This window comes from Vanessa atalanta, chromosome Z (assembly GCF_905147765.1).
Source record: "Vanessa atalanta chromosome Z, ilVanAtal1.2, whole genome shotgun sequence".
NCBI classification, from domain to species: Eukaryota; Metazoa; Arthropoda; class Insecta; order Lepidoptera; family Nymphalidae; genus Vanessa; species Vanessa atalanta.
Window position 1 is genome coordinate 2,377,709 of NC_061902.1, and position 121,896 is coordinate 2,499,604.

Here is a 121,896-nt window from a genome sequence, read left to right on the forward strand (position 1 = left end):
ATTAAAATACCAATCATAACATTCTACCATTATTAAAAAATGAATGAATGAAATGAAATGAATTTATATTTATTTAACTAAATATTACAATGTTACTATTGAATATTACATTCTGAACCAGTGGAAACTTTACATTCAATATAATCCTTTCTACGATGACGACAACGATTCCTTAGTGATTTTTTCTTCTAAAAGATGTATTATAATTTTTTTTAATTTGTTCTTTTTTCAAAAAAGCTTGAGTTATTTCAGTAGCTTAAGACGACAAAATCACGTTTTATAGTAATCATCCAACAAAACTATTTTTCAATAATTTTCAATCATACCACTATTTCTTGTGACAGATCAATATTTTTTAAAAAAAGAAGTTTGTATATGTTTTTGTGCCAGTCTTAAATAATATGCCAAATAAAATAGTATTAATTAAAGTTTAACAAATTATTCAACAACTAATTATAAAAATAATTTTATAAGTACATAATAATGTAAAATAAATAGTTTCGATTATAAACATTATATTTGATAATGTGATATACTTAATTATGACATCATATGACGTAATACCGTATTACGGAGGGCTAGGGCTACTCGCTAACACTTGCTTGTTTTTAATTTTAAATCGATGTTATTAACATCGATTTTCGAATAACTTTTGACTGATATTGATTAGAAATAATTCGAAGATTCCTTTATAAACGTTTTCGAATATAAAATGTTTCTCTTCTATCATGTCAAGCTCGAACTCTTTATATATTTTTATCATTCCAGTTGGAAGATGTAAGCGTATTCTTGAAACGCAAGACTGGATTCCAACTTCGCCCTGTCGCTGGTTATTTATCCCCGAGAGATTTTCTATCCGGATTAGCTTTCAGGGTGTTCCATTGCACTCAGTATATTCGTCATTCGTCCGACCCCTTCTACACACCTGAACCGTAAGTATTGTATGTAAAATAAAATTGACTTATGTAATAGAATTGTTTTTAATTTCATTTATTTTTAGGGTAACTAACATATCAGTTCTTATTTATTTATTACTTTTAAAGTCAAAGTGATACGTGGATCTATAATATCATAAATGTCATACAGTAAGATGTATTCGCACCTAGTATTGGTGAATATGTTAAAATATTCTAAATAATTTGACATTTAATAGTCATTGGATATACTTGATATGGGACTGAAAAGTCGACAAAGTGTTTAAATAATTATATATTTGAGAGCGAGAAGTCCAGTGGCTTAAATATGTGATGTAACCATAACAGGTTCAAGTTGAGGCACCAGAATTCATCTGCTCAGTATTATTACTATATAATTGTGTTTATAAGTCATTTTGTAGTCTGGTGACTAGGCTCTAAAATATATCTGTTCTAGCAGAGAGAGGAATTTGTAATTTTACAAATTATATTTACCATAATATTATACTATAAAAATATGACTTGGTTTTAATTAAAGTTTGCAAGAATTCTAGAAATATTATTCTACGAAATTTGAAATGAAAAATTACTGAATTAATATGAAATTAATTGAGACGATCAGCAAGTAACTTCATAGTTATCTACTTATACTTCATGACATTGATAAATTCTGTACGTCGAAGAGATTCTGAATAATATTATAATTTATATTTATAGTGATTGCTGTCATGAGCTCTTGGGACACATGCCGCTGCTCGCTAATCCCAGTTTTGCACAATTCTCGCAAGAACTGGGTCTGGCATCGCTTGGAGCTACCGATGAAGATATTGATAAATTGGCAACGGTAAGATCGAGATTCGAAATTTAAAATTTTTGGCACTAAAAATTATTGGACAAAATTTTGGGGTCATAGTCGCCAAAATTTTTGTTGCAGTAACAAAATAAAATATCAGAATTTAGTTTTATTCTGTAATTTGAGATTTTTGGAAGTAAGTTCTTTTTCGCGGCTTACATTAAAGTGAACTCGCAAAAATGTCACATAAGGAAACAGCGTTAAGCCTACTCCAGGCGACCTATTCGTCTCTTTCTATCTAGCTCTTTCATTTAAATACAGTCATATTAAAACTTACATTTGGTGCTTTTTAGTACCAATTTTATTTCTTGTAAAATTTTTTTAACGAAATCGATATCGTACCACTGAATCGGTATACCATGACACATCTCGCTTTTTATTTTTAATTATCCTCTTATAATATAATTATATGTATGCATGCAATATTCTCATGCAGAAAAGTTTATACATTACATACTACATTAACAGCCTGTAAATTTCCCACTGCTGGGCTAAGGTCTCCTCTCCCTTTGAGGAGAAGGTTTGGATCATATTCTACTGCGGCTCCAATGCGGCTTGGTGGAATAAACATGTGATAGAATTTCAGAATTCAGTGGTGCTTACCTGGGATTGAACCCGAAATCATCGGTTAAGATGCACGCGTTTTAACCACGAAATTTAAATCTAGATCAAGAAAGATAACGAACTTAGATCATAAGAAATAACTGCGGTACATTTCGTTTACGACTAAACGTTGAGTTTATGGCCTTTGGTTTAAATTTAATTGAAATTTCATCGCTAATTAAGAACTGAAACCTCTTTAATATCTCCTTGAAAGTTATCGCCTTAAAGTTATGTTTTATTATCAACCGATTAAAGTATCAGATGTATCAGGTCTGATGAAGGAAATTATGTATTAATATCTTTGTTATAAAGTAATCTTTTCATGTACACGATGATTCAAATATAAAAGTAAACATTATCTTGATTTCACCATAATAATAAGATTAATATATTAATAATTAAATATAAAAAATAATCCAAGAAAGATCTACGTAATTACTTTGGTCTTTTGATATTTTGTAAGAAAAAGCACAATTATTTCAAACCTGCAGTTAAGAATCCTAATAAATTACTCTGAAAGTACTCTCAGCTTACAAGTGGTCTTGCTTTTAAAACGCTAAACGATGTTTACGCAACGCAAAGTAGACCAATGTATATTTTTACATCTATTCTAGTTATCATAATTGAAAATACAAAACAATAAAATAATTCTAACTATTTATAACTGTTTCACATGTTATCGCTCGCACTTTGTAAATGTCTAAAAATGATTTTTTTATTTAAATAGTATGAAAACGAGTTTTCCTTGACTACGATTGCCATTAATCTTCTGAGCCTATTTCCTAAGTCACGTCAAAGTGACAATTGTTCATAGTGATAAATTATAGTAGCCCGAATCGGGCGCTATTCGAATATTTAAATAAATATACTTTAACGCTAAACGGATTTCGAATTTCATAATAAATACCTATATGGAATTAATGGGATTAAAATAAAAACAAATTATTCCAATTCATAATTAATTTTAATTTTATCTACTTCAACTCGAATAGCTAAAGTAGGTTTTCAGTTGAAATATCAAAATTAATAATGAAGTAATAATGAATACTGACAATGACATACGTAAAATATATTTTTTTATTCAAAATTATGAAAATAATACTAAAATGTTGCTTGGACACGTTAACAAAGAACAGTGTTAAAACTATATTAAAACAAATGTCTATCTAAATTGAGATATTATTATTGTTAATATCGTTACATTTTAGCTTTATTTCTTCACGGTTGAATTCGGTCTATGCCGTCAAACTGATGGAAGCTTTCGAGTGTATGGAGCTGGTCTGCTCTCCTCCGTGGCTGAGCTGCAGCATGCCCTTACCACGCCCGATAAAATAAAAAGATTCGACCCCGATGTCACCGTTAATGAAGAGTGCATCATCACATCATATCAGAACGCTTATTATTACACGGATTCATTCGAAGAAGCGAAGGAGAAAATGAGGTCAGTCACAAATATGAACATCGTCATACTTTTACAAAAATTAATGTCACAAGATAAGATTTGAAATCTGTGTTTTGAGCATTTACTTACTCAATTGATGACAAAATATTTATTTCAATCAAAAGTAACAGTAAAATGTATCTCGATGCTGATATAGTATTTTAGAAGACCGGGAATGTGAAACTAAAATTATTGTGCTCCAATTAAATTTTATTTTTAGAAATGGATGATCTATTTTATTTAAATCGAACAATAGTGTTGTTATATCCGCGATACAAAAATAGCGCGGGACAAAATAATTAGTTATATTTATCAGTTTGAGCGAATTTTTAAATTCGATTTTCAAATTGAAAATACAGATAATGAAAAATATTTGAGGTGGAAACTGAAATTAGTATTAATAATTTTAAACATTCTTACGTTTTTCTAGTTCATATATTTGTAAGATTCGTCTTGAGAGAAGGTAATTGTAACTCGTCTTTGAAGACGACGGTTCATTATTTTATAACAATCGGATACAAGTCAACTATTGGCTGGTATGTTACCAATCTTCTCATATTTTAAGCTGCTTGAAAGGTTTCCGACTTATTGCAGATATATGACTACCTATGTGAAACTCAATTAAACAAAGATTGTGAGGAACATAATTATACATATGTATATATATTCTTTTATATCATATTGAAAGGCGGACGAGCAAATGGGCCATCTGATGGTAAGTGGTCACCACCGTCCATAGACAATGGCGCTGTGAGAAATATACTTTACATCGCCAATGGGCCACCAACCTTGGATACTAAGATGTTATGTCCCTTGTGCCTGTTGTTACACTGGCTCACTCACCCATCAAACCGGAAAACGACAATATTGAGTACTGCTATATATAGCTATATGGTGGTAGAGTATCTGATGAGTGGCTGGTACCTACCCAGACGGGTTTACACAAATTCTATTTCTAATTCTAGATTAGAAATTATGACGTTTATGACATTATTAAGTCGTTTTATCTATGCTGAAGAGTATTTCCATTTATAGGTTGAACTTGCTTATTTGGGATGTTAAATAACCATTTTATTAAGAAACTTTAAATACTATAAAACATCACGCTACGATTCGAGTAAGGGGTGAAGCAGTTACCACGGGTGGAACCGTTTGAGCCTAAAATTGGCATATATGTCAATGTACATTATACTACACAAACTATTTCAGAAAATAGCCTTATAATCTAAATTCACTAATAGTAAGGCAACTTGTCTGTCTGATGTACCGTTATGGACGGAGATTAAACTAATGACCTCGGTTCCCAATGTCAGTTTTTTTGATCACAACAGCGTTGACTAAAATAAAAATATTACACAATCTTTCCAGGGCCTACGCGGACAGTATTCAACGACCTTTCGGAGTTCGTTACAACCCATATACTCAAAGCGTCGAAATATTGAGTAATGCTCAGAAAATAACCGCTCTTGTTCGTGAACTGAGAGGAGACATATGTATCGTGTCTTCCGCTATTAAGAAGATTTCCGCTCAAGACTCCACTCTTGACGTTGAAACAATCGCAAATATGCTACATACAGGACTCCAGGTATTTATAATTTATACAAAATTCACATAATTTTTTGGTGTGTTTGATTCTCATGCATATCATGGCATTAAACATTTCAAGTGGAATAAGTTTATTTTACTCATTACAACTATAAAGTTTAAGACGAGGTGCATCAAGCATCACTTTGAGATTATTATTTTTTTAGATTGTAAAATATTTATTGACATAAAAATTGATAACATTAATTACTTAAATAAATATACAAATATGAATTAAAAATAGTTACAAAAATGTCAAAAAAAATATTTAAGGATTCGATTATAACTTTTGTAATTGACATAAATATTCATCATCCATTGCATATTATTAGAAGTACGTTTCGATCAAAGGACGTAAGTTCGGAATACACTTGAACGTCTCCGTTTAATTAAGCTCCTTAAAGTTCAATAGAGCGTTAATTATCCAGCTTACTGGAGAGCACTGCCAATTACAAGTTATAAAGCCGAAGGGAGCTGCATCACTTTAAGTCATCTTTAACTCGTGGTACCTTACTGGTAATCGATAATATACTTACTACGTCTATATCATGTAAATATTACTTAGTCAGTCAGCTTAAATTCAAACTATTTTAAATTATGTTGTAATAATTTAATTGGCGTAGTTTTGGGGAATCCTCATTTGTTGTTTCTAACAGGAAGACTCAGCAGCATACGCTGTTAGAAAAGACAACATAATGACATAAATGCCGCTCGTTTAATATATTTTGGTTATTTTCCTAGTATTAAGTCTTATTAAATATTATTCTGGGGTAATGATACAGATATTTAATCTGTTTTTATTTTACAAAAGAGATTATATTTATAAACTTGGAATTAGCAACTGACTTCTTTAATATGTATTTTTTTTTATTATGCTTCCAGTTGCGTTACAAGATATTTGCAATAATGTGTAATCAATGGTTATTGATCACTATGATAGAATCAGTGATGATCATTGTATGATCACGAGAAGTAAGGATAAGCTTATAACGTCAAGTTTCTGACTCAACAAAGTCAATAAATCTTGGGGCAAATTTGCCGATTGATAAATTAAAATTGTTTGTTAAAAAGATATTAAAAAATAAGGCATATTATTTAACATAGATAGATGATAAAAGAGCGTGGAGCTAATACCTACTTGTTGAATTTCACCGGGACACCTGTGTTATAAATAATTTTATTATATTAACCAACGTGACTTTGTATTTCAATTGTTGGAAAAAAGTAACTACTGAGTTTCTTGCCGGATCTTCTCGGTGGAACCTATATTCCAGTGGTATCTTTAATTTTAATATAGGTCTGCAAATGACGATTTTGTAGACCGGCAAGCCTTTTTGAATTATTAAAGATCTAAAAATACAAAGAAGTAAAGAGAGGCGAAGGTTATGACAACATGAAGGAAGTAACATGGCTTTTTCGTCACGACAAGTGAGTCTGTTTTACCCTCAACACACGCCAATCGCACTATTATTGTACAATGAAACTGAGTGATGTGTATCAAGGATCAGACGTAGTAAAAGGGGCATCCATCTTGGGTTGTCACGGTGGTAAAAAATTTGAACTATCAGTATAGTAGCATTCTTGATGAATTTCATAATATTTTGTTGCTATATAACTAAAACGTAGTTAATCAGTGTCCGTCAATATATTTATTTTAAATGTTTTTGTAAATGGTCGATTATAATATAAAATTTAATGCATAGTTGATTATTCTCCGTTGAGATTGGCTATCGTGATGGACTATTATCGTGATGGTCATTAATCATCACAATTATCTTAGCCTTATTCAGTAATGTACATAGTACCTACATAGTACCTATAATACATAGTATCCTACACCATTGTACGGAAAACCTAAGGATAATAGTATTAAAGATCTATTTTACAAAAGTAAAGAGTCTCTTTCCTTAGTATAGTATTTTTAAATATTGACTACCATAATAAATTTACTGAACTGTTCCTTGGGTATTCTTCCTTTCAATATATCTATACATACATAGATTATAATATTGTACTTACTTCATATGTATGGTCTTAATATATGAAACTTTGTAGCATTTTAATGACGCCAGATTTTACACAAAACTTCACGATACGTGAAGTCTATTAAATACAATGTTGTAGGAATTTCTGGCAATCATTGCTAAAATGTAGGAAATATTTCAGAGCACTACGAAGTGACGTCGTCGTGTTGTACTAATTATTTGTAAACTGTTTTTTGCCGCATTAAAAGATATATATTAACTTTTTTATACAATAATAAATAACGCCATTGAATTTGTCATATAAAACTAAACGAGACGAATCTCGCAATCTTTCGTCTGGACTCATAACAAGGGATAAGTTTTAAGACAATCGGTTATCAATATTTTTTTTCCATTAAACTATCTTGTATTTGAAGACAATATTGCTTATGTGTGTTAACCTATAATTATTATCTTTATATTTATTACAATAATATTCAATGTTATCCTGGGTTAATTAAATACCTTATCCAACACAAATCTAAAGACAGAGTTACTGACAGTAAAAAATATTCGGCTTTTATATCTAAAACAAAATTTATTACCATTTAGAAGAAAGCAATAAAAAGGTTTATAAGCTCATTCACTTTCATTGACGTGAATAACCGCCTTATGAGTAAATTACTTGGATGGGATTTACTTCAAGCGATCTTGACTGTTGAACTCAAAATCAACTTTCATGCCGTCTGAGTTTCGTAAATGTTGGCAAGATTCCAAAACCAAAATCCTCTGTTCTATTTACCTACTATTTCAAAACTATATTTCGAGATATTCTTGACCCACGTATTAAGGATAGCATTGAAACCTATTTCAGTTATAAGGTTAAATTATTATTGTATTACCCTCCCATTATCATGAATCAGACGCATTGATGTCGTCATCGAAAGTTGAATTGTTTACGACGCGGGTGCTATAAACACATAGTTCAGTTAGTTTTATGTATATGTGTGGTCTTAACCGAAGATTGGCGGTAGGGCTTAGTATAAGCCCGTCTGAATACGTATCGTCCACTCATCGTATAAATCTAGCAATACTTCATTATTGTTTTTCGGTTTGAAGGGTAAGTGTCCAAGTAACTATAGGCACATATATAGCTCCTAAGGTCGCGCATTGGTGATGGCTTACAGCACCAATGTATTGGGGTGGTGGTTATTATCATTATTGTTAATCATGGTCTATTTGCTTATCCACCTACCTCTTGCATAAAAAAACAAAACCGAGGCAAGCGCCTCTTAATTTCTATGTACTTGATATATAATGAAATTATGATTTACAAGTAAACTCATTCGGTATTAAAGTAAAAACATCGCAACAGTAATTGAATAAAGATCCACAGATTAAACGTTTATTTAAATTAAAAATATAAAACTATATACATTTAATACCGTATCTTTTTTTAAAAAGTCTCTAGGCTTTAAATAGCATATGTAATTTGACCTTAAACATGCGATGCAAAATAAACTATACTGTATCTAATTTTTCTATGCTGTTGTATTGCATTTACGGGTCGTATGACGGGACCGTCAAGGCGCCCGCCTGATACCACTCGCTTATACAATTCAATAGGTACGGCAATTAAAATATTACGGTTAATTGAAAGAAACCTTCTGAAAACATAGGTCACTACTATTCGCCACGAGTTACTCTTCTATGTAAATATTATATTTACTTGTATTTTACAGGTTAACGAGAGAAGCCCACAAAGCACTTCGGGTGGTAGTTCACCGAATTCAGAACGTGGCTTGTCCCCTCGGCCTGATGTAACGAAATAAGCACTGTTTTCTGAATAATATTTAATAAATATATAATCTCTCTTGTAGTATGTGTGGTAATGTATAAATATAACCTAACATTCCATGCGGTTTTGCTTAGCAATTGCATTACTAGGAAAATAAATGTATAATCTGTAACCTTTGAAATCAATTACTGTAAAATTTTATTAAATAATATAAATATATTGAATAGCAAATTATAAAGTAATTCCAATAATAATATGACATGCTTATTGTATTTCGATGTTACTAATGTTTCAAATTTATATAATATATTATCGAATCTATTTATAATAATAATAATATAATATATTTTATCACGTTAAAGAAATTCACATATCTATTACATGTAGTAGATACTTCATTGCTGATGAGCTAAATATATTATCTAAATGTTAAACGTAACCTGCCTAATGTAATGGCAAATAATATTTAAAATGTTTTGAGGTAATAAAAATTAATAGAATGTTATAATTGTTTCATTTATAAAATATATATTGAAAATACACAATAAGATTCGACATGAAATTACATTACACGTGAAGTTACGCACATTTAACGGGATTTTATAACCCTTTCCCCCCTTACGGTACTTAAAAGTACCGAAACATTTTTCGTTTAACAAATTAAGTATGAAAAAATTATGTTAGGTAACAGGTAGGTTGTAGGTACAACTTTACTGACGATCCTTTAGAGTATCGCTGCCGTAAGCCAAACAAAAGGCGTTATTTGAATTACGGTATAATAAACGATATTAATAGTTGTTGATATTGTAGAAATGTTATGGTCAATACATGAGAAATAAGCCTGTCTGATAAGTGGCACTGATTAGATATTATTCCTGAAAACTACAAGGTCAAATTTCATATTGTTCTTGTCCGGTTTGAAAAGTGAGTGAGCTATTATAACTCCATAAGAACAACTACGGCACAAGAGACATAACATCTAAATTCTCTAAATAAGCTGGCGACGCATTGGAAATGATGTATGATGTATTTCTGATACAGAGTATTGTTCAGATTGGAGGTCGAATAACAAGTGAGTCGATCGTGATTAACTTGGTGAGCACTATGAAAGCCGTCTGAGAAGGTATCACCCACTCATCATAATATCTTCTAACGCCAAAAAGCAATATTAAGTATTGTTACGTTCTGGTTTGAAGGGCTTGTTAGCCAGTTCAGATGCAATGGCCATAAAATATTACTTTCCATGGTTGATGGTGCATTGGCGATGTGAGAAATGGTTCATTTTTCTACATCCTCTCGATCTACCTATACTAACGCGTTGGAACCGGCTCCCGAGGCCACTACAATGGCCTCCTCATTCGCCAACAGTGGGCTGGACGACAGAAACCGCTGAGACATCAAAATGGATATTCCGGTGATCCACGACCGTCTCCACCTTCCAGACACGAGCACGGTGGCCCAGGGCGTACCTTGTAATATCATACCGGTGCTGTGCGGAAAACTTCGACGAAAACTGGAACAAACTTGTGTCTGAAATTGTATCTATGTTAAACAACATTTCGGAATGGGACCGGCTAAACCTAGTCCAATTAAACCCCAAAAAGACACAAGTTAACCACAAAATAATCACCATTTGTGATCACTCCGCGATTTGAATTTCAACATTCCCATTGCTGCCACAACTTGTATTGGAATTATTGGTGTAGATATTTCGAACCTCGTTCAGTTCTGCGGTCAATTGGAAGGAAAAGCTAAATTGGCATAAAAGAGTTTGATGTGCCGAGCAAGACAAGACGGCTATTCACGTCGGCCCATCGCCGAAAATCGTCACCTCTGGGCCGGTGCTTCTCAGTACTAGTTTCTTCCATTTTGCCATATTCGTCATACTGCTCGAATTTTATCAACTGCTTGATCCTTTGGCTTTGCGTGAAGATGTTGAATCACTCTGCATCTTGTAACACATTTTTAACAAGGAATGTTCCGAGAAATTGTATGGATTCATTTTGGCTGCTGAATTTCACATTCAAATATCGCAACTAATGAAGCAACATAAACTTAAATGAAGCAACAAAATAGTGTTTTACCATAATTCTCGTATCACAACGTACAACCGAGTTATTGCCAAAAAAACGAAATTAAACTCTTTTTTCAAGATGGTGACAAACGCACAAAGGTAATCGAGGCTGACAATTTCAAATTAAGCTTCACCTACAACACATCCAAAAATCAGCCTTCCCCGTTCCTTTGCATTTCTTGGCCTGTTTTTGCTTATTATGACCGGACTTTGAGTATATATTTAAGAAGAGAACAATCATTGTATTTTAATTTGTAAATTTCGTAGAAAATACAAACTAGTAATATATATGTATACATATAATAAAATCGGAACTGATCAAAATCTGTACATTGAAGATATTTGAGAAAAATTGTACGGGGGGTATTTATTAACGCAATAGATCACAAAAATGTGATTTTTAGATTTTTTGTCTGTGTGTCTGTTCCTTCGTTACCGCTAATCTCGGAAATGGCTTTACCGATTTTGATGCGGTTTTTACTTATATACTGCAGTTAATTCTGGATAACAGGCTTTGTTTTATTAAAATCGGTTCACAAATAAAAAAAAGGATATGTCAATTTAAAAAAAAAAATATATATTTATTGCAAAAATGTCGTCAACTTGATACTATAGTCAACCAAAGTATCAACCAAACTTTGGTTGACTATAGTTATAATTGAAAGTTTAATTAAAAAAATATAATTAATGTGAACACAAAGTTAAAAAAACTTCTAATTTCAAAAAACCAATGTATGTTAAGCTTTCAGATATGTAGTCTATCATATGAAATAGGGTTTAACTTATACTGGTCAATTTCGATCACGGCCTAGCCAAGATAAACCGCGCCCGCGCCGCTCCCCCGCCTGTTGACACTGTAGTAAAAAGCGGCGCTGTCTGCAGTATTGAATCACAGAAAGCGTGTTTATTAAATATTACAATAATATTTAAAACGCTTGCGGGTATTTTGTATCCGTAATATATTTAATAAGATAAGTTAATACGACCTTTTCGTAAAAAAATAATTATAGGTACATATTACTTTGCATGGATACTATATTATAGAATAGGTTTAACTTTAGTGTCTTAATTTGATCGTTAATATGGTTGTTGTGTGGTATGTCCAAAAAGAATAGTTTAAAAAAAAAAACACGGTCTTAGAACGCACTAAAAATTACAAAAGCAAACCCTTTAATTTAATACCCATATCATGGCGATATAATTGAAATAGCCAATCCGCCATCTTAGATGTCCGCCATGTTGGATTTAAGTCACGTGACTATTTTTTCGTATTCCTGACAGTAAACCTTTTCATTTGATACCCATATCATGGTGGTGGATTTCACACAGCCAGTCCGCCATCTTGGGAAGGCCACCATATTAGATTTTTTTTTATGACATAAGCGGAAAACGAGCAGGAGGCTCACCTGATGGAAAGTGACTACCACCGCCCATGGACATCTGCAACACCGGGAGGCTTGCAGGTGCGTTGCCGGCCTTTCAGGAAAGAGTACGCTCTTTTCTTGAAGGTTCCCAAGTCGTATCGGTTCGGAAAAACCGCCGGCGAAAGCTGGTTCCAAAGAGTGGTTGTGCGAGGTAGAAAATGTCTTAAAAATCGCGCTGTTGTGGATTTTCGGACATTTGACAGATTTTGATTTTGGACAGATTTGTAATGACGTTTCTTAGCTATTCATGTATTGTCATCAGAACTCAGAGCGTGTGCAAAATTTCATTCTAATCGAAGACGGGGAAGTGTGTTAAAATAAGATTCCAAGATTTTCTTACATACATAGAAGTGAAGCTAATATAATATATATATATAAACGTATTATAATTATTATCGTATTTGTTAGTCACATGTATCATTTAAGTTCAAATATTTTTATTTTCCAAGCATCGTCGTCGCATCGTGGGACCTAGGACATATGGAAGGTAGTCAGATACCCTCATCAACTGCTAAAGAGCTCATGATCTTCAAACGGCTGATATACCCCCACTTTTTGCGTCGAGGGACTAAAAATATTACTAGATACCCCCGTATCTATTAACACAATAGATTACATTAATATGATTTTTAGAAGTTTTGTCTGTTTACCTATACCGTTTGTTACCGTTAATCACGGAATCGGCTTAACCGATTTGGATGCGATTTCCTGATTTATAATAATACATTATAATACATTGTTATATTAAAATCGAGATGTTATGGAACCAGGGCTGATGATGTTAAAATTTTTTAAAGAATTCCATTGGTGTTACAACATCCCTTTGCGTTTCAAAATAAATATATTATACGTATAAATGGCTGCGGTGCAGATGATTTTATGTTTAAGACCCAGTTCCTTCTCATTCCAAAAAAAAATCGTATACTTTTAAGGGAGTCCAGTGCACGCGGCTTGCTTTATATGACTCTGTCGCGTGTTCGCAACTGCAAATAATCTATGATTTATTCCTCGACGGCACTACATGTTATATCGTGTAACTTACATTATATAATTAGACAAATACTTACTGCGAACTACAATGCCACCACTGACTCAAAGATACAGAAATATGTCAACCATAAAATACTCCCACTTTTGATGCTTAAAATCACGCGAACGGATTCGCGGGCACCAGCTAGTCCAAAAATATAATTAGTTTGATAGTCTTGTCAGTAATTTACGAATGATATTTTTTGTCTGCTTTACTTACTTTACTTGCTCTTTAATATAACTGCTACGAAATTGCATTTTCTCGTACAGAAGTGTCGGAAAACCACCGCTAGATGTCACTATCCTAAATTGAATCGCGCTGACGAGTTGCCGAGTTCAGAATATATAGGTTCGGAGCAATTTTTCAACGTTGAATATGAGACAAGTCACTGCCATAGGTATAAGTATTAGTTGTAGTCATGTATATATTGTAAATATGATCCTAGGTTAAGTTAGGCTAGAAAGATCAAAAACATTTTTTCAAAATTTTTGAGAGGGTTGAACACTTTGGTTGTTCAACCTTAATAAACATAGCAATGGATCTTCATATAAAATAATTCATTCAGGAAATCTGCCCCTCAAATACTTCTGTCGGGAGTAATAGAACTTGACGTTTGGTAAAAATATTACTTTCACATTTTTTAACACTCCTTATTAAAACTTGCATGAAACAGTAATTATACCACGATAAATGCTTCCATCATCATACCATAATTTATTAAATTAACACAATTTTACTACATTTTTAACATCTTTAACACCAGGTATGTGAAAATTCTTGTAATTTGCAAAAGTTTGTAATTTTCAAAACTCGAATATCGTTTAGACGAAGAATATCGGAAATTATTTGATTAAACATTGTTTATTTATTTATATAACAGAAGATTTCAAAATGACATAGTTTACCACTTCGGTATGACATCATAATATGTTACAAACTGAAACACGTTCTTAATTCTAAAAAAAAAAATACTATTTATATAGATTTATTGATAAGAATGATTGTTTTAATAATTATGCATAATATTCATTAAAAGAAATAAACAAGTGATTTCTATATATTAAACAAGTTTTTACAAACAAAATGTTCGAGTAGATAAACCTAATATCGAATTTTATAAAATGTTGTTATTTTCGACAAACATTCTAATAGTAAATACTTATCTGAATATTTATAATCTTCGTTTATAATATTATTTCTGATGATAATAATGTACGTGCAATAGAATAGCTCTCTCAATAAGGTTGTGTCCTGTTCGTTTAGCCACTAGATGTCACTACACGTAAATTAAATCGCGCTAACGAGTTTACGAGGGCTGGAAACATAAGGCTGGGGAAAATATTCAAATGTGAATATGGAAACTAACACTGCCATAGGTTTAAGTCTAGTTTTAAGTATTAGATATAGTGATGTATATATTGTAAAAAAGTCTGTAAATATGGAACTAGGTTAAGGTCTTCGATAATCGAGAATAATCTTCAAATTTTTGGAGGGTTGCGCATCTCGTATGCAAAACCCCAAGAAACTAATAATAACATTATTATAAAAGGTAACGAATGGTACTTTATAGATTGAAAAAAAATTAAATTAGTTAATTGATTGAAAATAAACAAAATATAGATATTTAGTGACTTCATGTATGTATTAAATATATTATTATGATGATATTTAGTCATCAATTCATCAAACAAAAATGCCAATAACCATATAAAATTAAAATTAAACCGCTTATGCAAGAAATGAGTAAATTTTTATTTTTCTATAGTGCGCCACCAATATAGGGAACTAATGTATTAAGTCCCAAGGGACTTAATTTATCAGTCATTCTTTTTAATCCAGCTTGACCAACCAACGGGAGACTTACCTGATGGATTCCTTCGAACAGGTCGTAGCCGGGTTTGGACAGTATTCCGCCTTAGTCTATAATCAGGCCATCTCTATCATGGGTCATTTTTAAGGATGTAGTCCAGAATCTTATTTCTGATATATATTTGTGCGTACAAACCTGTAAATATTTGTGCGTATTATTAAATAAAAATAACAAATGACAAAAAAAAAAAATAGTTTAATAAAATAAGTTTGGTGTCACATATTATATTCATCAAGCTAAATAAATAATAAATAAGCTTAAAAAGCCATATAATACATACAGTAATTTAATGCCTATATTAAAAATGTCGTCGATCTCACAGTGCCTTAAGACGAAATTCTTCAACCAGTGCGTCCTACCCGTCATGACACACGGAGCCGAAACGTGGACACTCACGACAAAGCTGGTCCACCGGGTTAAAATCGGTCAGCGTGCTATGGAAAGGGCTATACTCGGAGTATCTCTGAGGGATGGCATCAGAAATGAGGAGATCAGACCACCACTGGATAATTTTTAAAATAAAAAGACGTCTTTCAATATATGACGGTGTGAACAATACTCTCTCTGAAATAGTAAATTGGTTTAGTGTTAATAATTTAATGTTAAATAGTAAAAAGACTAAATGTATTAAATTCACTACTCCCAATGTAAGATGTGTCAAAACGAGTATACGCTTAAACGGGGAAGCATTAGATGTTTTAGAATCAACAGAGTTCCTTGGTATGACAATAGACTCTAAGCTCCAATGGGGCCCCCATATAAATAAATTGGCGAATAGACTCAGCTCTGTAGCCTATGCGGTAAAAAAAAATAGACTTTTGACTGATGTGGATACGGCTCGCCTTGTGTACTTCAGATATTTCCACAATATAATGCCGACTGGCATCCTACTCTGGGGTAATGCAGCTGACATTAATACTATTTTTGTACTGCAGAAGAGGGCTATTCTTTCCATTTATAACCTGGGCCCGAAAGATTCGTTAAGAGGTAAATTTAAACAAATTAAAATAATGACTGTCGCTTCTCAATTTGTTTTTGATAACGTTAAGTATGTACATAAAAACATAAATGATTTTCCCAGAAATTGTGACGTACATTTTATTAACACTAGGAACAAGAATAAACTTGTTACTCCAAGTACCCGATTACACAGGGTTAGTAACTCTTTTTTGGGACAATGTATACGTTTTTTACAACAGGATCCCAGAAAACGTACAAAATTATTCAATTATAAAATTCAAAAGAATCGTTAAAGAGCGTTTGTGTGCTGAAGGATATTACAACACTAATGACTTTTTAGTTGACTGCACACCTTGGGAATGAAATGATCGCCTCCAGGCTGTTTCAAATAACTAAAATATAATTATTATTGTATATGCATAATGGTAAAAAAAAAAATTCGCTGAGTTTCTTTCGCAAGTTCTTTTTAGGTCCGAGGTGCTAAATTCCGAACCGGTGGTAGATTTTCGACTATCAATAAGCAAGTGTAAACACATAAGTGTGTATATTGAATAAAGATTTTTGACTTTGACTTTGAGATGTAGCGCACCGGCCCGTCCAGATACACCTCGTTATCATCGTAGGAGATACGTAGCATCCCACGACGGGTAAATGGCCAATTACGTATCCCTGCGTGAACAAGCTGTGATGTAGTGCAGGTGCCCAGTATAGCAGGTGGTGAAGGGATCACACTTATGGCGGACCAACGACCGACGGCGACGTTTTACTAAAAAAAGCTATCTAGATCAGCAATTGCTGGGATTGCACTACGCCCGAGAATTGGATACACATTATCTCCAGTGGGCCAGGGCCCGGATCTAGGCTTGGACTGGAAAAGAAGCATTGTTTTTCTATATATCCTATTTCCCTATGCTGGCCAGTAGCCCTCGACGCTGAGACGACGGGCCAAAAGACTTCATCGACTTGGGCCAAACAGTCCATGTCGCTCCAGTTGTCAGTAACAGTTCTTGAGGTACTGGTAGCATTATAAAGGTCTGCTATCTACTGCCTCGGCTCTTGTGGACCCCAACCAACGTATATGCACCCCTCTGCATGCGACGGCGAACATTGGACCCAGACCACGCCTAAAAATATGGGCATCCGAACATTCCCCTCCTCTGTGGCAGCCAAAGTAACTTCTGTCAGCATTGCGGTCTAAGATCCTTAGGGCCTGTCAGGGCCCTTTTAAAGTCAACCGCTTAATTTTATGAGTCATACCATGACTTTGTTTACCTAAGACTCGATTTCAGACACATTTTGTTTGTTCCGATTCTCGTCGTCATGATACCAAGAAATATTAGCGTGGCTGGTATATAAGATGTCCATAGTGCTGTCGCTGCATAGCAGTGAATATTCCTGATTTGCAATGCAAAAATGGAATAGGTGGTAGCACCGTTGCTTCCGGGGGTTTAAATATCTAAATTAAGATTTAAATATATCCTGCCTACCTATGTATTAAAGAATAAAACAGGTAGTAAGTAAGTACTTTCTTTTTCCTTTTCTGGCATTATCTACGTTATTAACGTTTTACATTTTGCGGAATAAAAATCGTTTAAATTTTTGTATGTGACATAATTTATTTAAATAAACATACTTATATATTTATGAAGTACACGGCACAATAATTATAAGATAAAACTAAGGAGTTCTTATTTTAATTTACGTTAAATAAATTTATTTTCTGCTATTTTCAAAAACTCTGTACGGATGGGGCTGGCTTTATGCCAACGACAATGTTTGATAAATGCTGCCCTGCTAGGATTCCAGGGTTATTTAATAAAAGCGTAGACGACATCAAGGCTTATCGCCAAAAACTGTCACACCAGGCCACCACCTGCTTTGTTTCAAAATGCACGTGCAGAATTCAACGAATCCACGCGAAGTCAAACTGGCTTTCTAGCTGAAAATTCAGATGCTTACAAGAATCCACAGAAAAGGCTATGGGACTACGACCATGGTATTTTTAGGTAGTTAAGCACTTGGTTTAGTATCTGTTTGATCACCCAAGTGTCGTCCGATCTAATCATCAATAGCATAGGAATAGGGCTCACGTTACTTAATAGGATCGTCAGGAAGAACGTATCCGTCACTCTTCTCACTAGACCGGGCTTGACCTTGACGTAGCCTTTTAAAAGGCTCTTATAAATGCTCTTTTTATTGGTAAAGGTTATGATTTTAAATTATTTTGTTGTTGTTAATCTCTGTTTTACACGAATGGTGAGACCCGTCCATATTGGTGATGGGAGACTTTTCGTTAGTTGTATGGTATAATATTAGGTCCTTACATATGAAATTGGCGTTTTGTACGAGAGGTATTCCTCCCGTACAAGTATTAAGTCATATTTGACTTAATTTGATTAAAATTAATATTAAGTCATATTTGACTTAATATTTTTTGTGAAATGTGTTTAATTATTCAAGGTTGTTGTTATCAACGCACTTTTGCCATCTCATAGGTAGTTCATTGATCCCTTTACTAACAAAAACCATGGGGACAAAAATCAATAAACTCTTTGAAGGCGGTTTGGACTGCCACATCGGGGTTGAATATTTTTCCATGTCAGAAGTTATCCAAATTCCGGTAAAATGGACATCTACTGGAGCAAGGTCTGGGAAGTACGGTGGTTGTCGCAGACATTCCAAGCTACAAGCTCATCTAACTTAGTGGTTTTTTGTTGTGTAGTGTGTGGTCTTGAGCGATTGACCAATCTCGGCTGTTTAGCAGCTAGTTCTTCCTTCATTGTTTGCAGTTGCTGAAAAATATATCTGCCGCAATCGTTTGGCCAGATTTTAGAAAGCTGTAGTGAACACCGGCGCTATTCCACCATAAACTCACAATTAACTTTTTCTGAGTCAATTTTCGCTTAGGGCAGGATCATCGTACAGTATCACAAGTAATGATTTGAATTAAAATCCCTCCATTATTGTGTCGGTTGAGCAAAGTAACAAAGCAGTTGACGCGTGTTTGCAAATTCGACTCACTCAATTCATGAAGTAACCATCGTTCAAGGTTTTTTACTTTCCCGGTTTGCTTCAAGTGGGTTGATACAGTTTTATCACTTACCGCAAAGCCTGAAGCTATATCTGAAATGCTTTGTGATGGATCTGTTTAAAATGCTTCCACAATAGCCTTTAATTCTTTAATTCTCCACTTTTTTCAACAAAGTCCATCCACAGTCTCTGTTCTGAAGGTCGAAATTTCCAGAACGAAATCGTTAAACCAAAAACGTACAGTGCTTTCTTTTGCGACACCTACGCCGTATACATCATTAATCCTTCGAGCTATTTGTGCAGCAACGGTTTGTTAAAAAAAAAAAAACAAGTGAATGACTGTTCTCAAAAATCAAATGTACCAACAAAATGAATTTATAAATTTGAATTTGGAATTCTTAACTAAAGACCTTCTAATAGTTATCTATTCTGTAAAATTTAAACTTCTCATCCCTTAAGACGACAACATTTTAGGAAAAATAAAGTATGATTACGAGGAATGCTTGCACAATTTTTAAATGTTTTGGCAAAAAAATATAATATTTTTAAATTATTTTTTCACTTTTTCTACTAACTCAAACCTTTGAAAAATAAAACCCAAAGGTTTTTTCGCTACTACTCAAGTCTTTTACGATATTTTCCTGACTTGAGACGAGGCCAATTTGGATATAGCGTCTCACAATAGGCCGTCGTCATTGCCAAGGAACTAGCGCCAGTCCATCTGGTCTTGTAACGTTTATAACATATTTCAGAGGGTTCATTGCACAGAAACTTCGAAACTTCGATTCCAGCAGAAACTTCGAGGAAGCAAAACCCTGTTATATTATTGTATTAATATTATTTTTTATAAATAGGAAAATATATATACGCACACATATGCAGGTCGCATATGTGTGCGTGTATAGCCGTCTGTTGGCAAATGCTGGAAGAAGTAAATTCCATACACTGTCATTGCACCGCCGAAATAACAATTAATTGTTTATTATATAATTATCTATGGATGTTATGTAGAATCTTATGTTCAAAATCATCATCAAATTAAAAACAAACAAAGTGTAGTAGTTTTAGTTAAATAAATAATCCTTATGAGGTAACCACCAATACGTTGCGTATAAATATTTACTGTTACTAATACTACCAAATTTTTTTGAAAATTATCTACTTGTATCAATCTTATCTAAATTGAATCTTTTGACTTCAATCCGTAGAGAATTTTACGAACACTAAAATCTTAGTTAGCATCTTCTTTTATAGCAAATAAACCACAAATGTAAACTAGTCAGCCATAAAACAAACTACAGGATTTAATCTATAAACAATTTCTGGTAAAAATAGATATGATTTAATGATCTTATCTCAACGATAGGTGACTCATCTCTGTTTCTAGCTGAAACTGTTCGTCGATGTTTATAATTTTTATATTATGAAAAAATAAATGGTCTTTCGTTAAGTATTTGTCTTGACAGCGGTTCTTATATAAATTTGACATTAAGCTACCATTTAGAGCTATTTTACTAGTCGTATTAGTTAACATACATTTTTTTTAATTGTATAGCTAAGGTCACATGATATTTCCATAATCAGCGTTAAGATAATTTAATTTATTTTTCTGTTGTTGTTATCTTGTTGGGTTTATTATAAAGTATGCAGCTGTTAAAAGCACTAAAGCGGACAGAAATCGAGTTCTAGGTGTAAAAATGGCATTTCTTTACTTAATAACATGGGGTTTTTATCACCCTTGGACCTACCACTACACTGAATCACCCAACCTTCAAAGCGGAACACAACAAAACTAAGTATTGCTGGTTTACTGAATGAGTAGGTGGTAACTATACAGACGAACTGGCAAAACCTTTCTTCTAAAAATTCTATTAGTATCCACATAAGATCAATCTAATGAAGTTTAGTATCTTATAGACGAGCTGTCCATCTCAGTCGACAACACAAGGTAACTATTGAATTAAAATTAATGTTTGATCTACCATTAGTCAGAGCCACTTGTGAAATATCAAACTTCAAATACGTTTAATGTATCCCAGTATTCTAAACCATGAAACGACTGACCCGCCATTAAAAGACAGGAAATTGGCACGTAAACTAACAAGAGTAAAGGTTGGAAATTATTTCCTCGTTTTGTTTGAATGAGTGACATGGTTACGTCATTATTCAAGATGGTAACAGTTTTAATGGTACGAATACGTACCGCTTGACCAAAACTAATTTCGTCCAGACATGACGTCGACACGTGACACTTTTCGACACGTTTATTGAACACGAGAACATTAATTTATTTCCTTCTGTCCAACTCTAGCGGATGGAAGAGTGGTTTGAAGGCATGAATCTAATATTTGCAAGTTTAGTCCGAGCAGGTACCAATTTGTTTTCATGTGCGTAATTGTGTTTATAATTTATCTCATGCTGGGTAAAGGGAAACATCGTAAATGGACCGGAATCTTTCGGAACAAATTCTGTCACTTGCATTGCTGCTTGCTCCTCAAGAGGTTAGAAGCTCTTCGTCTTACTATAGGATATTTACTAGTTGATACTTGTTAGCTAAGAACTCATAAAATATTGTTTATTTATTTCATCGCGTAATCATATCATCAACTAAAAGATTAATGTCAAAATAGCTGTCATTCCAGTAGATTTTTTATCAACCGCTTTAATAATAAGAATTAAATCCCGTTTTGTTATTTAAAAATTTCATTGATATTAGACATCTGTGTCCAAAATTGTTTTGGATTGGCGCCAAAATATCAAAGCGATTAATTTTTCAAATGTGAGCTGATGCAAGTAAATGAGGTCACGAAATGACTTATACCATGACAGAAAAAATGCTTTTAATAAAACTAAACTTCATTTTTTTAATATAACATTTAGTAATATAAATGATACTTATTAATTTGCTTTGTATGCTATTGCGTGCATATAATATATTCATATGATTAATCTCTTAGTTTCTTTCTAGTTCTTCTCCATAAAATTTATATTCCGGAAAGGTGCTAGGTTTATATTTACGATAATGTTGTAACGTAACGTAACGTAACGTAATAATTTAAAAGATCTATTTGAATAAAGTATATGTATTTTGATATTGTTACAGAGAATAAATCAAGTTGGCGCATATCCCTATTAGAGTAATGCCCACGCCACGAACGCTTGAATAAGGAAAGATTGATAACATTACCTGAGGTAACACAGCGCAGGCAGTCAGTGTAGATTAGCTGGAGTAGTGGATATTTAAGGAAATACACGTTTATTTATATGAGGACAGTAATAAAATACGAACTGATATATTATTACTTTATTGGAAAGTTTAAAAATAGGTAGTAAAGCTGATAGTTCATTATTAGGTATAATTTTGTTCCTTTTATTGGAATTATATTTTTCGTAATCGTTGATTTAGTATGAGATGTTTCTAATCATTGGACTATCTAACAAACTATAGTTTATCCAACAATAATTTATCTCATGAAAAGAAAAATTAACGAAAATAGTTCACAATAATCGAAGTTGTCATTATATCTTACTCTCTTACGTGTTGATTTTTATCAAAATAAATAACGACTCTCTTGGTTTATATAAAGATCATTAAAATTGTAATGCTTTCGAACGAAGTTACAAACAAAAAACAGACCAAATTTTAACTTATTTGTTTATAATATGGATTACGAACATGTAACATTGGTTTGTTATTTAAGCAACACCATCAACAAATTAGTTTCTATATATTTTCATTTCGCAACACACAAGTTAAATCAAACAAACTTCTTTAAAGTATTTAACGCTAAAACAATAATAGATCAAAATTACTTCCATAGACATACTCATATCATACTACTAATGTTAAATCCTTAGCAGCATGTGATCGATTTAAATATTGACCAATATAATTATATATATCTTTTCCATTGCGTAATAATTTAGGTAGTAACGATTTTATTTAGCTTACTTTTATACAAATAATAATTAAATGCAAAAAAAAAATAGTTAAACTAAGTCCATAAAAATAATCCTAATTTGTATAATGAATGTAAAATGTATTAATAAAAAGTACTTAACGTAGAACGATCTACCACAGTCCACTCTGTTGTTCTTGTTGTTGACTAGCTTTTGTCGTTTTTATATTGTCTTTTCCTCTTCCTTCTAGCTTTTAGTTATGCTTTCAAGCAGATCCACGGGCAAAATTATGTTTATGTCCCTTCCAGTTACAAAAAAAAATCTGTAATTATTCCTTTTTTTAACCCTCTCAGGTATAATATCAGTAAAAGCTACATCATTAGTTTAAGATTGACCACGATATATTAACAGTTAGCGAACTCTTTTCTAAAAAACTATTCTTAGTATCTTTGTTAATAAATAAATGAAACGTATACGTAACGGAAGTTATTTTTTTTGCATCACAAAATCGACACTAATATTTGACCTTGAATTTTACTCACTATGCCCTCAGCTATAATTTCAATACAATACAAGATTAAACAATCAAACAAAAATGCATGAAGTGATTAATGATAGCAATGCTTTGCGGAATATTTCTTACACCTTTTGTTATGATGGGATATTATTCAAGAGTCATAACAATGCTGGCAAAGATGGGTCGAATGTTCGCCAAATTAAAAACTACGTTGTTCGAAAATTAAAATAAATTGAACCAATACAAATGGTGATCTATCATCGAGTATTACGCTAAAATCGGGTCCTTGGCAATGCTTCCCCAATTTAATTATAACTACCTACGTATCTGTCAAACCCATACAAATGTTGGCAACCGAGCGACGAAATCACATAGAGCAGTAAGAACAATAGAAATTACATCGCAAATGCTAAATTTCCCATACTGTTTTTTCTGATTTAAAATGACGTTGTTGATTTAGCAACAAAGTGCATCATGATTATAATTATTTGGATCTCCTTATTAAAACAGTATCGAGGGTTCAGAAAGGTATAGAATCCGCCTTCCTTTCGTATAGACAAAAGTGCAGTTTTTAGTACATTGAAACTATACGTGTATCTTAAGAAAAAGTCTTATAAGCCCTTGATAGTAATATACGAAAAACAATAATTTGCAAAGTAGTATTATATTTTGAATAAACAACATAAATTTCTGCCATTTCCATGAAACTGATCTTCTACACACCGACTCTTCGAACTTTTAAAATTAGATTATCGCAGTGAAATTTCATGTATGTCTCTTGTGTTTGGTCATTGTTTTGTTGACATAACACAGTGATTGATGACGTCAATGATTCAAAAATATAAAATACGCGTCATTAATGTTTGGGTATGTAGGGATGGTCATGTAATATGAACTACTGTCCACTTTTGATATTGATAATACCTTCCACGTAAGTGTTTCCAGAGACAGTAGAAGAACGTCGTTACTCAATTGAACTCTTATATCTTGGATGTTATGTAAACGAAAGTCTGTGTGAAATCTCATCTAATGAAATTTAGACTTGGGTACTTTTTTATAAATTAATATCACCATATTTTTTTTTAAATTATAAAATTTTTCTCCGTCTATTATCAATATCATTTTAAAAGAAAAAAAAAAATATCTAAATAAATTCCGAAAATCGTATCAATACGCAATAAATAATTAAATCTTATTAATCATGAAAATAATTTGATAAATTTGCTTGGACGAGAAGCCGGAGTTCCAAATCAAGATTGATATAAAACAATTATAGTTATAAATTAATTTATTGAAAGATTAAATATGCGAGTTAGGTTTTTATGTTTCTTCTCTAGGCAGCAACAAGATGTTACTTTTGTATCGTCAATGTTAAAACTTAGACATTGTTGTCTTTTGTTTACATTTTTTGTTCATAATTTTTTATCGACACAATCGATCAAGGTGTATAATACTTTTTCATAATTAAAGACGGTATTTTTTATTTATTGGCGCATATGGTCGTCTCCTTCGAATTACATCTTTAGTCCTTTGTGCCCGAAACGCCGGGCGTTGGCGTTATACAAATAAATTCTTCAAAGACAATACTCGGATCTCATTGTCTCCACTCGTGAGTGAGGGCGTTTTCTGTCTAAAGGATCGGAATTACAATTTAGCGTAGAAATCTTGCTATATAATCTAAATATTCTGTACCGTTTTTAATATTTGATGATTTTCTATAAATCTAAATTATCAAATATGATAACCAGTCGCTATCAAACGACTTATTTATTTGATTGAATTAAAAATTAGATCTTTACCTATTTCTTCTTTAAGTGCCATCTTCTTTGGAATGTTGCTGATCATTAAGGCACCTTGTATCTTCGATGCCACGGCTCTGGATAATGACCAGTTGATTATTTCCATAGCATTGGCGTGGCTTTTTAGGCAAGATGCTCAACTTCGAGCCACTCTCCTTCCTCCTTGGATTTTACTTTATATGATGAATAGTAGCTCGTAGGAAACTACGAGCTACTATTCAGAAACTGAAAAGTTTCTTATTATGTGGCCTAGACATTCAAGCTTAACTTTCTTTACAATATATAAAACTGCTGCTTTTTCTTTATACGACCCAGCATTGTTATATTTCGGTCGGTTTCTTACCTATGGAATTAACAATTTTTAATACTGGCTTGTATGAAGATCAATATTTAACGTTTTAATTAACAAATAAAAATAACGATCGAATGAACGATTATAAAACAAAATGTGTATTGGACCGAGTACGCATTTGAACGCTCGATGCATTTTTGGTTTGATCGCTCTCGGTTTTAAAATTTCGTGCTCAACAAGAAAAAATATACACTCAATTGCACCAGATTGGAATGATAAAAATTCTAGAAAAGTGCCAATCGAAGCTTACGTTTACCTGTTGAATAGGCGCACGAATGGAATTCTGAATTAAATTATCATTTGTTATGAAGTATGTATCTCGTATCACAATAGAAACGTTATAGTGTGCCTAACACAAGTTTTAGTTATTAACAATTTAACAGCTTAATACATTTTGACAGATGGTCAAAATGTATTTGGTCAAATTTAAATATCGACTTACCATCAAGCTCTTATCCAATTCCATCTTAGCAGCTAAGTTGTGCCAACATGGTCAATTATCTTATAAATTTCAACTAGGATGGAGAAGACACGAAGGATATAGATCGGTACCGTCGAGGTTAATACTTCTATAACATTGTAAAGACAAATATAATTAAATTAAATAAAATAAATTTAAAATTATAAAATATAATCGAGTAAGACAGTCGAGCCATATTAAGTAAGGATTCTAACGATACCTCATGCAGCACAAATCTGTTCAGGACTTTAAAAGACGGTAGAATAAAGAAACATACAAACATACATGAACCCTGAAACATTACACTCACTTGTCGGGATGTAGTGTAAAAATTACACGATTCTTCACTTCAATTAATACATATAAACTGCTGGTTTTATTTCAATGTCTACTTGACGTTTGTTTGGCTGAATAAATGATTCGTATTAATTTATAAATTCTACTGTAATCTCCGTCTACTACATAAACAGTCAAGTACCGGTGCCAACTGATTTAAGATATTCTTCGTATTTATATGGTTAATGACCAAATGTTTATCTATAGATAGATATAATTATATAATATACAAATGTGTAAATTACACAATTATATTATGAAACGATGTCAATTACTTCGTTAAAAACATCACACAAATATTATTGCATTAGCAGCCCGTAAATGTCCCACTGCTGGGATAAAGGCCTCCTCTCCCTTTGAGGAGAAGGTTTAGAGCATATTCCACCACGCTGCTCCAATGCGGGTTGGCGGAATACACATGTGGCAGAATTTCGTTGAAATTAGACACATGCAGGTTTCCTCACGATGTTTTCCTTCACCGCCGAGCACGAGATGAATTATAAACACAAATTAAGCACATGAAATTTCAGTGGTGCCTGCCTGGGTTTGAACCCGAAATCATCGGTTAAGATGCACGCGTTCTAGCCACTGGGCAATCTCGGCTCAAATATTATTGGCAATTCCATATTGCCAATGTTATTGAATATGTAGAAACACATTCGCTAAAGGCGGTCGCATTTATTAATGTAATGTAAACGAAAAATGTAATATTCAGACTAACACGAGTGCCTTTGGCGCTATACCCTAGTAAACTTATAGCCTAATATTTACATTACACACAGTACTGTATGTGTGGAGGCCTACTTTTAATGACATATTCCAAGGTGCTTCTGTTAATATAAGAATTGAGTGCCTACATGAAAAAAAAAAAATTTATAAACATTTTATTTGCACATCTAATATAATTATAATGTTCTTTGACTGTAAGCAACATGAGTTATATGTATTTAATTGCAATTAATTTGACATTCGTTAAACAATCGGAGGAAATTTAAACCCACGCAATTACAGATTTTTACTACAACTTTGAATCGTAACCATAATCATTGGGAGCGATCACGAATTGTTATTTAATCAATAATTATATTATGATATCAATTTAATCCATTACATAAGAATCTCACGCCACTAACATAAAATAAATTTAATGAAAGTCAAATATTTTCGGTACTAAAATCTATTCTTGACCAACAATGTTCTGGAAAAATTGTGAAGCTTATATTTTTATATTAAAATAAACAAACTAACAGTTAATGAATAATAAACAATGCGAATACACCATACGTATTATTCAATAATTTATTAAGGAAGTCAGTTGACGTCATATCAACATGATTGTGTGTAATAACCTTAATTACTATTCGCATAGGATCGAAAATCGATCATAAACTATCAACGTTGAGGTCACAACTGACAACAACTGTTCTCGATATCGATAAGACGTAATGAAACAGACTCTTTTGTCAAGCCACCCTTTAATTAATGTAAGAGTTTGTTCGTCTGGATGTCTGTTGCTTAGAAATAGTAGGTACCATCCACTCATCATATATTCAACCGCCAAAAAGTAATACTCGATATTGATGTGTTCCGGTTTGAGGAGGGAGTGTATGTTAACTGCGGGCAAAAGGGAAATAACCTCTCAGCTCTCAAAGATTGGTACCACGTTAGCTATGTGAGGAATAGTTTTTTTTTACGTTGCCATAGTCAAAGGACAGCAATGACAACTTTAAAAAAATGCAATGCATGGCATGCATTAATAAGTTAGGGTACGAAATAGGAAATTTTAAATAAAAATAAAAATTCCATGCTTAAGCTGAGTTTGTCAATACATCTTCAGGAGTGTCTTTGTGGAAAATATAATAACGCTTTCAAAATAGGCTCTACGGATCCATTTGTCGAGCGTAAGCCGTGTACAAAACATGGTATAGAAGTCGAGGGTGGAGCGATCAAGTACGAGAAAACAAAAGAGTAGTTATATACTTTAAGTAAAAAAACGGTATGTTTCTTAATTTTAGAACACTAATAAAAAAAAGTTCCTTGTCACAGATGTCAAGAGAGAAGAGGCCAAATTAACTTGAATTTAAAAAACACGGGTCGTACACAAATTATCACTTACTAGCACATAGTATCAGAGCAGACGGTATAGATAAATTGAGAACCTTCCATCCATGAAACTGTAATTTACTGTACCGTGATATTAATACCATACTAGATCAAGGTTTAAAAATTATGCTTTATTTACTTTTTTAACGTTTTTACATGGTTTTTTAATTAAATAGGTGGGGGGACGGGCCACTAGGCCACTAGGCCACTAGGCCACTAGGCATTAGCGTCGTAAGAAATTTTAATTATTCTTAATTATATATTATACTTAATTTTTTAAAATTTATTTATTATGAATATAATTCTTTTATATTTTCCGGATAGGCATATGACTCCACTCGACCTGAAGGTAAGTGGTAGTGGAGTCCAAACGTGAATATGGCCATACAGTCAGGAAGAACGAACTACGCTATCCGCCCACGCCGGCCCGCAAGATGCCTCTTCACGCCTCGTCTGAAGGAATCCAGGTTATTAGAGGAGAGAAACACGTGTACTGTAAGAGAATTCCATTTTGTAGCGGTGTGACAAAGATAGGAGTTGCCAAATTTCTTCGTGCGCGATGGAATTTATACAGGTAGTGACATCAAAAGACAGCACGCGAAGAATTGTGAAGGAAAAGGAAAGTAGGAATTAGAGAGAATAATTCCTTAGAACACTCACCGTATTTCAATCTATAAGCGCTCAGTGCCACTATCTCTCGACAGTAGTTGTAAATATTTGAGGTTGATTGTGACCTAACAATTACATCATCAATAATTTCGATCGCATATTGCTGAAACAAGTCCAAGGCTTCCATTAAGTACTAAGCAGAGTCATACCAAAGGGGCGAGTAATATTCAATGCAAGATCGCACCTGTGTTTTGGACAAGAGGAGCAGTTGTCATGGCGTATAAATGCCGCACCCTGTTCAGGACCCCGAGTTTCCGTGAGGCGGTTTTGATAACAATCTCGATACAATCCCTATGCAACGAGTCCTATCGAGTTCAACAACAATATCTCCCCGCCTCTCCTCAATTTCAGCTCGCCCATATAATGCGTGTCCGTCGTTCACCCCATGCACTACTGCAGCTTCATCCAAGAGGTGTGTTACGTTCGCTCGAAAACCGTACATTAATTAAACTGTGATCTTCTAGGTAAGGGATCCGTAGGTCACTAGGTAAGAGTAACTAAGTAACTCGCAGACGTCCGACGTCTCCCTTAAAATATTATGGTCATATAGAATTTGATGTTATTACCCCAAGAGGGTACCATCATCCTTGTTCAGAACGTACACCATCTGAGTCCCTGCTCAGCTTAGGCTGTCCCCCGAGCGTTCGAGGCAAGCAGAGCAGGCGTCACAAGGCAATCACACAACAACAAAATATGACCACAACACATTGTACATAACTTACACCCAAGAAGAAGATACGTATCAATTAGCTGAGGGATATACGACAAGATCAGGGACATCTGCAGAAAGAAACGGTACTCGCATTGCGGCGAGTGCCATGAGATTGTGGCTGTATCACACGAACATGTAAAATGTAGACGATAACAAATACCTCAGCGCTCTGTTCATGGAAACGCTATCAAAATGGCATAGACGGAAATCATTGAAGCACTTTTAATTCCATATATTTATATATTTATACGATGTTCTATATTGAAAAAAAGAGATTTTGGTTTAATATAGACGAAAATTACGATTGCCCTAGGCATTATTCTTATCTTAAATTTGAATGTAAATTTATGTTTTTTAAATCGATTTTCAATTGTGTTTGACAATGACGTAAACGTCTTATGTATAAATACGATTTACATAAATCTTCAATCTAATCTTAATTATTATGAATCCATTAATTTATATTAGTAGTTAGATGTTATAGTTTTGGAAGATCATTCGAACAGTGATAAATTTATATTTATAAACTGATTGAATTGAAAAATATAATCGATTTTGCGTTATAAATTTATAGGCGCTTATGTCAGCCATCAACGTTTTCACGTCGTACGTTGTACTAAAACATTCATCAGGCTAATTACAGAGTTCGTGACATGAAGCAATACTCGTACCTACTGTTTTAATGATTATAAATTATTTTGTACGTGTATTTTTTTAAATGGAAATTTATTTGTGAACCGTACGTGTCTGGTGGGATTTTTTAATAATGTTTTGTTTTATAATTCTCAACTATTCATTACGAATTGGTTGCATTAAGTGTGATAAAGAATTTGTACAATGTTTTATTGTGTTATTTGTAGTGTCCGACCGAACTTTCGACTTCGAATTCAGCCACCTTCAATGCTTGGACACAGACGTTAAAATTTGTATTAGAAAAAATAGCGTCAATTTTTGTTCATTAATGTGATTATTTTATTTTGTTTTTCCGATTGTATTATGATCATAAAATATAAAAAATAGTTTACACGTTACAATTTGTAAACGTAGTTTACTTTATCATTGTTATATGTACATATATGTAATTGCATGTTAAGAAGTTTATTTTTAATTAATTAATTTATTTATTTTTGTAAAATATAAATATGTGTGTATTATAATATATGTCTTTTTATAATAAGTAAAATAAATTTCTCAGCAGTGGGTTATCTACAGGCGTTTTCTTTCTTTCGTTTTATATACTAATATTAATATTTTTTTATAAGCATAAATTATTGACGAGTTAAATTAAGCTTTTTGTTGTGTCCAAGTAAGTATATTGACAACATTGTCTTACTTTTACATAATATAGTTTTACTTATTTAGGTGTCAAATTCATTATAACACGTCTTAACAGTCTATCTAGAATACTAAAGGTTTGCAAGTATCGATTCATAGAGTAAGTAGAAATTGCAAAGATAGAACTGTTCTTAAGTTAGAACCACTCTTTCAACTTAAAATCATAAACTAGAAACATTGTGCAAGTATAAAGGAAACTTGTTTGACTTGAAATTCTTTCAATTTTTATAAGTCAACTCAAAGCTCATTGGAGCAATTGCATTAAAAACAAATAGTATGTTTTTAATAAAATATTATGGTGTTATAGCGATTTATTTTTCTCAATATGTTTTGGATTTTGATATCACACATAATACAGTTATTCGAATCAAATTGATTGATCGTAGAATTGAAAATTTTCAATTTTCAACTTTTTACGAAATAACAATAAGTATCTATTTAAAATGACACATTTTTCATACTTGTATTAATTATTGTATTGATTAATTATTTACATAAAAAATAAGCTGTAGAGCTAGTATTCTTTATACTAGCTCTACAGCTTATTTTTTATGTAAATAATTAATCAATAGAGCAGATCACTCGCCATCTGTATTTTGATGGTACAATGCCAAAATCCTACACAATACCAATAATTTATGAACAAATAACGGGCATTTAAAGTTCCAAACAAGACAGCGAATTGTTTAGATATTTTTAGGAATGGTTAATATTTCTTACAGCGCCTTTGTCTATGGGCGGTGGTGACCACTTACCATCAGGTGGCCCATATGCTCGTCCACCAACCAATGCCATAAAAATAAAAAAATAAAATGATATACGACTCACTTTAAATATACGTTTAGTTCGAAAATAATGAAGTCGTTTGTTATAAAAATGTTTTACATAATTATAAACATTAAAGCCTTAACCATATAAAAAATAAAAATAGTTACTGTACAAATATGCCGCGTGGAATGGTGGCAAGAATGCTAGCAGCATTTCCCCTTTGTATCGCCATTCCGATTCTCTAGGCAAAAAATTAACCAGCCCTCTTGACAGTGGAGACAATAAGGCGAGGTGCTATGATTTTATTGAAGGTTTTTGCACTTCTACTCCATCATCCAAGTGTATCAACTGCAGACAGAACCAAGACATGATTTGGAATAGCGACAAATATTAATTAAATAAATTTATAATGTTATAATCAAGTTATTATATCGTAATGATGTTTCTTCTTCTTAATTCTTAATTTTTCTAATATTTCCGTTATAATATAATTTGATATATTTTTATTAATTCTTTCATTTATTCATTCATTCATTATTTCTCGCAAAATGTGACGTTTAGTTTTATTAAACAATTATTGTGAACTATCATAAAGTATGACTCAATATGAGGAAACCATTGATAGAACTCTGTTTTATTTTCGTAGTTAACTCCGCAGCTTATAAATAGACGTAGACTTTAACACTGTACTGCTAGTACTCAATTAATTTATAATTCAAAAGAACTTAATACGATACTAGATCATCGCATAAACGATGTAAGCGATGATTAATATTTCACCATTGTCTCTGGGCGGTGGTGACCGCTTACCATCAGGTGGCCCATGTGCTCGGGAGTAGAATATATAATGAAAATGTGATATCTACCTAAGCGGAGTTTCACGGGGCCATATCGCCAAGTAAACCTTATAACACTAGTTGCAAGTTTTTGGCCCATCTAATGGTATCTTAAATCTTATTAGCTAATGGCTGAATTCGCGGCATCACTCGCGTGTAATTCAGTTTGTGACGAAAATTCTACAAGAACATCCATACAACAACTCATTAACAAATGTGCCCTCTTAAATGGTTAAAAATGTTGCAATTATCCTTCCTTAGTGTTAGAGTTTGCTTCGTACCAAAAATATATTATAATTCATCAAAGTGAAAACGTAACAGATAGAGTGTTACTTCCACATTTTTAATTTATATTAGTATAAAGTGATTACATTGTCGATATACTCTTGAATTGAGATTGTTAGCGTACGTGATAATATTTCGTAATCATTGCCTTTATGTAGAATACATCAGTATGTAAGCTTACACTCTGAACTAAGCCCAGCGGTAATACCTCCACAATAGATGAAGTTTCATTATTAATGTTCCAGCGTTGAATCTGTTTAGCTACTTGCATTATGTGGGATCTGAGACCAGTGAGAGAACCTGAATCTTAATCGAAAATTGAAGGTTCAATCCAGAGATAACCTCTCTGCCTTTTTACGTGCTTAAATGGTATTTATAATTATTTATCACGTGTTACTTCTTCCCTAATGAAGACCAGGCTTTAGCTTATTACTGCTGTTATATTTAGCTGTTACTTTTATTTAACAGTGATAAAGAACGCCAAGAGAAAGCCAGCATGTGACAAAAACCTGCCCGTGTGTATCCCATAATCCACATTAGAGAACTAATGAAATAAGGTTAAAATCGTCTCTTTACCTTTTGGTCATTTATAAGGTTTAAATTTTTTATTTAATATATCTAATGACTATTATATCATACAGTGCCACAGTAGGATTACTCCTTTGTAGTGGAATAAAACCTAATGTGAAATAGCTATGGGTAGGTGATGAGCCAAAAACAATGAGCCAAAATCAGTAGCAATAACAATATGAAATAGATTTGAATTCCGCCAAACTTCAGTGTCATTACTTTCAATCGGAATCAACAAATATAAAATAAAGATAGCGAATACTTAGTCATTAAAATGTTCTCTGTTCTGATAATTTTGCCCAAAGCCGATGCGTATTTTATTCGCTTTACGTCGCTTTGATATTTCAGTCACCAATATGGAACCGACTGATGGACTTTCATTATTAAATTTCACACTCAAAGCTTGGAATATTTTATCGTCAACATTATATTATTGGTCACTTTTTGTGTGAATTAGATTTTCAGTGAACTACAGACGATTATTATTCAGATCAATGGACGTCAACGTTTTAGGTATCATGGATCAATGAACTTCGCAATTTCTTTGCAGACTACAAATATAAATTTAAATAGCTTAATGCCGTTGGGATTACCGCTGCCATCGTTCATACAATGTTATCACATATGCACAGACTTGTTTAAAGGGCTGCTCCGAGTAATGCGATAAGGGATCATAACATCCAAATGACAGAACCATTGTGGTTTTCGAGTGACTAACTAGAACTGGGAGTTGTGTTACATATTTGATCATAGATATATTATATTGAATAATGTATTGGAATTACAAATTAACTGAACGATTTCTAACTCGTAAAATGGCATAGAAGAAAATAAAGAACTAGTAAAAGGTAAAAATGTCTAATAATGATATAGTTGATACAAATTAATAGTAGCTATCGATTCACCATACAAACTAGTTGCTTACTTAATTTATGTACTAATAATTTAATAAATAATTGTATTGAGTAGTTGGTTTAATGAAATTGATTACATTTTTTTGAAGTTTAAGTTATAGTCTGAAATTCTGCACGTCTTAGATAAAAAAAACTAACTTATCCAACTCATATTGGAATAGCCGACTGGTATATACTATAAACATTTTCGCCAGAGGAAAGGAAATATTTGATTAACAAGGTAACGTAGAGAAACTTTTATTTTTTTTAAAAGCTTTCTTATTAAAGAACAATAACATCGTTTGTTTTACTTCTTTGGTTGGTTTAACGAGATAGCATAGTTGGGTAACAAAACGAAAACTTTAATTAAAATATTTATCTGAATATTTTTATTACTTAAAAAGTAATATTTTCTTTATCTATTTAGAACTTTTATCAAGAATATTTACTATTAAGTAGATAGAGAAGTAGGTAAAATCGTTAAGTAATATGTAAGCTTTCTTTTATAGTCAATGTATTTCGATACTTATCTCTTTCGCGTGTATCTAAGTTTGTTGTTCACATTATAAAACTAAAGGCAATTGCACTGTTCGGAACATTTACTTAAGCGACAAATACGAATACAAATCAAAATTATCGACGTATTAAAAAGTGCGTTCTTTTTTTAAATTTGTCAATAATTAATAATTAAAGTGGCACTTGACATGTTAACAAATGGGGAATCGGGAACCGAAAATTTATATTTTGTTTTGTATTCGCTTTTGCGCTTCACTATAACGATGCGAGCGCTCCATCTGTCTTTTGTTGCTTGTTGAATGCGAAATATTCTACCGATGTTACGTATCATGTATAATTAAGTTATTAGATATGTCATTATTGATACGGACACTTTATTTTAAATTTGTCTGTTTTTCCGACGAAGGTTCTTAGCCCGTTCAATCTAAAAGTTTACTATTTATTTAGCCATCAGTACTTTCTAGATCAAAATCAAAACTAAAGTAGACATTCCCTAGATTAATTATCTTTCAATATTTTTTTTTATAGTATACAACATTGGTCTTATTTGGGCTCTTTGGCAAATCACAGATATATGACTATCATTATGTTATTAATCTATATACATATAATAAAATTGTTCTGAGTGTCTGTTTGTAATATTAAAAAAAAAAACGCTTTTTACTAAATACATATGTATGTAACACACTGTACATATACCAAAAAAACAATTTCTATTTTTGACTGTCTGTTTGTTCCGGCTAATCCCTGGAACGGTTGGATCAATTTTGACGGGACTTTCACCGGCAGATAGCTGATGTGATAAGGGGTAACTTAGGCTACAACAATACTATTTTTGTTAAATTCAAAAACGCATGAAGTCGCGGGCGCAGCTAGTACAACATGTGATCGAAATGTTAAATGTTAGTGAAACAGAGATAGAAGATGAATGGCGTAAAAAAGAAAAAAAAATTGTCTATTTAATGGTAATTTATAAATTCACGCTGTATAATTGCCAGTTTATATAACAGACTTACGATTAAACCGTTCATGTGAATCAATGTCAGTCGATCTACTGCTAAACTGAATGCCATTTAAATCACATAATCTGATTGTCGATGAAATTGGTTCGCATTTGAGGCACATTTCGCTCTCGAATTATCTATCACTTAAATTATTTTACTATACGAATATAGTACAGCGTGTCTGTATTGCAAATGTATTAAATTGAATTCATAGTAATCTTAGAGAGGTAAACAGCTTTAAAATGTCTCTGAGTGTGTGTTTTTTTTATTTTATAGGGGGTAAGTGTAAAGTGATTACCACCGTCCATGGACATCTGCAACAACGAGGGTCTTGCAGATGCGTTGCCAGCCTTTAAGGAATGCGTACGCTCCTTTCTTGAAGGTTCCCAAGTCGTATCGTCTACTATCTCTTACTTATGAATGATGGTAAAATAAATAATAAAAAATATGAATAGTTTTAATAAACTTGCAATAAATTAAAAATAAACACTAAAGGAATTAACATTGAACTAACATTGAACTCGTTCAATATGAGAACCAAGAGCAACGATCGTAATGCAACTCATACCCGGCGGTTTGCCCGCTAGGTATGCTAGCTACGTTTGCGGCGCCCGACGGCTTTTAAATCGTATCCACAATAGTCAGTAACAATGTCTCGTAACTTCAGACGAGAGTGTTAGCCTCTTATATAATATAACGCCGTATATATTTTAAAACCGATGTTCAATATTATCTTCTGAATGACTACATCGTAAGCTTAACTGAAGATAATGGGTTTGAAATATTACGTACTGGTAAATCATGTTCTTAATTTGTATTTAGAATTATTTATCTCGTGGTCAGCGTTAAAGGAAAACATTGTAAGGAAACCGTGTATCGAATGCAAACCATTACAGCAGCAAAGTTGAATAAGTTTGAAAACTTCTCGTCAAAAAGAGAGTCTTAGCCCAGCTATGGGAAATTTACTGTCTTTCTATGTAAAGCATATGGAATTATTAACATATTTTACGCAACGAAATTTACCTTAGCGTCTCTACATAAAATTTATGTTTTGAATTATATTTGGAAAACATGTATTGTATATATTTTTAAATAAAAACAAAAAGACCAAACTATGGTTTAGAATATTCCATTGTTCCATTTCCAAGAATCTAATACAATATGTGTAATGTATTACGCCATCGCCTGGTCAGCATTCCCATGAGACTTGAAAATAACATTTGCGCGGTATGAAACATTGGACAGATTTAAGAAAACAAGGGCACAGTGGTAACTTTAATAACAATTTAGGTTCATAGGTACATTACATTTTAATTTCGTCGTATAATATTAAATCGACCATTTTTTGTCTCGGCTAATAACAAAAACTTTCGACTAACCTTAAGACGGACAAGAGCCACTAGTGGCACATACAGTGAGAAGGTTCTTCGCCTTATAATAATACCTTAACCACCATTAGCTCGTGTAAATATCCTTTAACATGAGTTTTCTAGTTACACGCTTTCTCATAGCTTTACTTGTACGATTTTGTTTACTTACTGAATTTACTCAAGAAAGTTAGTAAACAAAATCTAGGAAGTCAACTTTAACCTACTTATAATTCTCGAAACGATTTGAAACGGAAAATTATAGTAAGAGGATTTGGATGCGAGTTGATATTGAAAATGGAGTTAGGAACTGGGTGTATTTAAACTTTCAATGTTTAGTAACCCCTCTTTGAGCTTGGTTTGTTCAAATAAATTCCAGATACTAACTTAAGAAAGACGTGCCTTTTACTATTTTTATCTATGATTTACTTTTATCAATATAAGGTAAATTAAGTCTAGCTTGATCTGTCCAAAAAGATATCAAGATAAATAAAATGGAGATAGTCCAAGAGACAGTCACACAACAATATAATTATTTATAATTAACGTAACAGCGGACCAAGGACTAGTGTCACGCCTTAATAGTAATCATTGATAGACAACTTTTAAAGTATTGAAATAATAAACTTTTCCAATAATAATGGATAGTGCTGATCACTATCCATCCTTATATCATTACTAACCGTTCTTATCTTTAAATAGAGAGGCCATCAGTGGCAAGTCCCAGCCTTGCTCTGCGAAATGACGTCACACCGAAAGTGGGAACGCTATCAAGCCTGGGTTAACGCATCGGTGCATCCCTATTTCGTTATTCATAATCCGTGGGACGGCAAATCCGAGGCGCAGGACCAAAGGCTTTACGAGAATTTTTCGATGAAAACCCAATACATCTTTATCGGCATGACCTGTGGCTTGAACCCAGGATCCAGAGCTCAGAATCTGTGCTTTATATCTAGTGACTAAACCAGAGAGGCAGGCTGGTATAGTAACACCGCGTTGCGTGAGGTTTATATATATATTTTTTAAATAATTAGGTCGCATGCCAGGTATTACCTAGTACCTATACAATACAATATACAAAATAATATAATATTTATCATCAATAAAGACTTCTTGTAAATTTCTATTTCGGGCAGTTCTCGTAATTAAGAAGCCTTGACGCATTGCAGATCATTTTCCAATAACAATATTTCTTCAAACACTCCTGCAATTGCTACTGTAGAAATAACTGTATTGAATAATACGAAATAAAAAGGTAAGGAAAAATAAATTTCTTTATAAAATAAAATGAAGAAAAGAAGGAACTGGTATAGTACGATATATACGTATTAAGTCTACGAGTGTTCGTGTTTTATATTAAACAGATATAGGCCTTCTTAAGACTTCTCTCAGATACATGTGAAATCATCATATTTTTTATGATGTAGTTAGGCGGATGGGCCACCATGGGGATAATGCTGAGTGGTCACAATCGCCCATAGACAATGGCGCTGTAAGAAATAATAACCATACCTTACATCGCCAATGCGCCACCATCCTTGGGAACTAAGATGTCATGTCCCTTCTGCCTGTAGTTACATTTGCTCACTCATATTTCAAATTGGAACACAATAATACTGAGTACTTCTGGTAGAAGAATAGAATCGATCGTTGGTGATATCAAGCCACCACCTTGAATTGTAAGTTATATAAAAACTATACCTTTTAGTGTCACCTACGAATTGCATTGATGGTGTTAATAGTGATAGCCTCCTAAAATGTGATATTGGAAACATCAGTAGGAATAAAGTATATATCTGGTGCGTACTCATCTTACTTACGGTCAAACTAAAATACTCAATAGTGTCCATTAGATATTTAATCAATCTGGCATTAATACAGTCTTCGACCTTGAATCAAGATTTATCCAGATCAAATTTACGGAAGAGACGGTAATCACGGTCAATCAATTTATTTCAGTAAGCACGTAGCTCTAAACCACGTAGTTCGATTGAAAAGAGTTGATAGAATTTTACAAATAAAATCATTACCTCAAATAATATATTGTATAATTTTTTTTTTTTTTTTTGATAATATTATATTAAAACTGTCAACTAAACTAATACAGTTTTAACTATTTAAATGAAAAAATGTTGACGTTTCTAGGTTTTCTCCTCAATATTATAAAATGTTTAAACTTCCTCAATAAAGAAGTTTCGAAACGAACTGATAGTTTCTTAGATTAACGCGTTCAAACTCTACACTTTAATATTCTTATAAATCACTATTAACCTGGCCAGATTTCGCACGAGTAGAAAATTGATATTTAATAAAAAATCGCACAAACCTTTGCGTTCATATTCATTATTATCTATAAAAGATAATAATTGCTTAATTGATCAAGCACAAAATCGATAATACCAAAAATTACTCGATGAGTTAAATACACTCGTACATTAAAACGATTTGTTGTTGTATGATAAAATGTTTGAGATATTCCATATTTTATTGAATTATTGTCTGTTGTCAAAGATCAAAATCAAAATATACTTTATTCAAGTAGGCTTTTACAAGCACTTTTGAATCGTCATTTAACAAACTATATTAAGTAAAGCTACCACCGGTTCGGAATGCAGATTCTACCGAGAAGACACGACAAGAAAGTCAGTAGTAACTCTTTTCCAACATCTAAAAATAAAGTCATGTTAGTTAAATACAATTATATATGTATGTTATATATCCTGCCTGAAAGTCAACGAGAATTAACTTCACGCTTTCGTAACTGAACGCTTTCGATATCATAGTCAAATCATCTGAAATAGGAAACAAAATTTTTGTCACTAGTTCTATTAACTACTCCTCAAACGTAATACCAAGAATAATAATTGTTAATAATAAGAATATAAAAAAAAATATATTTTATAAATTGGATCAGTTCAGATCAGTAAGATTGCAGTTCGTATCGAAGCCGTGGAATAATGAAAATCGACTTACTGTAAAATGCTATTTTCATTATTTCTACTAACAATAGTTACGTAGTTTACGTAGTTCGGTGTATCTTTGTATTGATTTCTGCTCTTATTGTTTTTGAACATCTAATTTAAAGATAATAATAAGTCTAACGAATATAAGCATTGATTGGGAAGTCACTGTCCCTAAGATCTCCTTGCTTAGGTGTACAGAGCCTCTTTGATATATTTATCATATTGTAAACATTAAAATATTATTACTCAATATCGTATGTCACTTTCATACGTTTTAAGTTCGAATTCGAAATGAGTTTCGAATTTGATTTTACACGATCGCTCTAAGCGGTTCTGTGATATTAAATTACATTAAAAGGAAAGTTAGGAACTTAAACGTTTCTAAAGTATTTCTAACAAAATATGCTTTTATATCGTCGTCTTTATGTTACGGTATGAGTTTGGTTTTAGTTCCATTAACTTAATCTTTACTACACGTTGACCTTGATTTTTGTTAATATTTATTTTATTTGGATATTTTTTTCTTGTTTTTTTTTTACGACTAATTTATTGATTCGTAAATGTGACAGTTGTTTGGATGTGTTACAGAACTTTCACAAGCTTCACAAGCTTGTTTAAGTTAGTAACGTTTATTAAGTTAGTTTCTATGAGAACTTTCTACAACTTAAGTAGATACTCTATTCTGTCGTTAAAATTATGTAAATTATTCATTTTGAAAAATCGCTTATTTATCGCCTGATATAAGACTCTATCTACTAAAATTTAAAAAAAAATAGTATTTCTAATTAATTATAGTTATTAGAATTAGTGACTATTTTGTATATCTCTGTAGGACGATTAGGATCATTAGCTTATAATAAATCTAGGGTATAATCCTTCTTGATTTATTATATTATTATGAAATGTATTTCGTACAAATAAATAAAATAGTACTTTACCTCTAGCTATTACCGAATATAATTAAATAAATATACTCTATGTTTGAACTCATATCTGATGTAGAATACAAGAAAACATATACTGACACTAAATACTATTCCTCATATTGTATTTAATATGACAGTTTTTTAAAAAATATATTGACTGTGATATTTATATTATTATTATATTTAGAGCTGAGATGGCCCAGCTGTTAGAACGCGTGCATCTGAACCGATGATTTCGGGTTCAAAACCAGGCAGGCACCACTGAATTTTCGTGTGCTTAATTTGTGTTTATAATTCATCTCGTGCTCGGCGGGAGACGAGGTTTTAGCCCACCAGTGGGAAATTTACAGGCTGCTAAATTAATGTAAAAAAAATATAATGATATTTTTATTTGTAACGGAATTCTTTTAAGCGCCTTACAGTAGAATCGAACCGTCGGAAATCATCACGTAAGGAAACACGTTATGCCAGTCCAGTCGACATTTCGGTCTCTTTCTCTTTATCTTCATCTCTTTCTATTGTGTAAGATTTTAGATAATATTATTTTGATTTTTTTCGAAACGACTTTTTTTTTCACGACCCTTTTTTTTTGTGTAATATATTGACAACTACAACACAAAATGTCGCAATGATAAAATATTTGTAGAGATGCCCATTCCCGTAATTCAATGCCGTCACATCCAGGTAAGGTTATGTTACGAACAAAGACAAAATTCTGGCTAGCATCCAGTACGAAAATAGGTCAAAATATTATAAGATTTTTAAGCTTGATTTTAATATTACATATTGATATAATTAGCAACAGATGTTGTAACAATTCAATGTCATAAAAATATTTTACGAGAGGAATTGAACTAACAATTATTATAAATGAGGCGCAAATTCACACGTATTATTTTAAAATTGAATAAAAAGTATTCCATAGCATATTTGAACGCTGTTCGATTTTCTATAAAATCCATCTCGTTCGAGGGGTATGCATTGCAGTACTTCTTTAATTTTTTGTATTGCAACGGGCTTCTTATTCTTGAGGGTGCTTAGAGAAACTTTCTCGCTTGTGTGAACGACAACTAAACAACTCTAAATAAGTTTAAACGCATTCGATTAACGGCTAACATTACCTTAACTTCATTATGATATTACCTTCTTTACGTTTCGACTTATATAATAAGACGTTAACAGATATCATGATATATCAGAGTATTTTATTCGATCGTACTGTAAATATTTATTATATGATTTTTTTCAAATATTCTGTAACATCTCTCCAATTATTTGTATCGAAAAATGAAAACGGATATTCTTTATTTGATATCGAATTTCATTTTGAAAATGATGCTAGCAAACATTTGGTAAATTATCGATTTTTCAGGATTACCAATTGAATAGTAATACAATTAATTTATATACTTCGATCTACGTAATGTAAAAAATCGCGTCAATTTGGATGTATTTAATAAACAAATGAACTATAGCGAAAACTGACTTTGTTTTATATTTGGTGAAGATAATGTAAAAATATACGAAGCCACGAAGCTATCGTATTAAAAGGTAAAACATTAATTATAATTTCTTTATTTTTCCAATTAATTTTATTAAATTTTTATTTTATATTATGAGAACTGCTGCAAATCATTTCTCATTAATTAATTGAAGTCCAATTTAAATTTTATTGCTACCGATTGATGTTTCGAATATGCTCTCGCTGTAATTTAATACAATAAATATAATTCAACGGAAATTCGAAATAACTCCTCGCCGGCTGTCGAAATTGTGAAATATTGCGTTCAGAAAGTGTGTTTTGTTTACAATTATGATGAATCATTTCATTTCCGTTCATCAAAATGCTTTTATATTCTTATTTACAGCTGTATTCAAACATATTTGTTTGCGATTTTTTTTTAAATTTTCATGTATCGAATTACCAGTAACATTGATGCAAATTAAATACTCGAGTTTTTTGCATTTATTAATTTAGTGTAAACGACGAGTACAATCGACTGCTTATAATTGTTATGTGCCTGACACAAAGCAACGATATTGTGTTACTCTGGTGTCGACTGAGAGACCGCACAGCTTCAAGATAGACCTACGATCTCACGTGGAAATAGCATCGGCAAATACCAAAGCAGTTAAGTCACCAATATTTTGCAGGGAATCGGAGTAAATGATCGTAACCTCCTTCCAAAAACCGTCAGGAAAAGGAGAAACATGAAAATGCCGCTCACCAGAAACGCATAAAGAGTGATCTCGTTGTTTCAGATGCGAAATCATCCTCTATTTCCTTAGTACGAACATAAAGAAGACTGCATAAGTTGGGAAACTGATCTATCTAGTCTGATCTAGTTTAAGAACATACAGAGCAATTTTGTATTACTCGGGTAGGTTTCACAAAATTTACCGCTCAACAATCTATACCATATAATACACATAATTCAGTTATTGTGCCGTGAGTGAGTGAGTCAGTATAATTAGAGGCATAATTGTAACATCTTAGTTGTCATTGGTACTTTTGCTGGTTTGTCTAACAAACGAACGAAAAAATTGACCTCTTAATGAAAATAAAACCAATCTTATAATACAATTAAAAGTAAAATAAAACACAATTGTCTATCTAGAATGATCGAGAAGTATATTCACTCGTTTGACGTTGGGAAGTCCCACAAGAGTAAACCACAGATCGAAATATATAAATACTGTTACAGAGTATTACGTCCAAATTGACCCGCGATGATTGGATTTGAAGGTATTTTTTTTTATTTATTGTATATAAATTGGAAGATATAACGCTTTAGTCCTAATACTGACAAATGCAAAACTAAAGCATTCACGTAAGCGTTGAATTCATTACACGGCAATTATTATAACCAACCGCTAAGAGCTCAGCACATCTCTCTGTAAATAACTTTCGAAAATGCACAAGGGGCGTTGTCAAGGAACTCGGCACTTGGTTTTCTTACAGCGGATTTGCTTTCAAATATATAAAAGTTGGACAGTGTAAAGAAAAACTGCTGACGATAACGCCTTAACGCTTTCTAATATAAAATATGATGATTAATAAATTGTCAATAATATATTTCCGTTCTATACGTAAATATCGCGAACAAAGTCACGGGTACATCCCTAATTTCATCGAATGAGAAATAAGTCATTACATAAAACCGCTTGCGTTACTAAAAAGGGGATACATTTTTAGCATTTGAGACTAGCAATCGTAGTTTAATTCAAAATGTAATCCTTTACGTGTGAGTAAATTTGTAACCGTCAAACGGCACTCATTATATATCCTATGTAAAACTGAAACTACTTAAAATGATTTAAAAAAGCGCAGAACAGCGTGACCTACTTCGATGCGTTTATGATGAGATGACCTCGTTCGTGTTTTGACTTTAATTTGTACGCAATTAACGCTCAAAACAGTTGAAATTAAACTTATCACGTCATCATATATTATATATAATTAAGCATTATTTTTTTATCGTGAGATAGAGATCACTTCGTAAACACAAACTTTACTAATATTAAAAAAAAAGTTACGTAACATTTTAAGCGAAAAAAACGATCCTTTCGTTCTTCGTTCGTTCATATCTTCTCAAATCATATTGAAGTTTGGCCATTTTTCATCGAGAGCTTCCGCTTTTGTAACAAAAATTTAAAGTGGCTTTCAATGTAAAATCGTTCTATATATTCTAACCTCTATCGACGATAATACACAAAAAGGCGAACTGGTATTAGTTGAACTTCAGTGTGTGTGCTAGTATTAGCTTAGCATAAGCAGATGAATAATAAAACAAAGACTTAATAAAATATACGAAATGGAAAAACAAATGAAGCGAGGTTCGCAATTTAAATCAGGTGTTATAAATAATGTATGTCTGTCTCTCAGTATGTTAGATTGACGTGAAATTTAGTCTAAAGTGATTATATAAGGCTTTTAGCTCAGAATTAACAATAAATGACTTATATATTATGTAATTGTTACGAAGGTTGCGTATCTACATTGTAAATACTTAGATCACGATCCGAATGTGAGTATGACTCTTTTGAAATACAACGACGACAAGTTAGTTAATGAAATTAAAATGAGTGACAATCTATTTAAGAAACTAGATGAAAAGTAGGCTTCGCTTGGGTAAGATAAAAAAAATATTAACATACTAACTATACGGTAGTTGCACGGAATTATTAATTGAAACACATTTTATGAACGCACGTAAACGTCAAACATGACCGCCCGTTGAACTGTCATGTCATTGAATATCATGGATTTAATAACGAAATATCTCGATTATATGAATTTTACGGATCTATCGTAAACCTGTACGATGTATTAATATAGACAGATTGTACTGGAAAGACACTATTGAATATATATATATATATATATATATATACTCATTTGTATTGAATATACTTAAAATACCAGATGCTATAATATTGGCATCATTAGTTCAAACAAATTTAACTGTATGAAAGCAATGATTTAAGTACGAATTTATCCATTACATATTTATAAGAATTGTTGTGAGATAACATTTTCTAGACTATATTCTGGTTTTAAGCGCGAGTATACCTTTTTATGATTGAGCCCGAGGTTTCAACAGTAGATCACCAGACGAGGTCACGAACTTTCTAAGAGCGCGCCCTCTGATGGCGAGTGAACACGTTTTAAATACAAGGTCATATTTTAAAACGTGAAAGGATATACCAATCTATACTAATGTACAAGGAAACGTTTTATTGTAATGTCTAGCTGAAAAAATAGTAAACCAATATACATAAAAATTATACCGAACATAAATACACAAGGCGATGCAAAGCGTTTTCGTATATCCTAATATTATTATTATATAAATAATTGCGCTTCGCACTTCACTGTTTTTAAATTTAGAGTAGAATTAACGTAACAGACGATAATTTTATGTTCTTGAAAGAAAAATTTAGAACAAATGCATTTGTTTTTCTTCATTTTATCGAATGTTGTAGTTAAATTGATGTAATTTAAATTTGCAAGCATTATTTAAAATCAAAAAAGGATTATGCTACGGTATATCATCACAATATCAATCCAGAATACGGTCATCGCTTGTACGAAGTTTCTAATCAATATAAAGTACTTACATAGTAAGTCAAACTAATAAATGCTCACAAATAGGTCAGTTGGACGCAAATATGCCACACGTTTGTGAGTTGTCATAAATAATAAACGTTGTTTACAAAGACAATATTGTTGCGATATAAAAGGTAAGAGGACCATTGTTATAAAATAATTGCTTTTAACGAATAAACGAAATATTTTTTAAAAGCAGGGTTTTTTAAATGCACACACATTCAGACATCTATACTAAAATTATAAAGAGGTCATTTGACCTCTTTATAGTTTATTTGTTTGTATTTAATTTAACTCACTGTTAGAATATATTACACATACGTCATAATTCCTAAGTGTTATAGAGTATAAATTTAATTTATATCATATAAAAAGCCTAATTTACTTGGTGGTAGGCTCGTGAGCTGTCTGATTAGGTGTCATCCACTCATCACATATTCTACCGTTAAGTAGCGTTATATTCCGGCTTGAAGGATGAGTGAGCCCGTTTAATTACTGGCATAAGGGATGTAACATGTTAGTTGTTAAAGTGATGGTGCATTGGCAATGTAAGGAATGGTTCATACAGTTTTTTATTTTATTTTAGGGGTGGCAAACAAGCAGGAGGCTCACCTGATGGAAAGTGATGGAAAGTACCGATGTCTAAGTAGTTTTGACATACGTTTTAATAATATTTTCAAACACATTATGTTTATTCATACATAATTTTCAAATAATATTTTAATTGAATATGATGTATGATAACAAATATAATAAAAATTGAGCCCTAAAATATGTTATATGAATTAATTCTCATTTCATTTTCGAATTAATGTGATGAGATTTGTATTTTATATCATATGAAATACAAATCTCATTCCTATTGAATGATATTATCCATTTAACAAAAAGTACTTATGATACTTATGATTTAATATAAAAAATAAAATATAACATTATTAAAACGTAGCAGAATATACAATTAGAACGTTATAATTAAGATGTCTAAAAAACTTAATTAGGTGTATAATGATAGAACATAAAATAAATAAAACAGTCATAAAATAAGCTAAATGTTCATTGAAGATAATTAACATAAAAAGGCATTAGGTACGTTCTTTATAAATAGGATATAATTTTTTCTTTTTTTTTTTTTAAGTGACTTCGTTCTCTAAGTAAGTGAGCCTTTTGAAGTATGATATTAATAAAAGAATCTAAGACGCCAAACGTTAAAAAGAAAAAAGGTTTCGAAGTCGTTTAAATGTAAGATCTCTACATTTTCTCCGATGCACTTTTTTTTGGTTTCCTCCTCGGAAAATAAACGATAAATTACGAATAGGTACGTTTCCATTTTTAAAAGAGAAAGATCTTAGTTATTTCGTATTGGAAAAGTTACATCATTTGATTAAAAGAAACTCGACTTTCAAAGTGATTCGAAAAGTTTTAACCTCAGGGATATTAATTACACGCTCGACAAAAGGCCATCGTATTTAGAGAAATTGGCATTTTCGGAGTTTATGATAAGAAATTTCTTTTCACTCATAACAACTGAATGTCTTGTGGCTGTTTTCGCTCGAGTGTTCGTGTAGGTGTCGCGTACTCTGACCTATATCATAGACATGAGGTTTGATGAGATTACAATAAAATTGTGTGGGTTGCGTATTAATGTGTGCGTATAATTTTCACGTGCCTGCTTTTACAACAGAATAAGCAAAAACTAAAATATCAATGGAAAAAATCGGAATTCCAAGCATGTACAATCTTTAAATACCTTATTTATAATCCTTATATAATAAAATCCAGAGCGAGTTCGTTCATTACGCTTTCAGATCCATACTACTCAACCCAGCAAATTTTGCATACACGTTTTTAGGGGTACAGACACGCCTAATAGCTGCTTGGCGGTGTTAGTTATCAAAACGAGGATGAAATTTGGTTTTGTATTTTTATATGAATTATTGATTATCATCCGTTATAAGCATGTAAATATAAATGATACGAAAAATAATAAAGTAAGATTAAATTATTTTCTTAATATTGTGATAAAAAAAAATCCCTTATATCTTGGAAGTTATTTGATGAAATAATTTAATTAAGTTATGTAATATTTTAAATTGATATCTTCAGGGCATTCTCTGAACATTATCGCATACTTTTCATATTCCAATATATTGTAAGTGGCTTAGGCCCGCGGAGTCGCCTGTGCTTGCCTGAATATTTATATCAAGTGGCTATTTAACAATTTTCCAGTTAGGCTAACTGGAAAACTATCGAATGGAATTTTACTTTTACATGCATTTATTTATATAATAAATTATTTGAAAATAATATATTTTAAAGCTTAATTTTTTTTTACATAGAAACATAGAGAACGTTTATGCAAAATTTCATAGTAATCGGCTTAGTATTTAAACCACGAATGCCTATCAAATAAAGAAACTAACTTTAGCATTTAAACTTAACTTAATAAATTAAATCATTTTCTCTTAGCTTAGATAGATATAGCCGACATAATTATTATTATCTAGTTAATAATATGATACAGTAGTATTTAGCCTTCACATATATAGTACATACAACGATTATCTATTATATTCGATACTAAAATTACACTCGAGTCTTGAACCACTTAATAGAAACTAATACGATGTATATTAAGTGTTTCGATATAATCTCTCTCAGGAAATTTAGAAAGAGATCTCATCGTGTAATCGTGTAAGCGAAAAAAGGATAGAAAATGGCTTATTTTCATATTGCTTTTTTTTACTGGTCTATTTTATAAAATTTACTATTTACCAGTACAACTTGTAACTTTGTATATCTATTCACGAATGCGCGCCCCTCCCCGCTAAATTATCAGCTTGTATTTATATAATTGATGTATGTGTTTACAAGTTATCTTAGTGTGCGTGACACGTCTAAAGTATAGACAGAAAAAGATTAGAAGACTAAAAAAAAATACAAATTTGATTATATTTGATGATGTACATACATAAAAAATGAGCGTACATAGCAAGCCAATAATAATAATTAAACTTTTTTTTTCTATAAGCAAACATTTGAAAAGCTTTATAATTGTCAATTATTTCGATTGAGTTTATTTTTCATATAAATATTTTACGTAAGTATACAATTTTAATTGACTTTTAATAATAGAAAGGGGTGTTATTGGTCTTCGTGGAATTTTAATATTCTATTCTTGTTTAAATCGTCTCTATTATGGATTGCCAAATTAAGGTCTAGAACCATTTTTATAATTAAATTTTCATTTGAAATTTGCGACAGGTATCCCATTATTATTTAATTTAGAAACTGTTATGTTGCTGTATTGTAGATATGTTCTAGATTATTCACAGCACTTTGTCGCTTTACTTGAATAATGATTACTTAGTTTTCGCTAACTAGAAATTAAGTTCCAAGTATAATCTAGTTTTTGATATAATTCACAAACATAAGCCTGAAAATCATCAAATACGATAACTCTAATAAAGTATCTACATATATATATTTCAATGGAATATCACGTTAGAAATATTTTCGTTCATATTTCGTTTTAATAGCCTGAAGGAAAGTGTGTACATTTTCCTCGTTTTTGTCGAGCCTATTTTTCTATAACATTTTCAGTAACTTTTGCTCTTTATATTATTTATGTAATATTTTTGGATATAATAGGTATGTATTTAAAAGAATAGTGCGCAAATTTTAAATAATGAACATAATATACAATCGTTCGAGGATCGATCAATAAAAGTGATAAAAATTAAACATAAATAAAAATTAAGTGTGTTTATAATGCAAAAATAATGTAGTTTTACTTAATATAATGTAAGTATATACGTTACAAACATAAAAAAAAATCTAAATTTTTTGTCCGTCTGTTCAGTTCTATTCTCAATAACGGCTACACCGATTTTGACGAAACTAGCACTGTTAGTTAGTTAATGACGTGGAAAATAGGCTACGTCTTTATAAAAACGATTTCATTGAACTTCGGGCAAAAACATTGAAACATTAAAATTGTTAACAAAACCCGAACCAACTTCCACGCGGAAGAAGTCGTCGAAACAGCTAGTATAAAAATTAATTATATAATATACATATTTTAGCGAACATCATAGATTGCTTTATTATATTTTTGAAATATTTCGTAGGAAAAATTATAAAAATATTACTAAAACCAGCACATGAAGTAAGGAAGGATCTCCATTTCAAAAATAAAAAAAAATTGATCACTCCGTCCCAATGTTTGTGTCGATCTCGCTATTTAAGCTTAAAATAATAAACGATTCTGGTAACCTTTACTAAAAATACAACAATGTTTAGTAAAAGTTAAACAACAATTTGTATTGTTGTATTAATGCACGAGACGGGAGTGAGCCAGTATTATATAATTAGAAACACACGTAATGTTTTCGCTCTCACGGTTGGAAGTACATCGACAATGTCAGTCTAGTGATGTCAATGTCTTGGCAGTGACAATCATTTCCTATCCAATCCGAGAGACAAAATTACATGTCTGTATTCGTGTATCCGATACAAATAACATATAAATAACTGTCGCTAACGTAGATTGTAAGGTTGTGTGCTATTTCCGTAATAGTTGCTTTATTTAATTATGTTGAGGACCGTTCACAGTAGTAGTATATTCGTATTGATGAAACTAGTGACGTCACTAAATTTCGTTGTGTCGAATTTATTATTCGTTTATGTATTGTATTGATATTTTAGATGGAAGGATAATTTACGAACATTTTATTTTATTATTTAGTGTTGGCAATATTTGCATAAAAATATATTATTAAGATAATCAACAAATCAATATACAATTGCCGCTGGACCAGAACTGTTTCCAAAGAGAGTAAGAGAATTGTGGGAATACTTTTTTTTTACAAAATAGATTGGTTGACGAGCAAATATGCTACCTGATGCTAAGTGGTTAAAACAGCCTATAAACGTTGGAGCTATAAGAAATATCAACCATTTCTTACATTGGCAATGGGCCGCAAACCTTGAGAACCAATATGTTATGTCCGTGATACCTGTACTGGCCAACTCCTACTTGAAACCGTAACACAATTACTAAATATTTCTGTTTGATAGTTATTTGTTACAAGTGGGTGCCATTTACCAGATGTACTTACACAAAGCCCTCCCATCAAGTTGTGCTTGCCTCCACATTAGTAGACGATGTGATAGTATGTCGAATGCTTTACGCATGGTCGCCGTGAACATAATCTTTCAGAAATATATCATCCAAAATTACATACAGTAAAGTATCGGTATCGTTACAAGAATTGAAATCGTGTAATATCTGCCTAATAATATCGAATAATATTAAATAACTAATTAAAATTAGATTTAGTTTAAAATGCTAAATAAACAATGAATTAAATGATTTAAGATGTTATTAGTCAAACTGCACTGCATCAATTATACGAAATAATTTATTCGAATGTATTCAGAATTTACGGTATATTATTATATGTAAATAATATGCGTTATTTGTTTATTTCTAGCTGGAAATACAAATATAATATATCAAAAGTTTACAGTAATCGAAATTAATATTAAAAAATATATATATTTTCTCAATATATATTATTAGCCTATATAAATCCTAGTTTTAAGCCAGTTATGGCCAGTTGTTTTCGGCTAAGGTCCAAGTTTACAAGGGATTGCACTATTTTACTTTAGTGAATCGAATCCAGAATCGTTTTTTCAAAGTTGAGGTATTTTTTACCCAGAGTAACTATTTTTAATTTTTATGACTTTACAGTTAAGTTTGACAAATTGTTACGACAAAAGCCATGCCAATGCAACTCAATCAAACCCTCAAGCTTATAGATTGGCATATCCACGTTAGGCCTAGTTATTTGAACGCAGATCCTCAAGGTCCTGGATTTAAACTCGAATTAGACATTAAAAGTTTTCGGGTTTTTCCGTCGATGCATTTTCTATAGAAGTCCGAAGTTGCGAACTGCTTATGTTGTTGTTTACACTATCCTTCCTCAGAAAGCACGTAAAACCGGGTATCCTGCGCCGATAAGATAATGTCGGATCTTATTTCATTATACGTCTGACGGAATAGAGAATATCCAATGTGTATATGTATTATATCTCTATAATATACACCGGGCAATTGGACGTCCAACGTAGCCGAAATCGGTCAGGTGGACATCTCCATCAATATTATATTATCATTCAGATATTGTTCATCTTCAATCTTTATATATATATATATATATATATATATATAAAGTTTTACCAAAGACCCGCCCTTCGTTTTCGGCTTTAAATAAGTACACTGTAACATTTTATGTTATTTACAAATTAACCTAATTACAGTCAAATCGCTTTTTAGTATTATTTAGAACATAAATATTTTAATAAATTTATTATTACGTTTGATTAAAAATATAATTACATGTAGTAGTACTAGTACTAGTAGACCTTGACACGCGTCTATAAATTAATATAAGTAACTGACTTGAAAATATTTTTAGTAAATACTAAAAGCATAAAAGAAAAATGATTTAAGAAGAATATATATAAAAATTTTTACAATCGAAACGTAAATGTTTTAATAAATTGTTATGTTAATTTGAATGGTCTTTTATGATTTTTTAAAATAAAAAAAATTAAATTACTTTTTCCAGGAAATAGAGACAATTAACGTATGAGCGACAAGACAATGAAACATCACTGTTACAACATAGTGCCTGAAATTAAATCGTCTTGTAAAGATAGATAAATAAAAGCGAATCGAACACAATTACACATTTATATAGCTTTTAAAAATGCAAGGGTTTCATCTTTGCGTTCTACTTAGTTTTTAGAGCGAGAAGCGTCAAATAGTTCCAATCTTTGTACTAAAAGTACAATCAAACCTAATAACATTCAAGAGACGGGTTGAACGTTTTAAAATTCGAGCGCGGTCAAACGAAAGCTACTGCAGGATGAGTACAGAGATCGAGAAGTGAAGTTGTTTTCTGCCTCGACTGTACGCCAGCTTCACGCGGGAAAGCCCACCGACCGGCCGCAGTCGCGTATCGCTCGCCGCGTCACCACCTCGCGTCGTTTTCACGAATCGATAGTATCGCAACGCGCCGTCAATGCACACTTTATTGCAACACGTAAACATTTTACGATTGTTTAAAACTTTTATTGCTCTCATCATACACTATTTGTAATACACGAAAGCAGCTTAAGCGAATTGAATTTGTTAATAAATTATTTATTTGATTTTTTTTTTTTTTCAAATGTACATGTTAAAGAGTAAATGTCGCCGCATGTCGTGAATAGATTGCGTGAAATATTCCCGCCGTGCGATAAACGTGCGAAGGTCACGGCTTGCGTAGCCGTTGGCAGCGGCGCGGGCGCGTCCCGACCGTCCCGTCAGTAGCGACGCGGGTCCGTCGGGACATGTCCGCGACATGGATTACCAATGCGTGGTCGTGTACACGGTCATCAACATCGCACCGCCTCGGCTAACTCAAACCGATATACCGAACGGCTGTGTTGATTGGATCAAAAATAAAATTAAACGGCAAGTATATTTTTTTTTATTTGTGTGCTGGCGAATACAAAAAATGTAACTGTTTAGTAATATATTTTTAATGTTGATTATATAACAATTTTAATTATTTGATAATCGTCAAACGATTTACAATATATTAAATTAAATATTACTGAATATTTCAGAATAAAACCAAATGAATTTTAGAATGTTTGTTTAAAATAAAATCTCTCAATTGTTTTTTTTTTTCAAAAATCGAAAGAATTTAAGTATTAATTTATAGACAATATACGTAGTATATTGGTTCTGTCATAGATACACCCTTAACAGTGTTAGTTGTAGAACTATGTGCTCAAACAATCTATCACCATTAATCATCATCATCACATTAAGCGAAAGAATCCACAACTTTTATTTCATTAGAATGAAAATTAAATAGATACATACCCTTCATACTTTGCTAGCTACTACTGCCGCTAAGATAGTGTTCATTGATTTTGTCAATCGAAATTTAATATTGTTAAAGAAATTTAAAAAAAGTGTTCTTTTTTTAAAAAACTAAATTTCGAATTTAGAATCATTTTAATATTATTTAATGGACAGCTCATTTGTGTGGCTTCGTTTGTGTTCAATGAACTATTATAATAATTCGTAAATAATAAAATAAATTTTAAGAAAATAATAAATATAAATGTGACAGCTTCGTCAAAACTGTTCCATCTTTAAATAGCAGTGACAAAAAAGGTCCAATATTGTGGTATATAATTTAATGTGTCATTATAGCTGTGTGTCTGTTTAAGTAAAACTTAAATCAATTTTGCTAAGCGCGACGTCTGTTTAACATAGAATTTGCATATACGGTACATATTTGATATTAATTAAATTTCGTCTAAAATAGTATAGAGTTCGTAAGTCCTTTAATCATTTGCACAGTGAAGTAATATCCGAGACTGCTTCGCAATTATTATCACCTTTATCAATTTATTGAACAATAATAAAGTTAAAATTTGCATCAAGCGAGTTTATGTGTAAAAGCGTATTGCGTCGACAGTGAAAAATGTGTAGGTTAACGTAATTTACCTGATAGAATATATTTTTATCATCAATTAGAGTTTGATAACAGAAAATTCAGGTTTGTTATAATAGTGCCTTAGGAAAATTAATGTCGAGTTTTTCTTGTTTTTAATACGTATTGAACCACAAAATAAAGTCGAGATAAAGCCGTACAAAGTCCGACCTTTGCGCCGACGGCGTAATATAAAATGTTTTGATTCTCTGTAACAACTTACAACCTAATCACATCAAAGCGAACGTTGCGAAAATTATATTCTTTACGTAAATTAAAATTTTAATAATTAATTTATTGTTGGAACGCGAGGCACCTCGCATATACTTTTAACTCGCCCGTTATTAAATTAATGTTTTAAAATAGAATGTTCAAAAGTTTTAACTTAACAGTATTAAGATAATCGTATTGCTTCATAGTGTTATATTTTATCTATTATTATGATAATAAAATGAGAACGTCGTTTTAAAATAGAATTTAATGTAATTTCTTGTTCTTCTTGAATGGCTTGGTTATTAGTATACAAGAAGGATCTTTCATTCAAAGATCCGTAAATAATGTATGACCGTACAGAAAAACAACGTCACTTACGGTTTTCACTTGCGATTTATGGTTGTTCTATATTGCAAGTGGATCACAATTATTCATTAATCAGTCCTTTTTTATGATATAGGCCGGCGAACTGACAGATTTACTAGCTGGTGCTAAGTGATCATCACTGAACATTGGCGCTGGAAGAAATAATAACTATTTCACCATTCCTCATATCACCAATGCGTCACTAACCTTGGAAACTAAGATATAATGTCCCTTGTGCCTCGCTCAGTCGCCCTTCAAACTAGAACAGAACAATACTAAATGTTGCTGTCTTACGGTAGGATTTACAATAAGTGGGTGGTAACTGAAATGGGCTTATACAAAACCCTATCACGAAGAAAATGCACCTGATATCAATAAGAGAAATGGTAAGGGGTACCTATCCAAACGGTAGGTACTACATTACACTCGTTCGTTATACAATGATTAATTAACCGATAAAGTCTTTCTTTCGTATAACTCTTGTACTCTTGTGTAACTCCACGGTCATGTTTATTTCTATTATTTGAATTTACGTTGTATTAATATTATATTTTTATTACCAAGCAGCATCAGAATCTAATCTATGTAATGCTAGTCGTCCACTTGTTTTACATAAAGCCATTATTGACTCAAAATGGAATTCAGTAACGCCATAATACACTACTTTAATATATACTCCATACATCAATTTGATTGATATAAACGCAAAACAGGCGGTCTAATGTATTGCTTAACCGTGTATCTTACTGAAATCTTTGCTGAACCATGTTAGATATCCTGGTTTAGGTTTTATGTTTATCGGCTTAGTAGCTTTTTTTCTGTTAGGCAACACATACAAATTATATTCATCTGCTAATGTATATAACTCACAAAATTACATTAGCAGCCCGTAAATGTCCCACTGCTGGGATAAAGGCCTCCTCTCCCTTTGAAGAGAAGGTTTGGAGCATATTCCACCACGCTGCTCCAATGCGGGTTGGCGGAATACACATGTGGCAGAATTTACATCTCTCTCACTCACAAAATTATCAAATTTATATTATATTTATCTTTAGAATCATTTTAAGTTTTTAAAAAATTTGTCCGAATTGAGTCTTGACTTCGATTTCTTCGAGAACATTTCTTGTAAAACACATCGAAATATAGAATAACAAGGCTTACAATTAGGATCATTAGTATTAAGATAACGATCTCGCGTTGTATTTTCAACGAGACAAATAACAAAGTCATCCACAGATTCGCTTTGAAAAAAGTAAATTATATATCTTACTGGATCATTAGAGTTATTGATATTGGTACAGAAGACTTTTCGGGTTACAACTTTTAAAATTTGCTAAAAAATTACCACCGAATTTTTTCTTACAGCTGGGCAAACGTATGTTCAAAATAAGAAATGAATATTTCACAAAGGTGGTCAAATGCGGCGAAATTTTACATCTCACTTGACAGCTAATTCCTTTCGGTTACCTCTAAAATATTTTACTTGATTGGTTATAATTTTTTCTACTTGGTTTTGTGCAAATCTATTTGCATCAAATATTTAGTGATATTGTGTTATGTTTCGAAGGGCGAGTGAGACATTGTTATTAAAAACAAACACACACATACACATCTGGTTCTTCCTGCTTGGCCTAGGTCAAGCGGGGTACGGGCCTCGAGGTATACCTCCTTGCCCGGGCTTGTCCTCAACGGTAGCACGCAGCTACTGTGTCAGTGTGTTTTGACCCGGTGGGTCAGGGTCTTATAGGCTCAGTGGTGTCCAATCCGGTTAAGGTCGTCTAAGTATTAAAAACACAAGGGACATAGTATCCTTAGTTATCAATATTTCCCTTGCATTGACTAGGAAAGGAATGATTTAATGGTTTTTCCACCTATATTTATAGATGCTTTGTTACCGGAAGCAGAGTTATCTATTGTTGCCAGAGTATTGTCATTATAAAGATTATTTTTACATTCTTGGTTGAGTTTATTCTCCAAACAATGTCTATTTCCACTGAATAATTTTGAATGTAAGAAAAAAAATTTAATATAGTATTAAATAGCGGGTTTCATTCAGTTCGTTTTAATTAATTTTATATTCAATCAAATTGAGAGTATTTGTTTTTAATAATACCTATTCGTCGTATTATACGAAATTATCAAGAAATTAATATGACGACGACAAAGATGTCACGAATTCTATTCGGTTTCTTTGAATATTGTTTACAATCTTAAAGGTTGTTTTACTATTCATGAAACAAGTTTCAAAGTTGAATACAATTAATATTCATTTTATCGTAACGGTACTCTACTGTCTGCGTAGGTACCACCTACTACCACCAAAAAAATAGCAGTACTTAGTATAATTTTTGGTTGTGTTCTGGATTGAAGGGTGAGTGAGCCAATCTTAGACCCAAGGTTGGTGATGATGGTTACCATTTCTTACAACGTCAATTGTTTTGGGTGACCACTTTCTTGGAAAAATTGCCCGTCCACCTAAATAGGTGGACGGGCAATTTTTACATATATAAAAGAAATACATTTTTTATCGTGCAAATGCACGATAAAAAATGTATTTTTTTTATACGTTACAGAATAATATACAATCTGATTATTTCCCTGTGTTACGCGTATATAATATTCATATTTACCCCTGTTGTGTTTCCATCTTAACTAATAAATAATGCAACTCATAAAGAATCGAAGTAAATATTCTCTATCACTGTTAAAATATTAAACGAATTCAGAGTTCTGTTCAATTATAGGAAAGATTATTTCATTAATTCAAGAGGCTTACAGGCAGTTGTGATTTTCGATTTTGTATTGACAAGAACGAAAAAACCTTCTCAAAGCAAAACGTAAACGAACGTGACTTGGAATTGAGTCTTGGAATTTGTGACCAATATATAGTAATTTAGCGTTTAGAAGTAGAAGTAACTTTGTTGCATAAAATTAGCAGAAGCGTTAAGCACAGTTCCGTCTCGTAGTCGTTTCCGTGCTCTCTGTCCTCTTGATGTTTGTCTTCACTTTCAATAAGCATCTTGGTTGATAATGGATTTTATAGTAAGATTTCCTTTAGTTCGTCAATTGCAAAAGTGATATTATTTGTTTTTAATCATTTGCATTTTCGCAAGTCATTTTTATACAGAATATGTTTTTAAATCGTAATTGTAAAAATTATCGTCGATATTTAAAATAACTAAATTTTAATATAAAACATACTCACTTACTTCAAACAGTGTTTATGTAATATTATCATAACAAAGACGCTCAATCATCGTGGAATAAGTATTAAAGATTGTTTATTATTTCAGAGCGGTAGCAGTGTATCTTCAATCATTGAAGCTAACGCCCAACAACGGAATTATACATGGAAACTTGGCCTGTCTATATTACAAACAAGGCTTAATAGATCTCGCTATCGATACGTACAGGGAAGCTATAGAACTGCAACCAAATTTTCCAGATGCCTATTGCAATCTCGCTAATGCGCTCAAAGAGAAAGGTCACGTTCACGAAGCAGAAGAATGTTACAATAAAGCCTTGTATCTTTGTCCTACACACGTCGATACACTCAATAATCTTGGTAATGTTAAACGGGAACAGGGAAAAATTAAAGAAGCAACAAAATTGTACCTGAGAGCGTTGGAAGTATTTCCTAATTTTGCAGCGACTCATAGCAATTTGGCATCTCTCTTACAGCAACAAGGTATTTCATATATATCACTTTTATATTGTTATTCTGAAAATCGCATTCTAGAGAAAGTTTTGTTCACGACTGGGCATCGTGTTAAACATAAAGCGCTCTGTTAACAATCAAATCAAAATTTGTCAAACACGTGATATACGATATGGTATGTAGCTTTGTTCTGACACGTTCGTCATACAAACTAGATGTTTGACAAGTTTGAGAGAGTTGTGGATTGATGGTTTACTGGTCAAGCACGTTTAATTGTGTTCTATTGAATTTGTAAAACAATCTTCATTTTAATATGTAAAACACTATATATTTCTCACTTTCTGACGGTCGCTGATTCAAGTCGGAGAACTAATTTCAGTTCAATATGCTTATTGGTTGATGGCATCCAATGACGCAATACGCAACCAATGGTCATTCAATATTAATTCGGATTACGTTATTGTTTGAAAACCATGTAGTGTTTGACAAACATCTTTACTTAGTAAATTTATTCTATAAAAATCGTAGAGTTCATCAATAATCTGGATTGTAATCATGTGAAATGCGTATTAAATAATTTAATAATTAATGTATAATATTTGAATTATATTGGAATGAGCGATTTAAATTGAGTTACACTAACATTAATTTTATTTAGAAATTACCATACCATTTGTTTAGATAACGTTCTATGTTTAATGAATGATTAATATAAATTAAGCTAAATACAATTTTGGTAATTGTATTAGCCTTTGTTAACGTGAATTTTGCGTAAAACATTTCCCGAAACCTGATACATATTAAGCGATCGATAGAAGATAAATACATTAGTTTTAATTAAATAATCAAATTAATGTTTTAAATTGATGTAGTGCTACGAACGAATTAAAAATAATGCTGTTTTTTAATTTATATTATAATTTTCTGCAGGTAAATTTCGGGAAGCATTGTTTCATTATAGACAGGCGATAAATATACAACCGAGATTCGCTGATGCCTATAGTAACATGGGCAATACTTTACGGGAAATACAAGACAGCAAAGGAGCATTAATGTGTTTTAAAAAAGCCATAGAAATAAATCCGCAATTTGCAGATGGCCATTGTAATTTGGCCAGTATTTACAAAGACATGGGTAATATTACCGAAGCGATTGCATCGTACAAAGTTGCATTGAAAATAAAACCAAATTTCCCTGATGCTTATTGTAACTTAGCGCACTGTTTACAAATAATTTGTAGTTGGGATAACTATGAAGAACGAATGCGAATAATCGTTGCGATAGTCGAAGATCAATTGTATAATAGTGATAAATTAACCTCAATACACCCACATCATTCCATCTTATATCCATTATCTAACAGAGCAAGGAAAGAAATAGCTGCACGACATGCCAATTTGTATTCAGAAAAAGTGAATATGCTCACTCCGATCACATTCAAACACAGTAAAACATACGAAGGACGATTACGAATCGGTTACGTTAGTAGTGATTTCGGTAATCATCCAACATCCCACTTAATGCAATCGATACCAGGATTGCATAATCGTTCAAATGTAGAAATATTTTGTTATGCTCTGAATCGTGATGATGGTACCACATTCCGTAGTAAAATAGTTGAAGAGTCAGAACATTTTATTGATTTATCTTTTGTAACTTGTAATGTCGAAGCTGCTAGAAGAATAAATAGTGATAATATAAATATTTTAATAAATATGAATGGTTATACGAAAGGTGCTAGAAATGATATATTTGCTTTAAAACCCGCACCCATTCAAGTAATGTGGCTTGGTTACCCGGGAACTAGTGGTGCAGAATATATAGATTATTTCATCACAGATGAGGTATCAAGTCCAATATCAACGAGTGTTGATTTCAGTGAAAAGTTTGCCTTCATGCCTCATACGTACTTTGTTGGAGACCATCAGCAAATTTTTTCCCATTTAAAGATTCGATATAATGTTAAAATAGAAGGCGAAGAGTGCGAAGGTGATAACATAGCAGTTTTGAATGCAGCAGAAGAAATTAATGTAAATCAATACATAAACGTTAAATGTTACGAAGAAACATTATCGTTTGAAAATTTGGAACCAATAAATATAATTGTAAGAGAAGTAGACATTCCTAGGTGGGTACTTGAATCGACAATAAGTTCTAAACAGGAACAGGTAATTAATAATTTATTAAAGTCTATTCTTCACTTATTTATATGTGTATGTTTCTGTTATTGTATTAATTAAACTTAATTTACAGATGTATATTAATAAAATACCAATAGACAATGGTGTTTCCATTAACTTTATGGACAAGAAAATAGCATCAGGCGAAAAAAGATATGACAATATTGTATTTACTTCGAGAAGGCAATACGGACTTCCGGACGATGCTGTAGTTTTCTGTAATTTTAATCAATTATATAAAACTGACCCTAACATTGTTAAAACTTGGGTTAACATATTAAAAAAAGTACCAAATAGTGTACTTTGGCTATTAAGTTTTCCGGTTGCAGGGGAACCAAATATGATAAAATACGTTCAAGGATTAGGTACATATTATTAATCTTAGACATTACTATATTATAGCCTAAGATATCGTCTGTTAATGTATTGTTAATGCTTATTGCAGGTATATCGCCTGAACGTATTGTTTTTTCTAAAATAGCTTGCAAAGAGGAACATGTACGCCGAGGACAATTGGCTGATATATGCTTAGATACATCACTTTGCAACGGTCATACGACAACAATGGATGTTTTGTGGGCTGGTACACCTGTAATTACGCTACCTGGAGATACATTAGCTTCAAGGTATTATTAGCCTCATTATTCTATGAATATGCTAGACGTACTGTTGTTGTCAATTATTACAAATCTTGTAAGTATAAAAAAATTTTTTGTAGAGTGGCAGCATCGCAGCTCAAAGCATTGGAATGTACGGAACTTATTGCGAAAAGTATGAAGCACTACGAACAAATAGCTGTGAAATTAGGGACGAATAATGAATAGTAAGGCATATTTCCATCAATTATTAGACTAAGACAATAAATACAGTACTAAGAAAAAAAATATCTCTTGAATATCAAAATTAATTATAATTGAACTGATTTATCGAATACAATTTTAATATTGTAACATTAGTTACATTACGACCGTGAGTCCAAAATATGATATTACTTTATAAATTAAAATTTATAATTAATATAAAGATTAGCCATTTCAATATTCAAAGCAATTGAGATCGCTTTCTGAATTCATCGATGCATTTGACACTCCAATTAATTGAATTGTAACAACTGTGCAATTAAGTCACTTGTACATTTTATCCAATGTTATTTGTTCAAACAGAAGCGTTGTTTTATTGTTTTCAATTTCCGCATGACATGTTTACATTTAATGAGACGTATGCCAAATGCGTAACTTCAAACAGTACACTTAAATAACATCTGTCATTACACGTAATTTTATTACAAGGCAAGGCAGGGTACCGTTAATTAATTTATACTGGTTATCGACCGCGACTTCGTTCGCGTTTCAAAGGTGTTACATATAAAAGTAGCCTTTGTGCTTCCTTGGGGTTCAAGCTTGCTTCATATCAATTTTCAAAAAAATCGGTTCAGTAGTTTGGCCGTCAAAGCGATACAGACAGAGTTTCTTTCGCATTTATAATATTTGTGTAGATGTTTGTGTTTTTATTTAATGTTTGTAATATTAAAAATATGGGAGATACTTCACTTGTTTTTATATTTTTTTTTTATTACTGTCATAAGTGTCGCTGTTTTTTTATTAAAGTTTCTAAAGAAGCCGTCCCAAAAAACTATTTATAGTCTCATTTGGCTTCAATTCAAAATTTTTGGCAAATTGTACTGAACCTCACCCAGCTTTATTAAATCGAAACAAAACTTCGTGTAACTATTAAAGTATTCATTTAACTTAAAGGTTAAATACTACGCGGCTGATAACAAATCAATATATGATTTTATTTTGTAACAATTTTAAAGGTTATGTACAAGAATAGAGATTATTGGTAACTAATAATTCAAGTACTTGTAAACAGTTATTTGATTGGTCGATAAGCTGCTTTATGACCCATTGTATTCTTTGAATGAGAATGAGTATGAGTACTGGGATATGAGCTGATATTGTGTGGGAAATGTTATAAAATCGGAATTTGCTATTTAATGGAACTGAAAACATTTGGAAACTTAATATCGCCTCAAAGCGTATACACATCTATTGTCGTTTATACTGAAATATTGCCTGTTCATTTTGAAATTTCGGAATTTGCATTTGAACATAATGGTGAGTTCGTATATCCACATAGCTACTGCACGTAATATAACCTTCTCTATAAATGCCAATAAAGGTATCGAGTCTGAGATTCAAGTTAGTAAGATATTATGATCTAAATGTGGCTCGTCCGTTTTTGTTTTAATGGAATAATAGTTCAATATTCGATACTAAGTTTACATACTTTTTGCGTGTCCTTAGTAAAAAATTATGAACCTCAATCGTGTACAAAAATAAAATCAACCAAATAATGTCACCGTTCATTAACATTAAAGTCTTAAGAATTTTAGAGCCTATAAGATTTCCAAAAAGATTTATGTATCGAGAAATTCTTGTCATATACAAACAAATAAAGAGATATCATACGTTCAAGAACTTTATTGTGTTTAGATTGTGTCTTCACAAACAAAAGGATGGGAATGTCCCCCAACCTCCGATTCATACTCGGACAGAGATTTATTATGTACCAAATAAACTTTGTTTCTTCTGAATTAATTTGTCCTTGTGCTCCTAACGTATGCTTCATAATGACGTTATTATTGGAAGTTTCAACCAGATAAAAGCAATTGTTTGTGATATAACATTGCTGTTACAATTGTCATTGGCTCATTAAACGAATTAACCCATTAGATGTCTATTGGCAACTCGAGGCTTAATCTATTTGAATGATTATATAAAAAAAAACGTTTTCGTTCTTAGCCAGTTGCGTCAAAATAAACATATTAGTCACATGAGTTTAATTTAAAAAAAGAAACAAATTATACAATCCATGTTATTTATTTAATACTGCAAAAACAAAATATTAAATTTAGAAAATCCAAAACTTAACTTAACTAATGTATAAATATCTAAATTCATTTTAAAGATATTACTTAGCATGAGTCTAAAAGTCTTTAGAATTGTGTTCATTACACGCATTTCTTTTATTTGTCACGTTTGGTTTTCGGTTTTCTATGTTAGAATAAGTATGAAAAAAAATGGCCCGTGGAATAACCAGAACTGCTTTCAAAAGGTGTATATTATTTGGTGCGATTTAGGAGTCGTTTTTTTTTTTGGATCAGAGTGGTAATTTATGCGTTTACGTAAATTTTACTCTCGAGTAGATGAAGCGATCCGCCCTTGAAAGAATGTCTTACAAAGTTCACTCTTTTTCAGTCATTAGACAATACAAACCGCTATGTCCCTGTATTTTAAATCTGTAATATCTTCGAAAAATATTAATTTATTAAATGCACAACGTAATTAAGGTACTTAAGATAAGCATTAATGCTACATTGCTTTAAATCGCTTAGAAAATAAGCCATTATATCTCGTAAAAAGTAAAAGATAAAAATTGGCTATTGTGGGTTATCCCTTAGAGATCGCCATATACTATTTCGGGCTTTTTTGAAGACCTTTTTAAGGTATACAATACTGTAGTATATTATTTTGAACTATCTCGTTGAGTTCAGCCAGCGTTTGCAATGTAAACGCAAAAAATATTTGTTTACGACATCACTTTAGAAACCTCTAAAATTATCAGTGTTTCTCTACTTTGTTGTGCATGTATTATACACATAAACCTTCCTCTTGAATCAATCTATCTAGTAAAAAAAACCGCATCAAAATCCTTTGCGTAATTTTAAAGATCTAAGCATACAGACAGCGGTGAGCGACTTTGTTTTATACTATGTAATGATTACCTTTCATACTCAGAGTCAGAATCACGACTCAGATTTTTATTCAACAGACTTTTTGTCCTTGCCTTAAATGTCGTCGTTTCATCAAATTCCTTATCACCATTCAGCATCGCTAATATTTCGTAAACTCCACTAATTTTATATCATAACAGCGACGGCTTGTTGTCGAGTTGTATTATCCATAACTTAATAATAAAACGTAAGCTTAGTAAATATTTTAAAAATGAAGTAGATCGCCCGGGGACCAATAGACGAAACTAACTAAAACTCGATAGTTTATTTTCATCAGGAGTTTGCCGCGTTTTATTTCATTAGTGCGTTCTGCACCAGCACAGTTTATATAAAATTTAAATAATATTTTTCAAACTCTTCTTTAATATTCTCCTTTAAAATAAATATATATTTTTTTATGTTAATATTAATAATTATTTTTTTCTATCATAAACTACTTTTATATCTGCACTGTATAAAATATTTAAAATTTCATATCAGTCAGATATTATTATATTATTTATCGATTAGTTTATATATTATTTATATATTTATTGATTATATATGTATGTTTGCCTGTGTATATGTATCTATTTATTTTTGTATGTATATTTGTATGCACAAATATACTCGTATGTATGTATATTGAATATTCCATTTAAAAAATGTACACCTATGCCGTTAATAGACCATTTCCTCTGCCCCAAGGTTGCCTGGAAGAGATCGCTCTTCAGCGATAAGGCCGCCTTTTGTGCCATGCTTTATTTTGTTAAATTTATTTCCTGTGTGTTTTACTTATCTTGGTGTACAATAAAGAATATATTATTATTATTATTATTGTTATTTTACTTTTTCTCTCTTATGAGGTAACTAAATCCTACACACACGGGCCGTAGCCAAGCGCTAGTAGGAGCTAGGTAATGGCAGCTGAGATGGATGAGGTCGTAAGGAACTTGCGGGTGAGGCGGCAAGTGTTGAGGATTACTGCCTTTTGGAGTAAATGATTAGTGTGATGAGATATGTGTAATATATCGAGACTGCGTTGTAGGCTTTTAGGTACGATCCCAGTTGATGAGATGACTATGGGAACAATATGAATGGTGTCTGCACGCCACTGACGTTTCAGTTCTATTGCTAAGTCTTGATATTTACTAAGCTTTTCCGAAATTGTCGACTGTATGTTGTGAGTGTTAGGGATAGCTATGTCAATAAGATAAACAGTTTTATTAATTTTGTCATGTAGTGTGATATCGGGTCTATTGAAATGTATTGTTTTATCTGTGATTATGGTTCTATCCCAGTATATCCTGTATCTGTTATTTTCTAGTATGGTGTCGGGTTTGTATTTATAGTATGGGATCTTCTTATCTATAAAATTATACTTGTGTGCTAGATGTTGGTGTATAATAGCGCTCACTTGGTCGTGTCGATGTTTATAATCAGTTTGTGCAAGGGCTCGGCAAGCAGAAGTTATATGTTGAATGGTTTCAGGATTAGAATGACAGTGTCGGCATGCATCTGATTGAAGATTAGAGGTGCGTATTATGTGCTTCTGGTAGTTCCGGGTATCAATGACTTGATCCTGGATCGCTAACATAAAAGCTTCCGTTTCTGGGAACAGTTCACCACGCCTCAGCCAAGCGTTTGACGCTGCTTTGTCAACATGTGATTGCTGTAAATCGTGGTGGTGTCTTCCATGAAGGGATTTCTGTCTCCATAAAGCAGTTTTTTCGTTCATGTCAGTAATCCGTTCGTTTTTTTGCGGATGTCGGTCTTTAAGGTTTAGTGGGGTGAAGCGTTTGTCTGCGAGCGTTACTGTTTCATGAAGTGGATAGTATTCTGAGCGTTGATGGAAGTAGTGTCTCAGGGATGTAATTTGCTTGTTATGCAGATTGACTATATCTATTAAGCCTCGTCCGCCTTCACCTCTGGGTAGAGTCATTCTTTGGACACAAGATCTAGGATGGTGTTTTCGGTGGGCAGTTAGAGTAGTATTAATGATACGTTGAAGGTTGTGGAGCTCACATTGGGACCAATTAATTATGCCGAAAGAATATGTAAGTACTGGGATTGCGTAACTATTGATTGCTTTAAATAAATTGTGGGAGTTGAGTTGAGATCGGAAAAGGATATTTAGGCGGTGTTTGAATTTAGTTTTAAGGCTATTTTTTGTTTCTTTTTGGTTAATCTTCCGAGCTTGTTGAAAGCCTAAGTATTTATAAGTAGTTTCTTCTTCTAAAGGTTCAATAATATTTCCTGATTCTAACATGTAGCTTTTTGGGACGATTTTTCCATTTTTGACCGAAAATGTTTTACACTTTTCTATTCCAAATTCCATGTGTATGTCCTTTGAGAAAGTTTGGGTGATATCTGCAAGGTGATGTAGTGATTGTAATGTGTTACTGTATAACTTAATATCATCCATGTACATGAGGTGTGTGAGAGTGGTGTCTTTGTGTGGAGTGGTAATAATGTAGCCGAGATTGGATTTTTGGAGCATATTTGAGAGAGGATTTAGCGCTAGGCAAAACCACAGTGGGCTAAGGGCGTCGCCTTGAAAGATTCCTCGTCGTATTAAGATGTCAGGTGTTTCAGTATTAGCATGTCCCGTGATTTTAAGAGTTGTTTTCCAGTTTTGCATAGAGTTTTCAAGGAAATAAATAAGTTGTGGGTGAACTTTATAGTGATGTAATACATAAAGAAGCCAGCTATGTGGTATGGAGTCAAAAGCTTTCCTGTAGTCTATATACATGGTATTAATATTTTTTTTCTTAGAAATAGCATTATTATTATTATTATTATATTACGAAGGTATCTTTTAGAAAGTTTGCTTCAAACTAAATATAATATTATATATAAGTATAAAAATCAAAAACGATTTTACACTGCAGGAATTATAGTAAGATCATTTATTTAAAATTGTGATTTTCACGTGTATTATCTCGTCAGCGCGATCTAAAAACATTCAGCGCCACCTCTTACAATTTCTAGGAACTGCGTTGCTTGGTATAATAAACGCGACATTATTTTAAATTCAAAATTAACTCTGCCTGTCCGTCTCTTGTTCTACCACGGCCAAACCACGGAACCAAAATTAATGACAATCGGTGTGAAGCAAGCTGGAACACCTAGGACGGACATAAGCTATTTTGTATGCTTAACATCTGAAGAGGAACCTCTAAAAAGCCGCCAAAGCCGCGGCCGTGAACTAGTAGAATATATAAGGTCCTACTTATTTTAAAAATAATGTCCCCCTATACTTTCTTAAGCATAAACTATGAACAATATTGTCATTTTCATACGACATGTTGAGACTTTTAAAAGTAATCATGTGTGTTTAATCTTCCAGCCGTAAATATATTCGAGCTAAAGTCTCGAAAGCACGTTTAAGTAGCACATTATTTGACTGCAATCATTACACCAACGCGCTGGAGAATCTTTATGCTAAAATGTGGGATCGTCACCAAGCTGGAATGCCTCCGGATCATATAAAAGCATATTAAACATTTTGATGAAAAATTTATCGTTTTTAAGGTAAGCGATGCTATAAAGAAAAGGTTATAAGAATATACATTGATGTCAGAGAGAGTGTTTACCCTATTCTAGCTATACCGGCGTCTAATCTACATAGATAATTTTAATACTTTATTACTAATACATACATATACATTTTTTGTGATATAGGTTGGCGGAAGAACAAATGTGCCTCCTGATAAGTGGTCACCACCGCCCATAGAGAATGGCGCTGTAAGAAATATTGACCATTCCTTACCAATGCGCCACCAACCTTGGGAACTAAAATGTTGTCTCTTGTGCCTGTAGTTACAGTGGCTTACTCACCCTTCAAACAAGAACATGAGTACTGTTGTTTGTTGGCTTAATATCTGATGAGCCGCTGAGCCCTACCAACAATATTATATATTATTAGCAGTAGCAACAGCCTGGTAGAATTGTACAGGTATTAAAATAGAAAAGGTAAACTTCCTTTACATCTTCGAAAGTTCTGTCTTCTCTTGAGTAGATATGAGCTTACTGGTTAAATTTGGGTTGTGAGACAAATGCAGGGCAGAATATCAGTCGATACATGCACAGTTACATAAATATAAAATCAACTTTTGCGATTAAAATATAAGAAAAAATTGCTCTGCATTTTACAAAACTTTACAATTTTTTTTTTGTTTGAATTCGTTAATGGACGAGCAAATGGACTTGATGGTAAGTGGTCACCAGTGTCCATAGACATTAGAGCAGTTACTAACAGCACCAAACATAGGAATGAATATGTTACATGTGTTCCTTGTTTATAGTTACACAAATACTTATTTTTAGGTAGAGTTTGTATTCGTCACAGTAATAGCCTGTAAATTTTCTGCTGGGCTAAGGCAGAGGATCCCTTTAAGGAGACAACTTGGAACATATTCCATCATCCACATCCTAATGAGGGTTGGTGGATACACTTGTGGCAGAATTTCGTTGAAATTAGACACATGCAGGTTTCCTTACGATGTTTTATTTCACCGCCGAGCATGAGATGAATTGTAAACACAAAATTAAGCACATAAAAATTAAGTGGTGCGTGCCCGAATCATCTTGAACCCGTAATCATCGGTTAAGATGCACGCGTTCTAATCACTGGGCCATCTCGACTCTGTATTCCTCATTGATACGCTAATGTATATTTTTTAAGCAATAAACATAATCTTAATTTTGTTTTCATAGATATTTTTCTTCTTTCAGATAAACAAACGTCCGTTTTGTATACAAAAGGATTTTAGAAAAAATTCTCCGTCCGGCAGAATGAAGAGTTGCAAATGTTTATTCGATTTAAAAAAAAAACAGTTGTAATGTTTGTGTTTGAAAATGTTGTATGTTGTAATGTAACATGTATTAAAAAAAAATTGAAATATTTTCGATTCGACTTAATAATTTTAAATATCAAAGAAAATCTTTTAGGTAAATATAAACATTTATAGTATGTAAGCCGGGGATTGTTAACCCGAAAAATAATAAATGAATATTTATGAAATAGATTTTTTATTCTCCAAAATAATTTGTATTGCAAAGAATCGTTATGCATGAAATTTCATTAACCTTTACCAAATATCTATTAATCTCCCATTAGTCCAAGTGATCGGCAGACTTACGGTATAGTAGCAAGCTCCATATTACTGCCAGGTACACCGCTTCACCCGTTGGTGAAATGGAGGTTCACTATTCCTTTCGAGGTTTCCTTTGAGCGAGCCATGGAGTCGAAAAGCATAAAAATTGACTTTTAAAACGTGATCGCAGCAAGTGTGGCCTTTTGATATCTTAAAATATATAAAAAAAATATATAGAAACTTCAATGGCAGACACTTACTTCGGTTCCTTCTATATTTTTTTATATTTATATATATTATAAAGAAGAATTTTGTGATACCTTAAATAAGAAATACCTCTGTTAAATTTCCTCTGTGCGTTCTAACATAGCCATCACTAGACGTGACGTGATCTTATTCATATTTTTAACTTGAGTTATAAATTAAAAAACAAGCGAAATAGTTTTAGGAGTGCCTTTTGTGATGTCAAATAAAATTATTAAACGGTTATTTAATTGTATGTACAAGAACGATAGGAATTGATGTTGTTACTTCAATATTTAAAATTTCTGAATCGTTGTTCATCCTCACCTGCAAAATTATAACTGGTGTTAGAATGATGTCATTACGCTTTTGTTATAAGATAAAGTCAAAAGTTTTCAATAGAAAAAGTAATTAAATACCTGATATAATTAAGTAAAAGGTAAGTTTGGTGTGATCTCTGTTGACATATTTACTTAGAAAATAATACTTTTTATATCAAAATTTATTCTTCTAATTATTCGTAGACTTTGTTGGTATTTCACAAACTTTAATCATGTTTATGAAAAATGGGTTCATTAAAATTACTATAACCATATCGTTATTAAGATTTTTCGCAAATTAAACTTTCACATCACTTTTTTTCTTGTTATATTTATTTGATTAAATATTTATTATAATGTTAAGGAACGGATTTTTTTGTTGGTAAAAAACAATTAAAATGAAGAGAAAAATGACATAATCCTTACTAACCATTCCATTTGAAAATATGTTTTTCATGTAAAACTTCGATTTTTTCAGGTTCGATAGTACTTTTTATTATGTAACTCATCGATAATGAGGAGCTTTAATGTAATCTCTTAAGCTATAGAATATATAAATATATACATACAGGCCACACTATTACATTACATTACATAGTTATGATTTGTGTGATGAGCCTTTAACAAAAGAATATATTTTATATAAATAATATACTATCAATAATTTCGCATCTTCATTAAAATATTTATTAATGTATAATAGTCATATGTCATATATTTATATATAAATGTATTAATTGGAAGTATTAGTGATTATGTTTTAAACTAAACTCTCTCAGATTGGGTTGTCTGGGAGACATGGCTAATAATTCGTAAGTCCGCCCGTTGCACAACACATCAAATATTTAGATTTTTTTTTGTATGATTTCTCTTTTTAGTCAACAGACTTCTGTAAATTATGTTTATGGTGTACCACTGAAAAATCTCAACCCAGTCATAAAAGGGTATACAATGAAAGACGAATTACATTTTTTACACATTTAAAATTCCTTTATTACTCAAACGGCAAGTTGCTAATTACACAGAAAAAAAACATACAAGAAATATTATGTATATAAATAAAATTGCATAAAATTGCTATTACACAAACATCAGAAAATATTGGATAAAAAACATTGAATAGCTTAAATATGCATAGACAAAGTAAAGAAGTACGTCATAAATATCGTAAAGCGTACAAAATTTTGAAGTGTTCACAGTTAAAGCGCTTACTTAGGCTTTTTATTGCTGAAATAATTCAAAGCACTATAAACGCGGTGTTTCTATAAGGTGGTTAATTTGAGGAATGCTAATTTTCACATCAATATCGCCCTTTAAATCACTTTCGACTTGAACGGATGTTTTCAATTTAGAAATATGGTCTAAATCTTCACATCAAACCGAATTTGCATGTTTCAGCAATATTTTCGACACGGCCATTTTTTATCCAACTCAGTAACGCGTATCTTTAGCGAGCTTCCTCACATATTTCGGTCTCATGTTGATCCTGACCCACGACCGCTAACAAACATATTCCCGTAATGTTTTCTATATTCTATGACTAGTAAAAATTTAATATTGAGTATAATTGTAATATATGAGTAAATTCTATTAACCTACATATATCAAATGCAGTAATATGTGCTATAATCCGTTTATATAGAAATTATTATATAATTTTCTAAATAAAATAATATCGACAACGTTTATTTTAGGAGAACCTTAAATTTGTGCATTTTTAACCGACTTCTAAAATTAGGTCGGTTCACACTGTCAGTATTTATATAATATATAGATAAAATATTTTTGAATAGCACTTTTTTTATTTTCGTAATAGTTTTATGATCCTTTCGCATGGCGTTTAAATTTGTTCCAAAGTATCAATCAGTTTCATTGCTGATAAAATGTTGAGTTTAACTTGAAGCATACATATAGGCAATTTTTTCGGTTTTATTTTAAAAATAAATATTATTTATACAACAAGAATAATAAATATAGTAAACAAATTGTTTTATGATAGTTATGGAGTAGAGTACAATGAGAGAAAAATCTGATGGAAAAAGAGATGTGTTTGGATCTAAAAATGAATAAGATATAAATTAATATTTAAATAGTACTTAATGATAAAAAGGTTTTAAGTTAGACGTGACTTTAATATGAAATAGATAAATTAGTCTTAGGTTACATAGGGACAAAGATTACTGATACATTATATACATTTATAAAGATATATTCAAGTATATATCGTTAATGAGATAAAAAGATTTTGATGATTAGTTAATGGGTAAATTAATAGAGAAGCTAACTAGTGTATGATTAATTAATAAATAATTTGGTGAGTGTACGAATGTCGATTGTGAATATTTATAAATGAATATGAAATGTAGGTATTTATAATTATAATGATTGAATTAAAAACTTCAGCGATTTTTTTTTTACAATCATTATAAATGTATAATCATTTGTTTTATCACTTGCGAATGAATATCTTAGATGACGTTATTTTTTTTTTTGTGTTTTTTTTTTTTGGTTTTTTTCTGTAAATTGGCAATGAATATTAATTATTATTATATTTAACTTAACCAATTTAATTTAAACTAAACTATCCAAATAATAGTACTAGTATTTTACAAAATCAGTGCTTTTATTAGTTTTTTTATTTTTTTTAATTTTTCGCTCTCTAAGAATAGAACTATTTTCTATCTTTTTGGTCTAAGTTTCGAATATCTGCTCTTAGTCTTAGCATTTTTTCACCGAAATCGTTGCCACTGGTCTATACTAATATACAATCGTAGACCGTTCCGAGTTCCGAGATGTCTTCCCTTTAAATTATATTTTATTTGGATTATTTAGTTTCTAACGACACATTAAGAGAAAAGAATCTAATATTTTTTTGTGTGATTTTTTCTTTTGTTTTTTTTTTCTTTTTTTTTTAATATTTTATTTTTCTTATATTATTTCTATTAGATATAGTCGCGTATGCGTTACAATATCTATCTACTTTGTTATTTGTGCGTTACTCGGCATATTTATTTCTTATTTCATATTATACCTATAAGTAATTACTATTTATAATTATATTTCTGTTACTATATAACTTATGAACTCGAAGCACGTAAAGATGATATTTTTTTACCTTTACTATTTCGTACACAGTTAATTATTCGTGATATAATATGAACAAATTGTTATTAATACAAAATCATTGATATTTAATTTTCGAATTCGTGTTCGTTTTCTAGGTGCGACTTAATTGATGAAAATCTTAATTCCGTACAAAACGTTTCAAACACACGATTCTACAAGTCCGATTAAAATATGACGTCCAGTCCAAGATTGTAAACTTAATCGGTTTATTATAGTGCCCCTTACATTATTCTCATCCGTACGGTATTTGACGCGCGCACCCTATTGCACGACTAGCGATCTTATAAATCAAGTGCAATCAACCTGCGAGGCTCTCCTATCCGGATACAAGTATCTAATTAGGAATCAAAAGAGTGCAGCTACACTTATTAAACAGATTGTATGATATTATATTTACCTAATAGGTACATCAAGATATTCGTTAAAAATCCTTTAGGTAATAACTTTTGCGCTATGGACTTATATACGTACGTCATCTTAAAATTATGACACTAAACGATTAATTACATCGTTTTACAATTAAATGATCCTATCGACTTGAAAATTAGATACTTATACGCTGGTACAGGTAGTTTTTGGTTGATTTTTATGTATTTTTTTATGCCTATCCTAAATTGTAGCTGTAATCGTACTATCTGATAATAAATATTTGTGCTTTTAATGTAAAGTTTTAAAGTGAGGTATTCGCAAGAAATAAATGATTTTAACGACTAACGACTCTATCGTTTGATTAATGTTTAGAGTGTTATCAGTCAAACAAAAATTCCTCATCTTCCTTCGAATGTCAAAGGAAGCTAGTAACGTCAGTATTAACCTAAACACCCATAAACATTTTTTACTAATAGAGCCGATAGTATCTATACTAAATGCCTTTTATAGTTAAATGCTTAGTTTAAATTATCCTTATTTAAATTTTGTTTATCTAACTATACGAGTATACACATTCAGAATATTAAATATTAAATACTTGAGTGACATTGGGAGTTATCACCAATATGCCAAGTAATTACAAAGGTTACTTAATTACACTCGATCATAATCGATGAATTTTGAATTTCGAATATTCTTATTTAAAACAGGTGTCCAATGAATTTCGTTATAATTTCAATTTATATACACAGTTTGTCTTACACGTACCCTATTCAGAATAAATTCACATCGATTCTAATTCAACTTCTTACAATGTCTAATAAATATTAATTATTAATATATATAAAGACCATTTTGTTACCATGTATCAATAATATAATGAATTTATTACAATGAAAAGTTTTTTTATTTGCTGAAGTGTGTTCGATCGTTATGGTCTATATATTAAAAGTCGTATCTACCAATCACTTAAATACTAATCACTAAACGTATATTTTAGAATTTCGTTTCAGATAATATTATTAAGACTACCACTTAGTACACTAACGATACAATACATTCATATAAGCGACTTTGATCTAATGTCCGGTTTCTGAAATTAACGATACGTTACCACAAAAACGTTATATACCAGTCGTTATTGAGTAACGACCCGTTGATCAGTTTCTTTAAATCCCGATTATGGATTCAGAATTTCGCTTTATACGAAATTTCAACATTCGTAATCGAAACTTATACTTTCTTGAATATAGTAACCGGACATAAATTCATACACATTATTTACCGAGTGCAAAAGTCGTTATACGAATTCAGTTATTCTACGAGTATTAACATGGTATGTGATGGTATTTCTTCAAACTTATTAATTGGACATCAATTTTGAGGAAAAAACTGATAAACATTATCAAAAAATATAATATATATATGTGCTATTTAATTAGTCCGTTTCTATAAATGCAGAATATATTAAGCTAATTCACATGACATTGCCATAAACGCAACGTTTTCACGCATGTCAAGTTTAGATATAGTTTTAATTGCACTACATTTTCTAATATAGATATATTTAAAATTGTCTTCTGCACTTATAGAAAAAAACTGATATTTCAGTCATTTAAAAAATTAACTTCTATAAAATCGTTATAACATCTATTTATTTTGATAAACAACGAATCGTTAAACAAATGTATAAATAGCTAAGTATTTATTAAATTTTAAAAATGACCGTGAACCTCCCTGCGGGTTCCGTAAGGTTACAGACATACTTAACGTTAATAAACATTTTAATACATTACATAATAAATAATATCGCTTCTCTAATAAACTTATTTAATATCGTGTCATCGTTTATGAATAAAATTGTTCAATGCATTCTTATTTGTATCTACATTCCTACTCCTTAAGGAACCCATTAATTCAATATATTATTGAATGTTGTGTTGACACTGTCGTAGCTGATGACAGGAGTTCTGCATCTCAGATAATCGAGGGACAAGAGCGGTTGTTAAAATAGGGAGTGTTACACATAATTCTAATATTTTGAATTATTCAAAATAAAAGAAACTAGTTGCTAACATCCGAAAACGTCAATTGACAATATTATGTGATCGTGAATCACATATTGTTGACAAAAATGTATGTGTAGTGACAGCTAGTTTTATTGCGTTTTTAAGCCGCAATAGAACAAAACGCTGCGGTCGCCGTTATCGTGTGATAACAACTTTATGTATTATGCTCCCCATATTAACAACTAAGGATCTAATGCTCAAATTGCGGAATAACTACTAGAGCATTTGTAAGTAGGGCCAACAAAATAAGCTTAATTGTCTAATTTGAGAAGCCTTGCATGATCTACGTAACTGTGCAGTACTATTCTATTCAAACAATTAACTTCTTAACCAGTACATAGTCTGATGATATCATCTACTGCACAATTGCATTATTTATAGGTAAATATTTATGAATAACTTTATATCTAATATTAATATTAAAATCACTAAATATTTTTAATATATTTGCAAAATAATATTTCGACTAGAACAAGCAAGGAAAAATGAAACTAATAGAATTAGAAATTAAAAATAATTTTACAATGAGTGGATGTATGCCGGGATGATTTAAATTACTATTTTTTTTTTGGGTTTTTTTTTTCGTTTTTTATTTTATTTAAAGAAGACACTACGTCGTCCATTCATTAAATATCAGATATTTGGAGAGGAATGTGTTTTCTATAGTTGTTCTAATATATATGTACATTGATTATATAGAGTGTTTTTATTATTATGTGTAATAAAAACAGATCGTACATGCTAGAGGCTTTGCAATCGTTCTTCGCTCATGCAAGCTAAAGTATGAAATGAAGATCATATTTATACATAATTTATGAATCTCGTATTGAGTTCGTCATCGTAGTCGTAGATCGTTATATGTATATACATTATCATTAACTAATTAAATGCATACGACAGTATAGACGCAATCATTATTACATCTATAATTTTTTTTCACTTGGGTAAGGCTTGCAAAAATCCTATTCTTAAGCAGATAAAGTTATATTTATTATATGTGATATGCATCTATAGTGCATTTTCATATTCTTAATTTAAAAAAAAATAAATGATTGAAGAATCGATTTCAAATGACTATAGCCGCCTAGAACAGGATGAGAGCAAACCCAGATAGTTGAAATAATATAATATAAAAACATCATGCATATTTCCAATGAGAAGCAGTATCGATCGCTTAATCAAAACATTAAATTTATAACATACAAATAACATAGTCGTAATGAAGCTACGATAAGAAATTATTAAATATAAATGTTTCTGAAATGATTTGCGACAAAAAATATAAAAATAATAATACCTAGTGACATAATAACAATAGTATAGAATTTGCAAAACATATAAACAAGTCGCTAATTATTTAACAAAAGTACATACATTTCTACTAATTAATAATAATAATAATAATTTAAGCGAAAAAGTTGAGCATCAGACTTATAATTAATTTGATTTAAGCTCCACTCGTTTAACCGCTTTTATAATATATTTGAAACGTGTTATGTTAACGTTTTTTAAGAACTATTTTATCTGTGATAGTCTTAAATTCAATATCTTGGATGATTTTTGTATTAGGATACATTTTAAGCTTGGATACAAAGATGTTATGTCTCTTGTGCATGTATACTCACCCTTCAAACCGGAACACAATAATACTAAGTATTGAAGCCTTCTAAGTGATATTCATAGAGCAAAATTTTTAATTTTGAAATTATATCCAAAGGAGTGACGCTTCAGTACATTGTCAGCTAATTCTGTTCAAAGTTTAGTTCAAAATATTTTTGTGTTTTCAAATATCTCCAAGTTTGCTAGCGTACTCATATTAATTAAAATGTTTGTTATTATTAGCGAAAATAAATCGTTATTTATATTTTTGATAATTTAAAATAATAAATAAAATAAAATTATCATTATTAAAGGATAATTTTATTTCTGGTCATTAATTTTACCAAGTTATTGTATTTAAGACAAAAACGATCAGAATAATAGCATCTTATAACGTTTAACTTTAAATTTATTTGCATATAACCATTATGTTAAAACATTGTAATAGTTTCAAATATACTATACGATTTTTAATCTGCGGCCAAACAAGTGGGCTTTAATAAGCCCCCTCTATTTATCCTCTTCCAGAAGAACCAGATCGTCAGCCACGACGTCGGATACATGAAGGTATATAATCCAGTACATAAGATTAAAGCAGACGAAGCAGACGGGAAATACTATGCGGGAGTATTTGTCGATATCGGATGGCGTCATGCCCAACAGCTTGCTTATGTCCTGAAATTAAGCACGTGACCATTAACTCGTATAATAAAATAGGGTGGCTGCCATAAATAAGTACATTCGCGTTTATAAATCATTTGATAACATCAGTTAGTTTTAACACGAAACCAATTATGGAAGTAACCTTCATCATAGTAAAAAGTAAGTCCTATTACAATTTAGTACTTAAGTAATTCGAGACCCTTTCGCGTGAATATATTATATGTAATAATAAGGACATAAATAATTTATTTTATCGGAAGCAACACGCAAAAGTTAATTCGCAGACCATTACACAAACGCAAGCATAAATGATCGCCCAGCAAATTATTTATAAGAGTAAGAAAACCTTGTTAAGGATTAGCGAATTTTACCTTTCCCGGATGGATAAGATGAGATGGGGGTCCAGGATTATCTTCCTCTGCACCTCTGCCGCCATTAATGGTATTTTCCAGAGTTCCCCCCTTTGAGTGAGCTTTTGGGTCATGTACCTTGAATCGGACTTCCTGTAAAGTTGAAATGTTAATTCAAATAAAACTTTATCGCTTAGGCTTCAGAAGGGTGCATTTATTAATAAATAAAATGAGTAATAGGTATATTTATTTTACAACGCTTATCTATTTATTAGCTTGTACAATTGTCAAGGTCAAAATATTATTGTTACAGTCAAGTTACCGACCATTATATTAATTTAAAGTGAAAAAGTTCAATTTTAATTGGCCAAGGTAAAAATAAACAAATTTGTGGTAAAACAAGGATTAATAATGATTTAGTGAAAAATACTTCACAAATAACCTTAAGATAAACTGACTCTTCAAACCAGAACATAACAATGCTAAGTGCATTGCTGTGCACCAGCAAGAGTAGAAATAGAATTGATATAAATGAGAATTATTCCTTTTTCGACTTACTGATGGTCTTGGTGGAGGACACCTTCCCAAAGTTCCCATCTTCGATAGGGTATGAGAATCTCCAACTGAAGGACAATCCACGGGCATTTTTTTGTTCTCCGAAGCAATTTTCTGAATGGCTACAAATCTTTGTTTCCTCATCTGAATCCTCTTTGCCATGTATCCAACCGTTGCGTATTCTGTAAAAATGTAGAACTCCGTTCATATTAAAGAGTTCCATTACATATAATTTTTCTTCGCCTTAAATTATTATCATATACATTATTCGCTTTGCTGCTATGAAATAACGCACATTTTCATATTGGCACATTGCTATATTGACATAAAAATTGAATGTATACAAACATTCGCTTAGCAAAAGTATTCAGTGAAATAATTACCCAGTAAACTGGCGAAGACCATCACGAAGCAAGTGCCAAGGTAAACGTCGATCGATTTTACGTAAGAGATTTTAGGTAAAGCAGCGTTTGTTGAGGACATGAGAGTAGTCATCGTCAAGACAGTTGTCACGCCCAAAGCAACTCGAGCAGGAGTCGCATTCCGGTTCAACCAGAAAGATACCCAGGATATAATGACAATCAAACCAGATGGTATATATATTTGAATCAGATAGTATCCCATAGAACGAACAAATTGTATTTCACAAGCCAGTCTCGAGTAATTTCCTGTAAAATTATTCATATTTTTTAATTTTCTGGCAAAAAATGCTTAATAAACAATATTTTGTAAAATTATCAGTGAATCGTTTTTACTAGTACTTCTAAACAACTCAATACGTGTAGGACAACAAATTTTAAATTTACTTGTGAAAGGATTTTTATTTAGTGTTAATTAATTAATTATTAATAGGGAATCACTTATAATAAATTGACATTACTAAAACAAACAACTCAGTGTTGTTAGTGCAAAAATACAAAAGCAGGACGTGAAAAGAATCGTGGCTGTTTATGTTCAGTGTTTCACGTTTTGTAAATTTGTATTAAGTTTTTCAGTCGCCTACTTTTTGACTTCCCCGTTTATAGTACCTGTTGTGAGTGAGATCTCCATGGCTCGCTGACGATGGCCGAGCACCTTGAACTGTGGTAGCGACACCTCGCTCGATACACCAACAGAATTGGGCCCCTCGTTCCATTTGTATCGGATGTCCCGCATGGTGTAGCCGACTGTGCGCAGCGGATACATAAATGAAAAAAACCCCAGGCCCATCGCAATGGGTTTTGTAACTCGAGTCGTTATTCGGTCGGGGTAAGAGCGGGGAGTCGCGAGCTCGGCGTCGCGCGTCTTGTCGTGCGGTTGTCATGTCGTATTTAGCGTGTGTGCTAGTGTCGCGGGTCGAACGTCTGCACACGGGCTGAGGGAGACGGGGTCGGATGCAGAGCATGGATGGACAATGCTTGGACAGCAGGCATTGCAAATTATTTACCTGTAGTGAGAGTTACAACGGTTGCGCTCTGGCGGTGTCCCAGCACTCGGAATTGGGGTAGTTGCACCTCATTGCTCATGCCGACACTCAATAGCCCGTCCTTCCAGTGATACCGAATGTCTCTCATTGTGTATCCGACTCCGGAGACATGCCAAACACACAAAACGCTATCACTTACGCTGAGAAGCATCGCGTACCCTCACGCGGCTGGTGTCGGTGGGACTCGCGGGATCATAGGGCGAGACTTATTGAGCTGAACCGAGTTGGGTTTATAATATAGCTTCCAAACTCGAATCGGCTCGGTATGGATGATAGAAAAATATAAATCTACTAGTTCTATCTAAAGGTGTCATAACACAAAAGAAAAATTCTAATATTAAAAATAGGTGTTAAATTTAATAAACATATAATATCGAGAAAATAAAGCAGTCAGATGTGAGAGGCATGCAAGGAAGATCGGTCAGTGTAGTGTGATAAAAAGCGTGCGTAAAGCGATGTTTTGCGGTGCGTGTCGCGTATTGCGTGGAAGGAATTTCTGGCGGGTGCGGATGGTGAGGAGTGCGGGGGTGCGCGGGTGCGCGGGTATAGTGGGGTCGGTCGCGTGCGTTCCGCGTCTGCGGCACGGCTCTCGGTGGTTGAGCAGACCCCGCGGTTGCCGTACCCCGCCTCCTTCGGCCCGCTCAGCTATCGCAGCGTCGATGTCTTGATATCAGTTCTTTCGCTTAATGCACGTGAGGACAAAGGCTTACTATTTTACGAGTCTGCCTTCTGCGGGTGCTGTATGCGAGAAGGAGACATTCCAATTTATGAGAACACGAGGGTAATCACAGCACGTGTCGACGATTAGGTTGTACGCTTGTGCTCACAGGGTATCCCTGAGTAGCATCTGTGATACAAGAAAGTGGTCACAACACAATATCTGTAAGCCTAGTGATAATTTGCATTGTGGTAAGAATCAAATCAATGATTGCTTTAGGTGAACACACACGCATCTCTTAAATAGAATTAATTATTATTTTTCTATCATCATAAATTCTCTTTAGCCTCGCATTTCGAACGAGTATTCAAATATTATTTAAACTTTTTGATTTAATTTACACGCGACGGAGACTCCACAGCCTTACATTAGTTAATATTAGACATTTGCACGATACATATTATATTAAGCGTGTTATTAATCACTTTTATTGAACAGCATATATAAAAATACGATAACAAACATTAAAAAATCACAGTATATATTAAATTGAATAAATATTGTGTTATTTATATAGTTAACATGGTTTTTGTTGCATATTATACACAATATCATAGTAATTCAAACTATTGTCCAAATACTTACAACTCTCGATTTCAATATGGCAAAGCTGCCGATCCATTGGGAAATATTGAAGATTCATAGGGCATGATGCGGTGATAGTTAATCTGAAAGAAAAATCAAATCGAATGATATAAAAATATATTTTATTAGCATTTTCAACATAAACTTCTTCACTTTCCAATAAAATTAATACGTAAATTAATTGCCATCATCTACACGTTTGTCAAATAAAAAACCGCAATAAAGGAAAAACGAACGCTGGTATATTCAAATAATAAAAAAAAACATAAAAAATCACAAATCAAATAAATCAAACAAATGTTACCTACAACAATTTTTATTTGTTTCAATACTAAATTATTTCTGAAGAATCTACAAACACGTACGACTGAACTGGTTTCTTAGTGGAGTTGGCATATCGTATCGAGGCACTGATTGATCGGTCCGAGGTATACGCACGCTTTTTATCGTTGTTTTATTTAAATTGCTTTTATTTTAATAGCGTATTTTCAAACCGCTAATTGATTAAATATACTTGTTATTTATCGTATAAATAGACGTTATATTAATATATTGAAATAAATCCATTAATCTGTTTTAAACAAAGTGAATTATTATCCGATCTGATGTATTTACACGCTTGTTTGTATGAAAGTGTATTTAATTTTATATCGAATACAAAATGAGACGAACCGCAACCTGGTTTAATAGAACTTCATATTTATTATATTACATATTATTGAGAGAATATTTAATGTAATTAAAAATATCTGCGTACATATTAATAGTTAGTAATGCTTTATATCGTATGTTATTTTTTAATCAAATTTTATTGAGTTAAAATTTTATTCAATACTGCTTGTATTTCGCCATAATTTCAAGTGTGTGTATGCGATAATTTAAAATTCGTTTGTGATATTTTTTAGAGAATATTTAATATAATTAAGTTCGATATTACCTGATGCTTCTAGTGATAGACCCTGAATAATGAATACGAATAAATTCGTTGCTGGTAGTCGCAATGTGAAAATACGATTGCTTTTCATTTACGAAGAACGTATCTGGTACCCATATGTTCTTTATAAATTCGGAGCCAACCGATAATGTCTCAACACCAGGTCTCTTTTTGTATGCCAATCTAGGGTCAGTCCAAAATTGTCTGAAGTAAAAATCCAGCGTGAAATCCTGAAGGAAAAATACACAAACGTAATATAAATCGTTGAAAATTAATATATAATGAAAATGTTATTAATACATAGCGATCAAAACATAGATCTCACTGATTAATGTAATTGACTGAACATGATATTTCAATGATAGGATAATTAAAGTATCTGATGTGAGAACTATGAATTTAGTAGCAACAGTTATAATGGGTTGAATAATACAAAATTAATATATAATATAAAAACATCTAACACTTGCATGCTTTGATTTGGTAGCTGATACCCTACGTGAACCAGTAAAGAGCATTTGTGGGTTTGCTAATACCGTCAAATCTAAAAACAATCCCGATGCTAGTGTTGGAACTTCAGTAGATATTTTACAATTAATACAAAAACACGCACCTCGTATATTTTTACTACATTGAATGGACAAATTGAGCGAAGCTTGGAACGATAAAAAAGTGCAGTGTTGTGTGTGACACGAAGCCTAAGTAAAATTGGTGTGGTCTAATAATGAAATGGGTGCTTGGTGGTGGGATAGGGCGAGGTGAGTGGGCGGTGGCGCAGGCACCCACGGCTCGATAAAGGCTATCTCTTAATCGAAGCTAACAAGCCGACAAATACACAAATTGCCACGTGTAAATAACTGGATAATGTTTGAAGAATAAAATATCATTAATTGGTGATATCGGCTTATTGAGATTTATGTTACAAAATAGACAACCTCTCCATGGCCATGGGTCACGTCTTACTGTGACCTTCTGAGCTTTGATTTGGTTTCCACTTCGGGGTCTTTACCCAAACGCCTAGCAGCTCGTAAAATTCCATATTTTGGAAGACCGGATAAAGTGGGTTTACGAGTATTATTGTTAGTATCTACATTAAACTAATATATAAAATATTAAAATTAATTTAAGCGAATAGAAAAATTAGAACTATATCAACCGGTGTTCCAAATTACTTGAGAGCGTGAAAGGTAACGAATATTTAGGCAATTTCAGTAGATACACACATACGTACATACACATCAAACTACGAAATGAGTTACGAAGAATTAAACAGTCGTCGCAAATCCATAGAGTATCTTTCGTTTGCACCGATGTTGTATTAAAGTTATTGGTGCATTGCTGTAGTAGATACAAAAAACTATTTACGAACGAAGTGTTGATGTTACTTTAGTATTAAAACTTTAAATTTATTTTTACGCGTTATAGAATGATAAAATCGTTACCTTAAGCGTTCCGTACCTAAAGCCTGTTTAAGAATCTAGCTTAATGTTGTACTTTAAGCTACATTCTTAACCTTATAACCTTAAGCTTAATATATAATCTGAGGACCACCATCACCACTTCGCGTTAAATAGATTGATTTGTCTTTGGAATTACGAATACTGCTGGACACACAACCTGATAACTTGTAAGGTTAAAACGGATTGCTGTTCTTATTATGACGTCATAAAGCAATTTTTGCTTAACACAAGTTATAGGGTCTGGGGACACATAATAAGAAAGCAGGTTGGCTGACAAAGGGCGTTTGCTCCACGAAACGCGGACATGCTCGCAGCCTCGTATCTGGGGCTGCTCGGTCGCAGCGGCCGTGGCCGGAGAGACCGAGTCAAGCGTGAGCTGACAGTGGCGAGTACCATGAGCACTTCGGAGACGGAGCTGATAGAGAGCACATACATGGTGACGCCCACCTCCACTGGCGGACCTGCAATCAAGCCCAATTGTGAGTCGCGCGCGCGCCTCGCGCCGTGAAAACCAAACCAGAGGACAATGACGTGCCCCATTGCCGGAGCGGGGCGAGAGGCGCGGGGTGCGTGCGGAAAAGAACGCGTCGATGTCGCGTCGATGCGATCGCAACCTGGTCGTGATCGCATCGTACCGCGCCTATAGCGATCGAACCGTGGACACGGGTGCTACGATGAACGGTAATGCTGGTGATTATACTAAAGGACAAATTTTGCTATGTATGCGCTGTGTCTTTAATATTGCTTTGAGTATGAGATACCATTTTCACTTCAGAGAGAGAGCTGATGGAGAGCACGTACATGGTAACCCCCACTTCCACGGGTGGTCCTGAAAACGACACAATACACACATGACAAGTGGTTCTGTCGCGTGGACGTCGCTATAATTTCCGTGACTATGACGAATAAACTAGATGTTATTGTATTTGTTTTTTTGTATCGGTTCGAATTATATCTAAAATTACTGATGTAAAATAAGTAAAGGAAGAAGTTTGAAATTTTATCTTATTTTTAAATAGAAATTCGTACACGGTATATTAAAGTTAGCTTATCATTGATACAATGATAATTACAGATGATGTTAGTCAAGGTAAATTGCTAATGATTTATGAAAAGGGATACCTTTGTGCACGTAGCTTAAACAAAGACTAGACTGAAGTTAATTGGACAGAATTCACTCTATGAAAATTGTGAAAATGAAATAAAATTCGAATTTCAAATTTGTTTATTTGATTATTAAAACGATGTCAGTTCCAAACTGAATATAAATTGAGATTTTCTCTTATTACGTTTTATAAAAAATCTTATCTGTTTTTTCATATTTCTTACTATTTCTGTGTCGTTTATATAAATGTGAATAATAAATAATTTAAAACAATAGCCTACACTAACAATGTTCAAAAGACAACGTCACCTTTTGTATATTTTAGGCTGCACTGAGGCTATAAACGAGATAGCTAATTACTTTTTGAGCTGCTTTTTCATTTTATAGTTAAATAATATGTTTTGAATAATAGCCTATCGTTTTAAAGCACGATGTTATATTGTTGTGTAAAAAGAAAAGATTGCAATAAATGTAATTGAAATTAATAATAAATTTGAATAGACTTAAAGAAGATAAAATAAAAAAGAAATAGGTACGGCGAACATTAAACGCACGACCAACAAACCAATATACCGCAATTTAAAAAACAAGGTTTGTATTAAATAGCCGAAAATTTGAAAAACTAACTACATATCGGCAGGTAATTAAATTACTACTCATATTTTAAGAGACTAAGTAACAAAGAAAATGATGTCGTTTCTATATCTATATCATAAAATTATATATGTATATAATTTATGAGATTAGTTGGAGTCTTAATTGTAAGTGTGGGCGTTTTAGTTGCGATGCAAATGAAACTGTCAGATATTAAAATTAAAGTGAATTTAATTACGTTTAAGAATGTAACTGTTGATTACATTTCAGAGATGATTAACATTAAATTAAATATATCGTATATTTAAACTGTAAAGATATCGTGATCTTTTCCCGCAAGGTAATGGTTGGCTGGGCTTTGGTTTAGGGAATTGGTGGTCGGTTATGAGAATGATATATTTGAACATATGTTCCATGTTAATAATTCGTCGTAAATTCAAGTCTGATAAAAAATGTTAATGATAAATGTTCTCACGAAGCCGAATTAGTCTCTAAATGAGGTAATAGTTTGTTGAATCGTATTAATGGATTATCGGTTTTATTAACGAACGCTGATTATGATATTATATTATTGCTTCGGGCGCCGTTTATTGATATATATCAAAATTGTTTAAATTAGTCTCGGATCTAATAAACAAAAGCTTATATGATAATTTAAAGTTTAGGAAACATTCCAAATAAATTATGTAAAACTCATGTTTATATTTTAAAAGAATAATATTTTAATATGGCAATCTTTTTTACCTAAATTATTGAAAAATACATACCTTCAAAATCCGTGTGATCACTTCAAACACACATTTCAAATACGTAGTGGTAAGTAATAATTTGACATTTGATTTAACAAAAAATATAATACTAAATAAATAAATAAGCCTTAGTGACAAAAAAGGTCCTATGATCTTCTTTCAATTTTGAAAATAGAATGAAATTTTAATCTAAATAAGAAATGGTATATTGAAAAGTAATAACAGTATTAACTATTTGTGTGACGAGACTAAATAGTTTCTTTATTTAAATGAATTGTCATTCTGATAACGGAGACGGTACCAAGTTATTGTTATTTCAAACATTCGGTCTCTATCTTATTATATTTTTAAATGAATCGTATCGCTAGGTATTGTATTAAATATTAAAAGGGTCGAAGTAGATGACCGACGCAAGGGAAATAAACCCTCAACGCTATAAAAAATATACACATAATTATATTTATCCGTATTATACATTTTATGACATATTCATACAGGTCTACTATTTCTTCTATTTCAATGTCATTAAATATTAAATCAACCTATAACACTTATAATCGAAATATCTATACATTGAATTAAAAATATATTTAATAACTGCATATTTTTGTAATGGGCAAAATATAAATTATTTATATCAAGGTAAGTTATTTTTTGTTCGTCTAAAGCACGAGAATTTATTTTAATTATTTTTTAATCTATTAGCGTATTCATGATTATGTATAAAATATTATAGAATTTACTTATAGTATTCTTATTTATCCTTGTTACTAACCTCCATAGTTTGGTCTTACTCTTTTGTCGTAACTGATACTGAACGAGTCCAAAATAGCGGATATGTTGACATCGCCAAACATTCCACCTCCTCCTGCGGCCCTGCAAAAATTAAAATTAATGAATTAATAAGCACTTATGAAACTAAGCCCTACTTATATTATAAATATTATTATTTACGCGTCACTAGTGCAATAGTTTATGGGCCGAAGTGATGAAAAAAGTACTGCTATTTGACATCACATCTTGTGCTAGGAATGGTGACGTCACACCTAAAGGGGCTTGTGACGTCTCTACTCATAGCACAAAATTTTACCATACTCCTAGTATGAGCAATTCTTTAAAATGGGACATTGGTAGAATGCTTTAAAAAAAAACATCATCGAAATCAGCGATCAAGAATCAGGATCAGTAGTCTAACTAAATTGAAGCATCACGAGATTACGAAACGATCATCGTAATAATAATAGCGAAGAGCAAGTTGTGTGTGCAGTATGTAATTTTGCACAATAATGGCTTGAAATGGTTGCAATAACGGGTTACACGAGATGCGTGGGAGATACCGTTGACAAATTGCAACTATCATCCTTGCTATATTCTGAACTACAACCTAAAATTGCGATCCATAATCCGATCCGATAATATACGATGATTCTATCATGAACATGTCGGTCGAATACCGTCTAATTTGAAGGAGCGATCTGAATCAATCATCCAATTATTCTATTACCTAAATTAATATCATTTTCCATTTTAGTCAGTATGAAACATTTAACGTTATCTATAGTATATTAATTCGTCGAAACTTTAGATATTCCGTCTAGTTTCATAATGTATTTGACTTAAAGTTTTAAAATAATTTGAATATCTCGATCGGATAAGGAACGTTTCATAGATTTTGCTCTTTGAATGCCGATTTAATTCAGTGTCGCTCGATTGCTTAAACGTCTGTTAAGTTTGGTAACAACTCTGTCAAACTTCAACAACAATGCGCTTTGAGTTCCAATTTTGATCTTCCTTCTATTTGTCCATTATAAAGTCAAATTACCGGCGCTTTTGGAATTTAATATTTGATTTAACGCATGCAATTATTTTCGTTTTAGGCTTAACTAGATACGTATATACTTATAAGGTAGTCTTACGCCATTACACGTAAAAGAGTTTGCTTGTACTGAAATAGTTCAGTTATTTTCACTTTACTGATTCGTACTTAATACAAACTGTCTGATTTCTTGATGACTAGTTGTCGCCCGCGGCTTCCCTCGCGTTTTAAGGGTTGGTTGTCATGTGTCAGGCAAAAAAAGTAGCATGTTCTTCCTTGGACTTAAAGTTTGCTTCATATCAAATTTCGTCAAAATCAGTTCATTGATTTGGCAGTGAAAGAGCGTCAGACAGACAGATAGAGTTACTTTCACATTTATAATATTAAGTATAGATATAGATTAATCAACATCGCAATCATGATTATAACACGACACAGTTTGAGTTTATGTCATAAACATTACAAATTAATCGATAAAGTAAAGAATACAACATTAAAGGATTAGTTTGGAAGTACCAATATTCCTAGTAATCTTAATCACAATTTTATTTGGCGTTAGATATTTTATTTTATATTATATACTACTAGGCTATTCGCTAACCTAACCTAGGAGCCAAGGAATCATTAAGGTATAAATTTAAATAAATTAAGATATTAACTGTTGCTTCTCAATATATATTCTCTAATGTTTTGTATGTATGGATAAATATTAATGTTTTTATGAGAAAATGTGATTCTCATAACATTGGTACAAGGAACAAACACAATCTCGTTACTCCTGTTACTCGACTGCATAGAGTCAGTTACTCTTTTGTGGGGTATACGCTTTTACAACAGGATCCCAGAAAGCGTTCAAAATGCTTCTGTTGCCAAATTTAAAAAAAAAATTGTTAAGGAACGCTTGTGTGCGAAGGCAATTAGTGAGCTTATGTTTGATATGTGCTATCACCTGGCTATTTCTATTTATATACAATTATGTATCTATTTAATTTGACAAAAAAAAAAAAGACCCGCTGAGTTTCTTTCCGGTTCTTCTCAGGTCAGGGTGTTCCTTTTTCCGAACCGGTGGTAGTGTTTAATTTGACCATCAATAAGTAAGTGTAATGCTTCTATGTTGAATAAAGGAATTTTGAGTTTGATATTGATTTATTGAAAAAAACTTATAGACTACATGGCGATAGAGCGATAATAGTTAAAGCAGGCCCAAGTGTACTTTCTTTTTCGATCTCTTTATCCGATGGGACGATAAGTCCGAGATGATATTCAACAACTTTGTAGCAATGGCAGCTAGCAGTCACAAAATTTCAGCACAGAACCAAAGCATGTATGATTTTTGACCATTGTAATTTACAATACTTGACAAAAAATTCAAAATTATTTTCATTGGCTAGCCACTTAACCAAATATACTACAAATATATATCGATAAAATTTCATAATAAAACTGTTTTGTCTAATAAATCCTCGTGTCGTGTTTGACGGTATAACGATTTGTTGTAAAACTGATATCCGGTAAAAAAATAATCTTTGAAAAATAAATAAACTTGGCGCATTTAAAATTTGCATTGATTGAGTCCATTGTTTTATTTAATCTCAATCGTTGTTCCTTAAATTTCTAACAATTATTTTAAATTCAGAGTAATATATTATTGAAAGTCAGGATGATACGAGCTCAAGCTCCTCCTTGAACTAGTAATGATTTTTTTTTAGCATTAGCAGCCTGTAAATTTCCCACTGCTGGGCTGGCTGCCTCCTCTCCCTTTGAGTAGAAGGTTTGGAGCATATTCCAACACGCTGCTCCAATGCGGGTTGGTGGAATACACATGTGGCAGAATTTCGTTGAAATTAGACACATGCAGGTTTCCTCACGGTGTTTTCCTTCACCGCCGAGCACGAGATGAATAAAAGAACACACAATACAATGATAGTATAAAAGAAGTGATAGCAACGAAATTTGATGAGAAGAGGTTTTTGCTAATGTGCTAGTATATTATATAATTGTTCTTTACTTTAGTACAAAATATATGTAATAAGTCCAAACTATTATTAACAGGTGATAACTTCACGTTTTTCATGATCTACTGTTTTCACTTCACTTCACATCTGATAATTTCAAATCATACCTTTATTTCAATATTGTAAAAAATTAAAAAAAATAAATCGCTATTTATTTTTAGAACTCTGTCACAATGCAGGTATTTCAAAATAGCTTTAATATTATTAATAGTGATACTCACTTTAACATAATTTATTATTCAAAGGCAATTTGAGTCAGTTGCTTGGTAAAGTTGGAAGTTAGTTCGCTGTTTATTTTAATATTTGATAAATGTCTGTATACACTTAGACCTAACTGATTAAATGATACAAAATTTGAAATGAGATACGAAAATAATAAATAAAATTTGTTTTTACATCCTAGATGTGATTGACATTTGTTTTAGTAAAAGAAGTTTTATTGTTTTTCTAGTGTAAGGGAATTCCTAACCAAACCAGGGTTGGCCTGGAAAGAAGCTCACTGGGAGCAATTAATTTAGCAGTTCAGATCCGAGCGTTATAGTCAGTAAGAAGAGAGAATTTTAATGCGGAACCTCGGAAAGTTCACCGATTCTAGAATAAGTCGACACGCCAATATAATTTCATTTGTTTTAAAGTAATCGAAAAAATATGAATGCGCTCAATACGACCGGTTCATCCGATATCGTAAAAAAACAGTTAGTCTAATGAAAGTGAATGCTGAAAAACGAATCTTTCATTGTTACATTAGAGGCGAATGCTTGCCATTCAGTGAGGCAGTACTGTAATGTAATGCATAAATCTGTAACAAAACCTCTCCTTAGTTTTTTCGAAGACCACAATTATATAAAATTGATAATATATTTGGAAAAAATATATAAAATTATGAATATAAATTATTTTCAATGTATATAATTCACACAATTAAAATATTATCACTATTTACCGGTTTAGATCAATTAACGTTGAATAAAGACTAAATTGTCTTAAATCGACTTCCGAATTGTGGTTAAATTTTACCAATAGTATTCTGTTAAATAGTTCGACGGAATTCCCTTTAGAATCTGATGTTCAAATAATTGAGCGAAAATTCGGATTAACAATTGGTTTTATGCTACTGTATTTGCTTTTCATTTAAGTGTAACAAATTATTTAATTTGTTTATCTGGGGATAAAATTGACAAACATTTTAATGAGTATTTTGCTAAGTAAGCTTTTGTATAATTAATCAGCCTGACGTCTATTTTTAAAACGATATTACTGCGAAAATCATACTATTATTTTGTTATTTTTATCACAGAGTGATCTGATGGTCTCCTTCGTATAATGGGACTTAAATGCTATTTAAATTCCTGTAATAATCAATGGTCTGCCAAAGACGTACCATAGATATTGTATATTATGTAATAACACTGACTTAATCAGGCACGCAGCAATAGCTTGATATAAGTTAGAACAAATCACCGCTTACTCTGCTGCATAAGTCACTGAAGGTACAACAAAAAATTTTCGCAATGCATTACTGACGTTTGATCGTAAGCAACATGCAGCATTAGTCAAAAACGTCTTGTGTGAATTTAGATTTGTTTTTAGATTTTTTAAATTATATTAACGTGATATACAAACTTTATCATTATTTAAAAATAAATAATTCTTGCAAGAATCATTTGAAATTGCAATTCGCATACGCTTTGGCCACTGAAAATTGACAATCGAATCGCTTCGATAATAATTCTGCTACTCGTCGCTGCTACGTCGTCTACTCTTAGGTAGGTTACATGTACTTGGGATTTCAGAATCAATTTTTCGATTTCATTTTATCAGTGCTAGTAAATAATGACTATTCGTAAATATACACATATATTTAATCGATTATTTTAATTAAAAGTCAAAGGAAAACAAGAAATCATGGTTAATTATTATTTCGATTCTTATATGGTAAGTAACTTAGGAGAATCTTGAAGTAATATTTTAATGACTTTAGATCTAAACGTGATAGAATAGACATAATTTTATTACGATATCCGGTCACCACCGTCTATAGAAAATGACGCTATAAGAAATATTAACCATTCCTTATATCGCCAATGCGCCACCATCCTTGGGAACTAAGATGTTATGTCCCTTGTGCCTGTAGTTAGATTGGCTTAGCTTATCCTTCAAACCGGAACATAACAACGCTGGGTATTGCTGTTTGGCAGTAGAATAATAGAAGACATATTCTCACATTAGGCTCCTTCTGATATGTGTTTTCTATACTTTGTATAAGAATGGCTAAGGAAATGAAGGAAAACCTTCAGGAAAAATGGATCTATAAAACTCCCTAAGCGGCTCTTTTTCGCGGATTTGGGCTTTCGTTATGGGAAACGGTTCCGGGTGAATGTACCTTTAGCTACTTGAAAAGGGTAATCGGTTTTTTATGCAATATAGAGTTCTTATTTTTAATAAGGAGCAAGCAAATTACAACGACGAATTAAATAAGCTCTGTATGCTCTGTATGCTAATAAGTACATGAAATCGTAAAAATACTTAACAAATTAAATTAAGTGTTACTTAATAGAAAGCAATGCATAGCTTAGTAGAGCAGTCAAAAGTACCCGAGACTTGGACTGAAGTATGTGAAGCCTGAACAAGCATTTTCATTCCATGTTTGATTCTAGAACTACCACTTAACTTAAACACTTATTATTATTACACCATCAGAAAATTAAGAGGCATTTGTAAATAAAATTAAACGAGCTTTTAATATAAGTAACCAGGCCGCTTTGCTGAGCGTAAAATAAAAAAAAAGTGTGAGGGATCTGCGGAAATCAAATAAAATAAATAGTGATGATTTGTCATATATACATAATATGAGACTCTATCGTCTTAAATATGTACATAATTAATGACTCTATGGTCTTTAGTAAGCTTGGATGAAGTAGATGCAGCGGCGGTGACTGAATTTGGGTCGGTCATAGGTTGACAGTCGTCATTGAAAAATAAACGAATTACCAAAAATATAAACGAATTTAAGAGAGTCAAATATTATTCGAGTTTGCTACAATATTTTTTTTTTACGAATCTGATAACGAGCGTTCTCGTTTACCTTCGATATATATACATAGAGGTGCTGGAATTCTGCCAAAGGGATTACGTCAAAAAGTTTGGTAAAATTGATTACAGATCTAAAATGTGCTCTTTTTTCTCCGATGCACTTTTACACATATTTTCACGTTTCCTATGAAATTGTTCATTGATAAACGTAAAAAAAATTCTTTGCTTTATAAAGTTTTAACACGTAACTGTAAAGGGTATTAAAAGTTGTGAGGTATATGAGCTTCTGAAATAAAACTCAATTTTAAAATAAAGTTGATCGTGGAACAAGTATCATTTAAGGTTTAATTAAATTGCAACATTCTATAGTACATTTGGAACTTTTTGATGCAGAAATATCATGTCTATTTTGTATTGTTTTTTTTTATTGGTATTCATTTTAAATTTAAAATTTCAGTAGAAGTAATTGATTAAATATGAATTTAAATAAATTGAAATTATAATTACAAAGTAAAGCGAAGATTATCCTGCTCTCTAACACATGAATAAAACATAATTATCTGACCTTAATTTCCTTTAGTCTCCAACGTACGATGTTATATATATGTTTACAAATACTTTGTTCTAAATGCTAACATGATCAAGCGGTCTGCTTATGACGGGACTGTCCTGGTTTTAAATAAGAATATGTTCCGCTGTCACAGAGTATAAATGACAGCTATACATAGAGGTTTTTTTTTGTATTAATCGTGAAGTGTCTTTCGAAACTTTTTCACCGTGATCAAATGAATTTATCAATTTGTAACAGTTGATAAAACCATTTAGAAATATAAGTCACGTAATACATGGCGCTTAACCGATCTGCCTCATGAACGCTGTCCCATTCTAACTCAATCTAAGGTATGTACCATCTCACTCGTGCGGTTGTACCGCAATGAAGGAACGTGAAATGAAGGAATGAGATAAATACATACCAAGCCAATGTGTTAAAACGGGATGTGTATAAAATGGATTGTGTGATGTAAAGTCAACCTTACATTTAACTAAGTCTGAAACGTCGCTTTGTATTTGCTCAGCAATCCCCCAGCGTTGAACAAACTCATATAAAATATTGCATTTTTTCCAGTGGGAATCGACATTTCAGGATTACGTTTTATGAATAGTGGGATGAAACGCTTTTGTTCTGATATGGAAATTCAGATAAAATATTCACTCGTTTATATTGCCGCAATAAAAATAATTGTTCGACTATGACGGTAAAGTGAAACAAGACACTTTTCCTTAAATTTAATCCATCGTTGCAAAATGAATCATTCATCATGAAGAATTTTTTTCAAGATGATTCCTTCATGTCGAGCCCGTGATAAATTATAAACACGTAATATTGAAACTTTGCTTTATTTAAACTCGACTAATATCCATCTCAGCGCATCGCGAATAATTTTATATCGAATATGTCTTCGACAATAATTTTCTTAATTCCGTTTTAATATTACAAATAGATATATTTGTTATATGGCCCGTCTGAGTAGGTAACACCTACTCATCATCAATTATACTCCCAAACAGCAATACTTAGTGCCGTTAAGTTCCAATTTGAAGTTTGAGTGAGCTGCCAAAATTGGTGATGCATTGGCGATGTAAGGTTAATATTTCTTAAAGTTCTATGAGCGTTGGTAACCACTTACCCTTAGTTGGCCCATATATATATATGCAAATACAATAATAATTTTTTAAACGTGCTTCTAAACCAACACTGGTATGTTCTATATAATATCTCTATTTTTTAATTAAAACCACTAAATGTTTTAATAAACTAAGCTGTAATAAATTTTACAGAAGAGCGCTTGTTTATTTTTATAGAATCGTAATTGCAATGCAGCGATAAAATGATGTTAGCATTCTTGACACTTAACGCGCTTTGGATTTGTAGAGTAATTATAATTAAATTTACATTTATGCAAAATATTTACTCAACCATTTTAGCATAATACTAATATTAGTCACGGTTACTATATTTTACATGGAATCACAATGAATATTTAACGTTTTAACATGATAATATTTTAAACGAATTGTTTGTTGTTTTCAAACTATCAATAGAGTATTTTCAATTTGGCTTTTAACTTAGTAATATATAAATAGATCCATTAGTATCGATACAATCATTGTTTTTTGTTTGTCCTTATTCCATTGATTTGCGGTTGGCGCCTTGTTTTCTTTTGTTATAAGATCAATTAATGTAATTATAGGAAAATTTAGGTTTTCATTTTTATTTACGAAGGGTTTTGGTAAGGCCTTGTGCAAGCCCGTCTGGTAGTTAGACTGGTTCCCTCACCTCACCTGGTATGACTTACTGTTGCTGTAGGCGGTAGAATATCTGATGGTCGTCGTCGTCTGATGATCGACAGTAACCCAGAGTGGCTGGCACAAAGCCCTACATTAAGGAAAAAAGTATCTCAAGTTCAGTTTGAAATGTAAACGTAAGACTATTAAGAGTATTATGTAAAAGCAAAAAATGTGAAATCATTAATATTTTGACTCAAACATAATATTATAAGATATTAATATAAACTTTAATCAAAACATTTCAGTGTATGTAAGTAGTTCTAGAAATTGTACTTTGTATTAGTGCATCTGACTAGGCTTAAATTTTATTCGTCGACGTGTAATGAACTTTACTTTGCCTGATGTATTTTGTTTCAAAGCTTGTTGCTAAAGCCGAAGTTCTTCGTCTGAGGTGAATTCATCGCAGTTTATATAATTGTAATAAACAAATACATTGGATTTTATTTGTTTTCTACTTCACTCTCTAGAACTTCATGAATTTTAAAATTAACACTAACTAGTTTCGCATATTAGTTTCGATGTTTGAAACGAGGAGCTTGAAATAAGTTATTTTTAACGTTTTTATACCGAAACGGCCTAAAGGTTAGCACAGGTGAGATTTTATAATTCAACCCAAAAAAAAAAACAGACGTAAATCAGCCTCATGTGTATTTAATATTTAGCTCCATTTTAATTTTATTTAACTCCAAACGAAAGCAAACAGATATTTGTGCTTTTATCTTTTACGTAACATCTATCAGTTTAAAGGCTGATGATTTCTTAATATAATATGTATTTAGCAAATTTATGCGGTGTCCATTTTAATGACTTAGCAGTTCTTCGTCATCGATAGAAGTGAACTGACCATCGGTTGGAAAAATCACTAATTATTAAAATATGAATCTAAGATATAATTCAAGAACTGTAACGACGATAAATTGAATGTGTTTTTGTTCACAAGAAGCTGAACAGTTTTATTACTCGAATAATCACATAAATTACATAATTCGAAGTGCTTTCGAATATAAATGGCTGTTTACTGCAACATAATTATAATGGTGATTATGTCATTCTACAGAAGATTAGGCAACTGCAGTAATATTATCTTTCTTCTTCTCTCTTATAGACCGATATCTATGTAAGAGAGAGATATATATATTAATGTCGAGATATCAGGTGCAACCTACTAACTTGCCAATGAAGATAACTTTTTATTGAGCCCAAGAATTAAGCCCAGTACTAGATCTAAGGATCAACATCTACAAAACCAACGACGCAATATCTTTGTTCAGTCATAATATTGAGCTTAGGTGTATAAAACCTGGTGTTTTTTGCTATAGTTTAGTATAACGGGTCTTTAAGATATTTAAGTAGACTTTGACTGCAGTGTAAGAAGTATTAAAAGTAAGACTTGAGGAAATATTAAACATGCTTTATTGTAGCGTATAAAATGAGCAACTGAAGGATCTGTAGAACGTAATAATATAGACTGAAAAAGGTTCTGTGTACTGAAGTGACGTGACGTCACGTTACGTACACGTTTTATGAAACGTTACCTTTACTTACTATATTTCTTGAATCCTTTATATCCTTACAACGTGACTGATTTAAATAATTTTATGAAGAATATTGTCATATCTTTTTTTTTTTTTCTCATTTTGGTTCCGTGTTCTTAATAACACTGCTAAATATAATATTGTATCGCATATCTTTCGATCTGTTTTACGAAATACTTAATGAAAACTTTTAAAACTGGATAAATTATAATTAATGAAATTCGATAAATAATTATAAGATTAAAATAAATCAGTCATATAGTTTCATTAATTTAAATATATATTGCTTATTATTATATACTACATAGCAGCAGAGTATATAGTATACGCGCCACGCAAACATAAGAAATGTCATAGTGTTTACATTGACGGTATGAAAGAGAATCCTGCCGTTTGCCGTGACGATATACGAATCGGAAAATAGCGGAGGCATCAAAAGATAATTTTCATCAAATAGTTAATAATATTTAAGGATTAACTCAAGAAAGATACGATACATTTGAAGTTGAGCTACCGGCGCATCATATTGAGGGCATCATACCATTGATTGCCTTGTCGATCTAGTGGCTTGATATAAGGCTATAGATCCTCGTTCAAGAACCAGATCAAACCTCAGCTTATGCCGATAAAAAGTTAATGGACTTGTCCATCAAAAAAAATCTTAGTGATAGCCCGAATTATGAAAGTTGCAAGTGTGGACTCCGTACCTCGGAAATCGCGTAAAGCCATGAGTCCTGCGCCTTAACTTATTCCGGTTAAGTTATGACGGAGAGAGTGCACCTGGGTTGGCGCACACACATATGCACTATTATTTGTCCTGCGTAGTTGTCTGGTCTTGATTGAGATTGGGCGCCATGCCCGTAATCGGCTTAACGACATTATCATTTTACTATAAAGAACAGCGTACTATAAAGAACGGCTGATAGATAGATTCGATAAACCATTTTAGGTAGCTTGCATTAATCATATACAATTAAAGTAATATGTCCTGCAATACTTTTTTAAGAAATAGTTAGTCGGATGGTTAGTCGGTTTTGATGGTAAGTGGTCATCAACGCGTATATACATTGGCGCTATAAGAGTACATATAATTACGAGTATATCTCCGATGCGCCACTAATCTTGGAAAGTTAGTTTCTATGTCCCTTGTTCCTCTTACTAAACTGGCTCATTCACCATTCAACCAAACTATTGCTTTTTGGCGGTAGAATATATGATGTATACCTACATAGTTGGGCTTGCACAAAGCCCTACCACCAAGTAACTCCACAATTTATTATTACATATATAATACTTTGAAGAACAATATGACTTGTTTAATAAAATCGTTATTACCTCTTATAAGTTGAGTGAACTTATCACCTTACCGCGTACCTTGACGCGTTAATTTATCTAAGGTAAAGTTTATTGTAGAGCTATGTTTAAATTTGATCGATACGTAATCAATTTATATTTATTTAAAATAGCCAAACCAACACAAGACACATGGACATTATTTCTATTGGTAAACTGCCAAACAGTAACGTTTGTATTTTAATGTTTTTACTCAAATGGTGAATAAGCTAATTTAGTTACATGCAAAAACGACACAACATCTTAGATCTGGTTAGTGTCGCATTGCCGGTGTTTGAAGCTATGTATACTTCTTACAATGTAGTTTTATGTGGGTTGAACTGAGATAATACCAATTTATATTCAAAATTGACGACTGCCTCGTTGGCCGCAGATCTCGCCTGCGTTCAAAATCCGAATTCTTATGATAAATAGCGATCTCACAAGAATTTTCTTATTCAGAATATAAAAATATCGCTGTTTCTTAGTGTAAAATATCATAATGCGAAATTTGAAAATGTTACAAGAATACAAGGTTATATTAATAATAAAAGTGTGGACTTCATTTGTTTTACTTCTGTAACTGCATTTGTTGATTTCAAGCCAGGTTATGGAAATTTAATCGTACTTTATTGACATAGGAAAAGAATAAATCCTGAGTTTCTTTACATCTCGGCAGAATCAACATTCTGAACCGGAGGTAGCTTTACTTTTAATTCAACAGTGCGACGTGACGATTCAAATATGTTTTTATGATGGGATGAAGAATGTTTTAATTTGATTTAACTTACTAGTTATCCATGGATTTATTTATTTCGTCTTTTTTTTATAAAATCGGCAGTCGAACCGGCAGATGGGCCACTTGATATTAAGAGGTCACCACCGCATATAGCGCTGTTAGAAATATTAACCGTCCCTTACTTCTCCAATGCGCCACCAACCTTGGGAACTAAGATGTTACGTCCCACATGCCTGAAATTACACTGAATCACTCAATCTTCAAAACAGAACACAACAATACCAAGTATTGCTGTGTACCTAATGAGTGGGTGGTACCTGCCCAGACGGGTTTGCACAAAGCCCTACCACCGAGTGAAATAAAATGCTTTATTCTTTTTCGTTTAAATACATAATGTATGTCTAAAACATCGTTTAATAAATTCTCTGTGGAGAAAAAAATAAGAAAAAAGTATCAAAGAAACTTCGATACATTTATAATATTAATAAAATAGCACGTTAATTATCAAATCAGAGTATGCTAAGTGTTCATATTAAAAAGTCTAAAATTTGCTATTAAATAAATTCTGTAACTTCCAGTGATATGTTAAGTATGGAATCGCGTGGGCTTTTGGCCTCCAACATTGAGATATATCGCTTATGTAAATTAACCCGGTCTGCGATAGAAACTACAGTAAATGTAAAAAATACCAATTTCTCTATTCAGACTTTTAAATTGCATACAGGGAAAAATAGTGTATTTTTTTGCGTTTTGGTTTTGCACGCAATAGTTTGCACTCGGGGAGTTAGGTTTATTTTACAATATAGTAATTGGAACTTCGACGAATGCAAATATAGGAATAAAGGAAACACGACTGTGTTAGCTCAGCTACTGTGTAGAATAGCTTTATTTTTATATTGATAAATGGTTATTAAAAACATATGTGGCCGGCTTGTTTACTAAAGGTAAATAGCGAATTTTTATTTATTCAATTAAGAGTAAAACAAAATTGTTTGATTTTCATTTTATTCAATTATTTCGTTGCTGAATTTTAATAGAACATTTTATCGAGAAGTTAAATTTTAAGGTTTACTCTCTCGTTGCTCTAACTATCTAGTTTATGTGGCTATTATTATCCTGAGGTCTTAAGTTAAAATCCCGATCGTGCAAGTATATAATAATAGGTTTTTGTGTTAAAAATGATAACAAAGTCGGTATTCAAATAAACCCCAAACCAAAATGGACAAGTACTCAGATCGGTTTTGATTACAGTAACTTTCCTAAACTACAATCATCTCTAGTATCTTTAAGTATTTATAAGCACGGTTTTTACGGAAATAAACTCGCAATAATAAACCGAGGGGAACCGAGAGAATGACGTCAACCTTGAAACTACACGACCAACAAAGCTGAATCTGAGCAGGTGTTTTCACTACATAACTAGCGATCGCTTGAATGGCAAGGAAGTTGATCTTTTGCCAGCCTACGGGATATTTATGAGTACATTATGAGTACCACTTTCGATGGTGATTGATCAAACTCTGTCGAACTCTATTAATTACAAACAGACATACCAAAAATGTTTTCTGTCCAAAAACGATAATCATAGCATCGTGGTTACTAAGAATAGATTTTATGGTAATAGATCCGCATGAATCATAACTTTCTGGGTTTTATTACAAGGGGAGGTTACAAGTGACATATTTTTCGGAACTATATAATATATATACAAAATATATAAATTCATACAACTATGTTGTGAAATGTGCTAAATCTATACTAATAGTATAAATACGAATGAAACTTTGTCTGTTACGGCTTCACAGCCAGCGACTGAACCGAATTTGTGAAATTTTGTACGAAGCAAGATTTAACCAAAAGGAAAGACATAATTTTTATACCTAACACCGGACTATACCATAAAACGCAAGCGAAGTCGCGAGCGACAACTAGTCAACAAATATGTATCATTGAATGCAACAAATATGCAATTTTTATCATATGAGTTGTTACATATATATATATTATCCACACAGCGAACACCTATTTAAATTACGTAACAATCAACCCGAATGTATTGAATACCAAAAATAAATTTACAAACGAAACAAACATTGTTTTCCATAGTATTATATCCACGCGAAGGTTTATTTGCGAACGTTACTATATAGTAAATTTTAACTTTCGCTTTCGTGAAGGCTATTTCTGTTACGATCCATTTCCTAGAATTTATTAAGATAGTCTGAGTATTTATTTGATAGTATAAATTTTACCGCTTCAAAGGTTGTATTAGAAACTACGCGAGTTTACAAATTGAAAATTGAAAGTTTAATATGTGGAATAACTGAATAAATATCATTTTGCTTTCGTAACAATTGTATTTATTATCGTACGCATTATATAGTATTCTAATTGTGTATTGTATTCTTATGCTGTACTAGATATAAAAAGGTATAAAAAGCCGAGATGGCCCAGTGGTTAGAACGCGTGCATCTTAACCGATGATTTCGGGTTCAAACCCAGGCAGGCACCACTGAATTTTCATGTGCTTAATTTGTGTTTATAATTCATCTCGTGATCGGCGGTGAAGGAAAACATCGTGAGGAAACCTGCATGTGTCTAATTTCAACGAAATTCTGCCACATGTGTATTCCGCCAACCCGCATTGGAGCAGCGTAGTGGAATATGCTCCAAACCTTCTCCTCAAAGGGAGAGGAGGCCTTTATCCCAGCAGTGGGACATTTGCTGGCTGCTAATGCTAAAAAAAATGCTAATGCTAATGCTGTACTAGTGTTACTATTTACTTTTAATTTAAATAAAGAACGTCTTGCTTACCATCGTCGTGGTAGCATGATAGGTGAACTTAAAAAAAAAAGTGTTGTTTGCCATAACACGTTTTGTCATCGGTACCGAATCAGTATGAAAAATTTTAACCCCGTAGGTTACGAAAAAGTGTTTCTAATTCAGCTCGCAAGATTTAACCTTCTCAAGGTTGATAAATTATCTTCAATTGGTTTGTATTTTCGAATGATTTTAGTAATTAAAAAGTAGCAAACGCAATCGAACACCTATACACACACTACACTACACGCATTACTCACGACCCTATACAGACACACACAACGACACGAGGTGAAGATGATACGAAATATTAAACTATTCCGATTGAGCAAATACGAATTCCAAGTATGAAACGCTTGCGAAAAATAGTCACTGGTCTTATATTATTTGGGTTATTACACTATCACGTCCCGATTGTAGGATGAATTCAAATGAAATACCGCATAAAGGTAGTACGCCTAAATGAAGAGTAGTTTTATTTTTAAGTAGTATAATATTTAGTGTTTTATATCAAGGAATAATAAATGTGAAAGCTTTGAGTGTATTAAAATAGCGGGAGTATTAACTCTGCGGTTCTACAAATACCGAGAACTTCTTTATGAATTAGTTTTATATATTTTACTTTCAGTTTTATTATAAAATATTACAACCACTACCTTTCGTTAATGTATAACAATGTTCTTTCGTTATAAAATAAAATACTTGCGGCTAAGGTTTACTTAGGTTTAATTAAATCACTTTATAGTATGATTAGATATTTTATGAAGACAGCGGCGTTGTAAAAAAAACCTTAATGCTATCTCGGATAAACCTTTCTTTAATAATACGATCAAGATTTTTTAAAAAATAATTTAAAACATTTTATATTTTAAAATTAATTTAATATCCTAATACTATCAAAATCTTCTACTCTTATTTATATAATGACTAAAATTACAATATGATGTGATCGCAGCGCCACCCACCAACAAGTCTAAGAAAAACAGGACCCACAAAAAATATACAAAAAGAAAATTCGAAATCGGTTCGGAAAGTAATTCAGTTACGAACACACCTACAGAAGAATAATAAATTATACATAAAAATCATTAGCGATACCAGTTTTTATATTTAAATGTAAACTCTGGAATTATTACAATAATGTTTTGGTAGTCAACTTCACTAACGAATAGAATTACTGTAATGTTTAGATATAAGTTTTTTTTTGTTAATTAAAAAATAAATTAATTACATAATATGAATAGTCCGTAAATGTACCTGCCTTTACATGTTAAGGCTTCTTTCTAGTACGCATAGATTATTACATCAATGTGGCATAATATTGTACTCTACATATGGCGTTTGTCTCACGATGTTTTCCTTCACCGATAAGTAAAGGGTGAACTATACACATGCTAAACAAATAAATATACAGTGGGGTTCTGTTTGGATCCGAGCATGCAAACTTCCATTAAGATTCTCATATTATTACCACAGTCCTGATGGTATTTTTAAAAGATAGACGGGTTAGAGAATGGGCCAACATTGGCGCCATAAGAAATAGTAACCACTCCTTGCATCGCTAATGTTCCCCACGAAGTAAAGCCGAGCCATTGAACTATGAATGCCAATTTTCGAACTCCGTGCTGCTACTGAACATGTTTCTGTTTCTGACAGTTGAACTCGTAGTTCAATATTTAATAAGTAGTAAGCAACTGTATATATTGGCATATTGTTGTCATGATTTATACTTCTTAGTCTTAGACAGTGAATTTCACAAACAGTTACAGATGGCAAAGTTAACAACTGTACTATATATATATATATATTGTTGTCATGATTTATATTTATACTATCTATTCTAATAGTAATATCTCTGCTGATACCGATAAGTCTTAGACAGCGAATTTCACAATATGGTACATAATATTATTGGGTCCAATCTCCCTTGAATAGGCTTGGAACGTTGGCTTGGAACGTTAATATAACAACAAATTAAAATTTTCAATCCTACAATGAATACAATCACGTGCACGCACATTTTACTATTAATTTTGCAATGTGCTAAAGTGAGCTTTATAATTCCTTTAAAGAACGAAAAAATTCTTACAATTAAATTAAAATCGATATATTCTGTTGTCTTAGATTTTCGCGATTATTACACATTGAAATGTGTTCGTATCTGCCCGTGACCACGAACACTGCAAAGTGCTCGAAACGTCGGGATGTTAAAATAATTAATATACGCGATTAAATCCGTTAAAAACTAGTTTTATTTCGATATATTCTATCTGACGACCTCTGTGGTCGAGTAGTGGTCGGTTTTCATGGGTACGCTACTCCGAGGTCCCGGATTCGATTTCCGGTCGAATCGAAGTAGAAAAAGTTCATTAGTTTTTATGTTGTCTTGGGTCTAAGTGTTTGTGGTAGCGCCGTTACTTCCGCCGTTGCTCCAAACCTTCTCCTCAATGGGAGAGGAGGCCTTAGCCCAGCAGTGGGAAAAATTACGGGCTGTTAACGTAATGTAATATTCAAACTGATTCTTATAAAAATTATGCAATTTCATAAAACTGTATATATTATACATATTATATTTATATGCAAGACGGCAAAAGATTCAATAGTTATATTGTTAAATAAATTACATATTCATAAATTAAATAAAATAAAATACTTATTTATCTTGCATTGAAATCAACGAATTCTAACTCAATTCTACTAAAATACACCATAGTCATTAATGTGTGTGTATAGGAAATATATCTCTTTGTCAAGTGGTTTTAGTGTTGTAGATAAATTCTCTCGGCGTCTTTAATCCTATTATGGTCTCGGTGTACTTCAAAGAGGCAATAGAGAATTACATTTACGGATGTAATCTTGTTTGAATTCTACCTGGTAATGTGGAGACTAGCTTTGCTTCGACCGAAACTTGTAATCTATTAAATGATCGTATTTGGGATTTAGTTTACTTAGTAGATTAACTATTACGTATTTAAAACATACATTTAAAGCTGTGTATTCTGATATATGAAATTTATAAATTCTAGAGCACAATTTTATATTTTAACGATAAGATACTTTAAAGATATATATATATAATTATAGGCTATTTTGTAGATATATTATTTATATAATTCTTTTTTAATATAAGTGCAAAAACCTTCTTTAAAAGTATAGCATCTCGCCTTATTTCCACCTCCGGTGACTCAACAGGGAAATGCTGCTAGCATCCTTGCCAACATTCCACGCGGTCATAATTTTTACAGTAATAATTTTTTGTTCTTATTTTTATAAGATTAAGGTTTTTTATTTAATTATTCTTATGAAAATAAACAATGATTTCTTGTAGAGATTAACTATAAAGGATACTTACTGAAATACTAGAAATAATTTGAAGTCAAAATGTATTATGTGGGAACGTATTACAAATATTATTACAAGTTCATATAATTCCTGCCGCGTTGACGTCATCAGCGGGCGAATGCTACGAGGCCAATGACCTTTGAAAAAGCAACGAAGCTGTTATATATAATCTGTTTTCCCTTTATAATTCAACTGTATACAATCAATGTCTGTATTAACAGCAATTGATTACGTGTTGTCTCATTTTTAGTGAATATTTTTTTAATTAATCACAATTCAACATTTTTTTTTATTTAGATCGTGTAAGAAAATTATCTTAAACAATAAAATAAAAACATCTCCTAAATAGATTCAGACTAACGCTTTGTCTTTAGAACAAAGAAAGGTATTTATTTATACTATATACAGATATATCCTCAGCAACTGAAAAACTGCGCGAATACCGCGCCGATGTATCAATTTAAGGGTGTGGTCCTGCTGTATGTTGAGTTAAACACCGTGATGAGTTAAAATTATTATTAAAAAAAATATATCGTATTAAATTTATAATAATAACGAGATAAAATTTCTGGAAATAAACCGTGTTTTTGACCTCTATTAACGAATATTAACAAAGACCGATCCCTTGAAAAAATATTCCGTGACAACAAAATTTACTACAATTTTATTATGCTTGCTGTTGATAGTCTATCCGATAATGTCACTTTTTATAGAGAGCACCTTAAATTATTTATATAAATTATAATTTCGAGTTCATTGACCCGTTGTACTGTTGTTAAAAGAGTTGTGTACACTCACATTTATTTACGATGAATAGATATAATTGATTGATATTCCGAAGATTAAAGTTACATAAACGATCAATTTTTTAAATTTTATAATATTGTCAAATTTAATGACAGTGTATTTTGCTTTATATTTTCAAAAATTGTAGTATAAATCATATCATACAAAAGCTACTTTTTCTGTAGAGTTGGGACCTAGTAATACGGCCATTCTTATGCTTTACTGATAAACCAGCTCTTCATACATTCCAGACTATGATTTTATGAATGTACAATTTCGTTAAATATAACATATATAGATAACACACACACACACACACACAGAAAACATTTTTATTATTATAAGGTAAAAAAGTTGCGCTGAGTTGCAAGGATTCTCTTTGCAACTGACTCTTTTTTTCTCTACTGAATATGAGAAGCTCATGGTCCAAGCCTGGGGCCTAAACCCAAGGCCCTGGGATTGGGTGAAAATCATTGATGTACTTTCGACTAAGTTACTCTGGAGATAGCCAGTTAACCAATCAGCGAACGATACGGCGGTTGAGAATATCCCAGATTATGACGCTAGTAAGTCACAAAAGCGTTTTGAACACTTTAGTGAATATCTCATCGATTACATTGATCGAGTAAAGTCTTAAAATATTTTACATTGGAACACACATACAGCCCCAATCGACATGTTTGACATGAACTACGAGGGAGTTAGCCTTTTTTCGCTATTATATTGATGTAATTAATTATTTATTATTTATTAGTTAGCCTTTATTATTGCAAAATGTTTAATTATTCATTCTCATTAAATGACATGTGTTTATTTCACACGGCTTAATACTTCGCACCTGAGTTTATTTGCTATGCCCTGAGCCCGTGCCAAGGACGGGTTGATTGCAATGTAACCGAAAATATTAAATAAACTTAAATTTTATACTAAACAGCTTGCACTGTGATTATTTTACGGAAACTTTAGAAATGTTATTGTTCAATGTTTTTTAATAATGTAAAAATATGTTTAATTTCAAATACAAGCACTGGTTATTACTAATAAAGTAATATAAGTAAAATTTAGTTTCCTTAATATTGTAGAGCTGAGGTCCAGTGGCTAGGCCAAGGGTATCTTAAGACTGCGGACTTCAATAAATGGTGAAAGAAAATATCACAAGGCAACCTGATATGTCAGATGCAATTTGGCATGTGTACCTAAATAATGTCTCGAATTCTAGCAGCGAACTGTTAGTTAGAAGAGTTAGTTTTCAACTGAAGGAGTAGATAATGCCCTTAATCAGCAGTTTTAATTACACCGAGTAATGAGAAAAACCACAAACATAGGTGTGTTCGATCGATTTTCATTTTTAATTTAAAGTATACTTCAGTTGAGTGTGCTTGATGAGCTCTGTTAAATCGTCTACAGTTTGGTTAATACAGTTCATTGTTATGCTACTGTTGATACGGAATTGAAATTTATTTAAAAAAATAAGAGCCGATATGGTCCAGTGGTTAGAACGCGTATATCTAATAACTGTGTAACTAATATGTTACATAGGCAAAAGTATTGCTGTTTGATAGTAGATTAACTGAACTGTGGGCTTTTACTATCAAAACGAGCCTTTACAATTATGCGAAGCTCTGTTTGTTGTAATATCTAAATGGTTTTAATATCTAAAAAAATTCTATACGTTTACAAAACAAACGTATAATACCCAACCATTAAAAAGAACCCAATTAAATCGAGCACAATAACAAAATAAATACCTTTTTAAAATGTTTAACCAGTTGGTTTAAGCAATCAAAAATTTAATCTCGACCAATTAAATCGTCCCCCTAGGGTGATCTAACGCTATGCAGAGCTTACGAATTTAACGATGTGAAAGTACTAGATATTAAAGGGCCCTTAACTTTCCAATTTACCTTTGAAATACAAAGCTGATTAATTCAAACGATTCTTAGGTAATGGTTACAGAGCTCGGAGCTACGAAATTTTGCTTGTGAAGCTTAAAATACAAGCAAGATAACAATTGAAGTACAGGAGGTTGGAGGTTGTTTACTGGTTGTACGTGATAGAAAAAATGGTCATGTAATATAATATACACAAACATATTTGTGTGCTTGTATGAAAAAACCTAACGTTCAGATTACTAGCTTCACAAAAGCCGCCCACACTCCAAACCACATCTCAGTCAGACATATGTCTACTTCAAGGAACTCTCCAAATATCTGGGCGTCTCAAACATAAGAATTTAAAGGATAGAAATATATTTAATGTATGTGTGTGTTGAGTGTGTGTGCCGCTTAACAATTAATTTTAACAGATACGATTTTTCTTTAAAGATAATAAATAGTGATAAATATGTAATGAGCTTTCTCAGTAGAATCTATTTTTACACGTGTGAAAATTATTAAAGTATTATCATACTCTACTATCTCGCCTAACGGAGCGTAATATTTCCTCCATCATAATAAGAAAATGTTCAGTGCGATATTAACCGCTTTAGTGGCTTTTATGAACATATACAATAATTTTTCTTTAATTAATTTTTTTATACTTTTGCAGATTTTTTAATTTTCATTATATATCTATACATCATTTATATAAAAAATTGTTTAGAAATGATGAGCTGGTAAAACGAAAAACTGTAAATTGATGGATAAAACATGTTTCTTCTCTTAAATCGAAAGAAAAATATCGTAAAGCCTTCGGCCCTATTATGTAATACAATCCACAATTAAGCTACGTGGTGGAAAAACCTTCACAACTCCTTAAGAAAGAAGCTTGTGCTTCGCAACGGTACTACATGCTTACATTCGGTGTGTGTTAATATTACTCTTAAACGAATTGTACTGTATTAAAAATAACATTTAAGTATAATCAATATTTATCAAACAAAGGGCAAATGTATATTGATAAAATTAAAAACATCTTAAATTTCGCTAGCAAGAAAACTATTACGAATTTACTTAATAAATTGACCTGTTCATTAATAATTCTACTCAAATCACTAACCGAAGTATATAAAATCAAATCCTAAATCTAGGATTATTCCAATTCTCTCAGCGTTAAAGCCACAATCGTACAAAATGAAATTTATAATGGTCTTCAATTTATCTCTCTGTTCAAAAGTTCAATCAGTTGATTTTTTGTAGAATATACATTTTAAATATAGTAACATGTCCTTTTAAACTAATGGTATCTCAGATTTTATAAATAATCAGTATATAATTAATTTTGTGCTTAATAGAAAAGGAAAACATCGCAAGAACTCTATTACCCGACATAAGGCCAGCGAGGGAGGAATAAACTCAAGGTCTTCCTCCAAAATCTTCTTAAAAGGATGGTCCCTATCCAGCAGTGGAAGCTTATATGCTGCTGTTTTGCTTTTTGTATGCATGCATTGTGTTTTTTTCTCCCGTAAGAATTCAAATCATGAAGCATTAACATACGTTAATGAAAAACACTAATTTGCCTTTCTCATTATCAGAACGTATTTTAAAGCAATATTGACATCATATATTCGTATCGAGAAAGAATTTTAAGTTGTATTAATATTTTTATTTTTTCAAATGATATATTAATTTTGAAATTTTTTGTAGTTCATTGTAGTGTGTTAGTTTTAATAATGATACTTTTTTTTCTGAATTCGAATCGTTCACATTTTTTCAATATAGGGCTATGCGCGTAATGTGTCAAGGTCCTAAAAATGTTTTTGTTTTTAAATTAAGTTGTACTCCTTTTGGCACGTTATGAAAAAATATATGAGAGTATTTGCGAGCCGAGATAGCCCAGTGGTTAGAAGGCGTGCGTTTTAACCGATGATTGCGGGTTCAAACCCAGCCAAGCACCACTGAATTTTCATGTGCTTAATTTGTGTTTATAATTCATCTCGTGCTCGGCGGTGAAGAAAAATATCGTGAGGAAACCTGCATGTGTCTAATTTCAACGAAATTCTGCCACATGTGTATTCCACCAACCCTGGTGCAAGCACAGCGTGGTCTAATATGCTCCAAACCTTCTCCTCAAAGGGAGAGGAGGCCTTAGCCCAGCAGTGGAAAATTTACAGGCTGTTAATGTAATGTAATGTATTTGCGAGCACATGTCATGAAAACTCCACGATGAAGTTGCTCGCTAAACCTCCAATTAAATATCACGTTATTCAAAATAGACAACTTCACATCTTTTCTTATTTAACAATGTTTATTTGTTACAAATTTAAATTGTCAATCTTCAAATTTAAAGGATTGTTACATTTATCGTAACAACTATAATTTTCTTATTCATAAATTGATTAATATTATTTGATTGTATAAAAGCAAGTAGTTGCATTAAATTAACTATTATAATAATCCCGATAACGCGCCTACATAAGTATACGTAACTTTTTTATGTCAAAAGAGTTCTAAATTGCCAACTCATTCGCTAATAGTAGTTGTCCATATTCAAGTTTTGTGAGATTATTCGTAAAGCGCTTAAAACGCTCAATCGTTTTAAAAAAACCCTTGGTTTATCGTTTGCCGTGATTAAATGCCGTCCTATTAGATGTTCAAGTGAGGGTAAATATAAATCACAAGCATTGACGTAGAGAAATGTGCACGATAATACCTCGTTGACAGTTTGTTAATACTCGAGGTTGGCTCCGTGCAGAAAATCAGAATTATATTGTTAGACATACAATATACGAACACAAATATACAAACTTATACATTTATTTCACAATCAATATATGAAGCCTGTTATTATTATTATTACAAAGAAGTATCGATGTGATACTTAAAAATTGTACATAAATGTAAATAATAGTGTCAAGTCTCCCACGTAGCGATTTGTGCCTATACGCTACGCTGAGTGCTACGGAACGCTACGGATTGCTACGAAATTTCAGGTACTTATTATTTTAATTATATTAGAGCTTCTGAATTTATTACCTTTTATTTATTGAGATTAAAGTGTAAATAAAAAATAATAATATATGATCAATTATATTATAGTTAGAAAATATATTTTAGATTTATAAATTTGAAAACTATACTATCGCTACGCCATGATATTAATAGAATTCCGTAGTTTTTCGTAAAATGTTTACATAAAAATGTTATTACAATAATATTATTTTATACATCATCTATCGTGAAAGCAATTCCGAACCATCAACGTTTATCCAACTTACTTCGCCATAATTAACTACAATTTCATCTTATAAAGTATGCAGTATTGATAAAAGTTATGTCCTCCATAAAATTTTATTGTCGATTCATAATCTACATTGTCTATTGTATATAATTTCTCTGACGGTATAATGACACTGACTATAAAATAAATTTACCTTTGCAACCAACAATAAAACTGTCATATAATCTAATGTTACGTAAACGCTTTTAAATTACATAGACACTACGGTAATAAATCTGCTATTTTCAATTAATGGCAGGGTAATCTACGTTCATATTCTATAAGACACGTCGAATGAAATATCTATTTAATTTTACGTTTTTGCTCTACCTACTATCTCTAGTTAGTAGCGCAATAGTATTAAGTCTAATATTTTGTTAATCAACTAGTTACTTGTTGCAAAAAGTTTCAAACGTTTAAAACGTGAGATAAGCGAGATCAAAAAATAAAATAAATTCTTTGTCTTTAAAACAATACTTTAGATAGGTATAATATAATTTTAAAGCCATTGCAGTAGAATACTTTGCAAGTAAGAACTATCGAGGGATTATTTTAAAAAACTGCTATTTACATTGGAGCAGCGATGAAAATAAATCTTTTCAAAAGCAGAGACTCTGCTCAGCTGTACACATTTAATTAGTATTTAACAATACCTGTAAGGCACCAAATTTTCAAATTGTGCAACAAATTAACTATTTCATAGTCATATAAGAATAATTATAAATAATATGCAAACAAACTACTAGTTTCTAGTGAACGTTATAAAAAATCATAACCTTAAAATTATACATACACCGTTAATTAACAGTTAGTTTCCGCTCCAAGCCCATGTTTCGTGCCAAGGCCAGCATAGTTCGTTTTAAAGTTGATTAGATCTCTCTAATGGAATGGTAGCATAAATGACACAAAAAGTATTCATTGCACGCTCTTTGAAATGTACACTTTGCTACGTAATTTATCCAAGAAATCTTCACTGTCCATGGAGATAAAGATCTCATAAAGCCATCTCCCTAATGAAATATTTTTAAAGGGATTTTAATATTATGGATATTTCTCGAACCTCAAAGCATTCATCCTCGTACTAAGAGTCTTTGATAGTTTATTTGTAATATATAAAATCAAACAGCTTTAAATTTATTTTAACACGATAATATATGTGTTAAATATGAATCGATTTAAAATAAAAGTATTCGATACCGTTTAAAAAAAAACCCTTTATCGAAATACTGACATACCAACCGATACGAGCGCGTGACGAATAAAACATAAAAATTGCATTGCTAGCTTGGAATCGTACCCGTGATGTTCAGGTATTCTTCCCTCAGGACTATCTCTTCTCTTAAAATATGGTAAAACGCTTTTATTTAAATTTTTGTATATCATATAGTTTAAAATAGGAATTAATAAACAAACATTGACTAGTAGTAATTCATTTTAATCGCATGTCTCATCAAGTCCAGTAAACATTTCTACGTTTCGAAAAGAAAATGCACCCTTTTCTTCGTTTTATCGTCATTAAGTTGTCAAAACGGAATATAAACGACTAAAACTGGTATTTAGGTTGCAGGAAACGTCCACCATTACTCAAAGTTGTTGAAATCCATAGTATTCATAAGCATAAAACGTGTTTAATAATAATATTTAATGTGATAGAAATTATTGAATTTCCATGGAATAAGCGTCCATGGACTAATTTAACGTCATTGGTTTATTTTCCTATTTTTCGTGGATTACTCACATATCATAATAAAATTTAAAAAAAGAACGAAGAAACCCAAGCTGTAATTATAATATGTACATGCTTACCGCACATAATATGATGAATGTCGTGTTATATTTATAATTTTTTTTTAATATTTTATAATTTGTAATTTGTTTATTTAAGCGTAATATTAATAATATATTGGATAGGTTATGGTATCAAAATGACTATTATATTAAAGAAGTGCACTTGGTGGTAGGGCTTTGTGCAAGCCCATCAAGTAGGTACTATCATCATCAAGTAGGTACTACCCACTCAACAGATATTCTGCCGCCAAGCAGCAATACTTGGTATTGTTGTGTTCCAGTTTGAGGTGTGAGTTAACCAGTGTAACTACAGGCACGAGTGACATAAAATTTAAGTTCCCTAAGTTGGTGGGGCATTGGCGAAATAAGGGGTAGTTATTATTTCTAACAGCGCCAATGTCAATGAGCGGAGGTGATCGCTTAACATCAGGTGGCCCATTTGCCGTACCTTCTTAAATATCACATAAAACAATATATTGCCTTTCTTCTGACATGTAAGTTTCAGTAACAGTATGGAGGCATGTAGTTTGCGGGGTTTATAAGTAAACAAGTACGCAATCCAGATCCACCAGTTAAGATTGCAGGTGACCATTGCAAATTCTACAGTAATTTAATCCACGATCCTCAGAAAGTGCCTTCTCCAGATTCTTAATTAATGATTGGTTAGATAGCCAATCAAATTTCAAAGGTCATCTTAGTGTGGAAGCAGCAGCAGCATTGAGCCGGCTGTTGCCGAATGGGGATAGTCCGAATATTGGATATCACCTTCTATTTTCTGATGTGATAGGATCTATAGCTCTATGAGAAATCCTAATATGGGTCAAAAATATGCCTGCGCAGGCCGTAACTGGCAACGTTGATCGGTCGGTATGAGTCAGACTGAATATTTGGTGGAATCCATCCCGGGATCTTGGCAGTGGGTCCCTAGTAAGTAACCTACGGACGAGAGACACTAGAATGTCAGTCGTTCGATAAAAAAACAGCGATGGCGATACAAACGATTTGAAACATACGACAATATTCCAAATCGATTAAAACATACTAATCCGAAAAAAAATATCCGTCAAGCAGTTTTTAAAATTGTCTCGTAAATGCGATTTGAACGCAACCTCCAGTAGCGGATTTTCTGTATGGGTGAGTACAAATTGTTGATAATAATATATGAATATTACATTTTCCGGTTTCACTTTAGCTACCGAGAAATGCTCGACATATTTCGGAAGACTACAGTTACCGTCGACGCTGAGCGGAAGCGTCGCATCGTCGTCGGCGAATTGATTTCGTGATAACGAAGATAAAACGGGACCATTTAATAATTATTCCTAATACATTATGCTCATTTTTCTTTTCCAATATGCTTGTATTACTTTGAGGAAACAAGACGGTTGCCTTTGCTAACGTAACGTGGTAACGAATGGAAATTATAATAGTTTTTCTTATAATTTAATAACAAATGTATATATTTTAATAATTAAATATGTATATCGCTAATGCACCGCCAAGGTAACTAGGATGTTATCTGTTTTAAACAGCAACCCAAGATAAAAAGTATTGCTGTATGGCGGTAGAATACCTAATACGCGTATGATACCTACCCAGACCACCAAGTCACCATGATTTAATAATAATGAATATTGGACAAATTTTTATGTATTGTAATAAAAATTATAAAATAATTGTATGAATTCCATATAATATTTAAAATATTTATTATAATTAACGCCAATCCAATAAATATGTATATATTGCTTATTTTATTTCATAATCTCAAGTTAGGTGTTACCTCAAAACATTATGTATGCAATATGTAGGTTAACCACATGAACTGAAACTTAAATACGTAGTCGTAATTTAAACCATTTTAAAACCATCAAACCGTTTCATGGCGAGCTTTGTGTGTCTTAATCCATTATGTATCGGCTTAATTATCGAGTGCACGAAATACCATTAAACGTTAAAACCAGCTGATTGCTACACAAGTAGGTCAAGTTACGGGCGTTTTTTTAATCAATTCTTCTTCGAAATAACTTTTCGATTTAATTACAGAGGTAATTTAATCTAAAAAATGCTACCTGTATTTTCTGTGTTTATACATATATATATATATATATGTTCTTATCTTAATGTTTAGTCATGATTTACTATTTTCGTTAATTTATTAGCTCCGCTTATTTTTTAACGGTGATAAATGTTACGCCCAAGTAGCGTAGTATCCGGCGTAAAAGCATATTTTGAAATTGGAATGATAGATATGGATATTAGCGCATATAAATAAACACTCAATTTCTCTCTATATATTAGTACAGAAAACAAATATGCATACGATTTTCTTAGTTAATGTCTACAATAATACTACGTTTGTAATAAAATACGAGCGCACCGACGTAGTTCAATCATTTATCCAATACGAGCGTACTACAAAAGGGAATTTTACTTTGTACGGAATACGTGTTCGATATTCAAAATAGACAAATTGAATGAATATAATTTAGTCAAACTTGGAATTCGTTACACTTGTCAGTGTCAGTTTAAAATTTTGTTAACGGAATCCCTTAACAGTTTGTATCATCATCATCATGATCAGCCTGTATTACTCCACTGCTGGACGTAGGCCTCCCCCTCCCCCAAGGCGCGCCACTGAGCCACAGTTTGTATAGTATTATAAAATAAAAATTGTTTTAAAAAAATACGAGGGATAACATTTTGTTTAAAAATATATAACATTTAATTTAATTACGAATTTAAATGTCTTTCTATCTTTTGTGAAATAATAATAAATTTTGATATTACGTTAATTATAAAAATACATAGAAAACATGTTTTTTGTAATCATACAAGACAATTATATAATAATATAAAAATAGCATTAATCTAAAACCTACGACTTCGAATGTAAATTATCAAATTATCAAAGTCTAGTCAAAGCTGATTTTTTTTTTTTTGTAATTTATAGTTTTATGCTTATTATTTCAGTTTGCAAATAATTAATTAGCAAACTGAAATACAATTAACTCTAATTTCAAATAGAAACGGCAACAGTTTTAATCGTTAAAACATATTTTTTTCTATTTTATGCCTTACTACACTTTATATTTAGAAAATCTAATGTTTGACGTATTTTTTATACGCAATTGCGATTGAATTATAAAATATATAAACAGCACAAATGATAGAATTACAGCAAAACATAACCTTTAGTTATTCTTGAAATGACTATTGAAAAAGTCAGACAAGATGGTGAATTGAAGATTTTATCTTTATTTTGATACAATAAGTGTTTGATAAAAACAAAAACAAAAAAAAAGATTAAATTTCAACAAACGCTCAATTTTATAATTAATTTGAAAAAGCAGTTTCGACAAAAAAACATTAGAATCAACAGAAACGCTCAGATGAAACAATGAAACAATGAACGCTTATGCCAAAATCTTAGACGAATCGATAAATTCAACTCCACATCAACGCAACTGCTACGCTTTTTCTTAAAACAGTTTAATCGTCGACACAAAAAATCCAAAAAACTTAATACAATCGTAATACTGAAGTACAATATATTTCAATCGCGTATCGGTTTTATTTCCATATAATTAATTACGAACAGAGTAATATTTCGTCTTTGCGCATGTGACCTTCTAAACTACGTAAGCGTAAACCCGAACCGCAGCCAAATAATAAAATACAGACATTACGTCACTTTATTCCATCAGAAAATGTCGTTAAATTTAAAATTCCATCCATAAATACGGTTGCACTCGACGCACGATGCAATAGTTCGCTGCAAACTTTTGAACGGCAAAACTTTTTTCGATGATTTATTAACCATCTTTAACCACTTTAAGCACAATTTATGCATCACAGATCGGTAGAAGAATTATTAAGCTATCATTTTAATTCAATTTAAACCGAAAAAAAGTTAATTTTAATTCATGATTTTATTCAAATAAGTACGTAAAATCTCTTTGTTTCGTGGCTGAAACTTCTCATTTCCAGAGTTCGAAAAAAGTTTTGCTCGCTCTAAATCGCTTTAATAATTCAAATACTTACGCGACATAATCAGCTTGTGGGAGGAAACCTGCCACGAGCGCTATAAGAAGCAGCGGCGCGCTGCGGAAGCGGCCGTTCATGGCGGGATCACCGGTCGCATGAAGTAAGGAGATAAAACGCGTGACACCGCCGCCGCGTCAGTCGACGGACTGCTCGCTCGACGCGCGCCGTACTCTAGTATCGATCCCTGTGACCCGGACACTGCTTGCCCCGCTATCGACCGTAGCGCCACCACACGCCCGAATATACTACACTCCTAATTACGACACGGGGCGGTCGCATTAAAACTTCACGTGCGCGCCCAAATATATCTTCCAATCGGCGATTTTTTAATGTCACGCCTACCCCTTTCATAGAAAAGCACCTATTTGTATAATATTGCCTAAACAATTAAAACTGTAATTTGATAAAACTATTATATAGCACTCTTATTATAAGCATTTTTTGTTGTTTATTTTTTATGACGCTTTCACTCGCGAGAAATAATGAAATATTATCCTATATGTTTAGCTGGAAGAACTTTAATATATTTATCGTAATGACACGCCACCCACCAACAGTTTTTTAAAAAATATCCAGAAAAACTATATTATCGACTAAATTGTAAATGTTACCTTAATATTAAATATTTTTGTTTTTTTTTTATATCTTTCGATATCTCGAAAAATATTACTAAAGAAATCATCGTTAAAGTGTAGTTATTTAATTATTTGCCACAATAAATACCGCACATTTTTACTGGAAGTATGGCTGAGTACGAGTTCCATCAATTATAATTCCATCATCAAATAAAAATAACATATACTTTGTTTGATATGATAAATGAACCCGTGTCAAAAGGGGTAACATCCGTGATGCAACTTTTAAAGCGCTAGATGGTCTTACATAGTATTACTATTGACGTCTAAAATTTATTAGACAGATCCTTATATTTATTACTTCTTTCTTCTTTAAAAAATAATTCGGATTGAATTGAACAATACGTGATAAACTTATACGTTGATAAACTCATACGTGATGACAGAAATTTTCAAGTCGTTGCTTTTTGAATATTCGTTACGAAAGACAAACTTTCCAATGCGGGCTTAAAGATTGAACACACCTAAGCGACCGAGCCAAAGCGCGATTTCAATTCAGGCCAAAATCTAATTGTTCTAAAAATTCCCCATCGGTAGATGATACTTCTAGTATAAACAACTTAATGATAATATATAGTATAGTGCCAATGTTTATGGGCAGTGGTGACCACTTAACATCAGGTGGCCCTAAATGGGCTTGTCCGACTACCTATAATAATAAAAAAAATGTCTTTATTTCCTCAAAATTTTTATTAGAGTGGAAAGTAGTATATTTTTATGTCATTAGTAAGCAGGCGTGAATGGGCTGATCTGACGAAAATCGGCGAAAGAAACTCTGCGGGGTTTTGTTGGTCAACTTATTACATTAAAATATATTCAATATGTCGTGTGGAGGAGATTTGTTTAATTGTCAAAGTGTGCTATCAGCCATCAACTAGTTATTTGTATAATAACCTTTTGCACGCAAGCGTTCTTTAATTTTTTTTTTAATTTTTATAATGTTTTTAAACGTGGCATTTTGTCCCTTTCTGGGCTCCTGTTTTAAAACCCTATACATTGCCCCACAAAAGAGTTACTGACTCAATGAAGTCGAGTAACAGGAGTTATAAGTTTTGCGTTTGTTCCTTGAACCAATGTTATGAGTATCACATTTTCTCATTAAATCGTTAATATTTTTCCTTACATGCATAACATTACAGAATATATTTTGAGAAGTATCAGTTAATATCTTGATTTCTTTAAATTGATGCCTCGACGATTCTTTAGCTCCTAGGTTAAGGATTGCGCTAAGAGACCTTTTCTGCAGCACCAATATCGTATGGATGGCGGTTGCGTCACCTTAACGCTCAATATCGTAATATACTGTAAAAGTAACTGAGATATACTAAGCGAGCCGTATTTACATCAGTAACTAGATCTAATTATATCTAATAGACAAGGCCAAGAAATTCATTTGACTCGACTGGATTCATCTATTCACCATTGATAAGTACATTCAGATTTTACGTTAATCACATTTAGTTTATTAATTTAACCATTTTTTTTTTATTATTTAGCCTAAAATTTTGCTTACGCTAAGCGTATATGTGTACTATATATGCATTTATTCTTCTTTCGTTGCACAAATGAGAACTACTACTAATTCAGTTGATATAAAACGCTCATAACATGATATAAAATTATTTGTATCATTCGTATAAATAATTAATTTTATGTTGGGTAATAATCTTTGTGGTAGGCTTAATTACTATGCTTAACAATATTACATGACGTAGGTGAAAAGATTTTATGTTTTATTTTAAGGGTACGCGAACATAAGGCTACATCACGTCACCTAGTGACACGTTAAGGTAATATACTGATAGTAAGTGGTCACCACCGCTAATGGTCATTGAGTTAGAAATAATTACCATTCTTTAAATCGCACCAATGCACCAACAATCTTGGGAGCTAAGATGTTTCGTCCCTTGTGCCTGTACTTAGACTGGCTCCCTCATCCTTTGTTTGTTTATCTACCCAGACGGGCTTACTTACTTACTTTTGAAACAATCGATGACCTAAACTTCCTAACAAATATTAAAAACGGGAAACGGAGTTTCAGAATCAGAATTTATAATATTAATTTATGTGATGAATATAAAAGTAAGATACCAGTAACATCAGCCTGTCGGTGGAAGCGACGTGTTCGTGACTATTATAATAACAGAGATAGACATCTGCTATTATTGCTAATTTATCAAATTATGATTAGTTCAGCGCTGCTAATAACGCTAGATGTTATTATAGATATAAATTATATTATTAAAACAAGTGTAATACATTTATAAAGTGCAAAAAATCACTTTTAATCGCAGTTGTTCTTTACAGACGATACGGTTACGATTTCATCCGCTTCGCTTAGTCACATAGGTGTATTGAATGGTTTAATAGAAGCATGTATACGACATACGCTAATGGACCAGCTTTTTACTTTAAAACGATAAAAGTGCCACTTTACAGGATAAGCGATAAGCCATTTTATATTTTGAACTCTCAAATCGTTTGTATCCTTTTTCCTAATCTTGCTAATAAATTTCCAATAACTTAATTTATTTTTTTCCTCTATTTCTGTTTCTATAATTTGCACGTGACTCAACATTAGTTTTAAGCATAAATAATTAACTCGATGTATTATATAATTAAAAAAAAATGTTTTTTTTTTTCTATCTGCTATTTTTTTATATTCTAAGGCTATAATTTAAGGTTCGTATAGTTGTCATTAAAATTACAAGTTACTCTTAGGTGTAAAGACACGTGTATTATATTTGTTACTGTAAAAGCTTGAACTATGGGATTCGAAC

The 121,896-nt window shown here is 32.0% G+C and overlaps 3 protein-coding genes across 5 annotated transcripts in view; 2 read left to right on the plus strand and 1 right to left on the minus strand.

Annotated features, from left to right (window-relative positions):
• Positions 1-9,191, plus strand: part of LOC125075916 (tryptophan 5-hydroxylase 1) — a 17,730-nt gene extending 8,539 nt beyond the window's left edge. Inside the window, exons 6-10 of the mRNA XM_047687763.1 lie at positions 769-932; positions 1,632-1,758; positions 3,579-3,811; positions 5,180-5,396; positions 9,102-9,191. Of these exons, the coding sequence (XP_047543719.1) occupies positions 769-932; positions 1,632-1,758; positions 3,579-3,811; positions 5,180-5,396; positions 9,102-9,191 (831 nt within the window). The remainder of the gene's footprint in view (positions 1-768; positions 933-1,631; positions 1,759-3,578; positions 3,812-5,179; positions 5,397-9,101) is intronic.
• A 44,810-nt stretch (positions 9,192-54,001) lies between these two features.
• Positions 54,002-70,699, plus strand: LOC125075886 (UDP-N-acetylglucosamine--peptide N-acetylglucosaminyltransferase 110 kDa subunit-like). Of its 2 annotated transcripts, none has more exons than XM_047687718.1 (9): positions 54,002-54,078; positions 54,220-54,491; positions 59,400-59,794; positions 60,695-61,932; positions 62,018-62,309; positions 62,390-62,570; positions 62,663-62,767; positions 69,069-69,253; positions 70,457-70,699. In XM_047687718.1, the coding sequence occupies exons 2-8, from the start codon at positions 54,379-54,381 to the stop codon at positions 69,220-69,222; spliced, it is 2,478 nt and encodes an 825-aa protein (XP_047543674.1). In that variant the 5' UTR covers positions 54,002-54,078; positions 54,220-54,378; the 3' UTR covers positions 69,223-69,253; positions 70,457-70,699. The 2 variants fall into 2 exon arrangements, with proteins under 2 accessions (XP_047543674.1, XP_047543675.1); XM_047687719.1 differs by having other exon boundaries at positions 54,248-54,491.
• Positions 70,700-78,893: 8,194 nt separating this feature from the next.
• On the minus strand, positions 78,894-118,609 carry LOC125075875 (gamma-aminobutyric acid receptor subunit beta). Of its 2 annotated transcripts, none has more exons than XM_047687703.1 (10): positions 118,479-118,609; positions 88,498-88,598; positions 86,036-86,103; positions 83,818-84,044; positions 82,881-82,963; positions 81,141-81,278; positions 80,496-80,780; positions 80,116-80,294; positions 79,579-79,710; positions 78,894-79,219 (listed from the first exon to the last, which is right to left on the minus strand). In XM_047687703.1, the coding sequence occupies exons 1-10, from the start codon at positions 118,556-118,558 to the stop codon at positions 79,055-79,057; spliced, it is 1,458 nt and encodes a 485-aa protein (XP_047543659.1). In that variant the 5' UTR covers positions 118,559-118,609; the 3' UTR covers positions 78,894-79,054. The 2 variants fall into 2 exon arrangements, with proteins under 2 accessions (XP_047543659.1, XP_047543660.1); XM_047687704.1 differs by lacking the exon at positions 81,141-81,278 and adding an exon at positions 81,539-81,676.
• Positions 118,610-121,896: the final 3,287 nt, after the last annotated feature.

Coding starts and splice junctions, on each gene's coding strand:
- LOC125075886 (XM_047687718.1), top strand. CDS start 54,379: ATGGATTACCAATGCGTGGTCGTGTACACGGTCATCAACATCGCACCG. Junction 62,310..62,389: donor AAAATACGTTCAAGGATTAG/GTACATATTATT, acceptor TGCTTATTGCAG/GTATATCGCCTGAACGTATT. Junction 62,768..69,068: donor TTAGGGACGAATAATGAATA/GTAAGGCATATT, acceptor TTAATCTTCCAG/CCGTAAATATATTCGAGCTA.
- LOC125075875 (XM_047687703.1), bottom strand. CDS start 118,558: ATGAACGGCCGCTTCCGCAGCGCGCCGCTGCTTCTTATAGCGCTCGTG. Junction 80,781..81,140: donor GGAGATCTCACTCACAACAG/GTACTATAAACG, acceptor ATAATTTTACAG/GAAATTACTCGAGACTGGCT. Junction 79,220..79,578: donor ATCTTATCCATCCGGGAAAG/GTAAAATTCGCT, acceptor GCTTAATTTCAG/GACATAAGCAAGCTGTTGGG.